The sequence below is a fragment of the Chlamydotis macqueenii genome, chromosome 2, assembly GCF_036417535.1.
Source record: "Chlamydotis macqueenii isolate bChlMac1 chromosome 2, bChlMac1.mat, whole genome shotgun sequence".
Taxonomy (NCBI): Eukaryota; Metazoa; Chordata; class Aves; order Otidiformes; family Otididae; genus Chlamydotis; species Chlamydotis macqueenii.
The window spans coordinates 49,941,252-50,085,430 of record NC_141557.1 but is presented as its reverse complement, the minus strand read 5'-3'; the positions used below and the strand labels follow the sequence as shown (position 1 = coordinate 50,085,430).

The following is a 144,179-nucleotide window of genomic DNA, read 5'->3' as shown; positions in this document are numbered from 1 at the left end:
ATAAATGACAGCGGTACCTGGGAGCACAAGGCACCAGTAGCACTTTCTGCCTTAATTTTTTTGTAACGTGCCTGGGAGGGAGGTGAAATGCTAGCACCTTGCATGGAGGAGCTTGGTAATGATCACTCATCAAAGACAGCTCTTAACTTTTCTTGTCACACGTCACTGCCATTTCCAGCCCCTTCCACTAGCAGAAAGCATTGCAGCACTGTCCTAATTAACCACAGAGATTTTTAGCCTGCCGTGCTCCTTCCTGGTGCCACAGCTCTACAAGCTAGGCTTGCTCAAATGCTTGTGCTTTAGTGCAGAACGGAGCATGCCGACTCAGCAGACGAGGCTAGACCCGCGAGTCATCTCTGTGGTGTCCTGAGGGCACATGCAAGCTGAATGAGAAAGCTTTTCCAGCCAGCTCCTCCATCCTCTGAGGATGGAGGCATTCTGCAAAACTTAGAGGTGTCCGTTCAGAGGAGCGCCCAAATCTGTTCCAAAACTGGTAAGGCTTAAGCACAGTTTAACTCTAATGGTGTTTGTGGCACTTTATATAACAAGCATGCACTCCAGGATGGTGCCGTTTCCTCTTCTATATTAATAAGCTATGTTAGTTTCAGGGTTATGGAATAGCAAAAAGGAAGCATTTTTCGTCTAAAAAATTCTTGCTGTCAGCAAAGGGAGTGACTAGTGCAGTTTTTCACTTCTTTGGGCGGATTCTTCACTGTGGAGCACAGGCGGCTTACGTTCTTTTGCATTGCTATTCATCCAGTTAGGTGTGGATTGCTAGAACTTGGGACAGTTATTTGCAGACTCAGCAGATCAAGTTCTAAAAAGTTAAACTCTCCTTGAGGACAAAAAAAAAAGGAAGAAAGAAATGAATAAGTGGAAAAAAATCAAGCAGGTGAATCTCCTGGGCTTTAACACTGCAGTTGCCTCACTTCAAATTTGGGATAAATTAGACTGAGAACTATTGTGTACTACCATATAGCTAAAATCTGAAGAGCCTATATTTTCGTTCATAGTCATTTATAGTATAGGCATTATTGTTGAATTATTCCCGCCATTAACTTTGTAGGAGAGGAGGGCCTCAAATCTTGTAAGGGTTAGGTGGCTGATGCAACATCTATGTATTTGGAAATTGCACTGTGCCCCCTTCAAGTATGGGTTGAACTTCCATTTCTTGTCCTAGAATGCCATTGTTTGGTTTTTTTTTTGCATTTAGTACTGATTTCTGTATTGATCTCATCTAAATGAGTTTAGAGTTTTTTCATTAAGTGTATCTGTCTTTCCCTTCTTTTCTTAAAATGAATTTTGTGAAACTGCATACATTTTAGGTTTTTGTTTTGTTTTTTTTTTTTTTTAATAAGAAGTCAATCTCTAGCTTCTGTTATAGGGCCTCTACCTTGCACAGAGATGAAAAGCTACAGAAGACTTGAGTAAATCCAGGTGTGGACCTCCACTGGAACATGTGACCTACTTTTAAAAATGCGATGGTACAAACTACAGATCACTATATCTCAGGCCAATTTAAGGAAAAAGATAGCTCCATCCCATAAGTGCAGAGAGGTGACAGATTCTTAAGTGAGTTTCCCCATCTCTGAGGGTGTGGGGAGGTGAAGGCAGCTCAGCTGCCTGGTGTGGCTGTGCACAGGAGGTGGTTGGTGTCTGGTTTTTCGGTGGTGGCTCCTGAAACAGCAGGGTAAGGCTGGCAGTTTGTACTGCCCGATGTGCTTAATTCGCCTTCTCTGGGCGAGAACAGTTCTAATGCGTTGGTGCAAAGCCAGGCTGTGCTGCAAAGACCTACACTGAATGCTTGCACTGTTTTGAAACATCTGCTGAGCAAACTTAAATTAAACTAGTTTAAACAGAGTTGGCTGTTTATCCTGGGAGTTACAACATTCTAATTAGCCTCATCTGAACTGGATTTGGGTACATTGGTGCAGGCTCTCTGTGGCAGGTCGTGCTCTAGTTTCTCCGTCTTTTCCCTCAGCTTAAAGTAGAAACACGCTGATGAAATGCTGCCCTTGCCTATCTTCTCCAGGGTCACCACAAGACCCCAGTTAGCTTTTTGGAGACACAGGTTACAGTTGCCTTCGTCCGACCGGAGCGGAAGTTTGGCTGTAGCATCAACCGTACTGACACTCATGTCTTCCTAAAGCCAACAGGTATCTGACCAGCCAGTCTTCCTGAGATAGCAACTACCAAGTTAGATTCTATCTGGCTGAAAACTAATAGCAGGGAAAGAATAATGTCCAGAAGTGTGAGTATTAGCTGGAAGAAATAGCATTCCTTTAGTATCAGATCTTCACAAAAGATATGGTGAAAGTACTTGGAAAGATTCCCTGTTTTGTCCCTTCCAGACTAACTTGGGAGGGCTTTACAATGAACGGAGCAAAATACTTGTCTAGGAGGCAAGCAGTCACCTGCAGTCTCCTTTGCATCTCTTTCTAATCTCCTTTGTAGTTCCCTGTTAGCTATTGTGCTAGTCTTCACTCCTGCCTGGCTAAACTTGGTTGAGCCTGCAGCTATTTTTATAACTCTCCCTTGAGGTACCCAGTTGGAAGCTGCCTGTTTGCCTTGTGTTAATGGAAGTCAGGTCCAATTATATGCATGTGGGGGATAAGTTGTTTCCTCTTACTCATAATGAATCCTGACCTTTCCCAGGCTCTGGCTTGCCTGTTTATTCAATAACACGCTACCCATCACACTAAGGAGAGAAATGGAAAAATCCCCGAACCTGCCCAACGGCAGTCATCTGTCTTCTGTTTAAGCAGCTAAGGATGATAAAGCACATGTATGAAGCAAGCAGATACAACTGTCCAAGGGGGCAAGTTTGACCCTTTGGCAGAAGGAGCGCTTCAGCTGCAGTATTTGATCAGAGCTTGCAAAAGAGAGCTCCCACACCGGTGCTTTTGTTCTGGTCACGCTGGTTTACCTCTCTAGGGGCCAGTCTTTGGGAAGAGCCCAGTTTTGTGGGGGTCATGTCTAGGTGCCAGTGTGGTATGGTTGTGGGTGGGGATGTGTGTTCGCCTTTGTGCCTTGGGGCTGCTGCACCAGCAGGGGAACTGGATTTCTGCAGAACGGTTTTGCAAGGGGAGAAGTGTAATGGAAATACAAAAAACTTGTGCCCTTGTGTAAGATGTGAGTGCATAAATCACACTGGGTCTTTTGAAAATTTTACCCTCTAGCCTTTGGCCATGGTAGTTTTAAGCCCATTTTTTCTCTTGTTTTAATCTCTATGTGTGTGTGTGCACGCGTGAAGATGAGGCAGCTGCCAGCTGCTAAATTACTTGAACAAAGGCAAGTTTTCTAAAGCATTTTATATAACACTTGTTCCCTTTCATTTGATGAATGATTCATTAATGCCTCTGTCTGAGATAATTATTATGAAGGCTATAACCTTTTTTGTTATTTGAACGAACACAAAACATTACAAAGAAAAACCCTGGAAGGGCCTAATTCACACCCTGCAAAAGAGGTGCTGCTCTCAGCAAGTTGTCTATGCATGTGTTAAACAGCAAAATCATGTTTACCTCATGGAAGCAACAAATTCTCCCAAAATGTTTGTTTAAGAAGCCAACGCATTTCTGTTGATGTTTAGAAAAATCTCCAGTCATTGCTTCCTTGGTGACGTTTCTCCAGCCCTGGGTGTTCGTTGACTGCTCCTGGCCCAATGCAGTTAAACCACCGGCGCAGGTCCGAGGGCTGGTTCTGTGTGAGACCATCAGAATCTGTGTTTAGCTTATGTAGTTTCTTCTTACCTTGCTCTCCAGCTCCAGGAGTGAAAGTTTGCTCTGTCGAAGGCAGTGATGATGTGTTACCCCAAAAAACCGGGAGTGGAAGGGGCTGGTGGAGGCCTGTGGTCTGTGGGGGGTGAGTGAAAAGGTACTGACCATGCACAAAAGAGAAGAGAAAGGGGAAATGAGCTCAGCAAGAAAATAATCTCTACTCTGTTAAATCTGAGCTGGGCCTCTTTATTTTTAATCTTTGTTTTGTCTAGTGGCGTCTGTACCTTTACAGGAATTGCAGGGAGAGAACAGCCACTTGCTTCAAACACAATGTTCCCTCCAGTGTCCTGGGTATTTCCTGACGGTTCAGTTTTAATTTTGCTGTGTATATTGATGGTTAGAAATGTATTGAAACATTAGTGTCCTAGCCAGTTGGGAAAATGTGAGATGATGGCATCACCATTCAAAATCTTAATCTTACTTTCTGATCTGCTGCACAATTTAATTCCTTTGGATCTTTTCCTCTTGTGTTCCAATGAGTTTCTTACTCAGTATTAGTTCCAGTTCACAGATTAGAAGGTGAGAAGGGCCATTATATTATCTAACCTAAGCCAAATTTCAGTGAAATCTTCCTTGAAAATATTATGTTTGAGTACTGAAACCTCAGGATGGCAACATAATTTTCCTGAAAACAGTACTTTTTTATCAACACTTGTAAACTTCTATTGCTCATTTTGCACAACTGAATTTTCTAGAATTGTCCCAGATAAACCATGTGTCCAATAGGTTGTTGTCATCACTTCATAGAGTGTCATGTTCATAAAGTGTCAGTAAGTGATAGTTTAACGAGAGTTTGTCAGTTGACATGAAATTTAATAACTTGATGGGTTGCTTGTAGACCTGCCTCGTAACTGTGCAGTATAACACATAGGTATGTTACTGACACAACACCTCTTTACAAGATCTATAAGCGATGTTAACAATTTATAAATTAAAATTTAATGTTGTATGTAATCTTACTGCATTCTGTGTAATGAAAACTACAGGGAATAGCACTGTCTCACTTTAATGGATGTGTTCAGCCCTAGGAACGAGCAGCGTTACTGCAGGCGACTCGGAGCTGGGTATTAGGACTCCAGGGTTTTAATGCCAGATATACCACTGATCTGTCAGGTAAACACTGAACGAGGTAATTGCACTCACATATCAGCAATGATTAAGGTTCACAACATGTGGCTTTTTCTTAAATCGTGGTGAATGGTACTCCTGAAATAGACCTGGTGGTCCCTGTGGGTGGAGGCAGTGGGCTGCGCGGAGGGTAGAGCAGGATGATGCTGTCTTTCCAGCTGCAATGAAAGGCCATCCTCGCTGACTGACAAACTCCCTGCGTAAAACTTCGCAGGTGGGATTAGCGTTCCTAAGGATTAGCTGTGGGAGCAGCAAGTGCTTGCTCAGGCATGGCAGTAGCTCTGAAGGGATCAGACTCAGGAAAATATCTTCCTTTTTTTTTGCCTTCTTAAGGGTGATAGATGTGTCGCTCTACTCCAAAAGCAATTGTAGTTGCCTGATGCAATGGGTGGCAGCAGGGAGGAGGAAGGGCATGATCCACTTTACAAAAGGGCTCTGCAAGGTAGCTCTGCCATCTTTGTTTTTTTTTTTTTTTTTGGTAGAACGGCAGTTCTTGAAAGTACATTGTTAAAAAATAGTGATTTGTTCCACATATTCTGTCTGCTGGACTGAAATGTTCCATGTATGTTGCTCAGTACCTTTTATTTACTCAGAAAATGGAGCAACTGAAAGTTAAAGATCATGCACACGCACTTTTGGTTTCCAAACTGAAATGCTTCAGCCTAAACTCAAAGCATTTCTGGAATGCTACTCTTCAGCTACATTAGAGCCATCATCGCTCCAGACTCCTCTCCAGCACCACAGTTGTCCTCTGTCTCCCAAAGCTGCTGTGTAATTGCCATGATTTCTGTTCCCTCTAGACCAGCAAGAGGTACCATAGTGAACCGTGGGAGCTGTAGCTTGATCCAGACAGCACAGGCTCTGGGAGAAAATAAGGATGCAAAGTGTACAAAGTATAGCTTCTCCTAGGCATCGTGTGGTGTTTCAGTTGGTAGTTTAAAAACAAACAAACAAAAAACTAAACCCCAAACCCACAAACCTTAACATTAATACTTTTAAAACATTTTCTTATAGTGGAAACTTGCCCCTCCCACCCAACCCAACACTTTCCAAATCTCTGGTGTGGGCTTCCCTGTGTGGGAAGCAGGTAAAAGTCACAGTCATGTTGATAGGCAAGGATGCTTCATTGCCAGATGTGAGGAGCTGGTGACTTGATTTCAACTAGTGACGTGAAGGGTTAAACCCCAGCCTCCCCTACGCTTGGCATTAGCATGAAATGAAGACAAGATGCACTCATTAGAATAGTGAGGATTGCTGGGGAGGTGTTGCTGTTACAGCTGGTGCACATGAAGGTTTCAGGAAATTAAGCATCCATGAGCAAGAGCCAGACATGGTGGTTGCTCACCTCTGGCATTTCACCTAGCATTGGCGTAGGGATTGTCACACATATGGCTTGCAGTCAAGCCTCCTTGGGACTGCAAGGCTGTAAGAAGTCATTGTACGTTGGGCTTTTTATTTCCCAGGAGGAGATGTAAACTTCGGTGCTGTGGCAGTCGCTCAGGCTTCCTGGACAGCTGTCCTGAGTAGCTGCTGCCCTGCGCTCCCCCGCACTGGCAGACCTCAGGGAGGTTATTTGTCTTCCAGCTGTATTTTTGTCACATATGTGCATCACTAATCAGAACAACAGGTTTTGAAGGTTTAGTTTGGCTGCTCCCTTTACCTTTTTTCCTTTCCTTTTTGTGGGTTTGCCAGTGGGGGGTACCAAAGGGAGAGAGCAAGTTTTGAGGTGAGTGAGATGAGGTAGGAGTGAAATGTATTCAATTAGAGGAATATTTAAAGGATTTATCTCCAAGGACAATTCATCTGTAGTTTATCTATAAAAACAACTCTCAAGGTACTTACTAATGTGAATTTTTTTGAAGAGTATGTATCCCTTGAACATATGTCCTGTTTAATTAGGCAAAGTCATACTGTTGACTATTATGTTGAACAATAGACAGAGAAAATTAGTGACTGGTCCCAGCAGGCTGGGAAATGAAATCACATGTAAAAGCATAAAGGCATCTGGTCTTAAGTGGGGTAACCGAATCTCTAACAGAAATTATAGTCTCCTTAGTATTTTGCAATAATGCCAGAGTCGTGTGAGCTTTGAGATGGACAGAGCATCGCTTCTTAGAGCTGTCCACAAAGAGATGCAGATGGTACAACATATCTGCTGCTTACATTTTTTTTTACACTTTTTGTTTTGTTGTTTGTTTGACTCTGTTTTGTTTTGTTTTAGTTAGTGGGATTGTTATGCCAGCACTATGAGTGGAGTTTTATGCAGAGATACTAGTAGAGAACTACTACTCTCTAAGCTTTCTGGGAATCTGGTAAATAGGCTTGATTGGGGCACAAAAATATATGTCTAGAACTTTGTGTGTGCCAAAGGATGACAAGAATATCAGGGAAAATTGGGCTATGAGTATCTTCCAGCCTTATTCAATAGAATTTTTCTCTGGTGAAGGCTCCAGAAAGCTCTACAGAAGGAAGAGAGTCCCCATCCACTTGCCGAAAGGGGAGGTTTGGAGGCATCTTAGTGCTTTTGCAGTTTGTACTTTGTATAGGACAGAACTGGATTTTTAATTGGAAAACTAATTATTCAGTTAGTTTGGGAGCATGTAAACAGAGGAAAAGGTGTATTTTATCCAGGAACCATGCATAAAAATTATGTATTTACCATTGTTCAAGTATAAGATGGAAGGAGAGCAGGTATAATATGTAAACTGCCGGCTGTTATTTCCACTGATGGAAAGCTAGCAAGTTCTGCCACTGCTAGTCCACAAGGCAGGATTAGAAGTGGATGAATCACCATGCCTATACTGAGAACCAATGTAAACTGAGAATTATGAATTGAATTCTAAAGCTTTCAATTCCTTATATTAAAAAGAAGGCTTTTAAAAATTTCAACAGTTTTATTCCCCTTTTCCCCCTTTCTGCTCGTATATGTAACATGTGCATGCATAGGAGCAATATTAGGGAAATATAATGAGTATCTAGACCTAGGGAGTTTCTTGTCTCCACTTTTGTCAGAACGTGATTGAACCTGAGGAACTGGAAGTATTTTCTTCAGGCTAGACAATGCAATTTCTATCCTTCCTTTACCTTTTCATGTGAGATAGGTAGGAAGGAGCAAAAGAATCTTCCAGCCTGCTCCTTACATACAGAGAAGGATTCATTTTGATCTGGTGTAATATAGGATGGTTAACCCCATATTGTACTCTGGTTCAGAAATATTTCTATGTGGCCGAAGGATGGGATTGAAAATTGGAATAGTTTGACTTCGTTCTTAGCTCTTTCAGAAGTGGAAGTCAGGCAAGCTCTTTTGATGTTTTCAGGCCTCTGCAAAATGGGGAAAGATACATTATTTAGGATGCATTAAGTTAATTTATTAATATCTGAAAATCAATTTGAGATCTCTAGACACACAATACTGTAGGAAATTTAAGAATTGTGGAAAAAGAGACATTATTATACTTCACACAAATCTTTCTTTTTCCCCATCAGTCAACTTAGTTTGCTCTGAAATGCCAATGAAATGTATAGTTTTGTAATAGTTTTAAGCCTGAGTTGAATTTTTAACTGGGCTAAGTCACCTTTTCAACTAGCCCGTACTCTTTAGAATAAAGAGTGTCCAGTGAGAGACGGTGGTGTATTGTGTGGACTAATGTGTGGTTGGAGGTCTTGGGGAAAGGAAGGTTTTTCAGAGTAGTTTAAAAGTTTTCTGGTTCATTATTTCGTAGCTGAAAAAAATGGAAGTCACACATTCAAGAGGAGCGTGGCCAGCAGATTGAGGGAGGTGATTCTCCCCCTCTACTCTGCCCTGGCGAGACCCCACCTGGAGTACTGTGTCCAGTTCTGGAACCCCCAACACAAGAAGGACATGGACCAGTTGGAGAAGGTCCAGAGGAGGGCCACGAGCATGATAAAAGGTCTGGAGCACCTCTCTTATGAGGACAGGCTGAAAGAGTTGGGGCTGTTCAGCCTGGAGAAGAGGAGGCTCCGGGGAGACCTGATAGCAATCTTTCAGTACCTCAAGGGGGCCTACAAGAAAGATGGGGAAAGGCTGTTCAGTAGGGCCTGTTGCAATAGGACAAGGAGTAATGGTTTTAAAATAGAGGGGGGTAGATTTAGATTGGAAATTAAGAAAAAATTTTTTACAATGCGAGTTATAGAACACTGGAACAGGTTGCCCAGAAAGGTGGTGGAAGCCCCATCCCTGGAAATGTTCAAGGCCAGGCTGGATGAGGCTCTGAGCAACCTGATCTGGTTGGGGATGTCCCTGCTCCTTGCAGGGGGGTTGGACTAGATGACCTTTGAAGGTCCCTTCCAACCCTAACCATTCTATGATTCTATGATTAGTGACAGGACTAACACAGAGCATGCCTGCACACTGTCAAGCAAAAACATTTCTACTTCCTAGCATTAGTCCTGGTCAGTTTTCACAGACTTTGCTAAATACTGAATTTCCTGAGGAAGAGAGGGAAAGGGGTAAAAGCCCCATTTCTCTTGCTTGCTCGCTGCAAAGGCTGACTGCAGCTCTATGTCTTGCAGAAAGAAGACAGATACGGCTCTCTGTAATGGCTTTGTTGGTCCTACACTTACAAGAGAAATTTTGCGCGTTGAAACTCTGCCAACAGTTCAGTAAATCATCCGTGGGAGCATCATCAGGGGGTCTGTGAACTGGGTTGCTGCTACTGGAGGAAGCAAGCTGAAACAGCACGCAGGTAGTGCCCTGATTTACACACATTTCCTCTGCCTAGGCCAAGGACACCTCTACGAGGAATGGGTTTCTCTTCTGTCTACTGCCTTTTGCCTGTAAAAGTGCCAGTCCTTTGTAGCTCTTACTGTTCAGCTCCTGGCATTTGTTGCAATCCTTGTGACGCAGCAAACCCTGTGCCTTTTTTTCTACATACTCACATCCTGAGCAAAGATTGGGTGTACCATCACCTTCAGCTCAAGCCGAGTCTACATCTGTATGCGCTCACAGTATTTTCTGGGACTCCGCAGGCAGAACTGTCTCAAAGCTCACAGGAGTCAATGTGAAGTTTTCCTCAGTTGTCTCAGCCTTGTCTTACGCAGAAATAGACTAACTAGAGGACCAAACATGCAAAGTTATGGTTTTAAAGGCATACCCCTACTAACAGGCAGGACCAATGAAGACACAAGGTTTACAAAAAAGGGTCATTCTTGAGATTCACTATGAATGGCTTCTTTTTTTCTTTCCTCTGATAGGTGAGCCCATCTGAGACACTGATACACAGTGAACATCTTCACCTTTGAGTGTACATTTGGCCCAAACCAAGGTCAACTGCAGGATAGTTGCATTTTTGAATTTTTTCTGTCAGAACTAGTTTCCCATTTTCACACTGCTGATTATGCTGAATGTATGGAGATCATGATACTACCCTGTAGTCTGGTGTATAGGTAGTATATTTAACCTCTGCTTTGTGGCAGGACATGGAGATGGATACAATTCTATTCCATAAGTAAGGACCTTTACAAACATCTACACACCATTTAACCCTACCTGAATGTAGAACTGCACTTAGGCTCTCGTGCAGGCTGCCTATATAGACAATAAATTATTTTATTGCTGAATTAGGTATACAGAAAATCTGCACGTGCTTTGATTAAAACTTCACTGGTTTAATTCTAGTGACACAAAATATACCCAGAAAGGTAAGATTGTAGTGGGGATAAAATGATGCTAGATGCTGACTACATAAATTGGGGAAATATAAAACTATGTCTTGGTTTTTTTTATATGTCTCTCTGACCATCTCCTGGGTGCACTGTTAGATTCAGGATATTATGTTACCTAGACTTTTGGTCTGACCCAGTATCTTTGTTCTGTTGCTTTTAATAGCTTCAGCATAGTTGTTTGCACTCCTTATTTGAAGATGACTTCTAGAGTGTGAGCAGTCTCAGGCAAACAAAATGTGTTTGTTGCTCAAATGCACAGTTGCATTTTTATGTTGAAGCACCTCAAACACTGGGTGATTTTTTTTTTTCCTCCTTAAAGGTAAAAGGGAGGCACTTTTGAAGAACACTCTGGGATAAATATCTAAAACAGGTGACATGAACTGCTATATAGAGGCGACTCTCTGTCAGTTGTGTAAGGAGACCAGACAACTGCCTTAACATAGGTGCCTAAATTTTAGATCGTAAAAGTTAGGAGAGATGATACCTTTTCATAGAGTCATTTATCAGCTGCTCACTTTTAATGACAGGGGAAGATCTAGCACTGGTCTGAGATTTAAGCTGTATCAGTGCTATAGCTTACAATAAGTAAAGAGTATGTCACTCAATCACAGTTATCCTGGGTGTATCTGGGAAGTTTTTCTGGCCGGTTCTTGCATCCTGTCAAGTATTACTGTTGCCCTAAGGTTGAAATTTGCTGAACCAAAATAATGTGTCCTTGGGTACATCTCATCTGTAATGCCATCCAGTGAATGTCAGCGAGAGGTCAGTGTTTATTTATTACACTTCGGGAAATTGGTTGGGCTAATTTATACGGGGAGCTTTGCTAGACGGGTAAGCATGGTGATCCCATCGGTCTCAGTGCAGAGGGGGAGGATTGACAGACAGTTTCATCTGCCATGACAAAACTTCTCTCTGACATCTGGGCCATTAAAGCAAATGACAGGTTTTACTGCAGTGTCCATCTCTTGGAGGGACGTTGACAATTTGCTGCTTAAAACCCCGGTCACTTAGCTGACAACTGAGACCTTGGCACCAGCAGCCAATATTGATAATATACAGCACAAACACCACATGAACGGTGGAAAACATTACTCAGACATGCCTTGTTGGAGTAGATCAACAAATAATGCTTTCTTCTTAGTTATGCTCCAGGGATAGAACCTTTTTGCCCAGTACATGGTGAAGACAGGAGGTACCAGCTTTGATTCTGCTTTTATTTGTTCCTGACAAACATGATTTATGAATTAGAACACTTGTTTCATTACAGAAAGGATCTATCTGCTCAGTGCCCTGACACAATGATTTCCTTCGAAGATTTTCTGCCTGTGCATTTCCTAGCTCTATTTGTACACTGTCTTGTCAGTTCCATAAATCACTACAGATAAGTAAATCCTTCTTTTAACCTTTTGGGGTGATAGCATTGCTAACATTTTCTGAACGTATTACTCCCAGCCTTTCCAGAAGAGAAGGCACACGGTTCGTTGTGCAACACAACAAATACAAAAGCATTCTTGTTCCCCTTTTTGGTCAAATTAGTGGAGTTTTTAACGCTTTGCAGTGCATGCATATGAAGTCTTTCAAGTGAGAAGTGCTCCATTCAATCTTTGAAACTACTTTTCAAGTGCATGTATATTATCATATTTCAGTATTTTGGCACTGAATACAGATACTGAAAGTTGCACAAAGCTTCTTAGAAATTTAACAAAATGTAAAAAAAAAAGTCTGTATTTGTACAGCCTTTGAACTTCTCTCTACTAGCAAAGCAATTTGGTGTACAGTAGCATGGGATTCAAATTGCTTTAGCTTTTGCCATATTCAAGAAGAGCTACAGGTCTGCAATGCGATTCAATTAATTTGACTTAGAACAAGAAAGTAAAGCCTGGAGCTCAATGGGGATTCTTATGGAAAAAAAAAGATGGAGGCCAAAATGGACTGAAGAAAAATTGCAACATAGACAAAAAATTTCTATATGGAAAAAAATCAAGAAAGAAATGTCACGTTGTTTAAATAACCTTTTTAACATTTCTGCAAGAAAAATTATATGTTAGGGTTTAAAACAACTTTTTTTTTTTTTGCTTGTGAAGTATTTGAATGTGGAAACAGAGTCATGATAGAAGGGTTCTGATTCCTTAGCTCACTGAAAGGTAGGAAGAATTTTCCTCTGTCCAGAAAAGAGATAACATGTTTTAATTTTATTCCTATGACCATTTAGCAAAGATGCGAGAGAAATATCTCTTGCCCACCTTTCACAGTGATGTCTCGCCTCCCCCACCTCTTTCAAAGTTTCATGTCTCCTTTGATGTCTGTGAGTAGCCAGCTAATCAAGCTGTCTGTGAGATGAATTTATTCATGGAGATGAAAACAAGTCAGGAATACAGACCTTCCTTTAAGCATTAGCAGAAAACCAACCACGAGTGCATCCTTGACAGTAACATGAAGTATGACCATAGGTACGTTGATTATCTCTTCCCTTTTGTCAGATTTTTTTTTTTTTTTAATCTTTCTAGGGTCAGATAGGTCACATATAGCACAGAGATGTTCTGCTGCAGTGTTTTCCATTACAGCAGTAAGTCCTTTCTAGTGGAAATTCTGGGGAACAGGCTGACTGCACAGCTAAATAGTGGCCAGATTCTGCTGTATTTTGAAGGGGTGAGGACTTACACCGAGTGATTTAATTCATTTCCCCAGCTTGCTCCAGTAACAAGGTACCACTCATTGTGAGCAGAGGCCACTCGTAACGAGAGCAGTTGCTATAATTAGCTGCCATCATTCTGAAATGGCAAGCACTATAAAAAGCTGTCGAGGTTATGGGTTTTTTTTTCCCTCCCTTTTCGGCCTCACCCTTTCAGAATGAATAGGTCTTGCCTGAAATCTGTCAAAAGACTGTCAAGTCATGTTTCACAAAGTAATGCAGCAGGTCTCTGATTGTACTGGACTATGCCCTCTTTTGTAGCAGTGAATCTTTCAACCTAGTGCATTTTTTAAGACTGTGACACATCATCTTGTCTTTTCTCTTTCAAGGTACCCCATCCATATTTAACATCCCCTGAAGCTTCATCTGTATCCAATTTTCTCTGCATGTCTTGGTCTAAATAGTTGACAAGTCTACCATTCACGGGAGTTTTTTTTTCTATTTCCTGGATTCTTCCTGTGTTGGGTGTGGTAATTCTTACATCTAGGAGCAAAACTTACCCAGCGGTCTCCATAGCAGTTACAGGAATGGTGGTTAATACATCTCCTGCTCTGTTAATCTAATTGGCTAGGGATGAATGATGAAGGCAAAATATGCATTGTTCATATTTTAGAGATAATTTGAAATGGAGGATGAATATACTTAGGAAAGAAAAAAAAAAGTGGATGTCTGATGCCCCATTGCATAGATGTCAGCCTGTTCCTCATTGAACTCTGGGACATGAAAACTTGGTAACACATGAAAGCTGCTCGGGCTGTAACACTGCTATATCCTTGTGGTCTGTCTATGGGGACAGAATAAGCATTGGTGTTCCAGGTGTGTGAAAATTGTGAGCCTCAAATTTGATGCTATGGCTCCTGGTTGCCAGATGATGACTAGATAGAGCAAAGGAGATGTTTGACTATATAATCCGTATCTTTGAGCAATAAGTATGCTTTCAATTTTCTGGTGGCTGATGAGATGAATGTTCATTGAAAACACAGATATTTTCTAATCTTAATGAAATTGCACCAGAAAAGTCTGAATGCAGTGTAAAAAGTGCTCTGTATAAGAAATAAGAATCCATTCTACCCTTAACCATAGCAAATTGTTGCTTGTATTTTTCTCTTTGAAAAGGAAAGAGAAAGTGAGTGACAACAGGATCTGATTTTGTAAGCTCTAATGCATGAGATGTCTGCATGGGAGTCCTTGTACTACATTTTACTGGGCACCACTACCTCCCCCCTGCCCCAATGTGATTGTGATAAGGCAGAAGTTAATCCAGAGAAACATTAAATCAATGCCATCCTATGAAGGTTGTTCGCCACAACTTTTACTGCCCAAGGACAAATAAGAAATAGAGAACTGTTCTTCTGCACTGTCTGCAAAGGTCAAAGATGCACAAGTTTGCAATTGTGCCAGTTGCAGTCCTGGAGATCACTTACTGATAATGTAGCAGAGGCGTCTGGCAGATACCAGCAGAGCTAAAGAAGGGAATAAAGCTACTCTGTGGAGGTAGGTACCAGGAGGTTAGGCAGTAAGACTGGGATTCCCCTTCACAGCTGAAAGGAAAGAGGATGTAAGGATGAACTGGCAGACTTCCTGATGTACAGCTTACATGACTGACACCTGCGTGTTTGGGAATGTGGACTATTTAACTGGCTACTAGTCACTGTCTACATCCTTCCTCTGAATGCGAGGAGATTAAGATCTTTTTCTCACTGCCAGACTTATGTGAGAGAATTAGCCTGACTGGAGAATCTGATACTGGTACCAAGAATAAGAAACTTAAAAAATAATCATTTAACTTGCAGTGGTGTTTTTAGCTGGTATATTGTTTTGATGGGGGTATCCTAGATGTCTATCAAAAAGTAGAATAAATTGCTCTCTAGAAGTACCAAACTCCGAAATACGACATCATCTGAATTGTGTCACTAGTAGCACTCTAGTTAATTACTAACATTATAGTATCTGTCATATAGCAGCTCATACATGCACAGTAATAACTATTATAATGTCTGCCACTGCAACTCTAGACACATTATGCTTATATCTGAGCTTATTAATAAGATTAAAGAATATTCAAGTCATCTGGAGGAGACATTTTGTACTAGCTGCAGAGGAATTTCTAATGAACTGTTTCCTGATGAGACTTGAAGGCTTCTAACAAACAGAACACGACATTCACACTCTCTGACATAATTTTAAAACTCTCCACTTCCCTTACTAGGTATTTCTTTTCTGTCATCTAGGCAATGGAAAGCACTGCTGTGATAATGTTTGTATTCTTTGCTCCTCTCCTAAGTGAATCTTCTGGTACTCATCTCATCTTATTCCAGCTCTTCACTTTTTTTGATATGTGAATGGAGTGGTCCAGGAAAGCCCCAAACATGAATCTTTGGTTAAGCACATACTCTGACAATTTTGGCACCATCAGCAGTAATGAGAACCGCCTATGTTTTCCCACCAATCCATTCTAATTCACCGCTTGACTGACTTTAATTCCTACTCTCCACCCTCTGCTGAAGTTTGCAGTAGGACTCTTATTTAACAGTGGTTGATTTTATTCCTATTCTCTGGCAAAGTCTAAAGTTTTACAAGATTCACTTTTGTTTTGTAATGATAGCAAAAACTACTTGGTTTTGTTTCACCCTTCCAGCCTGTCTACATGGTCTTACATAGCATTTCTGCTTCACTTATTCCTACTAGAGACCCAAAGTTAGACGTATTTTTCTCTTGCAAAGCATCTGAAACCCTTGGGAGACCAACTCAGGGGACTAATTTGGACACTGAACAAGGAACTGCTTAGAGCTATTCAGAGGAACCATTAGGCCAATGTGCCCACAGCACTCCATGGAACACAAAATCCAGCAAAGATGGTGAAGAAAGAATGATAAAAGATAAATAATAGGAGCACCTCTCCTATGAGGACAGGCTGATAGAGTTGGGATTGTTCAGCCTGGTGAAGAGAAGGCTCCAGGGAGACCTTATAGCAGCCTTCTGGTACCTAAAGGGATTCTACAAGAAAACTGGAGAGGGACTTTTGACAAGGGAATGTAGTGAGAGGGCAAGCAGTAATGACTTTAAACTGGAAGAGTATAGATTTAGATTAGATATAAGGAAGAAATTCTTTACTGTGAGGCTGGTGATGCACTGGAACAAATGCCCCAGAGTTGTAGATGCCCCATACCTGGAAGTGTTTAAGGCCAGGTTAGAAGGGGCCTTGAGCATCCTGGTCTAGTTGATGATGTCCCTGCCCATGTCAGGGGAGTTGGAACTAGATAATCTTTAAGGTCCCTTCCAACTCAAACCATTCTATTTTATGGTAACCATTCTATTCTACAATTCTATGATAAGTCTCAGTATTTCTTTTAGTGGACCGAACTCAACATCTTTCTACTTTCTGTTACCAAATTCTAGGTTAAGACAAAAGAAGAAACAGTAATGTGGCTGCAGAGAAAACTCCAAATTTCCTTCTGTTGCAATGATTGAGTACTCAAGCCTGTTTAAGACGATGTTGTTTCTACATAGCACTTATATGCTCCAATAATGGAGCAAATGTAGCTGCATTAGTGTAGTCCTTTGCCTGGGTGAAATAGTCCTGTCAAGATTAGCTCAGGATCATGTAATTTTAATTTAGAGCATGGATTTACTGAAACTGAGATGAAGGTAGGAGATTGTGTCCACATTGCTTCATTACATTGTAAGGCCATTGTGTTGGGCTCTGGCTCCAAGCTGTAGCACCTTCAGGCCTTAAGCTCTCTTTCTACCCCTGCTTGACTAAAGCTTGGCCCTGATTTAAGCAAGGCAAGGCGCCATCATTAATGCAGCTGCCTATTGATGCTGATGACATGAGTAGTTTATTCAGTAGATGGTATTTACAGTGGTACTGAGGTTTGGTCTGCTTTCAGCATCCCATCCATCAGCTCAGCACTATATAAGCAATGCTCTGCCACTTACTAAATCTGGACTTGTTAGGATCTTCTTAGACAACTTCATTTGTTTTAGTGGCTCACAGAAAACATGTACTTTCTCTCCTGCCAAGGAAACAACCACTACATTTTTGTTTACTTGCACCTCTTTGGGAGGGGGAAAGGGCAGGACAGGATTGCATTCTTAGGCAGAAATACACAGTCAACATGAGAAAGATAGAAACCTGCTTAGTGGACTATACAGACATTTGCCTGTCCTAAGGCCATAGAGTTGTGGGGTGATGCTTTTAGAATGTCTGAATACCCCTGTATCTCTCTGACTTGACTTTGAGATGATAGAGAAGTTTCTAAACAACTGCAGAATGGTAATACTTGGAACCAGGCTGTAGAGCTGTAGCTTTCTAAGCAAGGGAGATGGGAATCAGAGCAGGAGAGCCTTTCCTGTGACTTGGGAAGGAGTTGAACTGGGTCCTCTGTCTTAGGATGAGGACATTCAAGTTAACTTAGTGACTGCCTTACACTAGGGATGTTCTTCTTTCCCTGTCTCTTTCTTTCTTTGAGTGCGTTCCTTTTTTTTCAGTCAGGGATGAACAGAAGAACAGCACAAGGTTCCAGGCGAGCAAAACCCTTGCACAAATCTATGTGCAATACGGTACCTGCATGCGAACCTCCTGGGCTGCCCTCGGATCCGGTGACTGTGCCAGCTGCTCAGCTGCCCTCTGACAACCTGACTCGCTCATCACGCTGGTTCTCCCTGCTGTTCAGTGGCCTGGCAACTGTGCTGCACCAGCCACGCTCTCACCACTGATCCCCCAGCAGATGTTCCTTTTCCAGTTTGTTAGCTGGGGCTGGGAAAGGTCACCAGCATGGCAAAGTGGGGAGGGAGAGAAATGTCATCTCTGACAGCTCTCCACTGCCCCTGTTCTGTACGGGGTCTCGCCACTCAGGACAATGAGGAGAGCTGTGCGTATGGGATCAGGCAGTGAATTTACCTGTCCTTTTTCTGTCTTGAGGTGAACATTGGTTAGCCAGGGTCTAGGAGGCAAAATTGCTGTTGCTGCAGGCACTGGGAGTGCTGTGAGCAAGAAGGGTTTCTGGATTTCCTTGCATATGTCAAAGCAAACAACCGAATCATTGCTTATTCTACCTTCTCAGCATTTTTCTGCCCCTTTATTACATATTTTGTAGGTTCTCTGAGTGGCTCACCTCCCTGTATGTAGCCTGATGGGGTGGCATCACAGTCTGTCTGCAAATGCCTCCCATCTCAAGGGTTTGCCCTTTTCAGTTTAGTTTCCTGTGAGAATGAGGCTGCGTGATCACACTCTAAGAGTACACGTCCCTCTACCTACAAACTCTTTGCCAACGTCAGTCATATCTGACAGGTGTAGCTGTCTAAAAGATCAAAGTTTCCTACAGGGTTTATGATAGCAAGTGGAGGAGAGTGGTGCATCCACAGAGAAGAGGTCACTAAGGAAAAAAGACATTGGAAATCCTGTTCATGGCAGTTACTTTTAGAGGAGAATCATTCCCATTTAGGCAAAAGAAGGAATTTCCTAATGACATGCTTATTTTCTTCTGCTTTTATTTATAATATTGATTATAGTAGCGATTTTAGTTGCAGTGGTACGAAGTGGCAAAGATTAAAGCACACATTTTCAGTGCTGTTCAAAACCAAACACTAAAAGCAAAGCAAGCACAGGATGAGGTAATACAGCCCTTGCATATCTCCCTGCAAAGGCGAGTTTGGCTTACTGGAGCATTCAGTTTGTGATTGGTGTCTCTAAGCACAGGGACACTCTCCAAAGGAGCCCACGGACTAAGGAGTGTATGTCACTGGGATCAGCTTGAATTCAAAAGCTTGTTGATAGCACATTCTTGCCTCTATTATCTGACCATTCACCAGCCAGCTAATTTTACTTTTTCTGTAAAACATAAGGTGATTGACTGCGTTGTGAGTTAGTGTCTCTTTGACCTTTCCAGTCGTCGAAGATGACTACCAGCATCTTCGGCATATATAGATGAACCAGGGAGTGTACGAGGCTCCTGATGGCTGGTACTGCAGAGTAGTCATGCATCAAAAAAGAGATTAATGTGGATTCCCATAATCTGGATTGACACACAAGAATGTAAAGCTGGCTTTCTCTCTAAGTGATTTGCATATTATGAGCTATCATTAGTTTCTCCATCTGCCTGAACTACTCTCATGAGACCTGCAGCTCCCCAGCCCTCCTCCCCGCTGTTCTGCTGCTCTCTGACAAAGCGCTGTTTCTCAGGCTGTGCCATGCAGGATCACAGCTACCATGAATTACAAGCGCTCAGGCCCAGCATTGGGCTATGAAGGTGAGGAAAGAGGAGGAGAGCAGGGAGGGAGGTTATCTTTCACTCCTGGCACCAGTGGCAGGTGCGCTGTGCCTCTGATGCCACATTTTCTCTTTGCCTCACTGGGGAAATGCAATGCAGCGAGTGCTGCATCAAATGGGTCTCTGGGAAGGCTGATGTGGCTCTGGGGATGTCTGATCCAGCTGGGGCCCAGGACGCACTGGGATAGTGAGAGCAATGGTGAAATGAACTATGATTCCAGCAGTGCTCTGTAGCAGCTCAGAAGCACCAGGTTTTGCTTTTCACACAGCTGCAGACACGACATATGCCTTTCCTTTTGCTAACAGTAAAATGAACCGTAAAACAAATGAACATTGGAGATTTTCCTGTTTACTAGTTCAACAAAATCCCATTTTCCAGTGGAAAAATATGTAATTCCTGAAATTTTCAGCCAGCTGTGCTGCTGCCTGCTATTTCCAATTTCCTTCCCGTGATGTGGTGTGCACCAGTGGTGCACCCTAAAAATGTGCTTTCATCAATTCCTTAATGTAGGTGAGTATATCTCACTGTAAATTACCCAGGCTTTTTGCAAGTTGTCTTTCAGAAATGATCTATAGTCTTTTTACATGTGGCCCTCAGTTGCAAAACCCTCTTAAATCTTTGTCAAATAGGTAATAATGACGAGAATACATTTTTATGCAGCATGGACCTCCTGACTGCAGCACACAGTAATCTCTTACCCTCCAATGTTCTTGCGGTACATTGAACTGTCAATCATCAAATGACCTGAAGAGAAAAGAGGAGACAAAGCAGCTGAAGAAAATTCTGGTACTTGAGTGAAAATAGCTACATTTAGCCAACGGAGCTCTAATAATGTTTCATATCCTGATAAAGATTACTGCAAAATGTACTTAATGGCAAACTAAATTAGCAGTATATGCTTAATTTGGATCTGGTAAAACTGATGATTATTCAGAAGATACAACCTTGCATTGAAAAATTCTCATGCAACAATGAGAACCTCATCCCTTCCAAACTGTCTGTACGGATGCACCCATACACCTATACCCTTATGCATCGTACGACCTTAGTGTTCGCTTAGCCATTATGGCTGTTGTGGTACTGCCTGGATAGCAGGCAGTGCATGCATGCTGTGCAGGTTTGCACAGGGGTCTGGGCACCGAAGTCACGCACCATCGCTGCCCTTGCCTGAAGAGGCTCTATGTGGAAAAGGCACCAAAGAGGATAAGTACAAGGGCAACGGCAATGAAAATATTTGTTGGTGTTGACTAGCTGGTGGCTACAGAGGACTGCAGCTTCCAAAGCCTGTTGAGGACTGCTATGTGTTGGAGGATGTTGGGGCTTTGGCAAAGATATGAAGCAGCCAGACATTTACAATGTGTTGTAGTTTAGCCTCACTCGGGAACAAGCTACGCAGTCTCTCCCTCACTCCCCTGTCCTCTGAGGGAATGAAGAAAGATAATGTAAGAAAAAAGCTGGAGGTTTGATATAAGGATGGGGGAGATCATTGAAGTTACTGTTATGGGCAAAAGAGACTTGACTTGGGGAAAACAATTTATTATTATTAACAAAATTGAAGCAGGATAACGAGAAAGAGAACAAAACCAACTTCCCCAACCCATCTCTCTTCGTAGGCCTAAATTCCTTTCAATTATCTTTACTTCCTTTCTCCACCCACTCCCTGAGCTGCACAGGAGAAGAATAGGGAATGGTGGTTGCAGTCAGTTCATCACATGTCGCTTTCCACCCTTCCTTCCTCCTTGGGGGAACAACTCCTCACATTCCTCCCCTACTCCAGTGTGAGGTCCTTCCCATGGGCTACAGTCCTTTATGAACTGCTCTGACACAGGTCATTTTTCCGTGGGGTGCAGTCCCTCCAAAACCAGCTGCCTCAGTGCAGGCCCTCCACAGGCATCTGCCTCACCTGCTCCGACGTGGGGTGCTCCACGGGCTGCAGGTGGATCTCTGCTCCTCCATGGGCCTCCATGGGCTGCAGGGGCACAGCCTGCTCCACCGTGGGCTGCACCTTGGGCACAGGGGAATCTCGGCCAGGAGTAGCATTACTCTTCCCCCTCCTTCTCCACTGGCCTTGGCGTGTGCAGCTGTTTCTCTCACAAGAAATTCTTCACAATCAGCAAGCAGATGCCTCTCAGATTCTCTTCAAATTTCCTCTCTTCCCTTCTTTCAGCTGGGCTGAGTCAGACCCAGTCGGCTGCCCAACGGGAGGCCAGAGGGTGAGGGCTGCAAGGCCCAGAAGTCTTGTGCCTCCCCCTCTGAAATATGACAGAATAGATTGTTGGTCTTGGTTCAAGTAGCCATCAAGGTGTCCTACTGCTAATAAGAAAAGTCATCCCACATCTTTCATGCCCTATTGGGAACTACATAGAAACAGCAGCATTTCTGTGAAGACGAGCTGACCACAGAGCACTCCAGATCCCACCTTGTGATGGACGCAGCATTTCCTGAGTATCCACAGGAGGCGAAGAACCTCTACAACCCACACGCAAGTCCTGTGTTGAAAGAAATTACCCTCTGTCATCTAAATCAGCCTGGTGCCCTCTTGGCAAGCTCTAGAGACAACTTTGAAGTCATATTGCAAATCTGGTCAGTAAAGAGGAAGATCAATAACCTCAGTCTTCAGGTCTGTCAGTAAGGTACACCAGTGAGACTTAATTTTTCTCTTCTCAGAGGGTCATATAAAATGTTTTTCACTTGTGTGCAATATTTAATATATAACTTACTGTTGTTCGTACATATCTCATGAACACTTTATATTAGAATCATAGAATCACAGAACAGTTTGGGTTGGAAGGGACCTTTAAAGGTCACCTAGTCCAAGCCCCTGCAAGGAGCAGGGACGTCTCCAACCAGATCAGGTTGCTCAGAGTCCCATTCAACCTGACCTTGAATGTTTCCAGGCATGGGGCATCCACCAGCTCTCCGGGCAACCTGTGCCAGTGTTCTACCACTGTCGTAGTAAAATATGTTTTCCTTATGTCTAATCTAAATCTACCCTTTTTCAGTTTAAAACCATTACCCCTTGTCCCATCACAACAGGCCCTGGTAAAAAGTTAGTCCCTATCTTTCTTATAAGCCCCCTCTAAGTATTGAAAGTCTGCAATAAGGTCTCCCTAATATTACCCAAATTGAAATACATCTTGTTTTTCTGAAAATGTGGGCTTTTGTCAGTAAATATAGTTTTGTATTGCAAGATGTCTCTGAAGGCTTAGGGCTGTGGGAAATCCGATTTCTGTGTTAAAATAAGAAATCACTGAAGTAAGTGACGTGAAAGTGCACACATTATTACATGAGCATGGAAACAGGGAAGGAAAATATTAGCTCATATTTTTAAGTCTTGTAGAGCAGTCTGCGTGTGGTTTCCTTCTCTTTTCTTGTGTACCTGACTCATCTGTAAGTACCAAATTAATTACTGTCTTTATATGGACAAGCCTCAGATCAATCTCTCTGTTCCAGACCCATCTGCTTCTGTCCAAATGAAATCTCAGCCTGTCTGTCTGACATTTCCTCTTGATGTGTCATCTCCAGCTCCAGTTCAAGAAAGCTGAAACTCAACTGTTCATTTTTCATCACAACTTTTAGCTGATAATCAACAATCTCTCCCACTTTTGGGGCAGCTCTGCTGTTCAGTAGATTGCCCTTTTCTTACATTTTTCCGAATGTTGCTAGTCCTTTGCTTCTTCAGATTCAGGAGACATTCCTTAAGCATAAAAAAAAAAAAGTGATCTCTCATCTTTCATTGAATCCCTCAATAAAGCCCTCATTTGCTAGGAGGCCAAAAAAAAACCAAAAAGCAAAACCCTCCAAAAAAAATAGCAAGCACCTCATGAATACCTAAAATATCAAGACTTTTTACTTGTGCTTCCTTTCCTAAGCTGAGGCTTAGATTATTCAGTTTTTCTGGAATTTGCTTGTATTGCTATTTGTGCAAGAAGCTGGCATTTGTAAAAGAAGTATGATTTGGAATGGAGAACAGTCGCCTGATTTTCACTGTAAATTCACCTACTGTTAGAATAAAAATATATTAAATTCTCCCCCCAAAGGGCTCCTGTTGCAAGAGTGTAACGGCAACAAAAGCAAAAATTAGAGTGGATGAAACACCAATCTTTCATCTGAAATCAGTCCTTCAGCTGCAATTGGCACCCTTCTCTGGCTGGGCAAAGGAACTGTGCAGTTGTATTAGATCTGTGTCACGTGCCTCTGAATTTGTATGTTTTTCTCCTTGTATGGGGCTTTGTGGCTACAGCTGCAATTTGCAAAGATCAGTGTTTTCTAATTCATTAATTTGCTTGTTGCTGTTACCATGGTGCTTTTATTTGGCAGGCAGGGAGGACTCTTAGCAAGTGCACTGAAGTCAAGCTGGAATTAATTTCTGCTTTCTCTCTGTTTCTTTTCCTTGCCCTTCCAGTGGGGAGGTGTGAAAGGAGCCAGCCAGGAGTATTTCTTGCAGTGTGATGGGAAGTTGCTGAAGCTGGAAGAGGGGCACATGCCTGCATGTCTGCTCTCATCAAAACATCTCACCCCCCTGTCCCACAGCCAGCATCTCCTGGGGCGAGAAGGAGGTTGAACCTTCCTGCACTGTCCCAATCCTGATGATCTGTGGTGATGGAGAGGGAAGGCATGACAGAGATGACAAGAAACATGTCCTTGAGGCATGCCAGGAAGGTATGAGGCTGACCTGGACAGCAGAAAGGTGCTCCAGTGAGTGCCGACCCCATGTGGGAGATAGACAGGAGCCTTTGCCGCTAGAGTGTGGCTGTGTGGTTTTTGGGTCTAGAGTGGTTCCCCATGAGTCTATGGAAAAGTAATTAGGCAACCTGGCTAAGAAACCTGGTTCCTTGCCATTTCCAATGTCAGAATATTTACCCTTTCCAAAGGTTATTTTACTAAAATGTGCACTAAAATAATTTATTACACACGAATCCTGATTTTTCTAATTACAGAACTGAATAAGATGTAGTGCTGTCATACTAGCAGAGCGAAAATACCCACTGGTAAGCATACTGCAACAGGTCTGAGTGCTGCACCAGATGTTTGTGAATGGCGTGTACTGTACCCAGGAGCTGTGACTTTCAGGAGAGACAGCTGTTGTTCCTTGGTTTTCAGCCTAATTAGAGCTACCACAGAGCAAACGTGGGTGGATCAGGTCTCCAGAACTGTGTCTGCTTGCACGCGTATGAGCTGTATGTGCGGTTTCAACGCCTGGTTTCAGTGGGCCTGTGGTTGCTCTGGCTCCCGCCAGCAAACAAGAATCTGTTTTGATTTCAACAGGACCATGTCAGATGTAAACTGTGCTGTGAACATTGGAGCTTGGGTCTCCAGAAGCACAGGAGAGCAAATCCAAGCTCTCTCCAAAGAGCTGAATCAGGCAATGGGATAAATTCAGGAGGATCTGAGAAACCTTATTCTGCTCACCAGTCACTGCTGCAGGCAGTAGCTCTGCTTTGGGGGGAGGCCAGAAGGTACCAGAGGTGTTTGTCCTTGCATGCTGGAAAGTGTTACCCAAACTCTTCTCCACAGCGCAGGGTGGACATACGCTGTAAATCCTCACCTCGCTGGGAACGTGTAAAAAGTGAGACTGCTCTGCCCTGGGGTGACTCAGAGGTTTGATTCAGTGGGTCTGAAGTCAGGGCAAGGACCACTCTTTACATGCCTTGATCTTCTTGCCTTCCTCAAACACTGGCTGCCAACTGCTGCTCTCATCAGTCCTCACCCATGCGAGAAACGAGTCTTTGGCCTCACTGGATTGTCAGGCTCCAAAATGGCCATTCCTACCTTGTGCCCACTGTAATCCTGCATAGTGAACCATTCGCATGCTTTCGTGCTGAGCAGTGTGTATACTTTCCATTAAGTAATATTTGCTCTGTTGCCTCATTGACCTTTTGCCCCTCCTTCTAAATCAGTAATTGCCATTCAGTTTTTTCAATCAGTCTTCTAAATTCACTTAGGCAATACCTTGCCACAATATCCAAGCTCCCAAAACTTCAGATTCGGTTAGAATTTGACCATACGCTTAATCTCTTGGCTTCATGTTGCAGTTTGATGTCATCAACCTGAATTCAAGGCTGATTGATCAAGTTTCTGTCCGGGTAACGGCGTTCACATCTAAAGCAATTTGAAATAACTTTGACATGAAGCTTTTGGGACATGGTATTAGATGCTTTGCAAAATAATTTTGTATCATAGTGGCTCTCTTGCCATCATCCATACAATTTTTAAAATATTCCTTTATATCTACTTTCCTCAGTGTCCCATTCACTTGGTGTCTTCCTTCTTTTCCTTCCTTCCATTTTTCTGAGACTTGCCTTGTGGTTATTGTAACTGTGGGATTCTCTCCCCATCCCTTCTGCCTCCCCTGTTTGTTGTAAGACAGTGAAAAAATAATAATGATTATGACAGGCCTCGACACATAGACTTGGTTAATAAATACATTAATAGATACTATTAAATACACAGAACATGTTGTTAAGTCAGGTCCACATCTTGTAGCACAACCCTTAATTATGTAAATAATCACCCCAGAAATAGTCCCATTGAGTTCAACAGCAGTACATGCACAACAGAGGATTTCTCATTAAGCATTCAAAATTGGGCTCAATGCACAACATAATGAGCCTGTATTATGGTAATGATGCCTACCAAGGTAAAAATAGGAGAGGTAGATGGTAGAGGAAAGAAAAATGCTGAATATTTATCCTATGAACAGTTTGAACCAGTTTTAGTCTCAAAATGAGGCCAGGGAGAGACAGCACTGTGCATCCTTTTCCTTAGGGCATCAGCTTCAGGTTTTCTCCATTGTTAATTCAAATAGCAGCAGTATCTCTGCTTCTATTATGGATAGTATGAATACTTACTGTAGAGTCTGCTATTTTTACTTGCATTCTTATGATCAGATCTCTATTCCAATTCATACATTTATTGCTATTAAAAAGCTCAAACAAACAGTTTAGGTAACTAAAGCCTCCCATTAAAAAGCTAGCAGTATAGCCCTTTCTCTTGCAAATTTGATTTTATTGATAGCAATCTCCATTCTACAATCCCCTTCTTGAGCCAAATTCTTTTGGAAGGTGGAGATGGACCAGAGAATGACAACTCTGAAAAGAGTTTTCACGTTAACATCTCATTGAAATGGGGATTGTGAAGCTATATGATCCTCAGTTAATTTGCTGAGTTCGACACTGCCACTCTGTGAGTAATGTGGTCTGTCCTCTAGCCAAGGTAATTAGCTCTATGTGCAGGGAACGAATACGAAACTTTGAAATCCAAGCTCTAAGCAGAGTGCAGGATCAGTATGAAGAGGAGAGGTGGGGATATATTATTTCACGGGACTGTATTACTTCAAACAGCATTGAACAAATTGACTGATGGTGAGAAATACAAAACTTAGAATGGGGCAGCCTCAAGGTATCTAGTCTCAGACATGGCAGACCAATTGTCTCGCCTTGTTTTCTTTCACATCTTCATGACCACTTGATTCTTCTTTTGGATGAAATTCTAGTACCCCTTTTAAAATGAGTCTTCTCCAACCCTGTGGTTAATAAAGAACTGCATTGCCGTGCGCTGCAAAACAGGAAAGGTCTGGCCTCTTCTGGTGTCTGCCCATCAGTCTTGAAGGTCAGTTCTTTCCTTCCAGCAAGCCAAGTAACTGCACTGTGGGAGAAGATAACTCACAGCCCCTGGCAAAGCAAGTTTCCTTTTCGCATTGGACTTGTTTGGCTTCCTCTATAGAGTTTGTTCAAGGTTGCAAGACTTGTTAAACTGAGGATGTACAACACAGTGCAGTGGTTTAAATCCAACAGCCATGATGTTTGAGAAGAGTCAATGTGAAAGCTTTGCCAGGATTTTGTCTGAGCTGAAGCATGTGAAATCGGAAGGGAGGACAGTTAATAGGTATTAGGATTGTTACACTAATAATAAGAATTATTAGAAGTCCCATGCAAAAGAAATTAATTCACACTATACCAAAGATTGCTTTTGAATCCAACTAGTTTTGAATAACAATGATAAAAAATGTGTCATAAAACAAAAGGTGTGAATCTGATCATTGTATAAGTACTATAAATAACTTACAGTTATTGGAAGCTGCTAAGTTTCCTTAAGATTCAGATATTCACAACTTATTTCAGGGAAATAAGAGTTTCTATTTAGTTTTTTATTCCTTGCTCTGTAGGCCAGATTTTCTTCTCATTGGTGCACGTGCAGGTCAGCTGCAGTTGGAAAGACTGTGTTGCATTCAGAAGTATGTAATAAAATAGTTGCATTAAATACACTTGATATTAAATGAAAGCTTCTGTCATGCCTAGTCTGTTTGCATTAGGTTACACTCTCCTCTCTACACTGAAATAATTTGTTGACTGCACATAGATAGATTGTAAATATTTAATATATTCTGCACTAATTTATATTTTCAGTGATCTCATTTGTTTCCAAAAGCACTTTAGGGAAAAAAGGTATGCAATGTGACCTACAGTTTGATTGTGACTGAGTGACTTAAAGTGATAAAGTTTTAAATTACCAAATGTTCATGCAAGGCAGGCAGCCAGTCAGCCCTAAATTGGTCCTTCCCTGAGATCTTACATGTCAAGATTAATCTTAGAGAACATATTTATTTGTCCCACATTGTTTCAAACCACATGTACTATCTCTGAAGGAGAAGAGGCCGATAATGCTGTGCCTCACAGCAAGGTGTGAAGTTTGGCTCCCTGGAAGGGTCCAGGGAACTGGAGACTTGGAAACTTCCAGGTGAGTTGCTGGTTTTGAATTTTTTTCAATGTCTTGGTCATTTGAGACATCACTTTATCTCCCTTGCTTTTTTTTTTTTTAATTTCCTCTGGTCTCTCTCTCTTTGTTTTACATAAAAGCAAAGCAAAAGGGTCACAAAAGGCCACAGCTCAGGTTTTCCATGGGGCGGGATGGATTAACAGGAGAAATGAAAGAGCTTTGTGCCTTTTTCATTCTAGTCATAAGCAGCTGAAAATTAAATCACACATATTCTTGGTTTTCAAAGCCAAACCTGAAATGGTAGATTTCCGTCATGCCTAGTTTGTTTACTGGTGCACGGGCCACAATGTGTGGAGGTCGTGTTGCAAACGGACTTTTCCTTTAAATAGATGCATATCATGCACTCGCTACTTCTTTACAGTGGAGAGATGGAAAATCAATGTTTGAATTGAAGAATATCTTGTATTTCATGTAACCCTACCCTGCTGAGAGATTCTTCTCTATATTTCAACAGGCTGCAGGTCTGATTATTATTACTGGAGGCTGCCAAGACAGTTAAGTGTTTGTGGATGTGCGCCTGCTCGTCAGAATGCAAGAAAAGGACCATGTTCAGCTTCCATTTTTTTTCTAAGCCCTGTGCCATGGCTTGCAGTGACAGGGATGTGACTGCAATATTTGGAAGAACAAAGTCAGAGGTTGTTAGCAACAAGTCACTGGAGATGGCAGACTGTGCTGCTGAGAGGTCCTATGATCAAATTCAAGAAAATTTTAAGATTCAATTAGAGATGTAAATATTCTATGTATGACTTGAAGCATTAATTGAGAACATAAAGAAAAAATAATTTCTTATCGTTAAGATCATAAATTCAGTGTTTACCTACTACAGGCCAGCATGCAAAATGTTTATTTGTAATTTGTATGCAAATATGTGATAGAATACACCAGTGGAAACCCATATGGTCACGGTTCGACTGATGTTAGTCCAGACGCTTGAAGTCCCATGACTAAAACAGGCTAAGTATAATTTCTGCTTTTTTTTTTTTTTCTGTTATTGCTCCATGAAATAGCCTCTAATATCCAGTGGGCTAATTTGTGCTATGCATTTAACATTTACTATCAAGCTTTGGTAACTCACTGTTTTATATAAATAAAGTATACTGTTGCTTCTCTCTTAGAAATGAAGTGTATTGCTCCATCCACAGCAGTCCTATAATGGACAATGAAGTGTATTTATGGTAGAAAAGCAATCATGATCTGACTTCCCTTCCCTGGGGTCAGCATGGCTTCATGATCTACAATGTTCATTCTTCCTTCCCTGCAGGAGTGAAGAACAAAGTGCTGTACAGTGGCTCCTTGCTGCTTATGTCATTGTTTGCAACGGCTCTGTTTACAGACCAGCGAGGCAGTATTTTTGTCCCATTTTCACAAGGATAAATCCCAACTACTAAGGAAAGGCAAGTTAATTCTATTTTTTTTAATATATTCAGAAACGTCCCCATGAATACAAACATCAGTATAACTGTTGCAAACTGACTGAAAGTGATAAAGGAGATACAAGATACGATAAGCATGGTAACTCACAATCATCCTTTTTCAGTCATGTTTCAAAGACTTCTGTCACTCTGAACCTGAAAGGAAGCAGCTATCATTTCAAAGGCTTTGGATAAAGGCCTGGTCATGATGTCAGAAACGCGTGGGTGTTTCAGGGAACCAACACAATTCAAAGGACAGATATTAAAACACAACGTTTTTAACAATGTGGGACCTGCTTCCCCACTCCCATATGTTTAGTAGATCAATATTAGCTCCTCCACAGTCAATAGAGCTCACTGGTGTAAAACTGCTGTGTGCATGTTCTTAATGATTCATAGTTTTGAAGCCTGGCCAGTTCTATAATTCAACCCTCGCAAAAGCAAACAACCTCCTGCCAATCTGCCCTTTCTTCTCTCATCCTGTGATTTGTTAGGCGTCTGTAGCCCATTAGCTGGCTTACTATGGTATTAATATGTGGTATAATTATTCATAGCCAGATCTGCTGATAAGAAATCGAATGCTCTGGTAAACAACTGACTGCTTTTTTTCCATGACATCAACAACAAAGTCAAATGGGGTACTGGAAAAAGGATAATTCCTAGGATCATGTTAAAAGATTACATAGTTATGTAGAGGAGGGGAAAAGCTGCTTTCGAAGCACTGATCAGAAATCTTCTGTGTCATTTCCAGCAGACGTACAGCAGTATGTCGTCTGACCAGAGACGTATAAACTCATATGGCTGACCACTCCATGCCAGGTCTGTCGAACTTTGACTTTAAAAAATGGATGAGACTTCATGGTATAGTTCTTCAAAATGATCTTTTTCCAACCCTCCCCTCAGATGCCAAATTTATCTCTGGAAGAATTAGGGTCATGCTGCTTTGTGCCTGTCTCCTTAAGCTGAAAGATTAGGTCAGTGGTAGCTCCCTTAGCATAGATAAGCTTTTCTTTATGGTCATTGATACTTGGGGTTGCAAAATGCAACTGCAGAGTTAATACACTGGTACTATCCCAATGTTAGTCTCACTCATGCATGGGTTGTTCAGGGCAAATGTAGTGACAGTAGCAGAAACACATGCATGCACTTGACCCATGAGGACTGCTTTTCCCCTTGTCCCCAGCTGCTCCAGGTCCACACCTGCCCAGGTCAACAGCTGGTGGCTATGCCTCCAGGTGTGGAGGGAGCCTGCCTAAGCCCACCATCATCTTCTGCTTAAAACCAGTGCCTCAGGGTGCAGGAAAGAACAAGTGGCTATTGGATTAGTTTCTGGTACTTTACTTCCATGCTACTTTTGTAAGTGCTTGCTGCCACTCACTATCTAGGAGGGTGGCTTCTGAGGAAGCTCTTTGTGTGTTACAGGACTGACTGAACAGGTGTCTATCTACACATAGGACTGCTTCTCAGTGCTGTTTGCTCATGTGCCAGTTATGTTGGCATGGTTGCAATCCCCAGAGTCAGAACATGCCTTCCTCTGTGTTTTACATTATTGGGATGCCTCTGGCTTCATTAGAGTTGCTTTACATTGACTCCTATCTGTCACCAAAACCTTGTCCTCCTCTCCTTCCCTTCCCAGTGGCTGGTTGGCTAATAACAGGTCTCAAAGTTGAGATTAACTGTGATTAGAAAATTGAAAACTCTGACTAATGCTGCAAACACTTCTTGAAAAAGTAAGTGCCATTTTTAAGACTCAAAATAATTTCCACTCCTTGTTCCTGGATAGCACAATTGCTCCTTTTTTTTTTCTTTAAAGTACACTCAATAACTTAGTGCAAGGATACTTACAATGAAAAGCCTCTCAAAGACTTTCAGTGATTCATTCCCATTTTAAATTTCAGGTTAATAACAATGATTTAAAAAATGGTTCAGAGAGTTTAAATTCAGATGTGACCCTTACACTGTCTCTCACATTTCCTGGGTTATTCCTTATCTTGGGGGTTATGACTGTCTTGAGGCTAGTAGCTTCAGAGCTGGGTGAAGATTATTTTTGAAGTTATCCCTTTCTCAGATCGAAACTCTGTCATTCTTCTAGTATCTTGTCCAACCGGTCAGTCACTCTTGCTCCTCAAAACATGGGCTTTATCTCTGGTCTGAATTAGTCTAATTCATCTTTGAGTTCTTTGTGCCTTTTAATATCTTTCTTGGGCTAAAGAACTTGTCACTGGCCTTGGCTTTGCTCTCCAAAAGTAATAACACCAGGTGAACAAATTACTCAAAAACCATCCTTTTGATGAGCTTCTGACCAGACTTGAAGTATTTTTTGACTTGTCTGCTACAACTTTTGATGCCTTTTCCAGCATCAGGCTTTTCAGCACCTAAATTGCAACTAGTTCTGTAGCTAGTATTCATCTTCTCTGTTTTGCCTGCACAGGTAACACAATGTCCCCTACAGTAGGCCACATTTTTTTTTTTTAATATATCCTTTTCAAAAAATCCCTATGGCATCCTGCTGAAGCTTCTTTTATGCTGGCCAAGAGACCTGTATAGCTTAAATCCTTGTCAGTGAGTTTCCAGAAGCGACTGTCCTGATCTGAAGCTCAGTGGTTTCTGTCTTAGAGCAAAAAATGTCTCTGTTCGTCCATCTGGGAGAGAACTTATGTCTTCAGGTGCCAGCACACAACATATTTGAATGGGTGGGCTTATGCGCAGCTCATTTCTTCATGAGTACCTTTTGCCAGGACTTTCCAAAAAGATTGGAGCTGTATTTGTCTAGAGCTGTATTGTATTCGCTGAACTGGAACTTCAGCATCAACATTAGCAGTTCTTAATACAATTTCTGTTGTACTGAACATACCCTGAAAACTCCTCTCTCTCAGTCCTGATGGTCGTAGAGTTTTCCCTGGCATCTTCAGCATAAACTCCAAGCTTTAATGTGTAGAAAATAAAAAAATCAAAGACACTAAGGAAAAATATAGAATAATTTTTTTTTATGTATTGTAACTTGTTCCATATAAATTTCTCTTGGTTTCTACTTTTCTTTCTCATTTATAATATCAGCAATTACATCCTTCATCAGAAAACCAGGGAGAGAGTTTAACAAAGGACTGCTTTCACATTGTTGCACTGAACTACCTCCATAGACAGAGATAGGGATTTGAGGGTGGGCTAGCATCCTTTTGTCCAGGATATATCACCTCACACAGAAGTGACTTGGAAACTCATTCTTCTTTTCTGACAGTGTATACACCATCACTTTCACCCTGGCTGTAACATCCTTAGGTGGGCATATGTGCACTTCACTGGATCCAGTATGTTTTTCTTTAAGGAATACATATGTATTCAAAATTTCGAAAATTTAAATTTTCTTAAAATTTCTATATTATTATTATGTTTTATTCATGTATCTCTCATTGTCTTGAAATTTTAGATTTTCTCCCAAATGCATCAGTCTCTGTCCTTTCCTTCTCCCTTCTACAATCACATAAAAAAAAAAAAAATTCTTAATCCATATTGTTTAACCTGCTCCTTAATTACTTTCAAAGCTAAAACACAGGCGGTGAGAGTTAGGATCATGCCCTCCACAAAAGTCTTTCAGCTGACTTCAATGGAAGCAGGATTAGGACTTGTTTAGTCTGACTTCCATCCCACCGTGAGCTCTTGGCAGTTAAACCTTTTTGCTCACACGAAACCCCTTGACTCACTGGGGAAAAGGCCGTCATTTAAAGGTAAGGATGGGGTGTAGGTATTTCATTTACTCCTCTGGGATTCCACTTTTTTCTTCAGAAAAACAGAAGTCACTGCCGATGTTACTTTGCTCCCAGTTGTTTGGTGATCAGAGCTGAAGTGCGCATGCACCAAAAAAAAGGACATGATCTTTTCTGCTGACTTTTCTGTGGTATAGATTTAAGAAAAGATGTCTGTCAAGTAGGAGGGTGTGTGGGTGGGCCAACGCAAGGTGACTTTCTTGGGCATGTATATCCCAGCATTTCTGAGAAGTGGTTCAGCAACTCTAACTATGGAAAGCAGGGCAGAACAAAAGGGCAGGTGGCATGCCTGGTACACGGCTGGTAAGGCTAAGAATAACAAACAATACACGAGTTGCATGGATTTAGTTTGCAATGTTGTGGCAATGTGGGTGTGAAAGTTTAATGGCTCTTACGGTAACATCAGATTATTTTTTGCTGGAAGGATGCCTATGTTCTGGAAAAGCCATTATGAAGTTATTGTCTTCTTGTAATTTAATTTAAAACCATCCACTCTTTTATAACATCAGCCTCTGCATCTTAGTACTGAAAGATAGTGATTTTGGAAAAAAAAAAAAGGCCCAATAATTAAGTTATATACATGTGTTTGTCTGCAGATCCAGAACAGCAGCAAAAGATTTGAGAGGACTGTTCCTTCTCTTTGCTGCCTAATATCTTCCCATCCCCTCTTTGCTTTCCTTCCAGTTGTCAGACCTGCCATCTCTTCTGTTCCCAAAAGAAAGCAGCAGAGGTGGTAAAGTGTGCTCTGTTTGGCTCATGCACTATGGTCTGCATGTGCATTTGTAGATATGGAGGAGTGTGAAATACTGGAAGCAATACAGTCTTTTCCTTAAACCAAAGCAAAGTTTGCAAAGAGTTTTGTTAGTTGTAAGCAGCGCTTGAAATCATGTAGCACCATAAAAGACACCACCTGACAAATACAAAATTCATAGGAAGAACTGCAAGACAAGTTTTCAAGTTAGACTCTTAAGTAAAAAAAAAAAAAAAAAAAAAAAAATTGGTAGGAGTGCTTGCTTGCTTACACTTGTACCACAAATATCCCTACTGAGGGGGCAAAGCCACCCCACAGCTTTCCTCCAAAAGGAAGGTGTGTGGCTGTGCTTGGACCCACTGCACCCAAGTCAGAGCTGCAGAAACCAAGTGGGAGGTTTGCTGGGTGGGAATGGGTCACTGTGCTGAGACCTGAGTAACAGTGAAGTTGCTGCATATGTCCACCCGTGCAGGCTACAAGTGGCCTGGGGCTGTTTATCACAGGACTGAAAACAAGGAGATGCTGGAAAGTACACAAGTATCTGACTCTCAATACCAGCTTACCTGGATTTGGTAGCAGAAGGCCTCATGCTTCACTTTTAATTGTCTCAGACTTCCCTTAGGATGCTAGGAAGATGTGTGTCCACAGCCCACTACCAGGAGGTAGACTTCAGGTCAAAGCATCTCATTTGTATGCTCCAGCCGTATCTATCTATTGTATTATTTATTCCTCTGGCATTTCCCCTTAATCTCAGTTTTCAGAAGCTCAATTTTCTCTAGCTGTCACTCTGTGTTGTGCTGTATCATGAGTCATGCCCCATATACTGAGTAGCGATAGTGCATGCAAAGAGAATTGTACCAGACAGTGTATCTGAAGAAAACATAATTTTTGGAAAGTTGAATCTGCCCTGTTGCAGAACAGCTAGTTTCAAGTTCCCAATATTAATGAAGTTACTACCTGAGTCTTTTTTTTTTTTTTTTGAGATTTATTCTTTTCTTTGACATTTATTCTAAATACATGTGATTACAACAACCTTGGTATCTTAAAAGACAGCACAACAATTCTTCTCTGAAGCCAGCAGGACTGTAATTAGGATAATGTCCATTAAATGACAGCCTGATGTGTGAACTTTAATCACAGCTGCTCTGGGTGTTACTGGTCTTTCAGGACTTAGGCTGAGCCAAGTCATGCAGAAACGGTGTTAATCTTGCATTGCAAATATGACTGAGAGCTTGTGATGAACTTCTCCAATTTCCTCAAGATTGATGCTTTAGATCAACCTGGCTCTGTGTGCTCCAGCTAGCAGCTGAACAGGATATTTATACAAAAAATTTATTGCACCAAATATTGAAATTTGATTAGAAGGCTTCAAAGATTTATTAAAATTGGCCTTTTATTCAGCAGGAATAAAAAAGTCATAACTGGATGCTTTGCACATGTGGCACAGGGATCAGTTTTCAGCTCCAGGAGGTGAATGCTTTTTTATTTTGCCAGCTATCACAATACGAATGGTACTCTTTCAAAGCTTGTTTTTTTTTTTTTTTTTTTCTTCCTATGAAAGTGAAAGGGAGAGTTATGACTGAGAGGCTAATAATTTATCTGGAAGCTGCCACTCCAGGACAAAAGTTTGCTCCAAGGGACAACTTTCAAGAGGCCCTGACCTTTGGTGGCTGTTAGCATTCACTAGGAAATGGACATTCTGGGCACAGACAGCCTGAAAACTTAGTCCTGGTTGCCTCTGCCCCAATTTAAAGACTATGTGATGTTCAGTAACAGCCAGGAGAGAAATGTCTCTGAAATGCAATTTCAGTCCTGTTTCCTCCTTTCTTCTAGAGAGTAAAAATTTGTAGCCAGCTGATAATACCAGTGAATTTGATTAATTTTTCCTCATGGAAACCTTTTGCTTCCTCAGGTTTCCTCTGAGATCAAAGCTTTTTTTTTGACAGCTGCTCCAGTGGCAAACTGGGATTCTGACTGCTCTCTGGTGTATTTTCATTGTGTCACACTAGACCTCTGCTGAAAATCCAAATAGGCTCAACTGTGAAGCATGGCAGATCCTGCTGATAGACACCAAAATACCCTGTAGCCTTACTGCATTTTACATCTAAATATACGAAGCAGCACCCATTGGCATGTTAAAATTTTTCTAATGCTTTTTTTTTCTTATAGAAATGGCAATTTGTAGAAACCAAAGCATTTGAGTTTTTACTTACCTTGAAGAAGTTCCGACTCGCAATATGCCATCAAGAATTTTTTTTTTGCATGGGTAAGGGACAAAGAATTTCTTTAGTAGAGAATGCATAGAGCTTAACAAAGAGGTAGAAGTAAACCATGTGGAAACTAATTGTGGATAAAAGATTGTATGTTGGTCAAATCATAGCTCCCAGAGATTTCAAGAATGCAGGCTTTTTACTGCAGAACACAGTAAAAGGTGTTTCATCCCCAGTTGTTCTGACCGTAGGGCTTTTAAAATGAAAGGCTTCATGAATCTTTTAGGTATTTTTAGGTTGTGAGCAGGTTTTATTGTGTTATGTTGACTCTTCAAGGCAGGCTATTTCATCAGCTTCTGGTACCTCCTTCAGAAAGGAGATAAAAGCAGGAGATGTTTGGTGATATTGCCTGCTCCTGCAAAACAACACTGCGATTCTGCGCCAAATCTGGGAGAGGTGAGTAGTTGACAGAAGCTTCCTGCAGAGTCCTTCACACAGAGAAAGGCTTATGTGAGGAGGAGGAGGATGGTGGAATCAGTGGCAGCTGTGACAAGAGCACATGATGCATAAAACCAGTAAAAGATATAGTGAGAGCTCATGCAGTGCTGTGGCTGCAGCATTCCAGGATACCTATCTGCAATGTCCCTGGAGTCTAACTGGGAGAGAAAACTTTGTCACAGAGATGCATAATGCAATCACTGTCTGCAGCATTCTTCTTCTGGAGCCTCAAAGGTGGCTGATATTTGTCTCCCGTTGCTTTGTCTGTGTAGTACTGATACGGCTAACATAATTGGGAGGAAAGATAGAGTCAGAGGTTTCTAGCTGAATAATTTAAAACAATCAATAAACTAGGATTATCACTACAACCCTTTTTCTCCATTCATTTACTTCTTTTTCTTTTTACCTTATAACTCATTTTCTACTTCTGATCTTTGTCAGTTAAGATTCCTCACTCAATTTTTCTTAATACCAGTCCAAATCTGTTTCCTATCACCTGCTACTTACTTTTGAATAAAAAGTCTGTCCCCATCTTACTTATTTCAATTAATTGCCATGCTTAAATGATCTTTTCCAATTCTCGCTAACCCCAAGGCAACTCCTATCTGCCATCTTGATAGGTGATTAATGACTTTCCATTCCTGGAACCAATGTGAAAGACAAAAGAGAAATAAGACAACCCAGAAAAGACTCTCCTTCTAACCTTTCTTTCACCTCAATCCTTTCAGGGAGGAAGATGAGAAGGGTAATAAATGTTTCACTCTTCTTCAAGGAACATGAGCTCTGTTGGTGCCTAGTGTTAATTACCTGAGAAGTATTTAAATGAGTGAACACAACCTGAAAAGAAAAAGTCCTTTACTCATCTCAAGTTGGGCTGGTGGCAAAAAAAGATTTCTTTTGTGCCTGCTGATGTTGGTAACACCCTCTCCCTTTGAGTAAAATCTTACATTGCTCTCAACAAACCAGCCAAGCCTAAGAGCAAGAGCTCTTGGGAGTGATTTTATCTCATGGGAGTGATTTTAGATCTGTCCATGTGTGCCCTTGGAGTTAATCTAATTCAGCCTACAGTGATTGACAGAGCATCAGTTTCTGACAAACATCTGTGTTGTGGTAACACTTTGGGTTCCAGTGGCACAAGATTCTCAAAGCACTTTACGCTCTTAACGCACTTACCTTGTCCCATGTTTAATGGATTTTTATCACCCTTGTCCACCTGTTCTCAACCCTCAGTAGCATGGATGAACATGAATCCAAGCATCACATGGCACACTGTTGTTATTGTGCTGTTGCACTCAGGCTGCAGGAGTTTAAATTGATCCACAAGGTCTTCCCGCTTCTCTTTATCTTCCCTGGGGCAAAATCAGATTCCCGAACACGTGCTGCCTATTTGAGTGATGATCTGTCATATCGGGCCTAATTGCAGGTGCTTGACTGCAATTTGACATCAAATGTGGATTTTACATACCCCAAGTCTCCCTGTGCTATTCCCACTGTGGTGGGAGCTGCCTCCATGACTCAACACCACTTAGTCTGGTCGGGTGAATGTCAGCTGAGCCCTCCTTCCCACAATAACCTCAAACTCATGGTTAGCTAGCTTATTTCTCACCCTGCAGATGAGTAGAGAGTCACCATGCCTTTGCAGCTCTTTGCAGCCAAGCTGATTATCTTGTTTTGGGAAGAAGGGACTTGTGGTGATGTACAAGCTTGGAGACAGACTCTCAGGAAGCAGGAATGGCATATGTGCTTTATTTAAGAGTAATTTATAGCTCTGTTTTCAATCTCTATTGGGACTTCCACTGTTTAAGGGCAGCCTTGAGTATGGATTCAATATTACCCACTGTGTTTTAGTTTTACTCAAACTGGTTCATTTTATATTAGGCTATATCTGGTGTGGCTGGGGGGGTATCGTGTAAGCTGGTTATGAGGTGTTACTAATAAAGCAATGAACCCTAAAAGCAACATCTGCCTCATCCTACTCAGGCTTTCAGATGATAATTGCATTACCTGCTCCATATCTCATTAGCACTGACAGCTCTTCCTTCTCTTGCTCCCAAGACAGTTGGGGGAAGGCACTTATCCCATCTGTGATTGGATTTCCACTAAGGAGAAGCTGAATCTTCATATTCCTTGGCGAGGCTCAGAGGCTACAACATTAGATGCTACTCCATCTACTTGTCAGGTCTTTCCTTGACTGGTCTGAGGCCAAAGCCACAATGATGCTGCTTAAAAGGGGTGAAATCTTACTTACAAGAAGGCAACAGCTTTGAAAGCTGCCTATGAAAGTCGTATTACTCTGAAGGGCCAAGGGGTATCCTCCTGGTTATTAAGTTAAAACTTGCAAAGAACACTGCCTGGTGATGGCCGCCTGGAAAAATGACTTTGGGGTTGAGGATGACCTGGCTTAATCCAGAGGTGGAACCACCCTACAGCAACGAGAGCGAAAATTACAATTCCTGCTACCTCTGCCACCCACATCTGCACTGGTCTGGAAAGCAGAGGAGCTCACTCACAGAGATGGCACTGCAGGCAAGAGGCTTCTTCTTTGATGACTTTGGCCTGCTGCAGATTGTTTCATTAATTGTTAGCATTAAATGTGACTAGTGTGCTAAATCTATGAGGTGGTTAATTGGGGCACTGGAGCAGGAAGACTTCTTAAAGAGCTCTTAAGACTCAAGAAATTATGGAGCTTCCTTCTCAATTACCAGTTTTTGTGTAACTGAAGTCTGAGGGGTGAATGAGTGCAGTGCTGTCAGATGAAGGACCAGCATCTCATCTCCCAGCTGATGTGTTATGCTGATTGTGTTTGCATGTTTGGGGATGGGAAGGGGACTTATACAGTGAAGCAGACTGTATTTTTGCAACCCTTACTTAATGTTACACACACCAACATAAAGGCCAGTGGGATTTTGAAGAAACCAAGCTAGAGCATTGTGACCTGTGAAAACAATATGGTAAACACTGGGCAGCCACTGCCTGAACATAGACTGAGAAGTGGTTCTTTCTGCGCAGCTAGCATTTGCCCTGTACACGAATGGTGCTGCAGAGCAGCCTACAACCAAAGCTTCATTATGTCTGCATAGAGCACACTGTAGATAGAGATATGCCCAGCATGCCACCCTTTTTTTTTTTTTTTTTTTTCCACAAAATGCATATACGTGCACAGGATACAAAGATTGTCCCAGTTAATGTTGCATGCAGGCTTACATGTCCTGTTGCGCTCCTGGTATTCTGGTGGAAGGCCAGCGCAGCTTCTTTGTGGTGTCTCTGAGGTCTTCAAAGTGCAAAGACTTGCAAGCAATGTGGAAGATAGGGATGATCTTGGTGCTTTAAGAAGAAATATGTCTCACCCAATCTAGGCATGTGGGACCGTTTACCCTTCCAAGGAAGACTGTAGGAAATTTATTTTATAGCCCAACAAAGATTTATGTATAGGAATTAAACTGATTTTCTGTTCCTTCCAAAAACAACCTGTGAATTTGTTTCAGAATGTCGGTAAATGTCACAATTTGTATCATAGTAGCCTCTAGAAGTCACAGGACTGTACACATCTCTACAGAAAAACTACAGCAGACTGTTTAAGAGCTGCATGTGTAAGATGATGGGTAAGAGTAAGGTAATAATTTCATCTTGGGCTATTTTGCATATTTATAATTTTATTTACATGGTAAAATGCTGCAAAATATATACATACTGAAAAAAAAAACAACCCTCTAGTGTGCTTTTCTAGACTGTCCCTCTGTAGTATTAACTTTCATTTTAGCTCCACTACCATTAGTTGAAGTGCCTTGTCCATGGTTACGCAAGAAACTGAACCCATGGCATCTAGGTACCATTTTTATGGCGTAACCTTCTCTTTACACTATAATAGCCTGGGCTTACTTCTTCCCTGTGCAGCTGATTTCTTATTCCTGGCAGGACTGAGCTTCAAATGGCTTGTTCAATTCAGCCAAAACTTAGTAATATGGATAGCTGTGCTTCTGTAGTACATATCACATGCACTGTCAGTTCAGTCCCCCCCGTGCCTACTAATGTAGGATGATGTACTTTAGGCCTGCCTGCAAGCATGAAAGAGTCTGCTGTAAGCAATTAGGAGCCTGATCACACTCAGTCCCACTAGTCAAATAATTCACCTTCCCAGTGCCCATATGGGGTCTCGGGACTTCTGGTTAAGGGGACAATAGTCCCCTTAATAGGATTAAAAAACCCAGACAAACCAAACATGACCCTACACATACTTGCAACAGGAATTAATTGCCAACCAGATTGCTGTGCTGGCCATCTTCAGACTTGATTGTGGTACAGGTACGTCAATGGGGTTGGATGCTGCCCAGCTGGAGATCTGGCATTTTACATTCAATTCATCCCAGGCACTGCTCAAAACAGTGCTCATGAAGATCATTACCCTCTCTCCCTTCTGCTTGGGCATTGGTGTTCCTGGCATGAACAAGGGTGTCTTCAGGGACCTGCTATTTGCCAAGGGTTCCTATCAACATACGAAGTCTGGTCCTGCTGTCCTGCAGAGGGGACTTTCTCACTGTACCTTGGATAACATCCTCAGGAAACATTGTCTTTGGCAGGAGGAGAGAAGCCATGGAGGGGAGACCTTTGCAAGACTGAGCACAAAAACCCAAAGCAGCTGATTAGGATGTGGAGTGAGTGAAAGAGAGAGCTGGAGAGATTTGTATTCACTTTGCCAAAATTTGGAGACACAGAGTAATAAATAATGTGAATAGGCTCAAAATAGAAGTTTTTCTCCCATCTTTAGTATGACTCATGTAATACCTGGGCCTTAGAGACTTAGACTTCTTCCAAAGAATTAAAATATGGTAGCGTCTGTTTTTTCCTTACCATCCTTGGTCATACAGGAGTGGACCCTCTTCATCCCCAGTGCTGGTGGGGATGTGTCTCATAGCAGCCCCATATCTTTTTGAATTAGGGTTTCCAAACAGTTACTACAAGATGCCCATGTGGGAAGGCTGTTCAGCCAAGGCCAGCGCCAGATTTACTTTTTTGGGGGCAACTTGCTTGATTTAGTACAGACAACAGGCATTTAACAGAGCAGATGCACTGGATAGGCCTGAAAAGTTTTTCCTGGCAGTAGAGAGAGTGAGACTCAGTGGGTGTAAAATGAGGATGGCTGGTGTGTTGGGGAGAAAGATGCTGTAGCCTGCCCAGCTGTAGAAGGACCATGAGCAGCAGAGGGGAGCAACCCCTTGCAGGAAGGCACAAAGAACAACCATTTTCTACAGTGTAGTTTGCAATACTACAGGGATGTGCAAGAAGGCCAGACTCCAAGGTTTTGGGAACTGCTGCCACACTGGCTGCTTTGTTTGGCTTCTGTTTGCTTGGGATAATTTTGGTTACTTTTCTCCTGCCAGACACAAGGGCAAGCAGTGGCCAGCCAGCAACAAAACTGGCATGATCCCTGGAAGGAAGAACGGCTGGAAAGATGGTCTGCTGGCGTGGGCTGGACACACTGGGAAGAGCCTGGATGTCTGCTCTGTGCTTGTGGCCGTGGACCTGCAGCACTGCCCTCGGGTAAGAGCATGGGGTGGGAGCCGCTGCCATGGCCACCCTGACCAACCCTGCTGAGGACAAAGGGGTATGTGGAAAGACCAAGACATATTGAAGGGATTGCTTCAGTACCACTACTGTGCCTTTTCTTTTAAAAGTCTGATTTTTACCCATAGCTACCTCTATTTTTCCCCCATTTATGATGCAAAGCTGAAACAGCTCTCTCAGTTTTAGTTTTTGTCAGCCTCTGACCCTATCAGCTGGCAAACTGCTGGTAGCATAGCAATTTCTCAGAGGTTGATTTACTTCATTCTAATGCAGGTAAATTTATGTGCCCTTCTCATGGTGTGTATGTGGGACTGACTAGCACTTTAAAAGAAAATTTATTTTAAGCCCATAGCAATGCTCACTGTCTTCCTCTCCTTCAGGCCTCCAAGGAGAAGTTATTCTTTAGTTTCACTATCCCATTACTGTGAGGCAGCCAAGTCAAAGAGGTGTGATTTACACATTGTGCTGACAATGTTTTCAGGCTGCCGATTTGTATGCAGCATGCAAGCCTAACTTTGCCTGCTGAATGACATGCATTTCAGGGGAGTTTGTATCTTGACTGTGCTCAATGTATTGAGTATTTGCAGTTCAACTGCCTGTAACTCTGGGTTTATATGTTGTATGCTTTGTCTAACACAGATAACGCTTTTCAAGGCTAGGCTTCTCTGTCCTTGCAGCTGTCTGTCTCAGTATTTTCTGGGCACCAAGTACCATCCTAACTAGGTGCTGAGCACATTAAGATAAGGAAAAAAATCAGTCAGGACAGATTTTTAAGGACATGTTTTCTTGCCATTGAGTTGGTGTCAATGAATGTAAGTGTCCAGGTTTTGGCAGGGATGGAGTTAAGATATGCATATGTATGTATGTTTATGTGTTGCTGGCATGCACATAATTAAAATGAAATTAATTTAAGCTTGTTTGTGTGAACAAATGACATTAATTGTATAGAATTGTATTGTATAGAATTCCTTGAGTCACTCAGGAAATGGTCATACACACTGACCTGAAGCAGCCCTAGTATAGTTTTTCTGGGCCTCTTTTGTGGAGACCCTGCCAAGTGTTTGTTCCCCAGGCACATGACAACTTTCTATATAAAGAATAGTTTTTAAAATAGTTCTCATGTACCTCTTAGATTCAGATGTTCTTTTTAGCCATGGAAAACTCAATGTTGTGATGACATATATTCCCACTGGGGAAAATATTTCTTTGCCATGCTTTACAAAATGTAGCACGCACAACCTGGATGTTAATTTGGGACTACATTTTAATGAAAAGTCTCAAATATGAAATTAAACACTTGTGCTGGAGTGACCCTATTTGTGGTAAAGCGATGTACAGAAGGAATATGCATGGGAATATCATTTACACTCCTCCCTCCTTATATTTCAAAGAGACCATGACATACTTAGTACTTGTTCACTTTCTTTTGTGCTTATTTTCATTGCTGTCTGAACTACTAGATAATGGTATCACCAGTGAACAGAAAGTGTATACCTGCATTTTGCTTCTTGTTATGTATAAACGCGCACAGCAACACCCACCATGGTCTGATTGCCCAGGACAATAATATTCACTCTGGCGGTTTGTAGAGTCTCAAAATGTTGTCCAACAAAACCACTGTGAAACATTAATAGAAAATCAATCACACATGAATCTACCTAACTACGCATATAAGTTAGTGCTACTGTTGTTCTGGGAATTTGTGTATAGCCAATACTCTTGCAGGGATAGAGTCATGCTAATATTCTTCATGTTCAGTACTTTAAATTAAATCTTCTTAATAGGATCAATTCTCTGTAGTATTAAAGTTATGCTTGTATTTAAATGAAAAATGTTCTATTTAGGAAGCCACTCTTGCCCACCAGCCAGTAAAGGGAATTCTACAGAAAGAAAATGGGGTAAAAAATGCACCTCTTTTCTCATTTCTAATAATACCCATTACTAGTAACTTCAGAGGCATTGTACAACATACCAAACATACACGTGGTATGTCAGATGTATGTGTTACATATATATATGTTACACCTATACATCCAGAAATTAGGGCTAATTCTTCTGCTCTGATACTGATGTTACATCTGCGGAGGTTTACATCTGACCCAGATGTTCAATGCTCCCTTGATTGTGATGGGTAGAAACAGGCACTTCTGAGGCACAATCTAGGTCATGCAAAAGTAGAAGTCTTCAGTCGGTCAGAAGAACCGCAGTACTGAAGTTCACATCACTCTCTTTTCTGGGGAAGGGGGAAAGCAAATTGATTTACTAGCTCAGCTGTAGACATCTATAGTTAGACTAGACAAATTACATTATAGATTGTTGGGAGAACAGTAACATTGACTAGCCTTTTCCAAGGTAACAGCTGAACTCCAGTCCCTGTGGCCTTCAAGGATTCTTTTTACTATGGATTTAAATGGGACAAGATTGATATGATGTGCTGCATTTATTCAGTGTCCTTTAGGGAAAGAAATACGTAATTTGAGTGCTCAATAAATCAGACTTGTCTGCACATATTTAAAATAAATGAGTTGGATTCATTTTCCAAAGACATCTGTCTAGTGCCATTTTAGACAACCTACATGGTCTCCGATGGCTTCTTTAGAAGGTCATGGCTCTTCCAAATCTCCAGTGTCAGTGCCTGCTGGCCCTGTGCAGGTTCCTCTAACAACCTAGCCTGTCTACAATGGCACTGTGTGCTTTATTTAGTCAACTGAATCTCAACAAATAATTACAAATAAAGGTTTGTAAGCAATGCTAATGATACACAATATTTGTAGGAATAAGTATCTTAGTTCCCCTGGGGCAGTGAATTCACAGCTGACTCTGCAGTGCAGCATCTGTCTCTGAAGGAAGTCACTGAGTCAAAACGGCCAAGTGTAGAGAAAGATGATAATAAACTGAGATACTGTGTTATTTATGGACAGGAGGAAATCATGATTCAGGCAGCTCATCCTCAACTCATGTTGACCAACTGTTCCTAGCACTTATGAAAATATTCTGTAGCCAGTTTTATGCTGTGATGAGATGCTGAATGGCTTAAAATACATTCTGATCTGCCAGAAACGAATGTTCAGGATGGCCCCCACCACAAAACTTCACTCCGAGTCTACACATGCTACATATATTGCAGAAGAACTACTTTAGAAATGGTTTGCTAAATGTGGCTGTCGTAGTTCAGCAAATGCTGCAGATTTTAAATGGAAATGCTCAGTAAAATCTATTGCTGATGGGTTTACTGAATGTTCTTGAAGGTGGATAGCTGAAAATGATAGTCTGATGCAAAGAAGCCAAGACACATACATTTATATTCTCCTTCCAACCATCACGTAGTCTTTATTAAGCAGAATATTAAATTAAATGTGAACAGCATTTGTCTCCTAAAATTCAATTTTTCTGAGCATATGTCAGATAAAGTCCATTCCATCTTCTGTCTGACTTTTAACTGCTTGCTAATGCAGTAACTATTGCAAAATGCGTAGGGCAGGTAAAAACCCGATAGGATACTCGTCTGGATTCAGAGTAAGGCATCCAAAATGAATTTGAGGAAAATGACCTTAATTCAGCAAAGTGCTTTGGCTTTAAGCATGCAAACAGCCAATGAATCACATGCTTAAAGTAAGATTTATGTATGTGCTTCTTGCTAAATTAGGCATAAATTATGTCTCCATATCAAACAGCAGCAAAAGCCCAGTAAAAAGACAAAACAAAACAAAACAAAAAACTACAAAGAAAAGATAACCATGAAAGCTTTGGTTCAGAAGCAATGCTTTCTCAGATGTAATACAGTCCACATAAGGTCTGTTTTGTTTTTACTCATAACTTTATTATTTATTGCTCAGTATCAAAAGGAATCAAACTGACATTGATTAAAGGCCATTGTGAGTTGTATGTAATATTCATATAATTCTTTGAATAGTATGATGCACATTGCAGGGATAAATTGAAATAATAGAAGAATGAAATAGAAGGGAATCACAGTATGATGCAATAATGTAAACAACAGCACATATGTATAGATTAATACACATTTCCTTTGCCTGCTTGACAGGCCTGATCAAAAGTAGCAAGTATTTTAATTCTAACAAACACTTGAGTCTTTCCTTTGAATGGGTGAATATAAAAAAAAAAAAATCTTCTAAAGCAGAGTGGATTAGCATGTCTCCACTGCTTTTCCTCTTGATCTTTAAGGCTTAACAGAATCCTCTGTCCTCCCACTGAGTTTATTGTTTACTTAAGAAAATGAGCTGAGTAAATGTTTATCGTTTGAACCGAAAAAAAAAAAATTATAAATTGCTGATATTGCAACAGAAGATATGAAATCAGACACTTTTGATCAGCCAGGAGGACATTAACGATTGGTATAGACCACTTATGTTACCAAGGACCACGTTTCAGCAGTTGTCACCCCTGCAACTTCCTCCTCTGCAATTAAGCGATACGTAAGAGCTGCAAAGTGTGTCTCTGAGAGGTTGAAGACTGATCTGCTCTGTGAACTTCTGGGCACCTGTAGAGTTGCACTGGGTTTCATAAGGATTTGTGTAAGATCAGCTATTCAAATAGGGCAACCCAACTGTTGAGACCTAGACTATGCAACACAGATTCAAATTGCCTCAGTAGACAGAAGCAGGACTGGTAGCTTGTTTTGAGAAATAATGTCAACTTTGCAAAGGCCTATACTAACCTGGCAGCATATGAATTTCTTCTTGCAGTATCAGGATTTAGGACATCTGTTTGCAGTAGAGACTGGCATTCAATCTCAAGCTGGTGAAATAAGGCATGAATTCAGCAGGGAGCTTTGGGATAGAACTTAATCTCTACGTCATAATACATGCTAAGCTGTTTAAGTGTATTTGGTGCAATTACATCCAATTAAATACTTGGAAATTAGGTTCCCTGTCTTTAAACATCATAAAGCCCCCGCTGTACAACAGGATTGGCACTGGCTGACATATATAATTTGGTCAAGATCCACAGTTCCCACAGACTGCTCTCCAGGTACTAAAAGGCTCGTATGTCCAAAACATGTTTGAAGATGGAGGCTTGCATGGACGAAACAGACCTGTCTACACAGTCTCACCGAGATGGAGATTTACAGGATGCTCGTGGTGGTTTATGCCAAGGAGGAATTCATGGCAGTTTATTTACTGCTGAATCTGCAAAACTTCTATTTAGCAAATGAAGACGACGCCTTTGGTGTGTGAACACAATGCTAAGACACTCACAGTGCCTTTCTGCCACAGGTGCTGGATTTTGGTAATTACAGACCTCACTTCTATGTTCAGTCTGTCCTTACCTTTCAGTCTTCCAGGGGGTTAGCTAACTTTTATTTTTTATAAATAGGATTAATATATAAAATCTTTTAAGTGCAGTAAACACAGAAAAATATAAAATATTTCAAGCCTCTGGCTCTCTCCCAGGATTTCACCCGTTTTCTGTATCACCAGATAAAGGTGCAGGAAACACAGAGGGACGCTTCCAAGCAGGCTTATGAATCAGAGGACCAGCTATTTTTGTGAACTATGACAGCAGCTGTCACACCCGACATGTGCTGAGAGCTTTTGTTCGTATACAGAGAAAACGAAGGACACACAGGTTCGCTACTCTTTCATATGGGAAGATTGCACGGAAAGAGAAAGCTGCCGACTTCCAGGGCACAGTGCATTTCTTGAACTGACGTTCACATGGCGTCTCCAAACTGCTTTGTTATGAGACTAAACACCAGGATTAAACGCTTAAACTGATCAGTGGATACTGGGGACAAAACTGTAGAACCACAGCCACACTTTTCTACAAGCATTGGACTGTAGTATGAGGACAGTTTGAACAGTATTTCCCCCCTCCCCCCTAAATACACACTTCAGACAAGAAAGCAGTCCAAAAGTTTTCTAAGACACAAGAACAGGACGTGAGTTTAGTCCTTCAGAACAAGCTGTCTGTCTCCATCGGGGTTGTAACCGCCATCTTGCACCAGAAATCAGCCCAGACTCTTTTTTTCCTTACCTTATTTCTGCTAGTATCCAAGGACCTCTCATTTCCCTAGCGGTTTCTGACTATATTTTCTTTCAATCATTCCACTTTTCTTATTTATTAGTGTTGCTGTAGCAGTCTAAATGTCTTTTTTCTTCTTGTAGTTGCAGTTTTCTCACTATTTCCCTGAACATCTGCAAGACAGCCCATCTGGGTTGACACAGTGTGAGATGAGGCAGACAGGCATTGCCAACAAAGGGCTCCTACTGCAGCAAGCGGGCTGTTGAAATCAGATGTTTTCTAAGACGTCTATGGGGACAAAGCCTTTCTTCTTCCCACTGTATACTTTGATAAAGCCATCATGTTCCTTTTCAGAAGTCACACAAATCTGAATGCAAAGAAAGTACAAAAATAAGAAACTCTGGCTGTGATCAAGCAAGAAATTATTACAAGCTGTTATTTAGATGGGTTAAACATCATGATAGCTACTTCTATAAGTAGAATAATCCTTTTTAGACTCTCACTGCTTTGATAACAAACTCAGCTCATACATTTTTAGAGAATTACCTTTCCCTCTGCCTTCTTGAAGTGCCACGTATACATGAGAGGCATTAAAATTGTTAAGAACTTGGTAGTGGATCAAAGATTTTGAAATTTGAATTATGACTTCAGACTACTGTAATGATTGTGATTTAGTTGTCTGTGTATGAGAGGACTGGGTATTTCAGATCACCAGCTAGCTGCTCCCTCAACAGTTGGTGGTGAAAAGTAATCGTGATGCCAAGGTGGGCCACTTGTAGCAGCTGATCTGAATGCAAGCATATTCTCTTTGGCATGTTTGAGGAGCCCAGGTAATTCTCAGATGGGCAGTGGGTTATGTTATTGGGTTATGTTATTTACTCAGCTCCTGCACCTACAGGTCCCTGTGCCTGTTGTGGATACTAAATTATTTGATCTGAACCCAGCTCTGTGTGTTTGCATGACACCTACTCTGAATGGAGGCAATTATGGTGAAACCATGTGGTCTTTACAACAGTACAATATTACATCATGGTAAAGGTTTGTGTTTCCTGAAGACCTTTGTGTTCTCAGGTATTTCCATTTTAGGGCCCATCCTGAGATACTTTTGGTAATGGCTGAGCCATTTGAAAGTCTAGTAGAACAGGTACTTTAGGTTGGGCATTTGAGCACAGAGACAAACAAAATAAAGAGCAGTTTTCAAACATCTGTGCCAAGGAACCAGGTATTTCCTACTAATCAAACAAGGTTAAAAAATAGCCATAAAACTGATTGTCCCATTGAGACAACTCACTGATTTCTCATGACGTTAGTGCCAGGTCTTTAAAGCTCTCTGTCTGGAATAACACTCACAAAGGTTCTGTCTGATAGTTATTTACAGTGTTTAAATACAATAATTCAGAGGGTATGAAATAAACAAAAATGGCTGGCTAAATGCATGTCAGCATGACTGTTATGGATTGTATGGTGACATCTAAACACCATATCTAAATTCTAGGCCAGCTTGTCCTCCTGTTGTTACATACATAAAATTCACTAGCAACACTGATGCTGCCAGAAGGAAATGAAAGATCGTAAGAAGGAGGTGAAGCTGCTTAATATTTGCCACCTCTAGTATCTGGAAATGGTCAGATGCATCTCTACCTGCAAACAAAGGTTTGGAAAGCAAAGGGACTCATTCGTTTTCTTACTTAAGCCATCCACTTAATGCCAACTGAATCGAATCCCTGGGGCAGAATGACTGAGCAATTAAGAAAAAGGTATTGTTGTTTGGGCTAAATCACACAGAAAGCATAGAAGAGGTATGGAATTGATGCCGTTTAGTTTAGGTACTGTTGTGAAAGAGCCAAGCTTGTTTGTATCATGAATCCCTAGCACAGCACCTGCTTCTCCCTTTCCAGTCACATCACCATTCAAAGCAGAGAGGTGCAAAGCACATGTACACAGGAAGGTGTTTCTGACTACTGCTAGGTGTTGGTCTGTGTCTCTGAGAAAGACTACGAAAACTTCAACAAGAAGGGGAAAAAGCCTACAATGAAGCAGTAGACTAAGGATGGCTGAGCATGGCAGAATATCCAAGAGCAGGAAAGAGAATCTTGGTTGAAAGATGCCCCTTCTCAGTTGATCTCTGCTGCTGTGTGGGAAAAGGATCCTTTGCAGCTCCTCTGTAAATAGACTTGGCTGGTTAAAAGGAATGCCTAACTCCATCGCTGTGCTTTCCTCCTAACTAAAGAGGTCTGCAAGACCTCTAGCTTTTTGCATGAGCCAAAGAAATCCCCAAAGTAGTCAGATCTCTAGAAGGGACCTCCAGCAGGTCTCCATTACTCACTCACCATGCTGCATTTCTTGCTCAACCTCTGATGCTGTGCAGAACCTACTGCGAGAACAGAGTTCTTTTCCCTGATGTCTCATCCTGCCAGCAGAATGGTTTATGGACAAAAGAAAAATACTGAACTTTCTGAACACTACTTTTCTTTATCTTTGGAGTGAAAAAGGATGGCAAATTTAGCCTTTTTTAGAGGTTTTTTTTTTTTTGGGTCTGTTGCTGGTTTGAGTGCTCCTTGATATCAGTGGGAGTGCTCTGCGACAGCAATAGCTTTAGATCTTCACTGGGCGTGAGGAGAACAAGGCCTTTCTGTAAGAACAACTCTCACTCTACATACTAATACATTGATCTGAATTCTCCCAAATTCCAGCTGAAATTCTCTCACACTTATATACTAAACCTTGCATATGCCAGTCCCCAGCTGTCAGAGTTTTTCCCCACTCCTTCCGAAGGAGGATGTGCTGGGTGCAGAGTGAGCTTGGCCACAATATGCCACACTTTCCTAATCCTGTGTGACTCAGGGGGGTCTCCTGGGGCTGTGGCATCTGCTGGAGCTTTGTAAAGCTCTGGAGCTGCTCCAAATTCTGCAGTTTTGGAAGAGAGGGAACACAACACCATCTTTAGCCACTTTTGTCCTCATTCCCTTTTGTGAGTGCTGCCAAGTATTTCACCCACAAGTCGCAGCCTTGGGATTCAGCTCTTGACTTTCTTAGGTGGGTGCAAATCAGGAGTAATCCCAGGTAAGTGCATCGGAGTTTTGAAGTCCACCTGATGAACCAGCTATCGCTGAGAACAAGCCCTGGTGACAGACAGCAAACATGACAGTTGTGAAGGCACAAGGTGCCACAGCTACCATCAGGAGCTCATGGTTTGTTGTATTAAATTGGAAACTGCTTAAAATGGCAGCTACTCAGGCTGGCATGCTTTGATGGGAAGGCTGCTGGTCTGACAAGATAAGTGAGCCACTGAGCAGCCACTGTCCAGGGAATTTGGTAGCAAGATAAATGGAGACAAACAGTTGTTTATTTTTCCTGCGCCCTGGCTCAAGAGGTTAGTGGTGGAGTAAGCCACAGGGTAAGAAACCACATCTCAGGCTATTTCTCAGTCATCAAATGATCTTCAGAAACAACTGAAAGTGGGATCTAATGTTACAAAGTCACTTCCCCATTTTTTAATCTCATTTTGTTTAAAAACCCCCAAAACACTAAAAAAAAAACAAGCAACTATTTGGATCATAACTGTTGTCTGAACTTGTCAACATCTGCCCTGAGTAATTTTTTCTCTGTCAGTCAGCCCCAAGCAGATGGGGGAGATGTGCAATTAGGGAATGATCCTTTAAGCTGCATGGTCATTAATACTCTCCTGTTTTTCTAAGCCCTGTGCTCAGTTGTCAAATGCTCTTTGTCCAGGAGCAATTTTGAACTTGGTCTAATTTTCTGCAGCTGTCTTTTTCTTATCTTCTCTCTCCTGTATATTTAACCAATCTGACAGCCACAGACTGGTTCTGATGAAATAGGAATTTGATTATGAGGACAGCACAGTTTCAAGAGCTGTCCTGGAGCCTGCAGACAGTGCTAGGTCAAGAGGTCTGAAAGCTCAAGTCTTCTGTTTGTCTGTAAGAATGACAGCACAGGGACACTGTGAGTTTCTACATCTGCTGCTGCCCATGCACTGAAGTGCTTGCCTATGCAAGCTTTGTGAATGGAAATGATAAAGCAGTTCAGTTTTCATACCCATTCAACCATAGCACAAACAATGATGACAGGTTTTATATCAGCTGTTTCATTAGCTTTCAGACTGAGAACACCAGCTTGGTTTACCTATGGCACTCATTTAGGGTTTTAAAAATGACTAAAGGTGACTTGGACTAAACTGTATGCATGGTCGACTGTGCAGATGTTTTGGACTCTTGTGAAACTTGTGTGTCACTCAGTATTGCTGAATGAATGGGGACACTCATCCCTGTTCAGCAAGACAGATGTCAACAAAAATCAGAGATAGCTGGAAAAAGATCCATTTCCCCTCAAGCCTAGCTGTGAAGTGCAGCAGTTATAGCTGGGGAGCACATGAAGAACTGCAACATCACTTTCTGGACTGGGTTTGTGTTCTAAGCGATTCAGTCTGAATGCGTAAGGCACCATGATGTAACTGATTTTCAAAGGCAGCTGACTCATGCTCTTAGAATTTCAGCTCCGTTTAGAGAATCTCAGGATGGAAAACGTGGGAAAATGAAGTAATTCCTAGGCACTGAGGTGAATAGCCAGGTAGCAAGAAAGCATCCAGATTAATCAGAAGACTCAAGCCAGGTGCATTCACTGAGGCTGGAGACCTGGGCTGCAATCCTGTCTTGTTGAGTCTAACTTCATGGTATGTTTAAGCCCGTTCCCAGGTTCTCTTTAAGTGGCTGAATCAAACCTGCACATAGCTACTAATGCATGTGTACCTGAAAGTCACTCTTTTTGAAATTTGTGTGTTGCAGTAGGAGGGAAGTTTGTTCCCTGAGCTGTGGTGCCAAGGGAGGCTGACAGCTCTGGTTCAGAGGTTGTGGCCATCACAACAGCAGTGGTCTTTGCAGTCATCACAGAAGCTGGCTGGGACATGCTTTCTGTAACAGACGTAGTTCAACTCAGTGACATTTAAAAAACACATCCGTCACAAAATGGTTCTGTTACGCTGACCTTTTTGTAAACTCACAGTCCACAACTGGATGAGGCAGGGAGTTTCTGCTTACTGTTCCTGCTACAAATGTCATGGTTTGGGGTCATTTCTATTTCACAAGATCACTTGTGCAATTTAAAATCAATTGTGTCATTAAATCACAAAAAGCCCATCTCTAAAGTGGTTTGTATTAGTGTGACTGTAGACGTCAGAGAGGCTGCCAGTAAAGGGTGTGAGTAGGTTCTTTTTAAAAAGGTTATTTCCCTTATTTAAGTAGGATATGATAAGAGGAGTAAAAACAAACATTCAAACAATAGATTATTATGACTTCTTTAAAAATAAGGATGACCAAAAATGTTAGAGGCATTTTAAGGGATGCTTTTCCAAACATTGATGTTATATTAGGTATATCTTTTCAAAACGGTGACTTTCTCTCTTGTGAAAGAGATCCAGAGAGCCTGTAGTCATGCAAAGAAGCATTTGTATAATGCGTAATAATTAATTGAAGTAAACTAGAGCAGAAGTTACAGGCTGGAGAAAAATTTGTATACCCAAGTAATGGTACAATCAATCAGAGTGGGAAATTATGCAGTCAGTGTTGTGTGTGAGACAGCTTAAAAGAGTGGAAAGCCACAGAAATTGGCTGGTTTTGGATTCCCTGTTAACAATCTTGCTTTATTGACGTTAAGGGCTAAGTCTGCCTCCCTCCCACGGATTCCTGATTGAGCCCTGTGGTGTCCAGTTGTCTTCTGAATTTGTTTCAGGACCCACAAATCTGTCAGTGAACCCTAAACTCCAAGATGTTGATGTCTCTGAAGCAGTACGCTTTTTCTCCTGCCGGCTGGCTTTCACATTTCATACTGAAATTTTCAAGGGATCCTTTGCGAAGATTAGTTTGTGCATATTGCTCAAGATGGGTGAGCAAATTGTGGTGTTTTTCCTTCAGTCCTCTCCTGGAGCGTTAGCTTTGCCAGAAAGGTTTGCATGAAGCTGAAACTCAAAATTTTATTCCCAGGGCATGAAACTGGCAAGTGATTCCATAGAAAGCCCTCATTCACTGTTCTTCAAACTATGAAAATATCTCTGCTTGCCTGAAATGGCTTTTCTTAAAGTATTCCTGTGGCTTTGTTGATGTGAGTATATGTCCTTTATGCCTTACAAGAATAGACTCTCTACTTGGGAACATTCATATAAGACACAAAGGGCATAGAGAGATCTGCAGTATAAACCGTGGAAGGTATCAAGCAATATACTGAAAATTCATATTACTGTCACTGGATAGATTTTCCTGTTAGCATATCATCCTTGCCTTCATTGTCAGAATGGTTCTGGACTCTTATTAGACCCTGCAGAATTTGACCCAGTGAATTAACAGTATACAATTGAGACAATTTTCCATAATATAGTCACAGGAATTTATTAGACCAGTTAATGAGTTTTTCTAGCTAAAATAAGACTTGACAGGAATTGACAGTAATGAATAATCTCCCCTTCCTGCTAATCTGGGGCAAGCCAGTGCTTTGCACGCAGCACATATATTGTGCTCACAGACCTCCGTATGCTGTGCCCATAGACAGCTAAAACAGCTGGTTAAAGCCCCCAGAAATCCCCAAAGAGAGGAAAAAAAAAAAGAATTATGCCAAACTTTTCCCAGAAGTCCCATTCAGATGACTTTTTTTTTCTTTTTATGCCTTCCTTAAAGCAGCCCTCTCTGCTTCATATGAAAACAACAGTGAAATAAAGGACAGAAAGTAAGAGACATGGCTGAAGAAAGAAATTTGACTTTGGAAATATAATATAAAATTTTAAAGTAAAATATTTCAAATAACAATTAAACTGTTTTTCAAAATAAAAATAGTTTCACAGTGAAGGCAAAGCTGTTCTGCTTTAAAAAAAAAAAAAAAAGAATAGAAGAATTGTGCCATTCAGGCAGTGATCTCCGTGGCAGGCACACATCTCACAGGCTGGGTTCAGGAGCCCTTGTGCAGGCTGCCAGCTGTCGCTGGGGGCTATTACGGATAGGGGTCAAACCCTGTTGAGGGGACAGGGGGAAGCAGATGAGTGTCCATGGTCTCACTGTGGCTGTTCCACCTGGAAATTATTCAGTGTCCTTGAAACTACTTGAATGTACTCTTTTTGCATAATTTGTGCGAGGGTGGAGTGGGATCTGTTGGTTCCACTCCTTTCGTCTCCTGTCTCTGCATTTGTGTGTTTGTTCAGTTTGATCTCTGCCCCCGGTTTCACACCAAATATTTATTTATTTCTTCCTCTGAAGCTTCTGCCACATAGAGCGAGGACAGCAGTCACATTAAGCCTCAGCATTTGTGTGGATTTGAGATAGGGCTGAATAAGTTTGCAAAAAAAGATGAAGCAGTAGGCAGACAGGATGGATTCATCCCTTTCTTTACCTCCTCCCCTACCAAAGACAATGATGAGCTCCTGACTGTGAGGTCCCTTGTGAGCCTATGATGAGACAGGGACAGTAGAAGTCCTTGTGTTTAGATGAAAGTGCCAGACCTGCCCGCTTGGAAGCTGTGGTGTTGTGAGAAATGAGACAAGAAGCTGGACCCTCACTATTTGCAGTAGCAAACACACTAACAGAAAGGTAGGTAAGCCCACTGCCGAGAAGGGATTCAGACCTTCACCATTCACTCATGCTGGTCTGTCATATTCCCACACAATTCCCCCAAGCTTTGCCCTTGTGCATTGCTTATACTAGAGCACAAAGATGCAAAACCAGCTCATTCTGCTTTGCTTTGGTAATATTTTTTTCCCTCTGTGTGTAAACATATAAATAACCAAAAGAGGTGTTGGGTGAAAAAAAATCTAAGCAACTTCTTTCTTTCTAGCATGTTCAGGGCTGCCCAGTGTACTATGTGCACAGGGGCAGTTAAAATATATTGAGGTTACTGTATTGCTTTGCCTTCCTTAGAAAGCTGCATATACCCAAGGATTGTTAGCGCCTGGGTGTTTCGCTATGTCACAAGGCAGCAACACAAGTTAATCCATCAGTGGAGTGTTACAGAATTTCTGTGTGGAAAAAACTACGGCCCCGAAGACCACCCTGATTCTGACTTCTTCTCTATTTTATTAAAATCCGTGGCTGTCCAGGCACTGCAAGGCAAACTGTTCCTGGTGACGTGACATCAATTGCCAAAGGAAAGGAAATATATAATGAGGTGGAAGAACATTAGGCTTCAGAAGATGCAGTGAGAAAAAACTAGCTTTCTATTTCATCCAGGTGTCAGAGAACCCATGCTGTGTGTTGCCCTCAGTCAGCCATCCTCCTAGGTTACGCCACAAACCTGACTGTCCCTTAATGTAGGTTTTAAGCCCTATCCTTCTCTCACTTTACCTCAGCAAGCAACCTTGGAATCACCAGACTTGACACTTGAATGTAATAGATGTCTAGTAAAAATTATAAACCACATTGACATACAGATCATAGACACACTCTATAATGGGAGCCGTGGCTTTCACCTTGTGAACCCACCTGAATGACGCAAAGTAGAAGGAGCTGCTGAAAGTACACTGGGGGTGAATGGACCCTGTGAGTCCTCATTGTACGTGGTGTACTTGAACTCACAGCAGCACTTCTACTTTAGAATAAAACACAGCCTGTACAGAGATTGTCTAAGTGGTGACAGGCAATCAACGATTAAAGATACTTTGCAACTGGTGAATAAGAGTTAAATTTAAGATTTACAGGTTGTCTTTGTGCTGTCTTAACTCTTCTCCTAATGAAGCAAAACCAATGAGCTGTGTTCAGATCTTCAGTTAAGGTAAAGTCTGAGGAGGGAGCCATTGTCTTCTGTGAGATTAGGTTTAATAGTGAGAAGAAAACCAGATCATTTTTCAGGCACACAAGCTCTACCTCTAAGAACGTGCATTCTCCAAGCTGTCCCTCCGAAGTCAGTAGGAGAGTGTATAATATCTAAAGTATCTTTATGAACCTCTGAGAGGGTGAAAATTGAGGCCACATTAAGCAGAGGGTACATGTTTGCACAAGACCAACACTGCTTTTTGGCTACAAGACACTATTACCATAGAAATAACAATTTTTATTATAAAATTGCAATAAGCAGCATTTGCCTGTGCTCATCTATGCACAACTTTCTTTCCAGTCATTGGTCAGGCTGCTGGATACTCAAGTCCAGTGGGGATCTGGCACAGGGGAACTTACCTGGTTCTCCTTCAGGGTTATCTGTCCCTGTTCCTTGCAGCCAATGAAAGTCCTGATACACCTGTAAATCTTCTCATCGTGTTGCACTCTTTGAACAAAGTTAGCAGGAAAAAATCCAGTTCTGTCAGCAATTTTCCCCTGTGGAGAAAACATATTGATAGAAGAAGGTCATTAACAGCAGTAGCTTTAATAAAAGTTCAGTATTGAAAATAAAATATTTTTCCCTTTGGAAAGGAAACAGATAGATATAAAATAATTTGTACATACCTTCCACCAGTCTTCATTGGAGTCTTCCAGAAGAGTGATCATATCCCCTGGCCTGTCATTAGAAGAGGAAAGTAAATTAAGATGACTCTTAATTGTTACGCTGCATCAGCTTCTACAATTACCATCTAATAGGAAGGTGGTCCTTCCTAAGTAATTTTGTCTGAGCATTCACCGCAGGTAGATTCAATGAGGCAACAAGGTTTTCTTAAATTATACACAATAATGTAGCAAGAGAGTCTCTGTATATTTGAGTTAGGTCTATATTTTGAGACAACATCTATGAACTGGATTTTTTTTTTGCTTCCTGTTTAATAAGAAACTGTTTAAAATACAGTCCCTATTTGTTACTGGCATTATCTTGTTACTTCAAGACATTTCACATCGTTGGAACACACCACCTTATCATCTGTGTTTTCAAACTGTGATTGCAGAAGGAAGGCAGCAGGAAAATAGTTCTATTTAACTGACAAAGGCAATTAGTCAGCAGGGATATAATTCCGTCTTTTTGATTTAAAAGGGACATATTTACCTTTATAATATGTGGTACAGGGTTGTAATTGCTAAGTATCAGCATCCAGCTGACTAGTTCCAAAGCAGAGCTAGGAGAATAATTTGGCTGGAAATGCTAATAGTGAAATGTGCTAAGCTGATTTTGCACAGGCAGTTGAACAGTTATTTGACCTCCTTACCCCCATTGGTGGTACTTCATCAATATTATGTAATTATAATAGGGCTGCGTTGTAGAAAGTAAGTGGCAGCCCATTTCCAAACGAATTAACCTCAGAAAGCTCTGTCTGCTTGATAAGAGTGATTTCTTCTATCTTAATAAAATTAATGGTTGAACCCTAATAATTTAGCTTTCCTTGAATTCCCTGTTAGGCTTACTGTACTGTGTATCTGTAGTATGTGATGGATAATGGGTCCAATTTAATGGGCTCTGTCAGAGCATGCACAGAAGATGTGGACCTATCCAGGATGCAGCTGGAGATGGGGGGTGGTGGTGGGCCTCTTCTGTCCACTTGCCCGGTGGCTATTCTTGCTGCTGACATCTGGTGAAACAGGCATTTAGTCTTCTAACACCATGTGGTCTGAATGAGAGTTTTCCAGCTTTCACAGAAAGGTGCTATCAATTGGGCAACAGGGTAGGTTTTTCCTCAAGCCCTCCTCAGGAAGTTGTTCCAATGTGTTTGGAAAAAATAAATGTTGCTGAGGCGAGAAAGGAAGTTAGAGAAAAAGGACAACTTAGTTTCCCAGGGGTAAAAGATTTCTTCCATGGGAAAGGACATCTTATTTCAGTTAATATTTAATATAAAACACTTAAAGAGGTTTTGAGGGAGCCCACCTTGCCACTTCAGAGTGAATAGGCTGTAACACCATTGGAGCTCTTACACTGCAAGGAAAAGCACTTTCAAAAAGAGGATTTAGAGACTCCTATCCCTCCAAATACCCTTCAGCCTGGTGCTTAGAAAATAAAATTTTATTTGGCTGTCAGAGAAAGACAGCAACTGAACCTAAAGTCTCTCCATGCCAGTGGTCTAAGCACTGAGATTTTTAGATGCAAGACGTGCGGATTTTGCTTTCGGATATTTTTTAGCACAGGGCTAACAGAAATTTCTCTAATGTCCAAAAAGGATTCTGAAATAGAAGCCTGAGCTGGACCTATGTGACTCAGGCTGCTAATCCCTGAAAGAGAGCAAATGGCTTGGTGTTTACTACTAGTTGAAACCACTCTCAGGTCTCACCTTTCTCTACTGTAAATCACAACTCTGGAAAAGTTATCTGCTCTGCCTTAGTGCTCTAGATTTCAGTTGGTGGCAAGTTGGCACTCATCAGCCCCGAAGTGGCCAGGCAACCACTGATGATCATTGTAGGTCCCTTCCAACAATTCAATTCGATTCTAGTCTAGTCTATTCATTGCAGTATCTGAAACCTGGGGTTGCTTTTGTCTAGGACTCTACTTGTTTTAGAATAAGGCCATCTCTTAGAATAAGTGTATTACTGGAATGTCCTACTTATGCTAGAGCTTTGGAAAACCGAACTGGCTGCTCCTGCTGTTAAGGAGGAAATAAAGGCTGTGGCAAGTGCTAATTACTGCTGAAATCAGGGCTGGCACTTCTCTGCTGCAGTAATCTGCCACCTATTACAGACCCTCAGAGATGAGCTGAGATCTCCAGAAATCTCCGCTAACTCTTCCCAGCTCAGCTTCTTTCCCTGTGTATTGGGTTTGCGTGGCAAAGTTTTGGCAGGGGCAGGGCTACAGGGGTGGCTTCTGTGAGAAGCTGCCAGAAGCCTCCCCTGTCTCCGATAGAACCAATGCCAGCTGGCTCCAAGACAGACCTGCTGCTGGGCAAGGCTGAGCCCACCAGCAATGGTGGTAGCACCTGTGATAACACGTTTAAGAAGGGGAAAATGTTGTTGTACAACAGCAACTGCAGCTAGAGAGAGGAGTGAGAATATGCGAGTGCAACAACTCTGCAGACACAAAGGTCTGTGAAGAAGGAGAGGGAGGGGGTGCTCCAAGTGCCAGATTCCCCTGCAGCTCATGGTGCAGCCCATGGTGAAGCAGGCTGTCCCCCTGCAGCCCATGGAGGAGCAGAGATCCACCTGCAGCCCATGGAGGACCCCACGCTGGATCAGGTGGATGCACCCAAAGGAAGCTGTGGCCCATGGGAAGCCTGCACTGGAGCAAGCTCCTGGTAGGGCCTGCCAACCTGTGGGGAGAGGAGCCCACTCAGAAGCAGTTTTACTAGCAGGATTTGTGACCCCATGGGGGACCCACGCTGGAGCAGTCTGTTTCTGAAGGACTGCACCCTGTGGAAGGGACACACACTGGAGCAGTTCGTGAAGAACTGCAGTCTGTGGGAAGGACCCACATTGCAGAAGTTTGGGGACTCCACTCTGGAGCAGGGGAAGAGTGCAAGGAGTTCTCCTCCTGAGGAGGAAGGAATGGCAGAGACAATGTGTGATGGATTGACTGCAACCCCCATTCTCCGCCCCCGTGCTGCTCAGAGGGAGGAGGCAGAGAAAATCAGGAGTGAAGTTGAACCTGGGAAGAAGGGAGGGATAAGGGGAAGGTGTCTTTAAGATTTCATTTTATTTCTCATTATCCTACTCTGATTTTATTTGCAATAAATTAAACTAATTTCCCCAAGTCAAATCTGTTTTACCTGTGACAGTAATTGGTGAGTGATCTCTCCTTGTCCTTATCTCAACCCATGAACTTTTTTTTTGTATTTTCTCTCCCCTGTCCAGCTGAGGAATGGGAGTGATAGAGTAGCTTTGGCAGGCACCTGGTGTCCAGCCAGGGTCAACCCACCACTGTCCCTGCCTTCATTATGTTAGGGCTGGTCAGTGTCTGGTTAGTCCCTGATGTGGGTTCTCAGGACAGTGCTTGTCAATCTTGACAGCATTGCTATGCTGAAACCATCTCCAGCAACTCAATTATGTTAAATGAAAATTCATGCAACTGAGTTGAATCCTGCCTGGCTCTGCAGTGACCAAACAATACTACTAACTATTTGGCATCCCTTATGAAATGGTGTTAACCCATGTATTACTGAATTTCTGGACATGGCAAAACCAACACTGCTGTAGCTGAGTAACAGTAGCCTAAAACCTAGATAGTGTCTTGGAACAAGCATGCTAGTCATTACAGTCCAGGTTGCAGACCGCAGAGGGATGTGTTTTCCAGATAGTTATATCTTGATAAGGATGGTAGTCCAGCGCAGGCTTGTCTGAATGGTGTTCTTCTACATGGAACAAATGCATAAGCTGGAATACACCTCTAAAGGAGCAAAGTGGAATCCCTCAAGCAGAATAGCTGGCAAGTTGCACTGAAGGTCACCATACTCTGTCACTATTTTTTGAAGATTTAACATTTCTAGAATAATGATCAGGAAATGCCAGCAAAGCAGAATGAAAGAGAGGCTTGTAATTTTTGTCTTACATCCCACCCATTAGTTCCAGATTGATGAGAACACACAGCTGGGAACCAGAAAAAAAAGCTTTCAGTGAAGGAGATGCTGACAAGAGGGGCATTTCTCTGGCAATTCCCTCAATTCTGAGGCATAGGAAAGATTGTTTTGATGTAGGAGATGCCTTGAAAAGAGCTGACACATTTCATGACAAAAGCTTTAGCAAGAACGTGCAAAATGGGAGTAGCATGAGTCAAACTAATTGCCCTAAAAGAAAATATATTCTTTCACTTCAGTGGGCTTGGATCAGACCTTGCAGTGCCAGCAACTGATGCAGAACTGAGGAAGGAAGTGTTAAAAACTATAATTAACAAGGTTATTTTGCAAAGATCAGAATACATCTTCCTCATGTGAAAAAATTCCCATCCTGTCATCCAGCAGCTGGACATAGTTCTCTTTTCTCAGACATAATCTGAATGTGAGGGAAAATCAAACAGGACTGGTAAAACATTCAGCATTAACATGAGAGCAGGTGAAGAATTCCTATTTGAAAATTGGCTGAAAAAACATAGCAACTGAAAACTGAATATTTTCTAGATGAAAGTCATCTTGTTCCTAAAGCAACATAAGTGTGTTTGAAACTTCTTATCTGTGGTGTCCTTGACAAAAAAGTTGGTCACCAACTTTTTTTCTCTGAGAATATCTCTGTATCTACAAGTGGATACCTCTATAAAAATGTTTAGTACAAATGTCAGAATGAACCCTTCCTCCCTTGAAGTCATATACAGACATATAAGCCACAGTTTGCATGAGTCAAATCAACTAATAAATATTTTGAGACTTTACCTCATCTCCAAGTCTTCATTTTCTTGTGGTACAAATTTGTACAAGGCAACATAGGTGTTCATTTGTAACGTGCTTTTATAAAATGGTCCCTTTAAGAAAAAAGAGAAAGAGAAAATGTAAATATCTGTTCTGCAGAGGAATTTGGTTCACTTTATTAGAGACTGAGGAACCAGCACCTGATCTTCCAAGAAATGAGCCAAAATCATCTCATTGCTTTCACACCTTGAAGGACTATGGCCCAGATACACTGCAAGCCACCAAGACAGTAACTATCTTCATTTAGAAATAAGATTATTTGAACACTAAGATAAAATTCTAGACTTCCAAAGAACACAAGCAGAAATCTGCACAAGTTGGTCTTTTGGGTGAGATATTAAAAACGAGTCTGCCTTTTGCTCTCTGTTAGTATATGACTCTTACAAGCCCAGTAGTGTATTACTGGCATTACGTAAGGTGTTTATTATACAGTCCTTGTTATAGATGGAGCTAGAGTTGTGCAGTGCACAGGCTCAAAAAACAGGGTGGGAAATTCACTTTCTTAAATGGAAAGCTGCCTACACTGGGCTTCCCACAGAGAAGACTGGCTACTCTCTCTCCTGCCTTTCTCCACTGGTAATCTGGAGAAACAAAAACACTTAAACCAAATGTCAAATAATTTTCCAAATAAAATCTGTGATTTTTACATTACTATTCTATCAACATGTATCAATACCAATTTGTAATAAATAGAAGAACATAAAAGGGACCATAATGGGTAAACCAATGCACTATCCAGTCTGATATATTGCTTCCAACTGTGGCCAGTGGCCCAGAAATGGTATAAGAACATGACAGTCAGATATCGATGCTTCTCCAGAATAGTGCCCCAGCAGACCTACTCAAGGTCCTCAGCTGTCCATAAAAACAAGCCTTTTATATGACTCCACATCCCCATTGCATTCTCACAAAATTTATGCCCATACCGGGGAATGTATACTTTTTGGTTCTTCTCCAAAGTGTTCTGTGCCATTTTCAGAGTATGTAAACACTGAAATAAAGAAAACATATGACATTTTAGGATTAGTTTATGACTCTTCACCTCAACAGGATCACCTTTATTTTGTTAGTCTCTTCCCTTTCCCCCTTACTTTCTTTGACCCTTTGTGCTCTCCCCTGAACTCTTCCACACTCTCAACAAAACCACCTGAAGATTTTACAATCATAACAAATAAACGATTTTGATCAGACACATATATACGAGTACAGCACTGGGAATAGAACCTAGGTCCCCTCATAGCATTACTGCTTAAAGTTCAGCAGCCTTTTCCTCACACTGAAGTCTGTATTTTAAGGTTTAGGACAAGCAGTATTTTGGTTTAAAAGAACCTGCAAAACCCGATGAACATATATGAGCGATATTGCGAGAAGTTTGTATGCAAAACCCCTTCTTCCCCCCTCTTTGACTCTCCATCTTCTAAATGTTTGATAGCCTTCTTTGATCGCTTCCTCCAGTAGTCCCTGCCCAGGGGGCACTGGGTATACTGCCTCTCTCTGATTTTATAGGAGGTACCTGAACTTCTGTGACAGCAGTCACAGCACATAACATACCTGATAACTAATCAGTTACTATAATTGCTTCATGAGCTGATTGACGCCTGCCCTCAGTTATCTGCCCAGAAAAACCACAGTGGCTTTATTAGATTGACTGAATTTCCCCTTCACATTTTAAGAATTGCCTGGTGTTTCTTGCTTCTGGATACAGTCTGAATACGATTTTAACAGCTGGAGTCTTTGAGCAGCTAGAACTATTACCATCTTCTCCCACCATTTACCTCTGCAGGTGTTTTCAGTAGAAGCTGTATTTTGTAGTTTCTAACAATTTGTAAATCTCCAAAATGGTAATAAGTAGCAGAGTGATTGAGTGCTCTGTGATACAGTTACGTGTGTTCATGTGAAAGAAGGTGCCAGGGAACACCAAACTCCTTTGCTCTTTCACTTGCTCACCCTTTCTTCTATCAATGCATATCTCTGTGGCTATTCTACATTGTAAATGACAACCAAAACAAAGTCTTTGAAGATGCTTCACAAGGGAAATAGTAAGTTTCCTTGATAGTAGAGAGTTGTACTGAGACATTCCAAAAACATAATGTTCTTGTGACAGAGAAAAGATAGCTCTAACAGCAGCCACAGCATACATGAGAAAGATTTTGTACAAAGTGACACACATCCACAAGCACATGTTCTCTGCCAAAATACTGTAGTCATGAAGCCCCATGTGTGAATGTGAAGACAGCAGGTGAGCTGATAACCTGCAGTGTTTAACCTGAAAAATGCTCCAACTTGTGTCCAGGTGGTCTGACTGCAGCTGAGCTGGGGCTTCACTGTGCTACTCACCAGGTTCTCTGGTAGAGGGACTCCAACCCTGCAAACTGTCATGAGTACCAGAGGGAAAACCTTAAAAATAAAATTAGTTTTCTGCATCTTCTAGTATAGAGGTATACATATATCTGACACCTGTGTGAAGGGATGTAAAATGCTGCTGTTACAACCTGGCAGTGTGTAAGTCTGTCACAGTTCAGCCCCACTCAGGGTCAAGCTATACAGTCTCTTGCTCACTCCCCTCACCCTCCAGTAGGACAGGGAAAAGAGTTTGTAAAGAAAAGAAGGAAAAATTTGTAGGCTAAGATTAAAAACAAAAAAAAAAATCACAGAATAACAGAAAAAAACAAAACATAGATGGAAAACAAACAAACAAAACTAACAATAGAGAAATATTGAAGCACACGACTTACAGTACAACAGCTCCCAGTGGATCCTGATGCCCAGCTTCCTTCCAGGTAGCAGGAACCTCCCCCTCACCACCCTCCTCACTGATATACTGAGCATGATGCCACAGGGTACGGAACAGCCCTTTGGCTAATTTGGGTAAACTATCCCAGCTGTTGGCTAATTAGTAACCTATCCCAGCTGTGTCCCCCAGCCACAGGGGCAACCAGCTCCAGTTCCTCTCCCAGTTCAGGTGAAAATCAACTCCATCCTAGCCAGAACCAGGACAAAGTCCTACCTACCCCAAATCATTATGCTTTGGTTTTTTTTTTGTGTCCAGAGGAAAAGGAGTTAGGGATGCAAATAGAAAAAGTTGTGGTGAATAATGAATTGGGTAATCAGCAGCATTTTGAACTTGCAGAAAATAATTCACTAGGTGAAGTGGAAGTATTTCAGCAGCATGTTTGGAGTAATTTCTGCTTGGTGACAGAAAATAAAGCCGAGTTACGATTGTTTAGCCTTGTGAGCTGTGGAGCTGACCCAGCACGTAAGGAGGGAGCTGGACTGCATTCTTGTGTTTGCTGAGAAGTACTCACCAAACCTGGGTTTGCAGGGAGGACATCCTGTATTAACTCAAGGGGAAAGCACTCAAATCCCCATTGATAACAAGCTCATCACTTAAAGTACATTTTGGCTTGCGAGACTTATGTTATGGCTAGTAATTCACAGCAGTAAATGAGTGTAACTGGCTTAGAGGAGACTGAAGGGCTGGAAATTAGGTACGCCATCTTACAGTTGTAAACTAGGAAGCTTTGCTTCATATCACGTGTGCCAGCATCTGAATGAAAGCATCTTCCCTTGAAGTTGTTGTCATAGGAGTCTATAGGAGCGATTACATGGCCACACATGTGCTGGGTCCTTTCACCCTTTAGCAGGTTGTATCTTTTTTGCTGTTTCCCTTTAATCAAGGAGTTTCAAATACAGATTTTCCTAAAATCACATTTGCAGAAGACCATTTTTTTAAATGGAAAAAAAGTAAAAGAACTGGAATGGATGGACTTGATTCATCAAGGCATTAATGTGGAACTTCCTGCTAAAGAGGTAGTGGACAGCTGAGGAAAAAAGAGTAGTGAATCACTCTGTAACAACATTAGGAATTTACTTTGTTAAATTTTTAATCTCTGTTTACCTCATGGTCTCTGGATATTACTAGGAGGCTCTTGAACCTGAAGACCATAAAGGTACATAGTTCACGTCTCCACACAACAGAAATACATCTATTTTCGTATTTGCTTGCCCTAGCAGTAGCGGCCAAAAAAATAAAACAAACGAACAAAACAGGGATTTTTACAATCTGAAAAGGATTCTAGCATTTCCATAGCTTGTGCAAACAGTGTGGGCAGTTTATTAAAAATCTACCAAGGGGAAATTTTTGGAGTGATGGATGCATAATTTATAGCCTGAGCCTCTGAAGGATGGATTGTAAAAAAGCCAGTGCTGATCAAAGGAATCGTTAATGTGCTGCAGAAGTTATTTGGAGATTTGACACATGCTGAGTTTTTAAACTAATCTCTTTGAGTAAGTTCCTTGAATGCCTCTCACTGCATTCAGCAAATGCAGATCTCAGAGGAAAAAGTTTCTTTGGGTTTCAGACATGAAATTACCAATTGACAATGAAATAAAAAGTTATCTGAAAACTCAAACAGGGCCAGTTAATCTCAGGTGGGCAGGATTAAACGATGTGAAGCAGACTGAATTCTTTAACCAGGTCAGGTCAACTCGCAATTGCAAGTTGACCTAAATAAGTTGTCAGGAGAAAGCAGGTAACACAGATGGGATGGTCACAAAATGAGAGGGTGGAAATGACTGAATACAGTGAGAAGTGATGGGACCAGGAGGGGAGGAAAGGAACAAGAAGGTAGCATAAAATGGGAGTGGGCAGTTGAAGCTGGTGTTTCACCCACATGAATTGCTAGCAGCACGTAAGGGAGTCTAAGAGAAGAAAACTATGCTCCCTGTGATTTTTGTAGTGTACATCTCATGTGAGATTCAGCAAAGCAGCCTTCAGGTGCTGTTAGAGTGGCTGCTCTGGTGGTTTGGGCCTGAAGTTTTGGTTAGTGCTCCAAAACCCTTTGTACTTATTGCTTCCTTCACCATGACAGAATTCAAGAACAGGGTCACAAAAAACATCCCTCAATGGCTGAGATATCATTACTAAGCTGTCAATTGGTATGATGGTCTCAAAGTCCCATCATACCAATGCTGTAAAAACTTTGCTTTTGTACTGCGAGCAGACAAAAGAATTAGGCTATTAATATTACTGGGCACATACTACAGTTGTACTGAGAAGCTGCAATTACAATCAAGATTCATTGTGCTGGGTATTCTACAGACATATGGATATTGTACAATTCATTTCTTGTCCCAAAGAGATTATGGTACACCGAGACATGTAGACAAGTCAAACATATGGAAAAGAAAGGAAGTATTATTTTTTTTCCACTCTGCTGATGTGGAACTGAAGCTCGTTAAGCAGTCTAGAGTCATCTTCATGAAGTGCAGGAGACAGGGGATGGACCTGAACCTTGTCCAGTGTCAGGTCCAGACACAGGAAATTAAGAAACCTAATGGCTTGGATTTCATCTGAATGGCAAGAGGCTTTCCCCAAATTTTTACACCAACTACATACCTGACACACCTCCTGCTTTGAAAACCAGAATGCTGCTAAAACATGAACATGTCGTAAGAAAACATCTGAAATAGGTTGTACACAGGCCTGTGCATCTGAAGATGTTCTCCTGGCCTGCAGCACTCACCGCTGTTGCTGCGTTTCCTGCTTATGTCAAGGGTGCCTGCAGAGCTATCGCCTTCCTCGGGCACTTCTGCCAGGTCAGCTGTCTGCAGGGATAGAAAGAGCAAATGAGATGGGATAAGCCAGAAAAAGTGAGCGATGAGGTGAAATAAGGCCACACAAGAGCCTTTGGGGAATGTAGTACTTGGGTGCTATCAGAGCAGAGCAAGTCAGCCTAATGGGATTGCAGAAAATGTTGTATCTGGTGATGGGTAGACAAATACCTACTTCACAGGGAGCAGTGAAAGCTCAGAAAGAACTTCAGACCAAGTTTTCAGTCTGAAGTATAAAAGATCTCTGCAGCATAAAGTGAAGTGAAAGTTAAGGAACAAAGGATTATGGTAAACAATGTGTTTCTCTGTATAAAATGAAGGGGCTTGGGGGAATTTGTAGATCCTGCAGGTATACTAAATAGCTGTCTACCGAGGAGACTCGACATTAATTGAAACTACTGACTATTAATTTATTAACCCTTACTATACTATTCAGTAAAATAACTGTAATGTAAGGGTGATTTTAATTCTGTCAAAATACTGTGAAAAAAGGAGCTGGAGTGTGGTGGAGTTGGTGAAGTCAGTCTTTAAATATCTGCCCTCATTTTCTTTTTAAACAATCTGGCTGGTATAGTTAGGGAAAAATGAAACCCAAATGTTGTTATTAGAATTACTATGATTTCGTATTTGCACCATATTAATGTTAGTCATGATTAGGGACCCATTGTTCTAGTTGGCTTCTCCAAGTATAGCCCGACAGGAACCAGGAGCTGCTCCAAAGATCTCTGTCCGAATCTGGCCTTACGGAGCTTCAGTTTCTGATCTTTCCACACGTGACTTCTTTTGGGTAAAACATCTTTTATAGCTGTAAAAACCCCAAATGTTGAACTTCAGTCAGGTGCTATCTCTAATCTGAAAAACTGAAAATCCTTTTATGTTCCTAAGCTTTATTTATTTTTTGTTAAAAAGATTTTAAGACACATGGAAGGAGTTATATTAATTATTCCATGATACTCTAGAATGATACTGTACACACAGCTCTGTCCATTGCTTTGCAGACCTTTGCCTGAGGTACAGGAAGAAAAGCTGAAGGAGGAACATTCACTGCTTTTGTTCAGGGAGCACAAAATGTGAACTGCTGTATAAATTTTTTCCTTTTACTAGTGTTGACAACAAAGGGTTTTGTTTTTTTTAGAAACTACTTTGACAATTCTATTTCCCCTATCTAGTACTTTCCCAGCTACTTCTCCATTAGTATCTCCAAGGATCCTAAGGAACAAAGAGGTTAAAAGTAGATTTATGCCACAGGTATCTTGTGGTTATCTTGTTTCCCTTGCTATTTTGAGAGCCTTCTGCTTTACTGCTCTGTTATGCCTTGGATTTAGACTCAGCCTTTTCCAGCAGGTCATGCTTGTCTTATATCTCGCACAAATGGGTCACCCCTGGATGAGAAGGCACTGCAGTAGTAATGCTAACACACAGTCAGGGTAAAGTATATCTAGAGATTTCTGCTTGCTGGGTGGAAAAGGGAAAGACTGGCTTTGTTGAAATAAGTCCCAGCCATCTTTCAGCTCATTGCTACAGCATGGTCCTCAGCCTTTATAGACCAGCTTCGTAATTGCTGATTAGCTTCGTATTTTGTTGGGTACTTCTGCATATGGGATGTGCAGTGACTGTCTCTTCAGTATATACCTCATCCAAAACACCCTGAAGTAACCTCAGTTACCTTTAATGATTTTTCAGTCAAGAGCTATATGACGAATGGTCTAATAGAAATGATAGAGGTACAAAGCTGCTTTTGAGAGGAGCTGATCCACAAAAAACTAACAAGAACTGGAATCACATTTACATCACCTCAAGTGACTTTCTGTATAAACGTGGGTTGCAGAAGCACATTTTTGAAGGAAGCAGCAGGTAGTAAATCTGGAGCATATGGCCACTTTCTTTTATGGGAAATGCAGAATCTGAGCTGAAACATCACAGTGGGTGCATCCACACTGCTCAGTCATGTTAAAAATATCTTGGCTAGTTCAGAGCAAGAGAGTTATCTCTACTCTGTGCACAGACATGAACTGCAATCCTGGAAGCTTCATGGCTGTAGAAGCAGGGCATGGCTCCTAGGCTAGTTGCCTTTGCTTTTGACTACCTTCAGCAGGAGCAGCTGTGATGCTCTGACCCAGAGCAAACCCTTAGACCACTTGGATACCACCTGCGAGGTGTAGTAGGATCCCAGTTGTCACCGTGTCCTTGGTGACCCGGGTTTCATCACACGGCAGAACCTTGAAGAACTCCCCAGCTCCTGGGGTTGGGGCACAGCCCAGTCGCAAAGCCCCAGTGCTGCTGTGAGTCTCAGAGTTGTGTTGCTGCTTCCGCTTTGAGGAGCAGAGCAGCACAGAAGTGAGGACCACTGGGGAGAGATCCCAGTCCCTATGCGTCATTAACTGCACACGTGCTACTATCTCACACATTCTGGTGCATTTTCACCTGGGCCCTAAGGGCTCTGTGTCACATCCCTGCTCTGGCCACTGGTCAGTGCCTGCTCCTGGGTCACAGTTGTAAAGCTCCATGGCCCCAGCATTTGGACCAGGGTTCTGCCTGCCCCTGGTTTTTATCTTTGTCTGAATCTACAGGCTTGCAGTGGCAGAAGTTATGGTTTCACATGTCTGTTTATTAAGTTCTAGAACGTTTTCTATTTTCTGTATGCTGATGTTATATTCTCTCTCAGTCTCAATACCCTGGAGAAATTCCCGTAATGAACTTGCGTTCCTCATTCTACTCCCACACCCCACCCAGTTATGATCAGCTCCCTAGGGCAAGCTGACACAGCATTCACGATTTCTATGCTTGAGTTGTCATTCATAATTTAACATAATGCTTTATTGATTTAGAAAGCAATAATTACATTTGTAGAACTTCTGTTTCAAAGTAAATTAAATAATTGAAAGAAAGAACTTTAATCACAATGCAGCAGGTGGTAGAGTCACTTTGGGTTTTAAAAAGAATGGAAATTAGCAAATTCCTTTTAAGGCACAAACAAGGGTGGATAGAGGACATGTCCTTTAATAACTCCTTTGCAGATTTCACTTAGTTCTTGTTTAAATTCATCTGTCTTCTTTCCCACCTGACGTCTGTTTAGAGGCCACCTGTACCACCTGAGGTTACAGTTCAGCCATGTGAGTGAGCACACATTTAAGTGCCAGGGAAATGTTGTACCAAACATAAATAGGTTTTAGCACAACTTTAAATTAAACATGTAAGTATTTGCTCTGAGGCCTGGAGACCAAGTCTCACGTCTCTGTGCCTGGTGGTTTTTGTTCTGAGGTGAGTGCAGGAGAGATTGTCAGATAATGTGGGTCTGGTTTTTAGACATGACAGTCAGCTTTAGCCTCCAGTGCATTCATGTGTGATTTTTTGGGGGGTATAAGAGGAGGAGTAGGGGGCATCTCTTGAGGAAAAAGAGAGCCCCAAGCACAGGCTTAAGTGCCTGTTTATGAGAGGTGAGAGGGTATGAAATGTTGTTTCAACACCATGAATGAGCTCCTGATCTCATGGGTCTCAATACTGTTGAAATAACCATTTCTGTAAGGAAGAAATTAGTAAGAGTTATTGTAAGTACAGACTTAGCAAAGGCAGGGCTAAGGGAACTATCGTTTCCCTTGTCCTCCTCCAGCTCTTCTGCCATGGTCCTGAAGACAATGACTCTTATGATAGGAGAGAGTGAATGACAAGTATTCATACAAAGATGAAAATCTCTCTGACTGGATTCAACAAGCTGAGCACACCTGCCTGTATTTAGGTTTTGGAGAGAGGAGCCAAATCTGTGATGCCTCCTGCCTGAGTCTGCACTGGGCAGGGGTGGAGGTGCCAGTCTGTTGTCTTGTTGCGGTAGTAGTGGCTTAATTTTGGCTGGGCTTGTACTGTGGAGCTTGTACTTTTAAACCTAGGCTCTGAGGACTCCAACCCATCGCTATCAGTTGTTTGAAGGGTAAATTTTCACCAGCACCAACAGGCAGGATGCATCTGCTCCAGCATGACAGTTAAATAATCTCTGTTTCACTTTTACACAGATATGCAAAATTGAAATAATACAATTTCCTTTTCCAATCCAATAAAAGAAGATTATTAATTTAATTCGTATATTTCTCTTTTTTCTCAAGGGTAATCTAAAAGACTTAAAACCTGAGTTTCCAAAAATAACCCATTTTCTGGTCTAATTTTGGAAGATGAGAGTGAGATTATCTTTTTTTTTTTTTTTTTTACAATTTGAGATACAAGTTTTGTGAACTCTGATACAATCTCCTGTGAATGAATATCTGTTGCTTCTCCACAAAGAAAATAGAAGAAAGATATGGGATACTTACAGAATTTTTGTTGGGAGAGTCGGACCCACTTCCAGAACTGCCCTTTTTGGTTTTCTGAGCTAGGGAAGTCCCAAAGCGGAGAGTTTCGTACACAGGGTCAACCTTATTTCCACAGGCTACAACAGAAGGAACAAAACATACATTAATCTCTTGAAGATATTTCCGGTCATGTTTCTGCTCCACACCTGCCTCTGCCAACATATTGGGGTATATGCTCAGACAGAAGCTGAGAGACTATCCTGATAAAAAGTGTTTTACTAACTTAGTGGAATTGGCTTTTACTAGTGATTTTCTGCTGCCTCTCTACTCCTATAAAGATCATCCTCCCTTTATACAGGCTCTTTGGGTCTCCACCATTATCTTGTCTATCTTCACCTGCCATCCTCCTCTCTAATCACCATTGATGCTGCCTATACTAAGGTAAGGAAGAAAAAGGACCAGGAGGCTTTAATCCATGTCTTTTGCCTGTTCTGCACTAGGTTGTTTTGTGGTTTTTTTTTTTTTTTTTTCCTGCATGTTTCTGCACTGACCACTTGAAATGCTCTCAACAGTAAATATCTGAAGAAAAAAACCTTGCATTGTGCCTGAGCATCATTGTGGTAAGGGGTGGGCCATCACCTTTATCCATTTATCCTCACAGTGCTACTACTTGGCTAATGTGGATGAACAGGATGGCCTGGGTCTTGCTTGAAAGTTACTGACATCCCTGCCATGGGGCCATATCGGGTCTGGAGGCAGGCGTGAGCAGGTGCCTGCTGTTGGGAATGTGCTTCAGTCTAGGCATAGCCAGAAAGGCCACCACCCTCACTGGTGTATGTCTGTTCAATTTTGACTCCCACCCTCCCTCATAGCTGGCCTAAAGTTGTCTCCCACGGCAGAGCATTGGATGTCTTCAATGGGCATAAGCAAATTCAGTTCAAACCCTCTTCTGCATTCTGCATTAATAGACCTCAACCTCCCTTGCGGTACAAGACTGTAGATATGTAGAATACAGTACATTTGTAGCAGTATTTAGAAGGAAGGAAATTTTGGCTGTAGTACTGAGAAAATACATGGAATTTTGAATTTTTATGAGAGCAAAGTACATCTCATTTTTTAGTCAGAGTTCGTTCAAAATGGTTCTATTACTTCTGACAAAATGATGGATGTTTTTTAGAAAGCGAAACTTAGATGAAATCCATGTAATTCACTTTTTAAAAAAAAAAAAAATCTGCCGAAAACAACAAAGTAAATGTCCTCAGACAAGTAAATGACTGCCTAGTTCTGTCTTTCAGTTTTTGTACAGCCAGGCTTGCCTGGCCAGAGGTGGGGAGAAATATTTTCTGGAATCAACTCAACTTATCCATTGCAAAAATGTTTATTTTCAGGAATTTGGTATTACAGTGAGCAAAATCTAGTCTTTTAGATACTTTGACAATGTGTAGAAGTGGTAAATAAGGAAAAATATGAGGAAAGTAAGAAGTGTGTGTGAAAAAGGACAGGAACCTAGCAAAGTCCCTCAAAAGCCAGACCAGTGGTTTGAATGCCTCCTGCTGATTTAATGTCTTTTATCTGTTTTTTTTTTCCCAGCTCAGAACTTTACCTCAATATTCCAGTGTTTCCTCCCTTTCAAGTTCCTACTTTGATCTGAGGTAGTTGTTATTATAAAGAGGATAATTGCTAAGAGGTTATATGTATGGGGTTTTGAGTGAAACGCACAATAAACACACCCTCTCCTCTTCCAGCTTTGTATCTTTGAAGTGGTCCTTTCCTGAGATGGCAGAAGGACATCCAGTCACCGAAAGGAGCTGGAAGGCTGCTGAGGGTAAATACCACGGCTGGAAGTCTGCTGCTGCTGTTGCAGAGGACTGCCAAAGGGAGACTGAAGGGAAAAGCAATCAAAACCTACCAATAGGCATCACTTCTTTGATGCAGCCAAACTGTTCATGAATGAGTAGTGGTGAGCTGTAGTACCGTCGAAATCCCTTTGGCTGGAGGGAGAGAAAGCAAAAACAAGTGAAGTGCGTTGCTGCCATGACTGGCGTAGGAGAAATAACCTCAGCTCTTTGGCTAATGGCGCAACAGTATGGCGAGGATGGAAATTTACCTCTTGTTGAGTCACTGTGGGGTTTAGAGATCAGGGGTTTTTTTTTTTTGGTTTTTTTTTTATTTTTCTCCTGGAAAAAAATAATTTCTTGTATCCATGTGGAAGGAGGGCTCATTTTCAGCTCCCCTTTATTTTTTCTTACACGAAAGTAGCACTAATTAATTGCAGCAGAAGGGCTGAATCAGAGGTTCTGGGAAGTTTCGCTCTCCCTTTCTTCTTATGTAATGTGAATTTGCATTGTTTTGCATTTGCTTAACATGCGACTATCCTTCTCCACCCTAGCTCCAAATCCTCACGTTCCCACATATACACTTGTGAAACCCAAGGAATTTAGATCTTTTCTGTAGGTTTTTCTAAGATTTGCTGCTGACAGACTGCAGCTTCCACTGTTTTTTTTTTTTTTTTTTTGTCTTGTAAGGTCAAAAAGCTCCCCATGTCATCAACAGATGTCGCCTCAATGTAAATTTGTAGAAAAATGCACTATACCAACTCAAGCTATACCATTCAAGAATACCACAAAATGGCCAGTAATGGCGCCTTATACCACTTGACCAACCAATCTTAGAAGGTTAAACATTCCTGTTACCTCTCTATTTACTATCTCAGCTAGCAAATAGCTCAGGCAAAGGCTGAGCACCCAAAATGAAGGTTCTAACATCTAAGTCTTTGGAAATGTCCTTCAAGGTACTAGAGATTCACAAATGGTCTTTCAGATTTCTAATCTTTGCAGGCTACGAGAACTTCCAGTCACAGTGAGAAGTGGAAAAGTCTCATGGATATTCATATTTTCTGTATCCTATGTTCAGTATAAATAAAAAACCAGTAGACAACCAGTTCTTTTGCTAATAAGCTGCAGTATAGATTTAGAAGGAATAAAGGGATTGACAAATTTGGTTTCTTAGAAGAACAAATTACAGATTCCCCAGATTTGGTTTGTCCCCAAACTAGATTCAGACACAACACGAGCACACAAAACTCCTGTGACTTTATTGGATGACTTCTTGCTGTAAATTTGGCCTCTACCTTTCTTCTTTTGTAAACTAGTGACCAAGAAATCTGACTGGAATCAAGAAATACATGAAACAATTCACGTGATTTAATATTTGTCTTGTCCAAGGCTTGCAATGACATCATTCAGCTCTTCACAGACCAACTTCCTATACCAGAATGCTTCACATCAGGGCTACGATTATGATTTAAATGCATAAAGATTTGCCTCAGGTGTATAAACAATAGCTTTCACTGAATACTCTTGGAGAGAAAAGACTTTTCCAGTGAAAGGTGGGTTTTCTAGCCCTTTTGAAGTCAATGCTTGCATTTTTTCATCATTTAACATATTTAACTCTTTGATTTTAACTCATATTTTTCTCAGGTGCCTTCAGGTTGCAACAGATCTGAGAACATTTGAAACATGAATATACGTATTCAGTTTTCATATTCTAAATGGTTATTTTTCAAAGTTCTTTTTCCGAAAGTACCATATTCCCATAAAAGCAATCAAGTTGGGTTAGAATAATCTCAAATACAGTGTCCTTCCTTTGCTAATCATGAGAATTTGCTGCCCAGAAAGTGACCCAGGCACTAAGGTGCTGTGTCCATACAATGGCAGGTTTCCTCCCAGCCTCTCTACTGAGAGAATGCTTCAAACTCTGTAGTGTCTCACTATGAAATATCCTTTGGTTTTCTTTTTTAACATTAATTATATTTTTTCTTCAAACTCTAACAGTGGAAAGACCAATAAAACATAATTTGAAGGATTTTTCATTTGTTAAACTCCATTGAAATATTTTGACTAATTTATAGTGTTCCTTGAGAGATTTATGCTACAACAAGCACAGTTTAAATCAAATGAATTAATTTTGATATTAACTAAATTTGGACTATATAACTATTTTCACATACACAAAGCAGAGCAGATTTGTGTTTCATTTTTGTTCAGGTTTTTGAGAAGTAGCAATTGCCCAACTGATAACAGGGCACCACTTGCCTTTACTCTTCCCACCTCAGTAAAGAGACCTGGTGTCAGTTCTGTAAACGCATCAGCTAAAAGCCAGCCAGGGGGTCACACACAAAAAGCAAATGGCTCCAGAACAAGCTGGTGCTTCCCATTGCACTTGCTGCCCTGAGCTGTTCACTTACCAACTTGCCCATGCAACGCTGTTGTCCAATACTGTCTGCACACTTGTGGTGGATGCTCATCTTGCAAGCCTTACAGCGCAGCCCATGCTTAGCGTTTGTCCCTGTGAAATGCATAGAAATAATTTAATTAGACAAAATCAATAGTTTCCGTGCATTTAACAAACGACCTGAAAGAACTGATGGGGAGGTCAGTTGCAGTAGAGTAAATATTGACAGCATTTTTCGCCTTGCCTACTTTTTTTGAATGTACATTTATACACGCATTTTCTTTACAGCCTCTCCATTTTAGGCATTTCTCCCCCAGGTTCTTTCCTAGGTTATTGCTGCCTTTAGATACATATTGGATTATGCTCTGTTGTATGATAGTCTTATCAGTGATATCTGCCTCGTGAACATCAAGGAAAATCCCTTTGCTATTTTGAAAGGGCTTGGCATGAGAGCCATGCACAGCTGAGGGAGACATTGAAGGAGCTTTCAGGCTCTGGAGCTGCTCTGGGGAGCCAAGCCATCAGTGGTGGGCTGCATTTTGAGGATGAGAGGGAGTTCCAAGCACACACGAAGTGGCTGAGCACACCCATGCACCCAGGGACCGCTGCTCTCACCTCCCTGGGCCAGTGCTCACAGAGTGCAGGAAGGGCTCCTTGCACCTCCCTGAGTGGGGCAATGAGGATGCCATGGGTCTGACCTTGCTCTCCTTCACTGGCAGCGGAAAAGTTCAATGCCACAGGTAGGGGAGCGCCAGGAGAAATTTTGTCTTACAGAAGCAGATTTCTCCCACTTGGGCAACTGTAGATCTGTGTTATCTTTAATGTAGACCTACTCTTAAACGACAGAGCTGAGGCTGTTTGCTTCCAGGTAGGAGCAGTCACTCTTATTCATACACCCGTAAGACTTCCTAAACCACGCAGCAACAGCTAAGCTGCAGCAACTCTTTTATCCCCATAGGACTGTATAAATGGAATGAGTAAACAACATGTCAGTTCATTACGATCCACTGTGAGAATAAGAAACAAGGTAGTAAAAAAAAAAAACCCAAAAAACCCTTGACATTTTAAGCAGCCCTCATTAGTCAGACATGATAGGAGTATTAGTCAGAAGGATTTTGCATCTGAAAGTACTCATGTAGCTCTTGGTTATTTGAGTAGTTAATGCCATGTAACTGCAGCTGACTTCATTCAGTGAAATGCTGCGTCTGAAAGAAGCACTTCAGGGAAGGGCTCATCAAGTCAGTGACAAAACCCAGGCATTGACAGGACCACTTTCAGGGGAAGAGGTCCCTAGTGTAGCCACTTCCAAGCCAAATAGAGGCGGGCTGGAGAAGCTGGGGGCAGCTGCAGTGAGCCAGGCTCAGATGTTTCACTTGTGCCCTTCTTGTAGGACATGGGAACCGACATCCTCCTGAGACTGCTGGAGAAATGGGGAGTGAATGGGCTTGAGTGTGGGGTGCACTCCAGGGACTCCCATGGCTTGGGGTCAGTGACTGCTCCCTGCTTGTGGCCTGCCCGGCCCCTCTTGGCTTAGCTGATGCACAGTGCCTCACTGCTTGGGTATGTGCAGATGTCTACCCTACTTCCTGGGGTCATTTTTCCTAGCAAATAGAGGATTTACTAGAGGAACACATCCTTGGTTTTTTTTTTTTTTCTTTTTTTTTGTTGTTGTTGTTTTTTCTTTTTTTTTTTCCTGTGGGTTGCACTTGGATTACTGTGTTGTGAGGATTTTTTTTTTCAGTTATAGCTGCTTTTCAATAACACATGCTCAAATCAATATCGACTTCTGCAGCTTTGTGCTTTTATTACTGATGATGAAATGCTGAATCACCCTTCCTGATAGTCAGCTACTGACACAGTGAGAAAACAGAACTTCCTCCACATTTTTTGGGGGTAATATTTATAGAGTGGATTGAGAAAAAGGACAACAACATCATATTTTGCCTATACAACAGTGTCAGTTAGTGTCAGTGCTTACCCTAGGTCTAATTCTCCTCTCACGCTGGTCTGTACTGGCATAACTCTTACCTGCTTTACCACATTATTCCTGAGATTCATCTGAAAGGGCAGTCAGTTCCACAGCCCTTTCTGCTGACTGTGTTACACTCTTCCAGCCATTTTAGTGTTAACATTACAAGGTGTAGATTGGTCCTGGTCCTTATATGTTACAAGCATGTGATCACAGAAGATACACTTGTCAATCTAACTGCATCCAAACGATACACAAAATCAATGCAAAGTGTCTGTGCTACTTTCAAAAAACAAAATTCAACTTCTTCAAAACAAAAAACTGTGGTCATGTGAAAATGAGTAAGACAATAAATTACAAAAGAGTAACACTATATATTTATATTGCTGAATGCCATTTGTTACTTGTAGGCAGGTAACTATTAGCTTCAAAGAGAGGAAACGTGTTTCAGTCACACACTTGAGTCTACAAGATCTCTTTGTAAATCAAATTGAAATTCCCTGTAACTACCAAAAGCTTCAATCTTTAATTCATCATCATTTCTAACTACTTGGTTTGCTGTGGGTCTAGGCAACTTGGAGATAATTTGCATGTATCTCCCTGCCTCCCACTGAGGAATAACTAAAATGCTTAAAGAAGCGGCATTTATTCTGTATTTACACGTAACTATCATGTCTCAAGCTCTGAAAACTCTATTTCTACAAGATGCAATTTTTTTTAATTTCCTCAGGATAATTCTTTCTTCTCCAGTTTCTGATCTCCATCACACTAAATCAAACCTCCTCTCAGAGAATCATGCCTAAGCTATTTTAAAACTGTGTGCAGAGGCTAGGCAACTACGTATTGGCAATGTATCTGACCAAAAAGTTCATGAGATTTAGAACTGAGGCATAGCCACGGGGAAGAACAGATCCACATTGGGTATAGGTGTAAATAAGACCAGAGTTTGACCCATTGCATGAGTTTTTGGCTTCCCACGTATGCAAGGTTGCTGACTTTGCAGTCGCCTGAGTGGGGCTGGTTTTGGAAGGCATCATGGTAGTTTGAAACGGGGAAAAAGCAAGGCAGAACATGGATCTTGCAAACAAGTTATGTAAAGCTGAATAAGTACAGTGAGAGTCCTACAGTGATGCTGGTATAAGAGAGGTATTTCATCATGCCTAAAGAAGTCACACAAGGCATAGCAGTGTATTGGAACATTATTTGCCAATAAATTCTCCTAGAGTGCCTGAGAAAGTCAGGAATTTGGTCTGAACATACATTAAACAGTAGAAAATAAGTGGTAATAATGACTAAAAATAAAAAATGATGATGTTGATAATAATAATAGTACTATCAGCAACACAACAATGGGGCAGACTATTTGAGGGCAATTGGTATCATTTCACTTATCTGCCATAGGGTACCACAGCTTGTTTGAAGCTGAAAGAGTCTCTGTGGTGTGCTTATTTTCACTGAGTTAATCTTTCTGTAGACTGAAGCATGGGGAAGGGGAAGAGTAAGGAGAGAGTTCACATTTGAGATGGCCACAGTGGTATCTGGAAGGGGCAATGTTCCTGCAAAAGTAGTGAAGTTCGGGATACTAAAATGCCCTCCTCAGAGACTTCCACTTACCATACTCTGAAGATCTGCAAGCCTCACTATCACTCTTTTGTTTACTTCCTGCTCCTCTAAATAGCTGACAGCCTGATTGCAGCCTGTATCTATTCACATTAGCAGATATTCCCCTATGCCAACCTTAAAGCACAGCTGGAAGCTATTGGTATAAAGTACTCACTGAAATGTCTTAGCCCATCTGGAATCATCTTGTTTTGTGGTGGATTAGAAATAGAGGAACTAAAGGCTTAGCAATTAAACTAAACTTGGTGCACTTTAACTACTTTTTCTCTGGTTTTTTTTTGTTCAAAGAGGGAGGGGACTAACAGCTTTGATGGACCCTTTGTTAGAAGTGTCACTAGTATGGCACTATTTAGCCCAGATGTTGGTGTTTAAATTGTAAAAATTGCATGCTGCTAAAACTGAGGGTTTAGAATGGAAAGTACTGGACATGTTTAGCTGACTCGTAGTGCCATAAACATACCTTTCAATGTTGTAATGACATTCATATAGGAAAAAAACCACACATTCATGTGTGCATACGTTCTCTATGTCCAATGTATCAATATATCCATTAATTATCTCACATTCAGTAAAAGCTTATATCCTTTTGCAAATGAAAAAGCCAAAACTGATGAAAGAAACAATGTTTCGCTGGAAGCAAATGAGGAAATTTCATGTCAGGATACCTGAGTAGCTCTTAAATAACCTTACAAATGAGGTTCTGCCACAGTAATTTTCTTCAGATACCAGCTAATGTATGCAGACATTCAGCACTGGAAGGACTCATTGTTTTGAAAAGCAGGTCATGTTTAATAACACCTTGCTAGAAATACTCTATGACTGGGTCAGCTCCCATTTGAATATCTAAACAAGTGGCTAGGTTTTCCAGAATAGCCATGGAAAATTGAATCTTAAACTGTTCCGATGTTCTGACCCCAAATACTCCTAAAAGGACACACTGCATCACTTTTGTAAATCTAAGCCTTTTTTTTGGAGGAAGCATGAATCGAAACAGAACACCTCAATACAGATGAATGGGAAGATTTGGAGGCAGAGAGAGACAGAGGAGACAGGGCAGAATTTAATTCCAAGTCTTTATGGCTGTCTATCCTACAGAAGTAATTTAGTAACTACTCTGCATTTCAGGAAAGTGACACTTATCCTAAGGAATGCAAATGAGAATAATGTTTGTCACAGATGCAGAGGGAAACTTTATCATCCTCTTGGCCAGCACAGCTGTGTCCGAAGCACTGTTGGCTGATGCTTTTTGCCTGTTGTTTCAAGACTCAACATAAGATTAATAGCTAGAGAGGGAGAACAAGCCCTACAGCCTGGAGAAATTCAAAAGAAAACTGCAAATGTTGGTAACAACATGACGTTATACTGACTGTATAAAGATAACTATATTAGGCACTTATGTTAATGTGGGGGGAAAAAAAAAGGATAAGATAAAAAGATTCAGGTCTATAAAAGAGAGAAAGAAGAAGGGAAAGACACACAGAGAAACTGTTACCTCCAGCTAAGACCCAAACCACTATTTTTTTTATTGTTCCATCTGAAAGGAACATGCCAGTCAAATAGCTTTAATTTAAAGCTTTCATAAACAAATAAATTTAAAATTGCATATTTTCCATAGAACTTCAACTTCTACTGTGGGAGGCTGATAAAAATAATGAGTGTCTTGCCCCTTTCTCCCCAAGCGCATTTGCAATTGTCACCAGAAAGCTGTCTCCATGCCAGAATTTATGGGAAACGGAGAATTTTAAGCAAGCTGGGCCAGTATTGTAGCAGTGAAGTGTTTAGGATGTCACCTTAGAAGGAGAAAGAAAAGTCCCTGAAAAGGCACTGGTGCCCCTGCAGTCACCTCTAAGCCTTTGTGCAAGCTCCTCTCCCGCCTCCTTCTTCATTTTCAGTTATTTGTTTTTTTGCTTAAAAGCTCTGATGCTGAAAGGGAGACTATTTTTAAAAAATTCCTCTATGGCTACTTCCTGCCCCCGCAGCTGGCTGCTGCTGGACAAGCACTCACCCTCCTCCTTCCCCTGCTGTGGCTCAGTCGAGAGCTGTGGGTAGATCAGAGAATAGCATTTTCTACACAGGACATCCCCATCTTTAAAGTTAAAAATCTTGAACCTAATTCCCCAAAATCATTAGATTTGTAAGGACGAGCTGGGCATCCCTTTGCTTGCTCTTCTTTGGCCTTCAGCCTTCTCAGGTGTCTTCTGCCACCTTGGGAATTGCCCCCTTTCTCTGCTCTAGTACCTGGCACCCTCCTGTTTCTTTTTCTTAACGAGTGCTGGGACCCCATTGCCTGCCCCAGCTGACAGCATGAAGAGGACAGAGGCACAGATCCTCAGCTGGTCATCAGGCAAGTTATAGATCAGAGCCTGAACCTGGATTTCCCCAGCCACCCTAGACGGCTGACTGCTGGAAGGCACTGCTGTTTGATGCCTGCCATCAATTCAAGTTGATGGATGCACAGCTGCTAGGTGCATTGACTGATACACAAATATTCATCTCACATAAAATTACCAGTACTATTAGCAATCCTCCCAGTGCACTTTTCACTGCTAAATATAGGACTGAATGAATTGTTCAAAAAAAGTAGTAAAAAGAGGACATAATAATTTCGTGGTCTGGTGTGTATTGTTCCTAACTGGCCCACAGATAAATGTATTATGGCAGCTCTTGGCATTGTCATTTTGATGATGCAAAAGGACCAATTTTCCTTTTTTAAGGAAATTGCACTTTATAGGTACTCTTCTCTTTTGACCTGACTAGATAGTCTACAGTCATTTGAACACTGTGGCAAAGGCACTCTACGCATGAATAACAGACGTGTAGGATGAAAAAGTTCAAAATACACAGAGAAACCTAGGCAAGAATCTTATTTAGGCAATTTTTCATTAATAATGGCAGCACGGGATTAACTTCAAAGGTTTTACTCTTTATTAAGTGGATTTTTTTTGGTCTTCCCCCCCCCCCCCCCAGTTAAATAATAGAATCAGAATGGTTAGGGTTAGAAGGGACCTTTAAATGTCGCCTAGTCCAACCCCTCTGCAAGAAGCAGGGACATCTCCAACCAGATCAGGTTGCTCAGAGCCTCATCCAACCTGGCCTTGAATGTTTCCAAGGATGGAGCATCCACCACCTCTCTGGGCAACCTGTTCCAGTGTTCTACCACCCTCAGTGTAAAAAATTTTGTCCTAATATCTAACATAAATCTACCTCCCTCTATTTTGAAACCATTATCCCTTGTCCTGTGAGTTCAAAATATGCAGAGTTTTGGGTAGGTTAAATCAGTAGCTCCTTGGGATAAGAGTACACTGTACAGGGATGTCCAACAGCCTGTGGGAGCTAGAGGAGGAACCCCTCCATTTGGGTCTGGACCTGACACCTTGACTGGCTGACCCCATTCCCCTGAGTCCACTTTGTTTCAGTCTAAATCAAGTAGGGTGTAGGGAGAAGCTGGGACTTGTATATTTATGTTCTGTCGAATAGGACTTGATAGCTGACAAGGGTACCTTTCCTGCTATCCTGCCAAATTAGAAAATTTTAGGTTATATGTCACTGAGAGGTGTGGGTCTATTTGAGTGGCTACCCCACCCAATTTCCCCATAACAATATCCAATGTTTAAATAGCAAGAAAATTTGCCTTGTATGTAGGCAGGCTACAAAACAGTGCATAAAATTAGAACTGACTTCCTAGTGACATAGTTTTCTTTAGAAATGCCATGCTGAGAAAAAACTGAGGCAGTAATAGGCACGTTTTTCTTCAAGGCTGTTACAGAGAAGAAAAATAGCCCTGCTAAAATAAAGTCTTTTCTAACTTCATGTTTTCAAATCATACATATCAGCAAGAGGAAATGCCTTTATTCCTCTTGCAAATCAACTTTGTAACTCCCTGACAGAGAACTCCCAATTCTGCCAGACCTTTTATTCTGTGGTTCAGGAAGAATCAGCCTTACTTAAAATGCAAATAGGCCTTTCCTGTCTCTTGGTGCAAAAGTGGTTCTCATTCTTGCTATCTGGTGAACAGAAGAGGATGAAACTCACTGCCCTGTGCTGAAAAGTTTGGCCACAAGAGGTTTTTTGCAATGCATTTTTCACATATTCAGCAGCTTTGCTATAAATGTCTGTCCCTGAAAGGAAATATCCACCTCCGTACTTCTTAAAATATCAGCTCAGGTTTTTGATCATCTAAATGTTAATTAAGATGCTAGAATGCCATGATAAATAAACTAACAGCTAACTTTTATAGAAAGAAAAAGTCCCAGTCCTCTAAAAATCAAACACAATAAATTATAGCTAATGTTCTTTTCTCTGAACAAACTGACACTGATATCTCAATACCTACTTTTCTAGACAATTTTCTAGACTGCTGACCCTGTGCTTGTAAATCTTTGCAGCAGGTTGCTTTGCTGAGAAGGAAAATAGCTCAAAAAAAATAGGCATAGACTTGCCTACCAGAGTTGAAGCTAAACTGCTCCAGAGATGATGATGGTACCGGAGCTGAACAGGGACAAGGCAACAAGGAGAAATTGAACCTGGTGGTGTCCCAAAGGAGAACAAGCAGAGATCAATGGCTGATCTTAGTCTCAGTAATATTACTAAACATAGTCTGTTCAGTAACTCTTCTTGAGATGAAGATGGCGAAAGTTAGATTTCAAACAAGATTTCCATGTTGGCAGGCTCAGGTTATTTGTACCTGTGTTCTTACACATGTTGAAATGAAAAGCTATCCAGTTACAGTCCTCTTTGTGTGTTTTGAGATGCTTTGAAAAAGCAGTTGAATTTTGTAGAGTCACTCATAGGTCCTGAAATCTTGATCTTTCAAGGGCCTTGCACAATTATAGAGGACTTGGAAAAAGGAAAAACAATATTTGAAAAAAAACTATACTGCAAAATGAAGAGCAGGGCTCTGGGCTTGCTGAAAATGTGGGAAAAGAGTTACAGAACAAAAGAACAGTCTGACCTTAGCAAAGAGGTTTAATATCCTCCGTACTCTGCTAATGGATTTTTAACATTGCCTGTTGCTTACAAGGCTCCATCATCAACGGGCTGGAAATGACCGGCTGTCATGTGCCAGAAGATTAGGACAATCAATTAGGACTATAAAAGGTTTAGTTAAAAAAATCCATGATATGTAAATAGCTAGTAGCTCTCTGGCTTTCTGCTCTTTCAAACTTAGTGAGGTTTTTGGCTCTTTCCTCCTGTACCAAAACCACTCCCTCATCAGGGCAACCTCTTGGCTTTGTCCCTGATCTTTGTTAGCACAGACTGATGGGCAGCACCTGCAGCAATGGGCCTCGAATAGAAGCTGAAGTGTGACTTACCATGGCCATGATTCCTCTCCCTCCCTCTTTTGCCCATTTCACAGTAGCCAGTGATGTAGCTGGAAAGTCGAGCAACAGAAGGTAACTACACGTCCTCCACCTAAAATCTAGTGCATGGTCAAGACATAATTACACACAGGCTTCTGCTCCAAAGCCATTTCTTCCCTTAAATCACCTGTAGCAGAGGAAGATTTAATCAGAAGCGTAAGTGACAGCATGATTTACTCAGATTAGAGATGATTCAGGGCACCACAGTAACTAACTGGGCAGTTATTCTAGTTTTCAGGTGGGATCAGTTTTCAGGCAAGTTATTTTTACAATTAGTCACAATGTGTTGCTCCTTTACAGACTTTTACAATCACATTTTATAACAAAGTGTTTCAGTTTCTTTTCCATGCTAGTTTTGAAAACAGAAAATGAGATGGTAAATGTGGAAAAACATTCAAATGAAACCTTTCAGCCGAAGTGCAAGTTTTTTAAAAACTATTTTTTGAAGAAAAAGTTACTCATTTAAGTGAAATCACCTAAGTTGGACAGAAAACCACTTTCATTTACTACTGCCATCTGCTCAAAGAGGCAGTCTCAACCTCCCCTGTTACAACTTGAAAGAATTTAGTACCTGACACATAGCAGTACTGGCTTAACACACACCTACAAGTACACTTCCAGATGGTATCAATTATTGTTTAAACGAGTAAGAAAAACTTCTGTCAAATGATTGTACAGAAGTTTCTGCACCTCAGCAATGTAAAAAGAGTAATACTTGCCTGGAGCGAATCTGGGGACTTAAAACATATGGACAGTAAGCTGAAATCTTACCTTATTCAATATTCATATTCAAATAACTAAACCAAAAATACAAAAAATCTGTATTCTAAAATTTTGTCTATCAACAGGAATAATTCAATGCCTCACTCACAAACTGTCCACGGTTAGAAAGTATTTGCATTATCTGAATTCACCCTGGACTCAAGTTGGAACAAGCCAGGTCAGCTCAAGCCATGTCTTTTCTCATCTACACATGTGGTGTGCACCAGCATGACAACATGGTTCCTTGTCCAAAAGCCTTAATTAAAATTTTGACCATAATTTTGTTACCACTATTAGAGATAAGGAAACCTATAGGGGTAGCAAACAGGCTTGGTAGCTACAGCTGTCTGGCCTGTACAATGATAGAGCCTATGACAAAAGTCTAGCCAAATTAATGGGAAAACCTTGCTTTTAGCAAGATGATTTCCAGTGCAACATGAGCTGTTGATGAGAAGTTACTGAAAGCATGATTTGGTGGGGAGACATGTGAGGAGGGAGGGAAAAAAGATAGATCTGCATGTCAGAAGGCGCTGGCATGTAGTTGGATCTCACTAACAGGGAGCTGGGTCAATGCACATATTTGGATTTAGGAGCTGTCATGGCAAAAAATAGCTGACATTCTGAACACAAACAGGCAGCAGATAACCGCGTGTATGTGCATGGGTGAATGTCCAAAATTGAACTCCTGGACTCTCAAGCAGGGGCCTACTTGCTAGCTGTAACCAGTACGGGCTGATTGGAAATTTTGATAACACTTTGACTAAACAAAAGTGATGCATCCCAAATCTTCCAATTAACAGACAGGGGATCGACTCAGTAGTTAAGAGGCTGATCATGTGCTGTTCTTATGCACAGACTGGAGGAAGTGGGAGCTTGGTTTCCAGAAATAAGATCTGGTGTGAAGAGGTGGGCTCCTGAAAAGAAGTGGTCTCGGAGAAAAGAAAGGAGCCTAGAAAGAATGTGGTGAAGATCCTGGCCTGGGGAGAGGTCTGTGAAATGGGATAAGATCCTGGGAATGAGGAAGCCATGGACATCAATGCCAGGGGATGCTCAGGGACTTTGGTCTGAGACTGGTAAGCAAGCAGTGTCACGGCAGGAACAAACACGACTTTCTGCCCAACCTCCCAGGTCAGCAGTGACCTTCCTGCAGGGAAGGGGAGACCCAGGGAATGACATGCTGGCAGGCAGGTAGGGAGGGAGGGAGGGAGTGTGAGAAAGAATAAGCAGGGTAAAAGCTGTAATGTCACTGATTCTTCAGTAAAATCTGGCGTGCAGATCCTCTCTACATTGGCATTTATACTGTCTCACCCTTGACAAGAGCTCGGCATCATTTTTGATTCTTAGGTGAAGAAACAATCTAAATTTCCAGATGGGACATTTCGAAAGAGCATCTGTGAGAGATGCACCCAAACCCCATCAACGTTTTAAGTGATGAATTTTCTGTTGCTCTTCAAAAAAATCTCTGTTTCAGCTAACAAAGATTTTGTTGCCCTTGGAGAACACCACTCTGAACACCAGAAGCAGTTCAGTCTTCCAGTCTGTGTCATCAGTTTGTTACAGAAAACAACTGCTCATCAGAGGCTATTGCTTGTCTGCTGCTCCCCAAGAGAAACCATCCTGTGTCCTCCATTCTGGTGACATTTGAGATCTGTCATACTCAGTGACTGTTTATCCCGTTGTGCTGGGTTTGGCTGGGGTAAGGTTAATTTTCTTCACAGTAGCTGGTAAGGGGCTATGTTTTGGATATCTCCTGGGAATAGTGTTGATAATACAGGGCTGTTTTAGCTGTTGCTGAGCAGTGCTTACAGATTCAAGGCTTTTCTGCTCCTCACCCCACCCCACCAGCGAGTAGGCTGGGGGTGCACAAGAAGCTGGGAGAGGACACAGCCAGGACAGCTGACCCCAACTGACCAAAGGGATGTTCCACTTCATGTGATATCATGCTCAGCAACAAAAACAGAGGGGAGGTTGCCGAAGGCGGCACTGTTCAGGGACTGACTGGGAACCAGTCAGTTGGTGAGAGCAATTGTTTTCATTTGCGTCACTTGTCTCTCTTATTTCTCTCTTCTTGTTATTTTCCTTTTCTTTACAATTTATTATTATTTTAAAAAAAATTCAATTATTAAACAGTTTTTATCTCAGTCCATGAGTTTTCTCACTTTTACCCTTCCCATTCTCTCCCCTATTCTGCTGTGGGAGAGTGAGCGAGCAGCTGCATGGTGCTTAGTTGCTGGCTGGTGACTGAGACACCCAGCCAGAGGTTATTAATGGAAAATGGACTTCTGTGCTCAGCTGTATTGATGGACTAGATCTAGCAAAAGAGATCAAACACCTTGGTGTAACCTCTCCATATTTCCTGGCTGTAACCAGCACTGGAAGACAGACTACATCTCAGCTTGCAGCTGTAAATAGATGTGCATATGAACTCCTGAGGATGCTGATATGTTGTGCCTGGGCTTACAGAAGAAGGCAAACTGGTGGAACAAAATGAGGCTGCACATAGCAGCCTCTCATTTAAAGCCCAGTGATGATGGAGCTCTGCAAGCAAATAGCAATGTTAAAAATTCATCCCCATGCTTCACAAAAAAAAAGACCTCGGTCAGCACAAAGTCTGAATGGGGAGTTTCATGTGTCACAGGTCTTGGGATATGAAAGACTGCTACACTTTTGAGAGGTGCAGCTATAAAAACAGCCAATATTAGCACTGCAAATAGAAGTTCCCTCATCAATACACCAAAATCCTTATTTGGAGGGATCCTCCTGTGCATTAAATCCTCCCACACCTTTCTTTTGTGATCACTGAAGAAGCCAATCAGGGACATTGTAGTTCACACTGGATGAGGGATTATACCAGTTGTATGCCATTCCCTCTCTTGGCTGGGAAAGTGGAATTGTTGCAGGGAGTCGGGGGAAGATATTGCTCTCTCTCTTTTTTTTTTTTTCTTTCTTGCTTCCAACCCTTCTATTAAGCAGGAAATAATTTAGTGTTCAAAACAAAATATTTAAAGATTTTTCAAGATCATTGCCTGTATGTTATAAAGGAAGCTACAATGTAATAATAATTTTCAAATGTAGAGCGTGTCTTCAGAATTAGAAGGCAGGGAGAGGGTCCATGTGTGTGCAGCATCTTTCAGCATCTGAGATAAACTTATATTAAAGAGGAAAAATGTCATAGATTGTGTATACCTGGGAAATGAAAATTTAGGCAGTTTAGAGAAGATAATTGCTGAAGTTGCATTTACTTGCATTCATATTATCAAAGCAGAAAGTGCATCCTTCTATATTAAGGACAGTAACAAGCAACCGTGGGCAGGCCTCTTACTCTACATGATGGCAATGCTCTATTTCTTGCAAAAGCATTTCTGCTAATTGCCTCATTTTATAGCTTCTGCAACTTATAGTAAGGTAAGGCTCCTTATAATTTCCCTTCTAGATGCTGCTTTTGTCAGCTATGTGGCAATGTAATTATCCACATAACAGTGATACTCTGTTAGACAAAGACTCTAAGTAGAAAAATAATGTTTTTACTAGAAGGTCAGCTTCAAAGAAGATGCATTTAATTTGTTTATCTGAAAACACCCAATGTCCCATATGAGCTCAGGAAAAGTACATAGTAGGACATAAAAAAAACCAAACCTTGTATTCTGCTTCATCCCTAGGTCTTTAACAATTCTTAAGCTTACCATTATGTTCTTTACTAGAGCTGATCTCAGGAGCAATGGCCACTAGACAGTAAGGAGTTTCGTGTTTTTCAATGTAGTTTTTTGCCAAAATCATCTTGGCTAATACCACGTTAAAATACTGACTATAGATATACTGCTATTTTCAATTGTTTTCCATCTAGTCAGGCAGTAAACGTTGGTCAACATCTTTAAAGTCTCTTTTAACTGAGGATTAATTGCAGTTTCATATTAATATCAATTTCCCTGAAATTACAGTAAGCTTGAAAATTATCTAGTAACAAATGTGAAACATGCTTGATGCTGTTCAAGGACAAATTAGAATTTAAAATACATTTCCACCCTCTGTTCTCAGCTAAGCAGTTCCTGATTATCCAATTTACTGATAACATTCTTGCCTCATCTCAGAGGAGGAAGCCCTCCCAGAGGATAAACATACTAAAGATTTGCTTTTCAATATTTGCTTCAAAGTATGTTTAACTCTTTATTACCAAAGAAAAATATTAATATAATGCAGGGATAATGTGTGTCTCTCTGTAGCTACTTTACAAATGTGGGGCTATATGAATTGGATACTTTTTGTTATGCTTACTAAAACCAGGAGGCGAAATGATGAAGCACACCTATATTATGTATCCCATATGTATTTCTACCTCTTTCCATCTGTTCATCCCCACTTTATGTATTCTATTAGACGAACTATCCACTGTCTGGAATTTTCATAGGGTCTAGATGATACTGGCTATACCTGACTAGTCTGTAACCAACAGCTAACTGCATATGGTACAGTTTGATTAATGCAGTACTTTACTTAACCTCATATTTCCGGAAGGTTTTTGTTCAGCTCTTCTTACAGGGCTTCTCTCAAAAGTGGGAACATCTATGCTTACGGAGAGATTATTAACTCAAGGAAGAAATCATAGGAGAAGCCAGGTTAAATTTCAAGCCAACAGGTATCTTAAAATTATTACTTTGCATCATTTTTTTTTCAGATATGTGTTAAAAAATACAATGTTTTTGTTTCTCCTAACCGTAGCACAGCAGGCCATAGAGAACTGAAGTAATTTTCACTCACACTGACTCTCAAAAGTGCTAGAAGATTTAGGTGCCCAGAGCAATTCAGCATCAATTGGAGCAAGAGCCTCGGTCTCCTAAATCCAGAAGTGTATTTACTGGAGGGAAGGAGAAGGGAGAGACACGGACTTTAGGCCATTTAATAACATATGGGATTGCACTTGTTATCAGCCACTGACAAGGTTACACAAGTGCCTCTTTCCCTCGCAATCTAAACCAAAGCTAGCTTAATTCAGCTGCTTTTGAAAACCTCTTTCCATAGGGAAACTGCCCTCTTGCATTAATAATAAACAACATTTACCACTCCCCACACACCTCTCCACTATTATACTGTAATAGTCTATCATCTGAAAAATAGATCTGGGAAGGTTTAGCTGTGACTGCACAAGCTCATTGGAGAGGTGGACACAAAGCCTCCTCCACAAGCTGCTCCAGGGACATCTCCTCCCCAGTAGAAGCTCCTTACCCTTCTGCACAGGGGATAACTCCTATGTTGATGCAGTGGCAACACGAATCTCTTCCCCAAGATCACCTGGGCTGGGAGATGCCAGACAGACTGGGAACTGAATGAACTACAATATTTTTTCCTTTAGCCTGCAAGAAAAGCCTCAGTAAATAAAGCTGGTTTGTTGTTTTTTTTTTTTTTTTTTAATTTTGTTGTTGTTGTTGTTTTTTGTTTTTCTTTTTCTTAAGAGCTCTGGAGGAGTCCTCCAAACTGCCATAGCCTTGGAAACACAGCTTCAGTTGCAGTTATGCTTCCCAGGAGTAATTCTACTTTGTCTAGCTGCCAAGCAGTGGTGATTAACTTGTGACTGTTCATTGCATCCTTGTCTACCTGGATAATGCTGAATAAAGGCAGGCTTGAATCAAACCAGAACGCCTACTTAATGGAGTGAGGCAGCAAGCTTTAAAAAAAGTCAAGAATATTTTTTATGACGGAGCTGATCAGACTGGAGGCAGAAAGTGGTGTGTCATAGTTCCTGTGAAATTTTGGTATATTTAATAAACATCCACATAAATTACAGTTATATAAACACTTCCTCAAACTATGGAGTTTTTTCCATTACTTATTAGTCACAGTTCCTAATAGTCTAAGAGAAGAGGTTGTGACTAACAAAAATGGGGGACCACAGCTCCAGTCCAGATCTCTTTCCTTCTTTCATTCCCACATTTGAAAAGCTGGGCCCATTTGTCAACTTTGAGCCGAGCTTTAGGGAGGATGCTGCATTACAGCTTTGGGGGCAAAACTGGTTGAAAGTTCTAGTAGCCACAGCAGCACAGTGGAATAAAGAAAGAATTATTCATGGAAATTTTTTGGTTGTCTGAAACTCCAGAATGACTGGCTAAATCAGAACAGACAGTGGTAGGAGCGAGTCAATACTGAAGGGACAGCACAATTTCACTGCTTAAGCACTGTAGACTGGACTTAAACTGTGCCAGGGGTTTAGCATTGGTTTTATCTTTTTGCTTGCTTGCTTGTTGTCCACAGGATTCTCTGACTGGAACCTAGTTAGTTCCCTGAGAAGCAAGGTACTGAGTTATTTATCTCCAGAGCTGCAAAGATCTGGAGAATCTGCATCCAAACCAGAAACTCAGTTGGTCTCAGGGCAATTATCTCAGGTACCTAAGCCAGCAATGGTATGATCCAGAAGGTTTTGGTTTTGACTGTTATTGGACGTTGCAGATCAAGATTTTATTTGGTTTTTCAGAAAGTTTGTGGCCCTTTAGCACGTCTTTCCAGGCAAAGATACCCCAACATGTATGTCAATGAAACAAGTGGTTGGTTAAAATTCTGTGTCACAGTTAAGTATGGACTGAAACTGCTAAGTATATCTTTGAACCACAAAGAAACATAAAATAATGCAGTTATAAATGAGCAGCTATTTCCTTAAAACACAGCTTTAAAGGATTGACTTTAAAGTCAGCTATTTTTATAAACAAAGTGGCTTACTTTTTTGCTATACTACTTATATTTAACTTAGATGGGAATACATTAATTGCATGTAATATGCTTGGAATGTGTGGAAAATAACATTTTTTCCACGTGAGTCAGCACAGGAAATGAACTGGAAATAAGTAGAATGTTGAGAAGTCTACAGATGGAGATTTTTTTAAAATACACAATGTTTTTCAAGAGTAGAGTACTGACATCATGTTTTCTTCAAGAGTAAAGTGTCAGAGACGACTGATGGCACACCAGAGACTGAAGAAGAGCAAGAACTTGCTTCTGATCAGCACAGTTTAACTGTCTAATCTGATGCAACATTAATTTAATAGTTTCTACCTTTGGTGGCGCGAGGCAGTTTTGCCTCCCCTTATCGGACATTGCCACGAAGCAAACCCAGAGGTGTTCTGACTTGATTTTCTTTTCACAGTGATGTAAAATAAAAAAAACCCAGGGTCTTCTAAAAAATGACCTAGTTATATATTCCACAAGATACTTTGATTTTCAATTTTTTTTTTGAAATTTTGGGTTAGATATTAGAATAGTAATAAATATTAGCAGTGAGAACAGAAAATGAACGGGTTTCTAAGAGTCATACTGTGAGAGGATGTTCTTGTGTGGATATATTTAGGAATATATGTAACCCACCATGGAGCTGAATCCTCAATCCTAAATTAACCAATGCTGGAGCGCACAGTGGCAGAATACTGAGTGGCAGGAAGGGCTACAGAATCTGCTCCAAGGTACTACTGATTTGCTCTGAAATTATGTGAATTCTTGCTCTTGACTTCAGTATTAGAACTGACGACTGTATTTGAGCATTTGATGCTGCAAGAAGGCCCCATTAATGTAAAATGGATTCTCCATGCACTCCTCAGAACTCCCCTCAATCTGAGATTTTTCTCCCTTATTTCATTTGGCAGAAAACTACTGCTTCTAGATCAATTTTTCCTGCTGTTTAGTGAGGTCCCAGTCTAGTTCAGTTAGTAGGAACACTTTGACTCCTGTCTTTAATGTGAAGTATGAAGTGCACTATTAATACTGGTTTTATTTTTTGAAATTGAACCAATAAGCAGAGTTTCTTTTGAATACGTTGCATTGTACTCTGACATGCATGAAAAACATTTGAATGAGTACGTTTGCATTATACTGATCCTAGTAAACATCTTCCCTCTGAATGCTGAAACCAGCTACATGTATTTGGCTTTCATCTTGTGACTGTACTTCTGTCGTATGAACAAGCACACGTGCTGCATCCCAAAGGCAACATTCGGCTCATAGCGCGTAACAATCAAGGAGAGATGATGCACATACTTTTTGTAGGAAGATAGTGTTTCACATTCCTTTGCTTTAATTTTGCTGTGAAAAGAACAGCACAGGGAGCCCACTGCCTCTGCTTCGAGTGTCCTGTTGGCTTTGAAGCTGCAGAGGGATTCTGCCATGCCAGTGAGACTGAAGTGCGCGCTGCATGCTCGTGCTATGCACAGTTCATCACGCTGCCCCGTACCAAACAGAGCTGCTTAGTTCATAGATCAGAGAGCCATTTAAGGTGAACCTGGAATCATTCTTGGTGGTAAAATTGAAACCATCTAAAGTCAAGACGGGATTTTCCTGGACTCTTTCCCCTAGTCTTCAAAACACGTATCTGTCTTAGCCTTTATTCTCATCAATAAGGAATTTAAAGCCACAGACTCTTTACTCTCAAATGTCACTGCCCGTGAAAAATGCAAATAGAGAGAACAAATAGGCTCCATGTTGCAAGTGTGAATTTGGAGTCCCTGCACAGAAGTGTGTGGGGGCAGAGAGTGCAGCACAGCTGTCTGATATTGACAAATTTGAGCTATGTCCTTGAACACCACTTGCTCAATAACAAAAAAACAGCAACTAGAACAAGATAAGGAAATACCAAAGGCAAAAATAGTAAAGACAACTAAAAAACTATAACCAATCCAAACGAAGCATAAGGCGCATGAACAGTATATTGCTACCAATCGAATTAGATGATTAAGTGCGTGCACTTCGCATGTAACTTAGATAAATTATAAAAGACTAATGCTGACTGACAGTAAAGGTCTCCGGAACACCATCCACGGAGTCCATGATTTACTGCCACAGAAGTGAATTATTTTCAGGCTGCTCTTTGGGAACAGGCTTGACACGATTTCCTGAAAAGCTGCCTGTTTTGCTTTGCCATCCCCATAACCAACAGTTGCACAACTTATATGGACTAACTGAACTGCAAACAGTAACATTCAAATCTCCCATGCTGCTTAAAATACAATACAGTGAAACTAGGCATGACTGCAGTAAGGATCGAAGAGAGAGGATTACAGGAACAGAGTAGACATCCGTCTATGAGAATCAGGGCATCTAGACTCTAAGGCATCATAAGGTAAAATTCTTAACATCTTTTCTGCCATACCTCCAAGCAAAGATGTGCTGGAGGAGGTCACAGCAATTCACCTCAGCCTGCCACCAGACAAAATATGTTGCATTAGCTTCTTCAGCAATTATGAAAGGCTTCTTTCTTTAATGAAGTGGCTAAGACACAGAACAGAAAATGGAAGCTCTCAGAGGATAGAAGAGAACAGAAGAAGTTCGGATCACAGGTGGGGTTAAAGATGGTGTTTTGAGCTTTTAGCTATGCTTCAGGGGTTTTCTATCCAGGGCGGGACACAGATTGCCCAGCAAAGGAGAAGGGCACGGGCGCTTATGAACTTGAGTTACTCCCTGCAAAGGTTGCTGCCAGTAACAATCCATCTTGAGCAGCGGTGTTTTGAAAGAGTATTGCTGAGTTGTGAAGATTTGTGATGATATTAATCTCCCTACAACTTCATGAGAAGCTGCCAGAAGTGCGAAGGACTTATATTTGCAGTATATATTTGTGAAACCAAGTTTTGATAGAACATCCAACCACATTGCAGAAAAGAGACAAGTTCTGGGCCTGCTTCCATACCTAAAGTTATTTCTACTAACTGCCTATCTTCCAGACTTCTTTTCGGTCTCTGGACTATGAACGTCCCTGACACTGATGCTTTACTCATTCTCCCTTTGACTTGTTCTACCATTTAAAGTAGAAAAGAAACTTAGAAACTGGAAAATAACACCAAAAGTCTGGGGTAAAAGCTCTTCTGTTTCTCTGGACTCAGTAGAGCCGTAGTACAGAGAGGATGAAATCGGGACTCATGTGTTTCATTTTTTTAGTTGATGGAAGCAGAGTTGTCTTGCATCAGATCTAATGTTCTGCAGACGGCTGCCTTTTCCAAAGAACAGGAGTTCCTCCATGCCAAGGGACATGAGTTTCATACAGTAAGCTAGACTAATTACAGGCAACAGTTTGTACTTAAAGACCTGCACTACTTCTACATGAAGCTAAACGAGTGTTTTACCCCTTGTCATGCCTAAAAACCTGGAAATTGTGTCACTGACTTTCACACTGGTACACTGCCACAGAGTTTATTCCTGAACTACTGTGCTGGGATAACTAGATGATAAGTAGCAAGAAGACGAAATCACGTGCACAACAAGCTCGCTGCAACAACGTGAATTTCTAGGACCAGACTTCTAAGTAGCAACTCCTGCAGCTTCCCCCAGTGGTGACCATACATGTTCTACACCTCCAGCCACCACTTCTTTCCTGACTTCTCCTTGCACAGCCCCATAGATAGTCCCTAGCATGAAGGCTGGCTTTTTAGGCTTTCCACACTGCACTGAAAATTACCTTACGGGCAGGGCTCAGTATGGAGTTGCTCTCTACACACTGAAGAGAATAATAAATTGTTAGCTCTGTCCTTTATGTCTGTCTGTCAGTCAGTCCCTGGCAGTGACTTACATACCCATGGACAATTTCAGAGAGAAGACAAGGTGATCTTTCAAAGCTATAATACTTATGTGAGTTTTTTTAAGTAACAGGGATCAGGTAGAAAGGTTCCGAGAAAGTGTGCAGTGTGAATTCAGCTGTTACTTGTTCTGTTGACCTCCTCTCCCAAAACATGTGTCCTAGACAGCCAACACACACACACACACAAGCAGCTCAGAGCCTGTCACCCAGCAGATGCTACTTCTTGCCCAATTGGCACTTTAGAGAGATGTGAGGCAGCTGGAGGAGGTAGGCATGGTCACCACAGTGAATGGGAACGGGTGGCATTGCAGGGTGTGCATGTGAAAATAAGCAGCAAAATAATTAAAATTACTGCTATGGAAAAGAGTAAAGATAGTGGACCCAAATTGACAAGATGGATTTTTGCTGTTTCTAGTGTAACATACAACAGAGTTTGTGCTTGGTGCTCAGTATAACCTGAATGAGAGAGGAATTTGACTCTATCTGAAACCCTCACCTGTGATTTGTGAGAACAATATGTGTCTACAAGGCAAGAGACCTGTCAACAAATATAGAACTTGTACTGGGCTACAGCAGATGTGACATGAGTCCAGATCCCTTTTGCATGAATACTCTCAAGTAGACATCTGGGCTTACGTAAGTTATGGAAAGGTCATCCTGCAAGTCCTAGCATGGACACCCATACAGACTAAAAAAATTGTTTCTTACCAACAATCATGTGGTTGCAGACATCACAGAAGGTGGGTTTTTTGAAGATGTGCTCCTGGAAGATGTGAGCCTTGTTGTTTTCTGGCAGATGCTGGGCTCTGGTAGGGGAGGATGCCTGGCTCTCTGAACTGGGGAGCTGCCCAGTGCTTGTGCTCACCTCGGGCATCAAGTCTACTTGCAGTTTCACATCGCTGTTAGTCCTCTGGAAGAAATTGTCTGCACTTTTACTCCGCAAGCTTTTGGTCTTGAAGGAGAGTGATCGTTTCAGTTTCTGCAGCTGCAACAAATAAGACAGTTACAATTACCACCTTTTCTTCTCCAACAGCAAGGCAAGGCTCCTGGTTTCGGAGTGTGCTGCTAATATGCGAACCTGGGAGCCACTAGCAGACTCTGAATGACCTGAACAATAAAATTAACTTTAGAATTTAACCAGCAATTTCAGAACAAAGAAAACGATCCCAATCAGAAAATAAACTACTCTACATACACTTTCTGAGAGACAATAAACTTGACAGCCCTAATGAATGCTTCTATTGGTCTTTTCTTTACATATGGTCTTTTCTTTACTGTAGAAAGTTGTACACATTGAAGAATATATCCTTTGTATGCAAGCATGAGAGAACTTGGAGTATTATTCATCCTTATATGGTCCCTAAGCAGCCTGTAAAGCCTTTTCGGGAATAGCTATTAAATGGCAGTACAGGAGGACTGAATTCAGTAAATATATTTGATACACTCAAATTTCTTGAATTTGGCAGAAAGAGAGATTATACGCAGTTTTGACTAAGAAATTTCTGGTTTAATTTTTTAAAGGAAAGAAAGGCGCAGTAACAGTATAATTAACTAGCAAATTGATAGTTAATGCATTAATTAATTAATACTACATAACACACATTCACATCTATTCTTTTGTATTCTACTATGTATTGACTGTCAGACTATTAAGCACCACAATAAAGCATTATTAACTTAAATTTGTTAACTTAAACTCTTTACCTGTAAACTGTCTTGTCTCTTATCCTTCCCTCCTCAAATTTTATATAAGACTGAGAAGGGTGCCAAGTGAGGCATAGAAGCTATCAGGATATCAGTTACACAAATCTGTGAGTTTGTCAGCTCTGATGGCCCATAAGTAAAGTCTGGGTAAAAGGAAAGCCAGCTCTACGTCCTCTTCATGTTTGCTATCTCTCAAGTGTAATACCTCCGCCTCACCTTTCACTCAACATTATTCCAACCACTGCAGAATCATTTCGATCACTGTTGCAATTCTCCAGACAAATGTGATGTAACAACTGAAATTTTCCATGTCACTCAGGCTGTCTGTAGTAACCAGCAGGAATGGTTTGTATTAGAAACTGTTTATGTTAGAAGTAATGATGATCAGGAATCATAATTCACACTAATACAGCCAGAAGGAGTTCACATCCTTGCCCAGAAAAGCAAGGCACTGGTTTGTCATATTCACTTAGTGGCCTCAGAGCACTTGCTCTCCCCAGCTTCTATTCCTGATCCATCCATTTTCTTTATGATGCAGCTCAAAGCACACTGTCAGAGAGGACCCTCAAGGCATTCTGTGTGAAGTCTCTGTTCTACTTTCAGACATGGGCAGCTTTTTCTTGGAGAAGGGAGATGATCCAGTTCTCTCCCCTGCATTTCACAACAAACTCCCTGAGTCCAATAAACAGGCAAAGAGCTGCCCCTGCTGCTGGTTAACAGTGTTTGGGTTTGCTAAGTGGAAGCAGATTGCATTCTGCTCTCTGAGCTGTTTCTCCACAATGACTCTGAGAGCAGGGAGAGACCAGAGCCAAGGGGCTATCCCACATGCCCTGCTCTCACCCAGAACTCTCTCTGGATTCAAGGGAGGAGCCCTGGATCCCAATGAAGGAAGTACTCACCTGTTTGCAAGAAACTCTCAGCCTCTGGGGTAATGTGTAAATAAGAGCAATTAAGTTGTTAAATGCCAGCTATGAGGCAAGAGCAGTTTCTGAAGCTCTTTCAGCTGAAGCTTAAGTCATGGACAGGCTGAGTCCAAAGCTCACTGTACAACAGCACCAATGAAATGTGAGATCTTCCCTCTTCTGCTTGGATGTTAAGTCCCTAGCTCCTGAAATCACTGAGGTTACTCAGTACTGAGATTACTTCATCTCCCCAGTGACAGTCAGGAACTCAGCAATAATTCACCCCCTTGCTCCTGAAATGCTTCTCATTGAAGTCAGACCTAATTAGCATAGCAAAACACAGAGAATTACACCACCACAAGGTGACTGAAATGGCGTTTGTTATTGATTTGCCATCCATTTCTACAGTGCCACATGAAATTAATTAAATTTCAAAATGCTGCTCCTGCCCCTGAAAAAAGACTAAGCTGAGCAATACAGTATTTATTCTATCATGAAACAATTGTCCTGCTAGTTTGGACAACACATATTTTAAGGAGCTCTGTATTTACTATCCTCATCCTGTTCTCCTGTGCACAGTCATTTGCCAGTCAACAGATGTACCAGCAACATTTCCTCCCCCAGGGCAGAAAAGTCAACAGTTTTCCAGAGAGGGGTAGTCCAGCATTCAGGCTATGCATGTCCAAACATACGCATACACACTAAGGTGAGCATGCAACTCCATGCGTGTCCAACCACAACGCTCAGAGTAAGACACCTATTCGAGAACGAGTCGACCAAGTTACATTTACGGATTTGGCAGGCACCTCCGCACAAGCTCATCTGTCTGAGATTCCCTGAGCACTGCCCTGTCCAAGTGTGGTTGAACAATTTCCAAACAAGGTGGGTATCCTTGTTGTTACCCAAATGCAGATTTCATATTCATTTGCATCCCGGCTGGAAGACACCTACATATTTGGCTTGCATTGCATACCTAAAACACTAATGAAAGTCTGCTGTTATTATACCCCAAATAGGTTACATGTGTACAGAAGTGACTCTGCAAAACATAGGCAATGTTTAGCATTTTGCACAGCTAATTACAGACTTCGCTGAGTACTGTTAAAAAGTACCTCTCAGATCAGAGTGCACCTATCTTGCATAAGTGAGAATATACAGGACAATAAAAGATTGGCATCAGGTTTTAAAATTTGATCCAACTTTCCTTTTTCATACTAGGCCTATGAGAGAATTTGAAATAGGATACCAGTATGTGATCGTTTACCCAGGAAAAGTTGGCCCAAGCAAGGGCGAGGGCAGGTTGCTGTGCAAATAGTACAAATTGTAAACCCGTTAAAGCGTCAGTGGTTATTATGCTGCAGTCAAGCAAGCATCACTTCACTTACTTAAATACCACCATCTCCTCATTTTGAAGTTTGTTATGGCCCAGACTTATTCTTTTATTGGAAGATTTCAAATGCAATTAAGTACAGGCATGTAATATATGGCCAATTTTGATCTGCTGTAAACTGATTTAATGCACTTGTGGTGTCACTGGCTCCTAACAGAGATGCTATAGCATTCACCTGAGGCAGGAATCAGCTTTACCAATACAGAGGACAGTATGCAAATTTTACTATTCATTATTTCTTTCTGCAGATTTAAAAAGTCCAAAGTTAAATCTTCGGAAGAAACACTACTGAACTTTGGAAAAACCTGTGACTAGGGTTTTTCTGCACTTGATACTTAATTCAACACTTCAGTGAACCACTGTGTATTGGGACTGAAAAAAAATCCCTAAACCAAATACAAGAAGACTTGAGATAAATCTCCTAAGCCTTTCACATTTTCTCCTCTGCAAGGAAGGCTACAAAGTGGCTTTCATTTAAATAAAAATAAAAATTAAAACTAAATTCTGACAAGCACAAGAGTTTTTCTAGACTTGTGATAGCATCATGAGACTTCACAAGGCAGACAGTTCAGAAACATGAATCCTTGACATCAAATCCATGATATTCCTGTTGTTTGAAACTAGAGTCAGGGAAAAAAAAATGTCTCTAGTTAAATGCATTTTATCAGTTATAGAGACTCTCAGTGACTATACATACTAACCTCATAGGCAAAGTAGAGATAAGTGCAATAGCTAAACCTCAAAGCTTGATTAACCTTTTTTTTTCAGTATCACCCAGCACAATCTCCATCTTCCGCAGGGTTACTGACTGTTCAAGCTTCAAGACATCACGAAGCTCTGACAAACCACTGCTTATCAGCACCTCCTCTGTTCCTAATTCCCCTATATTAAAACTCTTTAACTGCTATAACCAGAAAACAAGAGGTAGCAAAAGGACAGCTATTGAAATTCATTCCTGGCATTAACTAGGTGCCACTGCTTTTGACGTGAATGGCAATTGCACCTGCCCTCACCAAGACTTTATTTGACCTATGCATTGGAAGCACAGAATTCTTTTCTACAATTTTGGTTTAAGAACTTCCTATGGAAGTTGAGATGTTGTCAATGTTTTGAGCTGTTTTATAATCCCTAGCTTTGCAATTACAAAAGATAATCATCCATCCTGCAAAAAAGTAATTTATTCAGGCTCTTAACTGCTCCCTAATATCTCCTAATATTTTTCCTTTGCCTCTCCAGCTTGCCTCTCCATTAGCAGTCAGTGTGGCTCAGTAGGAGTGGATCTGGAGAAGGAACAGGGGCTGTTGAGGACCCAGTATACACACCATATGCATTTCAGGGCACAAAGTACTCTAAACCAGACCAGACCATCAGTTCTGGCATGCACTAGGAGCACACTTGGAGCACAAGCAAACCCCCAAGTGATGCAGCCTGTGCTGTATGCATGACAACAAGGACCAAAGAGGGGTGAGCAGCAACAACTGGGTGATTTGCTTCGAAAATGCACTCCCAAATCAAACTAAAATGCTAATATAGGTGTCCCCTATGCCATCACCATTTCTTTAGCCCTTCTTCATCACACCTTCTCACTATCGAAAACTCAGGGAAAGCCTCGCTCTCTCCACATCCTACACACAAATGCTTCATTCCCTTTCCTGAAGCTCCCTCCTCAGTGATCTCAGAGTGAACGGTGGTTACTAGGACAAACTCTATATTATATTACACTAATATTATATTACATTACGTTATATTATATTACATTACATTATATTATGTTTGCTTGGGCCATCGGCTTTGGCATTCAGAGCAACCCCCATGGAGTCTGCCCACATCAGCTTATTTCCCAACATACTTGGTCTGGTTGTCTTTCCAGCTGCTGCTAACCACCCTTGCCAGCAGCAGAGGATCCTGTGCAGCATGGGGCCAACGAGGAGATTGTTTTTTAAGTATCCACTCTTAACTGCCTTCCAGGAGAAACGCACAAATGAACCAGGCTTATTAACTGTACTTTACTGACAGACCGTATAACCAAGCCCTCATTTTCAGACATCAGCTGTCTGCTCCATTGCTAATGTTCTAGCCATAAATAAAAATATTGCTTGCTCCTCTCTGTCCCTTCCTTTACACTAGTGTTAACAATATCATTAGATGGATTACAAGTAATACAAGGTATTAAGAGTTAGAATGAGCCATCAAGCCAGTTTGATTCCTCCAGTTCTTATAAATGTAGCTATTTTGTTCAGCTATGCAGACTAAAAATGCTTTGTCAGCAGATTTCACTCTGCTGTGAGATAAATATCAACCTTTTGTAAGGAACCATTTATTCTTCCTTTCAGCTTCTTAGAATAAGTTTCCAAATTATTAGACTCTCACATTGTGATAAAAGAAAGATGGATATGCACAGGGCCAAGATGATGTTGTGTAGATTCACTAGAGAGCATGTTAGGTACATGGGACATTAGGGGGATATTACCAAAAAGGACTCGGACCAAAGGCCGTTCAAATAAGGGAAAGAACAGAAGTCTTGATGAATGGAGTCTATTCTACTGACTGCCGTCCATGTTCTGGGTCAAGGAGCATTCAATTTTTATTAGCAACTCTCAGAACATGCTTCAGATGTTAACTTGATTTGTTGAAGGGCTGGGTGTTACCAGGGTGTAAGCTGGCCTGACGGCGTTGCTGGGCTTCAGCTAAGTCTGCTGATTAAGAGCAAACAAGGAGCCAGTTCAAACACAAGTGCTTACCTTTGCATGAAGGCTAATAATTTTCTTCTTAAAACTGAGGAATACAAAAGTAAGTGATTTCTGAGCACGGACAAGGGTTTGGTTTTTTTTTTTTTTCTGGATTTGATTTGAAAATGCACTGCCTTGGCATTTTAATCAGCAAAAATAAGATTATGACATGCCCAAAGCCAGTATGCAATTTCATAAATAATATGTGTGTTTGCCTGCTGATGAGAGAAGTACCATGTCTTATAGCATTAACAAGATAAAAGGATATTTCAAACACTTGAGGGCTTGGTATTGTTTACTGGCAGAGCATCCGTGACAAAATTTGTGAGCAAAGCTGATTATTTTTCTACCTTCTCCTTTCTAAATATTAAATAGTAAAAATACTCTACTAGCACAAATTGAATTAGCTAAACTAACTTCAGTTGTAGCTGATCTATACAGTCTGAGAATCTGGCCCTATCATGTATTTGTATCTGCCCTAGCCAGCTCTCTTGGAAGCTGTATCCTTTTAATCCACTGCAGACAAAGAAGGAGAGTTTGTTATTGGGGAATCTGCTACGTATTACATTTGTGTGTTTTCCCAAAGAGATTGCATAGCTGGCATTACAACAAATGTTTGTTATTGCTGTAAAATAAATAAACAAAACTGTCTGCTTGAATACTGTATTGGACTAGTCAAAGGGGAAACATTTTCCATAATACCTAACAGTAATATTCGTAGTGATTTATTGAGTATCTCTAACTACACTGGTTGACTCTTGTCATTCTCAGATTTCCTCCCTGCCTTGTACTGTTTTTGAAACCCACTCACTGATCCTCAAAATTATTTAGGATATAAACCTTTTCAGGCAGGGGTCTTTCTGTGATTTTTTTTCACGTGTAGAGTCTTAATGACAATGAAATGCTCTGATTGGCATGCCAGGGTGTAATAGTAAAACCCTTGATAGAGCCTCAGGGTCTGAAAGCATGAAATCTGAAAGGGTGCTCAGTGGTCACTGCTCTCACAAATGTCATTGTGAATCACATGTTCTAAACCCTCTCCTGATGAACTACATCCTTGGCAGCTGTGCGTTTGCATCTGTAGTTGGCAAACCTCTACATTATCAAAGAAGTACACTCTGCATGTGTAGCCAAATTGTGTTTGCTTAGCAGACCTTTTTCTTATATATGACTCTGGTTAGGTTTAAACTGAGCAGAAGATTCCACCTAGTTCTCAACAATTGCTCCTGCAGTTTGTTTGAAATTATTCTACAGTTTGGAGTATGTTATCTTTTAATATCGCAAGGAACCAGGATTAGCAAGTATGTGAGACAAATGTGAAAGAAAGTCTTGAAAGTTTTAAGGCGTGAAAGTATGAAAAAATTTTCCCTTGTGCTCCAAATTCCTTTATATATCTTAAAAATTCAGCCTAAGATGTGACAGGACAAAGTAATGCAGTCCAGGGAGTGATAGATTTGAGGAAACACAAAAAATTTATTAACCATAACAATTGCCATCAAGTCTCAGGGAAATCCTTCTTTTTGTCTCCATTATGTTCAGAATTGTCTACTTAGTTTTAAGGCATAAAAAGAGTAAACTCTGTGTTAGATATTCTGCAATTGTGACTTACCCTGAGCTCGTATTACCTTCCCTGCCCAATATATTTTCATATTAACTTCAAAAGACTCACAGTCACTTAAACAGTTCAAAATAGCTTGGAAAATGGAGGAAATATATGCAAAATAAATGTAATTATACTTGTATGAGTGTTGAATCTAGAAAATTTTAAGACCTTTTTATTGAACACTAAGTCCACCCACCAACACATTTAATAAATTTATTTATTTAGTCAAAACTCTCAAATTTTATATCCAACAGCATTTTTGCTGTTGTGTTTTTGAACAGCTCTATTTTGGTGTATTTCTCTGTTTTCTTCTAATCAAGCTATATAAGAAAAAGTAATCTAGAAAGAGAAGAGTGCATATTACATGTCTCTTCCTGAGAGACCTAGTCTCTGTTAGTGTTTCTTCAAGCTTCCTAACGGGTTTGATTCAAGTTTAGTATGGGAAAAATGCTTGCAATATCACTCAGCCATGGTTTGTGTTCGGCCTGCTTCTAGTAGAGAGGAAAAACAGTGAATCTTTCTCAAATTTGCAGCATTTCAAGCTAACAACTCACAAGATCTTTCAGAGAAGCTTTACTGTAGCTTTCCAAAGCTCATAATTCAACTAATGAAAATCAGATTAACAGTCACAAAGTCAGATCTTCCCTGCTGCTTGCAGGGGGGTTGGACTAGATCACCTTTAAAGGTCCTTTCCAACCCAAACTCTTCTATGATTCTATGATCTGCTGGGTTCATTGTGTTGAGCTCGTGATCACCAGTTCTTCCTCCTTTGGGAACATACACATAAATAAAAACACACTACAAATCAAACTAAGCAACACTTCAGCCATGACCAAAGCCTGTTGCTTGTTTTATATCGGAGCTGGAAAACATTTTGTCCCTTTGGTCTCCTCTCCTGCCTTACGTAGCAAAAAAAGAGCTGCTCCTCTCGGGAGCAGGAGGAAAGACTACAACAAATCCTGCTTTTATATCCAGGATTATATTCTCCCTGCTGCTAAACAGCTGTTCCAACATGGGTGGCACCAGCTGCAGTAGATCTTTATATTTCAGGTTATGAAAGGTGGCTGGTGGAATAACCAGCTGCAAACCCCTGTGTGGTTCCTGTCTCTCTTTCATAGTTTGGCAATTGAATTGTCTCCAGTCTTTCCTCCTGAAACCAACAGGAAAGCTCACAAAGAAAGCAAGAGATAGTTAGGAATAGTCCTGCCATTTTTTAAAAAATCCTCCTTAACTTTTATTTTCTAGATGGGTACATGTTTACAAGATCTCATTTTGTTCTTTGGGTTTCATCTCAGGCACCTGGTTGCTAAGCAGCCAGTCATCTTCATACTTTGTTCCCATTAGGATGAGGCACACGTGTGATTATCTCTTGCCTCTTGACATAGAAGGAATTTGGACTGTTATCTCTGAGGTCCATTCCTTCTGGGAATCCCACATCTTGCTGCCCCGTTTGGGTATCTCTTTTCCATTTCAGCTTCTAAACGGAACAGTGATTTCCCTTTGGTAACTCTCAATTTAGTCATTCACTAATCTTTGCTGCGGTGGAAGTGGCACAATGAAATTTGGAGATTAAAAGGCTGGATTTCAGAGTAATGTAAATCCAGGCAGCCCTGCTGAGGTGAAGGAAGTTACACTGGTATCTACCTGCTGAGAGTCTTCAAGAATAATAATAATAATAGGGCCTGAGTTTGGCTGCTTTTATTTCTCATCAATAATCTGCAGCAAATGTGATTGCAAAGGTAATATTAGTCATCCTTGATTGTATCCCATGTCTGTCCATCATTATTTTCCACTATTGATCTTAGGAGAAATAAAAAATTATGACCCCTTTGGAATTTTTTTTTTTTTTTAAAAACAGTGTTCTGCTAAAAAGTGCTGGTCTACCTATAGCAATAGTTTCCACTAATTTATTCTACCCATTTTAATTTATCTTTTATTTTTTTTTTTAACAGAGCTGTTTTATAATACTTTAAATGGTAGTATATCTCTTGAAGCAAATATGGAAACATATCTGGCAGGAAGGCTGATAATAACTGAGGGCAAATTAACATTAGCACCAGATCCCACATACTGTATAATCACATTTGTACCATCTTAAAACAAAAGGGAAAACTGAGATCTACTGGGAGTTGTTATAGTTAATATTCTGTCAGTGTTTCCACTCCTACTTCTGGGCTGTTGAAATTGCTTCGCAATGAAAACATGTAAGTGCTCAGCTCTACAACAAAGTTATTGTCACTGGGCCAAATCCTAAGGTCTTTGCTTACTGCTAACTCCTGCTGACTTCAGCGAGCATGTTTCCTGAGTAAAGGCTTGGAGTTTGGCTGGGTTGTTGTTTGGTTTTTTTTGTTTGTTTGTTTTGAAATAAAACTTTTAGTGTTTTACACCGTGCATTAAAAACAAAGGCTTTCTGTGTGCAGCATGAAAAAACGCCTGGCCGCATTTGGTGTGTTCTTATCTGGCTGCCTTTATTCAACCCTTCTCAATTCCCTTCTCTTTTTTTAAAACCATCTCCGTCAATCTCTGCGCCTCCACAACCAAATATAGATAGATCCAGAGGGACACCTATGCTTCTTGCTTCTTTTGTTTTTCCTAGACACTTGTTTCAAATTCATACTTCATGTGAATTAATTCTGCCCAAACTTCTTGCTTAGATAGTGTGCTTTAACTCTGAGATGATGTTACCTCATTTTCCGATCAAAGAAAGGACCAGAAACACAGTGCCAAAATTTGGATGCTGTATGGCCTACTGGCTTAAAAAAAAGCCCCCAAGCACAGATATTTTGGCCTACCAGATCCCACAGGTTTCTACATTCCCTTCTTTGCTGCCTGTTTACAAACGGAGTTTCAGATCCAAATTTTACAACTTGTTTCCATCTTTCCATTTAAAACTCTTCTTGGTGGGAGATGGGGTGGGAACTTGTGTCTTACAGAATATTAGCAGTGTTTGTTGGTTCACTTCCAATTTTTCTTTTTCATAGTTGCATTCCCTTCTTGTGCACATTTTTGCAATCTGGTAGCAAATTTGCTGCCTTCCATCTTCTTTTTATCCCTCAAGAAGACGACAATGTCCCATCCTGTGAACGCTGCTCCTTACCAGCCACTCTGGAGGCCAGGGCATGCGGCCACCCTGGCACTGCCTGTTCTGACACCCCAAGTTCAACAGGACCCATATGGTCCTGCTGCGGAGCCACATCACTACCCTGGCACCACTCTGGACCGAAGTCCTGGATCTGGAGGAAGAGCTGACAGCATAGGTCAAGCAAAGCTAGTTAATTCCTCTGGGCTTCTCCATGCTTTACCTGGGTACCCACTGACTTTCCTTCATCTTGTATATCCAGTTCTAAAGTCCTATAAATTTTTTTCCTACCTTGATAGCATCTTCCTTGTTCTTTATCTTCCTTTATCTTTGCTGTTCACCACAGCAGAGATCTGTTTATTTCCAGATCTGGCTTATTTTTCATTAAAGCTCTTCTCAAAGTGCAACTTATGGCATGTGTTTATCCCTTTCAACACATGTACTTGAGTCTAATTTTCTAATTTTCAGAAAGTACTTCCAAAAAATTTTTGAGGAAAATTACACCTGCAGTACTGGTTTCCAAGGAACCTGTTACTAATATTGAAAGTCCATCTTTTGTTTTCTTGTTATTACGTGTTAGTCAAAACTGCAAAAACTGCAGTGTCCTACATAAACAATAGGATAACCCTCCACAAGAAGAATCTGTTTAATTTGGTGATGGTATTGTCATAGATATGACATACAGTTATTTGGCACTTTATGGAGATGTTTGAAGGCCTAAACAGTGCTTCAAGAAGTGGACAATGTAAATACATATATTTGGAGATGTTAATTGGCAAAAGTTGTTACGTATGAGATTTATCATACATTTTTGACTCATTTTGCCTCAGGCTAATCCATTTCTTTTATTTTTTTTTCCTAAACCTCCAAGCTGCTGAACATCTTCAGCCAGATATTATTTCAAGATCAACCCTGCAAAACAAAAACATTTTATTTTTATCCTCACTAGCTGCACAACTTTCCTCCTCAAATTACCTCCATCAAAGTTTCAAGATTAAAATGGCTGTCTAAACTGCAAAAACATTTTTTTTTCATACTGAGATAGCTAGCTTCATGTAAAAGGCAGAGAATTTAAGACTATAACTCTAACTGCAATTTTTTCTTTGAATGTTAAGAGAGATTTTTTTTAAGTCCCTCAGAATCCCCTAAAGTTAAATTGTTGCTAATGAAAGCCTGCACAGAAACAGCTAACAATAATAATAATAATAATGATAATAAAATTGTAACATTTTCATGAGGTTGTACTCATCCAATAAATGAAGCATATCCAAACTTCTTATTTTTGGTGTTGAAAGAGAAAAGACCTGGATCTTGAACCAGTGAAACTGTGATGCCTTTTCTGACAAAAATAATATCAGCAAGTTCAACAGGAGCAGCATACTGCACAGGGCTGCACAAGGGATTCAGGCCAGAAGGAGAGCAGGGGAATAGAAGAAGGAAAAGGAAAGTCAAGTTAGGACAGAGAGAGTTTTAAAGAATACGAATCCTGTGTCAGAGGGGGAATTTCCATGAGGTGCCTCACTTTGTCTAGTCTATTCTGCTGTCAGAGTAGGTACAATTCTTGGTATCAGCAGAGTAGCACTGACTTGTAAGGAGTGTGACATATTACAGCAGAAATCAGAGCTACTGACCGCTGCTGAATTGAACATCCAGCATACTGCTAACTTCTGAGATTTATATCCATTTTCTCCTGTGAGATTTGGGGTTTGGTTTTGGTTTTGGTTTTTTTTTTTCTTTTTCATATGCAGTAGTGGCTACGGGTACAAGTGTACTAGAGGCATGATAACACAGGGAAAGGAGATTTTTTTTTTTCTGGAACTCAGCAGCTGGTAGTAAAGACCAAACGATGTTACCTCTATTGCTACTTCAGGAATATTGTATTTATTGTATTGTGTTCCCTACAGTGCCAGAAAAAATAGGTTCGCTTTCTTATCTTGTTTATAAAAGGTCTGACATTTTTTGACCAGACTGAGTGGCTACTTCTCAAGGCCAGCATCTAGTCATAGCTGAGTTCTCCTCAGAGGCAAATCATGCTGTTAAGATTTTTGTTTAAGGCTTGGCTGTCATTTTTTGAACCTCTGTGAAATGCTTTTAATTTATCTACATTCTACTGGGATTCAAGTAGTTCTATTACAGCTGTTGGCATTCATCTTAACTTTGATAATCTCCAAGGAATCGTTTGTCCAGAGCATTTTTCTTGGATATCAGGTAGGAACTGCTAAAAAAGCCAGTGCTGGTGAAGCACAGAATTGCAGCCCAGGGGAGTCTGTGGGAGCTTAAGCTGCTGGGGAGGCAGGACCTAAAGAACCCTCCACTGTCAGTGCATTTGAAAATATATGTCCTGAGCTGCACTGGTCTTCAACTACCTACCCAGAAAGGAGGAGACTAAGACGAGGGCTTAGCTTCTGCATAAGGAATGTTTCCTATCACCTCATTGCCTAGGTTTTAAATTTATGTATAGTTTCCTGCAGACACATCTAAAGAAAACATGATGTTACATCAAGAGAGAAATAGGCATCCACATGCAAGGAACAGAGCATGTAATACCAGACAAAGCAAGGAAACTAAAATACAACTTAAGACATTTATTTGTGAATAAAGTAGGCATGGCTTGGGTATAGGTGAAAGGGAAAGCACAAACTGTAGGGTTTGCTTTTTTCCAAATGTACTTACGGCATGAGTGCCGCATCCACACAGTGTTTATAAAGGTTCCTCCCCCCTAACAGAAGAACCACCATTCATTTTCTTAACAGGAATCTTTAAACTTGGCTAAGCTTGGAAACCTGGAAGTTTTTCCTGTAAAGATAGACCTTACGTTGGCTCATTATAGCAGAGAGCCTGGTCCCGGATTAAAGCATTTGGCTGAGAATAGGAACAGAGAGGAAAGAAAGAGAGACACACTGAAAGGCAGAGAGCAAGTGGGTGAGCTAGCAAAAAAAAGTTAACTGTTCGCCTGGATACTTAACAGCCAGGAAGATGAAGTCCATTTGTCATTACGACTAACTACAGGAGATCTAACTGCTGTGAACCTGCCAAAGACTCCTGTGTGCCCATACTTCATGAAACTGGTACATGATTCATCTTGTGGCTACAGTTTAATAGCAGCACTTCACATTTTGCAGCCTGGATAGGCTCACATTTTTCTCTTTTTGTCATAGGTGCATAGCTTTCCATTATAGGGCTGGCTGGAAAACAGCAGTTCCACTGAGCAAAGATCTTCAAAGTTTGAATGATTTTGTTCCATGTTGACATAAAAAACAACTGCAGCCTTTCAAAATGTCTTTGAGAGAGCTGTGGGCAGAAGAGGGGAAAGTCAGACAGACTAACCTGCCAGGGGAACAGACGACTGACCAGTTTTTGTAGCCAAGGTTTAAGACCTCACTCTGACAGGCTCACAGTAGTGTTCACCCTACCTAAATTCAAGCTTTTAACTCAGCTGTAGATGCCTACTATGGTCAATGGAAAAAGATTTCCCCTCAGAGAGGCTAATTTAGAGCAAATAAGGCAGGCTTTTCCTCTAAATCACCTTTTATAAAACAATTTCAGCCTGTGTTCCATTTATAACATAGGGAGATTGAACTACCAACTTAACTGCCTGAAGTCAGTCTCTAATTACAGATGGGGCTGTACGATTTAACCTAGGATGCATTTTTCTACCTCTTTTGACTTTAAATTTCATCTGCGACCAGGGAAAGCTTCCTGACCAAAGATGACACAATCAAGAAAACTGAATGAACATGGAAAACAAAACAGAAGCTTTGACAAAAAAAAAAAAAAAAAAAAAAAAGCACTTCACAGGCACCCATTTCACTGGAATGTTCCTTAACAGATTAACAGAAATGTTTGGTGAATCATTACAAGTCACCTGATGTTTATTTGTAAATAATTCTTTAGCTGGATAATTTGAATTGAAAGTGGATGTGTCAACATAAGGGAGAAATGAGCTGCACACACTTATAAATAATACAAATAAGTACACTAAGGTGTACAACAAAAATTGCACATACTAGGTCTTTAAGTTGATACTGTTTGTTAACAGTATGTGCAGTTCAAAATGCATATGGACCTGAACACCTTAACAACTGGGTCCTCAATTTAACTGCACAGAAGTCAGTGGCACTCTGCCAAGTTTACCATGTTGAAGTTTGCCTCATGTACTTTGTTTTCTTGTGCGGACAGACATGCCGAGTCCATGGCCACTTCTCACACTGTGTATGCACAAAGGCAGGTGAGGCTGGGTCAAAGTTTTCAGCCTCTCAGTTCAATCCCAAGGCATTTTGGTTTTGAGAGTCACTACCACAGTATTTAAATGGGCAGTGACAATGCTGGCAAATAAATAATGAATAGTACACCTATATATGTGTTGTTTGAGGAGGTGACTTGTATGCACCACACCAGAAATCTGACTCATGGCCAAGAAAGGCTGATGCCTCCCTTTGCTATGCATAAGTAGCTTTTGTAAAAATCAAATGAAGCTAAATATTGGGGTAATGGAGATGCAAGTCTGTCTCTAAGACCATATTCAACAGTATTTGCTGTAACAACCTGTCAGGTTGACTTTGCTCTCTCACCTGAGCTGTGCCTTCATAGCCTACATTTCTTTGTCTGTCTTTGATGAATAAGCTAAGGAAAAAAAAACATTCTAAATGTTGATTTTAATAGCTTTGTGAATATCAGTTTATAGTATTTTGCTCCTTTCTGAATTAAACTTAATCATCAGGTACTATAGGTCAGCTGCATTTTGCTTTTCTATTCAGAACACTAGACTGCTAAAATGATCTTTATTAATAAAGCAGTGCATGGGTGGCATTTTAATAAAGCTTTTAAATGGCATTCAGAAATATAGCACACATTATGTCTACAGAAAAGAAATGCAGTCAAGTTGTCACTGTTACTCGCCTAAAGGACTCTGTCTGCAATTCCATATTGAACTTGCAGCCTCCTGTGGCGGGGAAACACCTCTCCCACAATTATTAATGCCATGGTATTTTTAAGCTTCACCACTGTAGCCCCTAAACTGTAACACTTCCATTTGACAGTGCTTAGCAAACTACCCTGTTCCCATCAGTTAAAAAGAGCTCAGCTAAGAGGCGCAGATCTCTGAATGGGAAAATTTCTACGAATGCCTAACACATTTATGTGAGAGTACAGACACGAGACTTGTCTTTAAATAAAGAAGAAGGTATGCAAGCCATTTGTCATGTTTAACTGCTGATATCAAAGACACAAGAAGTCTGCTTTTCATATTGTAAATATGTTTTGCAGGGTTCCTGAGTTGTATTCCCTGACAAGGAGCATATATTGTATCTGTTGGTCTACTGAATCAAGGGAGTTTCCTCGAGCAGAGACATATGTCAAAGGAAAACAATGTCAAGTTATTTCAGCCATCCACACAGAGCATTCTCATTTTCACAGCTGGTCCTCTTTGCTAATGAACCTGCAAAGTTTGCTTATGCTTCAGCTTGAATACAGACATTCACCTGCCTGGAAAAGGCAGTGCTCATTTAACAGAGAATGACCATTTGCCTATGCAACTGGAAGTTGTGCAGGACTGAATGCTGTGTAAAGAACATTCAACTCATGCTCATATCTGAAAGATTAGCCCTCTACTTGACAAACATGAGTAGGAATTTATCAAATATGCAATCTTCTACCTATCACGAGAATGCAGGAATGGCTCAGGTAGGAAGTAGGAGAAATGCTTGTCATCTAAGGAATTATAGTTTCCTATCATGTAATTATTATTTACTTCCATTTAAATTAAATAAAGTGTAAGGGAAAAATGAACCTCTAAGCCAAGTTTTGGATTTCAAGAGGATAGCCTTTGATCTGCTATGTTCCCTTGAAGAGATTCCAAGCCTTCAGCACTCTCAGCTCTCTAGGGATACCTTTTAGACCACATCACACTTTGGAGTGTGGCACAGAAGGACCCAAGCTAGCATCTGTCTGAAGGTATGAAGGTGTTAGCAGTGGTCTGGAAAGCAGCACAGCTGCATAAGCAGGTCATTGCATCTGCTAACAAGTGCTGGCTCTCAGCAAATACTGAGTGCTGATGAACCTAGATGACCATGGGCTGTGGAGCAGCCTTGGCCTTTGCTAGCCTTGAGGTATCAGGTTAGAGACATGGTTCATTGATAAAGATGATTGGTCAGAAACGGTCAGATACTTGGATGTGTAAGGGGCATAGAATTTCTTCAAAGCAAATCTGTTAATACTACCTGGAATATGAAACGAAAAGAAATAAAAAGATTCTGTGAATGTGTATTCCTGGCAAACTGCATGAAAATAGTTACCTCAACAAGGAAATCTGGAATAAGAAAAGACTTGACAGAGATGGTGGAGAAGGGAACAAGAGAAAGAAAAAGAGAAAAAAAAATAACAGGTGTGCCGAAAACTGGAGCTTTCAAGCAGAGTTCCTTAGGTCTAAGCATGTTAGTTGTCAAGAAAAGCTGAGTGAGTCCTTACAAAAGGTATTTAAGGAAATGTCAATGGGTTGATTCATGCTAGGGAAAGCAAAAGAAGAAACAGGCTGTGGTACAGTAAGGATGGAATAAAAGGCTGGCTCAGAACTTAACAAACATTTTGTCTTACTTTCTTCCCAGAACAATGATCCTGGGGCAAAATAATAGGAATAATAAGAAAGAGGTTGCTGAAATGGATGGTATGACATTAAAAAAGCAGTTCAATGTGCCTGTTGAGGTGAAAGGGAGGAAAGAAACCAGTTAATCTCCGTTACAAAATTTTACTTTGGAAGTCTAGGAACAAGTTTTCTTAACAAGCTTAGAATTATTAGGCCAGAAATAATACAAAGTAAAATAGAAGTCTGCTTCAAGAAACAGGAAAATACAGATTTGTAGATCTGACCTCAACAGTGCTTGATAAAAATGAAAAAAAAAAAAAAAACGGATAAGAGGAACAATTTTCTAGAAAAAGAAAATGCTTTGTGTCAAAGGTAGATGCTGTCTATTTGGATTTCATTAAAATTATTGAGTATACTTCTAAAAGGGAACCTATTAGACAAGACTGAAAAGAGGTAAGGGAAGTTCAGTGGGAGATGATATTGTTGAAAGGAGAAGTAGTAGCCTGAAGGAAGCTCATTGGTGGACTGGCCTAGTCTTAGGGTAAATCTTGCTCTCTGTATTTTTATTACTAAATTTGATACAAAAATTAGGCATCTCATAAGGCCGTTTCACTCTGACATGAGATTGGAGGCATTGTCAAAACTGAGGAGGCCTGGGGCTTGAGGGGTGGAGACATGGAAATACGATGAAGGTTCAGCTGTGAAAATGCAAGCTTGTGCACCTTAGACTTGATCCAAACTACACTAGATGAGGACAGACAAATCTATCCTTGATCCATTGGAAATTACAGAGAAATAGAATGGCAACCTCTGATTGACCAAGGGATGACTAGGAGACATAAACATCAGAAGCATGTTTTCTGTGAAAGTTAGTGAAGCATTAATGATACTGTACAAGTTCTTGTGTAGAATACCATGCACAAATTCAGTCATTCCCTTTTCAGGAAGATTTTTCAAAACTGAAGCAGGTGCATGGATCTTCTGTTAGAATGAGATGAAGAATGGAGAGTTTATCTTATGTCAGCCTGGCTTGTTTAGTCCAGAAAATAAAAGGCTGGGAAGAAATATAAAAGTCTGTTCTTACGTGATGGAAATCTGGACCAATAAAGGAAAAGAGATGTTTAAGCTAAAGAAATGTTATCAAAATTAGAATGCCACACAAGCTGGCCAGAAATAAACTTAGACTGGAATTAGATAGGTATGAGGGGTAGAGGGCATCCCTTAGTCATTACAACATCCAAGTGTGGGGACAGCCTTTTAACAGTAGTGGTGAAACCTGAATTCAACAGGATTATTTTATGAAAAAGAATACAGTATAAGAAGCTCAGATGGTAGGATTGGTCTGTCTTCCACCTTTGAGAACAACTTGTTTTGTTTCAGTGAAAATTTGCCCTTCTTAGTAAATCTATTATTTTACCACAGCAGATTTCAGTCATCTTTAGTTGTTGAAAGGTAATAGACTTTTTTTTTTTCATTTTGGCAAGGTAGAAAGTGTGGATAGAAGAGAATGAACATTTCTATTTTGCCTTAGATATCTCAATGCACCTAGAAACTGAGAAAACAATACCACAGTGGTTTAATTAGAAAAAGAGTAAGAAAGAGAGAAAAGTAAAAATAAATGTAAATACAAGAGTAAGTCTGCTCAAAAAAAATACTGATAGGATAAAGTATTACTTTCTTGCTCTTAAGGAAATCTCACTGTAAATAATTTGTTCTAACACTTCATCAAAACACAGGAAAATACTTAAGCTCATTTCTTTCCCTTACTCTTACGTTCATAGTATGTACTCACCATTTTACGCAGAGGCATGGAGGTAAGATAAAGTAGGACACACTTTTTTTCTTCCCCTTTCACAGGATTTTTTTAAAGCTGTTTGGTATTCCTTTGAAGACTACAGCAGTAGTTTACATACTGGATATTTATCATTGGTGTGGAGGGTGAAACACTAACTGCACACCATACTCCCTGCCCTTTTAAAATATTAATTGATGTGTAACCATTTACGGAGCCTCATAAAGTATTAACTCTTTAAGTGGGGAAGATCTCTGCTTAACAGCAAAGCACAAATCCTACATGATTTAAATCCCACATAATCCTATTAAAATCCAAAGAGTTTCAAGCTGTTTACGTTAGTTCATTATCTAATATTAACACCTGGTTTTGAAACCTCACATAAGCAATACTGCTCTATTGGACCAGCAGGACAGAGGAAACCAAGTTCAATTTTCTTGACCGATGTGGGGATATACATAAATGAAGTCTACATCTTGAACTTCAATTCTTAATCCTTCTCTTGGCTTGCTACTTTTCAGCAATTTCCATTTTTTTTTGTACTACATGTCAGGTTAGCTAGCGTTTGAACAATTGTGCTACATCTCCTGAATTTGAAGATAATGGTTTGCATTTCCCTGAATATTGGCCACTGGACAGTCAGTGTATGGAAGTGTCAGACCTAGACAGAGTCATTTATTTTGTGGAATACATAGTCCAGATGCCATATTTATTCCGAGGTCTAGTTTCTTTCCTTTTTTTTTTTTTTTTTTTCATTTTTCAGCTCTTCAACTTACCTAATCAACCTGAGTGCAAGCAATTTGTTAGGCCCATGAATTCGTGGCTCAGAGGGAAGTTTTGAAGCTATTGCACCAAAGATGTGTGACTGCAGTACATCACAATTATAGCTGGACTTTATAAAAAGTAGCTGGAAATGGGCAAAGCTGTAAAAATCCAATAATATCTACAAATATCTAAAAATAAGTAACTTTTACATGACAGATTGTTTGCAATGGCGGGGCAGGGCTTGATATCCCTTCTGGGGTGTATGAGAGAGACTGAAAGATCTTTAACATTCTTGAAATGAAACCCTAATAGCTTGAAGATCAGCAGTTCTGACCAACCCTGCTGGTACTAGCTCAAACGTTGTGGATGCTCAGGTCTCCCTAAAACTTAAAAACAGTAAGGAAATTTTCTGAGATGTGCTTATTGTCTATGAATACCCTCAGCCATTATTCGCAATACAGTAATAATGAGATGGGCTCTTTTCTCTTCATATAGAAACATCAGTTAAATATAAGAAGGATAAAACTAACAGAGTTATGCACCAACTATGCCAAAACATAAATAAATATTGCCAGGTGTAGGAACCTTTTCTTTAGACATGTATTCCCTCAAATATAGTTTTCTTTAGTAAATTCTACGGTACTGTTATACAAGAAACATCAGAAATATGATCTCTGATTGCTGCCACTAGATTTCTGCCTATATGGCTAAGTTAGTGATTCTACAAGTGTGCAGTGTGTCTTTAACTGCTACCACCAGGAGCAAATTTTCCCTTCAGCTAACGATTTCCTCCCTTCATCAGGTTGTAAATCTACAAAAGTTTTTGGCAAACTGGTCATTTGCCTTCTTGGAAGCCAGATGTGAAGGCCCCAAACAGGTGGGAGGCATAACTACAAACATACGCACGTAATAGAATTAGCAATTACATGTATTTGTATGATTTCCTCATAAAATTATTCTCCTAATAAACTTTAAGTATCCACTCAAGTCATGCTTAGGTGTGAAGTAAATGTTTTCAAGAGCCAATAAATTAATGTAATAAATTATTAATTTTGCAACATTTTTAACCATTCAAACTCTAGGATAATAACCTAGCACAGTAGCAGTATACATAGTACTACAGGATGGCCCAGCTACAGCATATTTGCTACCCTTCGGACACCAATTTGAAGTTATATTAATGAGAGAGTACACTGGAGGTGCTATGTGTAAAGTACTTGAGGACACGTAATCCAAAAGACACAATCATGTTATATAGCAATAAAGTATGCCATAAGGCAAACATTTACTTAGGACATGTAAATAGGTTTGCTCTTAGGGTCCAGGAAATTTGGTGAATTGAAAGTGTATTTGAATTTCCTCATTCTGAACTGAATGAGTTCACTGAGCACTGAAGTCCAAGTGTTAAGTTGTTAATGATGAGGAGGATATGGGTGAGAGTCTAGTCTTTCAGCATCTGAGTGTGCTCACCTGTAAACACGCTTCTAATCCATAGGAAAAGGTGATGGGAGGCTTTAGCATTTATTAGAGTGAGTTGCTTTCCTGTGGTAGGGGTGTGTGACTAACACATGAGAGTCATTCTTCCAAATTTCAGCTACTTGGTAGCAGCCCGAAGTTCTGCCTCTCAAACTCACGCTAGTCAGGAACTGCAGTATCTCTTCTGTGTCGTCTTCTGAGGACAGTCTGGAGTGTGCTCGCTAACACTCTTTTTCTGTACTTTGGTACTACAAGGGACTATGTGCCACAGTCATCTATGATTACACAGGACTGGAAGGAAGCAAGCTTGCTACATTAGTGCTACATTAGTTTTTCAAAATTTTTTTTCCGCTGAAATGTTTTCAAATGCATTTTGAAGGCTGCTGTTATCCATGTTGTTTCTGTTCCTATATTTGGAGTCATAATAGTGTTTTGCCACAGAAACAAGTCATTGTGGGGTAATTAGATACTGCACAAACTGTTCTGCAGCAACTGCAGCAGACATGAACTTGTTAACCTATGCAACAGAGGGTACATGAAGAGAGCTTAGCCCTCTGTGAATGACAGGATAGCAGGGGACACCCTGGGATAAAAGCTTTCATACAGGCCCTTGGCACCCACTGACTTATGCCTTTGTCTAAGTCTTTAGCTTTTGAAGTACATCAATTCAACAAAACAATTTTTTATGGAATAATGGAGGGGTTTTTTTTTATCCTGCTATTTACTAGGACCAAAAAAAAAGAAAGCTTATCTCATTACCTCAGTGATCAGAAGGTTCTTTTGGTTCTACAGAAATGACAATATAGCATGCTTTCTGATCATATTTGCAGTTCTAAAATGGAAATACACAGATTATTTGTTTACTAAAAATATCTGTATGCCAGTAATGACATCAAGTGCACAGTCATAGCTTTTGCCTATTCCAGTGTCTCGCTTCAAATGCTCGCAAGTCTGGAAAAACTGATGATAACAACGTTTGATTATAAACCAGTTTGTATTCTATTTGTTCTCTGGCCAGATGTGCCTAATTCCTGTTGTCATCCTTGAAGAGCATGGATGCAGAAACAGCAGGAAGGAACTCCACATGCAGCACTTCGCTTTCTCTCAGTTTATGATTCATGCTGGTCAGTGCTCTGCAACCCAGTAAGAAAGTCCCTCAAGCACCATTGTAATGAAATGCATTTCCAACTCCAGAACCACTTTCCCAGCACTAAGTGAGGACCGCGGCTGGGAGCACACAGCCCACCAGGCCCTGTGCACAGCCCAGCACACATGAGGAGCCGGTGCTGGCAGTGCAGTGAAGGCCCCAGTTACGTTTGGGACTTCAGTGGAGGACTGGGCTTCCCACTGGCCAAATAACAATTCAGGAATTCCAGAGAAGTGGTATCGGGGGCAGGATTTGGGTACCTATCAACTGGATCCTTTTAGAGCCTAGGGTTAAACCAATAACCCATTTAGTTTTCATTTCCCTTTAATCAGGAAGACTGCAGCAGTGTCCCAGTAGTGCTGAATGTGTATAGTGAATAGCGTGAATAGTGTATGCTATTGCTGCTGGGAGAGCTCTTTTCTTTAAAGAGGCTGTTTTACACAGGGAATACCTTGGCTTTCCTCCTCAGAGTATAGCATCTAATAAAAAAAAAAAAATCCCAAAGCCCACGTCAGAACTCTACCCACACAGACAGATAATTTTGACTCACTCTCCAGAAGCCTAGCTATAGCTGCAGAATAACGTAGGAGCCTTCCTACGTTAGACCCAGGCAACCACTGCCTTTAAACTCAGGCCAGCACAAACCTTCCCTGTCAAGCAGCTGTTTTGCTCATACAGTACCTCCTAAGGCTCTACCCAGCTGTGAGCTCCTAGTGACAAGGACCTCCCTATTTTTACATGTTTACACAGCACAGAGCACCACTATGAAGTTCACAGGAAGATCTGCCAGGTGTTATCACGATACCAATCATAACTCAGTAACAGAGGATCAGTAAAAGCACATTGTCCAGGTAAGCTGCAAAGAACATTCATTATGTAAGATTACAACTTTTCTCCCTTTACCTCTCTGTCTTCCAAGTGACATACTGGCAGGCAGAAAAACTTTTCGTATGTAAGTCAATTAAAAATTCAGAGACTGTGCCATTTGAGCTGGAAGTGGGTTTTCAGTAAGGGTAAATTGAACCACATTGAAAAATTAATACATAAATAAAAAGCTGTGAAAAAAATTTTCTTTTCTGGGTGGTGTACATAAGAATCATTGTGCCAACACTGTCACTGACACCCTGTCTCAACTGCTGGCTTGTTAAATAGTGAAAGTTCTTTGGTGGGTCTGCCAGAGAAGGTGAGGCAAGTGAACACCCCAAGCTCAGAGATAAAATTCTCTTCTCTGAATCAATGAGAAAAATTAATCTTTCCAACCATGAACAAAACCTTTTAAGTGATTTGATGGTTGGTGTGAAAAATGTTAACAGTATCTATTGGCATTGATCCCCTCCCGAAGCCCCACCACTCCCCCAGGCCCTTACTGTAATTAGGAAGAGAAAACACAAGCAAAAATACTCAACCCCAAACATCTCAAAAGGCAGGTATTTTCCCAGTTCAGACTCCTGAGCTGCCCAGGTGACAGGGAAAATTCAGAAGTAGGAGTGTCAGAGCAGGCACTGCAATCTGAGGTGTCTCACAGCACTCTACCACTGATCCTGGCACAGAGCTCGAATAAAAATCAAAGCAACACATCTCTTTTCAAAACAAAAAAAGAGGAAAAAAAAAAAGGAAGAAAAAAAGAGATCTCTTTCTCCGAGTACCTTTGATTCCTGGCTGGTAGTTGATGCTGGAGAGGGGGGCTGTTCTGTGCTCTCCACTTCATTCTCTTTCTCCACACTATCCACGCTGACTTCAGCCGTGCTGCTCGGAGGAATCATTTTACCTCTGAAACACTGCAACTATCAGGAAAAAAGCTACAGACCTTTCTTGCCTTTTTTTCATTCAATGCCCGCTTTCTTCTCTGCTCTTCTAGAGCAAATGAACTCCAACCGCTCAGTTTCACTACATTTGCAAGACTAGACTTCTCTGGATTTTCTTTTTTTTTTCTCTTCTTCTCCTCCTCCTCCCCCTCTTTCCTCCCTCCCCTCCCCTCTGCAATTCTGCTGTGAAGGGCTTAAGTTATCGATGGCTCCGTAGGTCAGTTGTGTGCCTGCTTCTGTGTTTCCCTCCCGATCCTCCTTGCCTCCCCGCGAAGCCTGGAGGTGCGGAGCAGAGTCGTGTCCGCGACTCCGAGGGGAGTGAGCCCAAGCAGAAAGCCCCAGCCACGCACACACGCACGAGGCACCGGAGGGAGGAGTTGTATTCCTAACGCTGCGGACAGCTTTGAAGGAGGCATGTGCTGTCATAGTAGTGAAAGAAAGCGATGCATGCAGACACACACACACACACACACACACACACATAGAGACAGGCAGTGCACATGAGGTTTGTTAGCATTTTACCTTTTAAGAAGCTGGAGAAGGCAGAGGCTTTATATTCTTATAAGTCTTTTCCTGAAGAAGGACTCTAGAAACAGAGGAGAAAAATGAATCTTCCCTTACCTTGTCCCAGAGAAGATTATTTGAAATTCTAGCTACTCAGTATCTCTTAAGCTTCCCCCTTGCCTTACATCCCAAACTTGCCAGCAAGTGACAGGACAGCGTCAGAGGAGAGCTACCTGTGGATCTATGTGTTCTTTGCTCCCCTCCTGTGCAGGGAAGCCCAGCTCTGAGCCATGCACATGCAATCGGGGTCAGTTGGAGCTCCCACTACCCTGCACATCCTATACCTACCTGTAGGTTGTCATGGCGATGACACTCCATCAGCCAGCAATAGAGTCGGGAAGGACCTGCTGGCTTCCCCAGTGCCGTCATTCCCGAGGATGCGGCATCCAAAGTCACGCTTGGGGCTGCCGTAGTACTGACAGAAGGTCAGCATGACTTTGCTAGCTGGCTCAGATTGCTCTATATCGCTTGAGTTTTTGCCTCTGATTTAAATTTGCTGCAAAGGTGCCTGTCAGCTCTCTTCCCTGCTGAATTAAGCTCCGTATTGTGAAAGGTTCAATGGATGCACTCCCCACCAGATATATGCTTTGCAGAGCGGGAGCCACTCCATATGGCTGGTGGAGATGCCTCTTTCATTTAAAGAAAACAGAAAAAAGCAACCCAAACATGTTTCCAATAAGCAATACTTACATCCTGGAAAGCGAGAAGAAAAAAATTACTGCTTAGTTGATCTCTACTGGAGGTACAGGTGTCTGGAGGGGATTTGCTGAGGTCTGAGTCAGATAGGAGCTTCAGTACCTTGTAGTTCTGGCAGAGGGTACCAGGTTCTATCCTGGTACCATCCCTTAGAAACACAACTGCTGCTTGGAGATGCCTTGCAGGCCCCCTCCACCTCAAATAATCTATGCGTGAAAGTGAAGGCAAGTTTTCAAGATAGTAGGGGTTATATGGATGAAAGCCAGAGCAGAAATTGCCCTGCAGCCTCTGTACTCGCAGTAACTATGCAGAAGCCAGGAAAAAAATAAAAAGTAAGCTTTTCTTTGAATCCCCGGTGAATTTTCAGGACTGGCAGTTAGATGGGGGGGGAAAAAGCTTTATTTGTTTGAAATAGAGCATATAAGATACTGAAATCTTTAGCAGACAATTAACATGAAATGCTGCAATGCTATTTGCTACTTCAGAGCAAAAGTGCATCTTAGGAGTCTGCCAGTAGAACGTATTATTCAGCCTGTAGTCACTAACACCATTACAGAGATCAAAAGGAAAACACTGGTTGCTCTTCAGGCAGCATCAGTGACAACTGAGATTGAAGCATGGAAATACAGAGCTCCAAGGGACAGATTTGGCAGGTAAGTAAAACAATTTATTTCCAAGGTTTGGATTTCTAAAATACAGCAGCATCTTAGGCTTTTCCCTTCAGAGCTGGAGGAATTCTCCAGGTGCAAAGCTCATTTCTTCCACTCAGCAAGTGAGATTTGGGCTGTGCTGTAAAATCAGCCTCTTAGCAATGAGCGGGGACTGGGCAGAGTAACAGTCTGGGAGAATTAGGGCAGCTGTGGGTGATGGAGGTCTTGGCAGGGCAACAGCGATTAAATGCTCCAGCTCTGGCAGTGGTATCCTCCCCTGATGGTCCAGCCTAGCACAGCCAAGTTAGGACCAGAGCATGGGTCTGCCCCCTGCAAGGACTGTTCTGTGTGCCCAGCAACGTGGCAGGTGAGAATCATTAAATTAATTTGTGTCCAGTTCCTCAGCAGTGTTGTGAACCAATCTTTCCTGTTGAGAGGCTCAAAAAAATCTTCTAGTGAGCTTGTAGGTCTCCTTTGAAATGGACATGGAGTGGCTGTTTAACAGTTAATGCTCTAAGTGTTGTAAAATCCTGCACACATTTTGTATGAAAAGCTTGTAACGTCATGACTGTGTAAGTGACTATCATACCACTCTCTACTCTTTTTTGTGGTTGTTGTTTTACCAAATTAGTACTGACACCTGCTGCACTGCCTCTCTTCTCCCAATTACTCACTTGTCAACCACGAATGATCTGTCAGTTTCTTGACAATTAGCCTGGGAAAGATGAGTCAAACCCAAAATCTTACCAAAAAAGCAAAAAAGAATAGAAGCTGGATTTCTTATATTTTTATTTCCTTCCACAGGAGTTGGCTATTGATAATCAAATATTCGGTATAACAAAACAGACTGATCAAATTAGATCTACCTCTCTCTCCCATGCTTCACTCCTGAGAAGTTGGACTTGTGATTGCTGCCGATCAGTCTCTAAGTGAAGGTACTCGGCGGAAATGCGAGCACTGTAGCGCAGTGCTAAACAAGAGGAAATTGAACAGATTCTCTACTGAAGAGATGAGTGTAGATTTCTGGAGTAGGGAAAGGCAATTTGGATGAATAAAACATGAGAGCCCATTCTCAGCCCCCAGCTGAAGTTTTTGCATCACGTAAAGGCGCCGGAACATTGCCTGGATTCACCGCCAAGCATTCTCCCTGCTGGGTAGTCCGAGGCTGACTGCATGGGTGCTACACCTTCTCCATCCTCCTTCCCTCCCACTCCCTGGTTGCACACACAAAGGTGACAGGTGCAGAGTGCTCCTCTGAGCCAGGGCTCCAGCAGTTCTTCCTAAATTCTGGCTGTAGCTGGCATGGTAAGAGCATCCCAGAGGCTCCTGACACCATGAATATATACACACTGCTGTACTGCCAAGTCCTGCCTGCTGTAGAGCTCCACAGCGGCAAGATTAAGCTGATGTAGGGGTTTTGGCCCATACCACACTGGTTTGCCTGCTATTTTCTGGTACAAACATTCCTCGGAAATATTTGACTGCAAAAGAGGTACATGAGTAGAGTTGGATTTCACCAAAGGAAAGATATGAAATCAGTGCTTATCAAAAGATCTTGTTCCCTTTTAGACCTCCATATATTTAACTAGAGAAAAATAAGAAGTAAAATGGAGAGAGGGAGCTGTAGATGTTATTATTCACTGTGTGCTGCATAAACCATCTCATGCTCCTGAGCAAAGAGGGTGTAAGAAAGCATATAGAGATGATACTGCTGGTGCTGGTTTAAACCACTCTGTACCTCTCTCTAGAAATGTGCAAAGCAGTGAGGAATCAGGCCAGTTGCCATCAAAACAGAGCCCTGAAAGGAATGAGGAATTAAGTCTACTGAGAGTCCAACTTCCAAGCGAATGCAGGCTGAGTGCTACAGAAAGCTATTAGACACAAAAAAAGGCTGTAGTTCCGGCACTTGCAGTGAAACTTGATCAGCTTCTTCCCAAGTCCCTCAGTTCAATTTGTCAGTGTTCCAGGTGAGAAATAGTAGCTTCATTCCGTAGTCAACTCAATTTTGTCTTTGTGGAAACTGGCAACAGGATACCCCTCTAGTGCTGTTTGTGATGGGAATTTTACTTTTGGCATGGTACACTTGGCCAGATGTCCTGGTGGATGTCTTCACAAGGCTCTCCTCTCGAATATCTGCTATCACCCACAGCTGGCTACCAGACTGCAAAGACCAGACCATCGCTCTAGTGGAGTATCTCTCTCTGCGTTTCCAAGTAACAGGCTTGTGGGCACTTCTCGCCAGCAAACATTGTACTCACAGACCAAATGATACTTAAAATAGTATCAGGTGGCTCAAGTTTTTTTTGTTTATAGTCACACACCCTTTGTTTGCCTTCAGTACAGTCTTGGCAGTTCGTGGAGGAGCTAACACAGTAGCAACCCACCCTGCCCATGGCTTCTGCTTATCAAAATGTCACCTAAAGGGCTCAGCTCACCAAGCTAGAAGCACAAGCTGGTCAACGCTCTGAAAGCATTGCCAGTACTAGTGGGATGCTGGTGGTTTGCATTTTGACTAAAATGATTTCAAAGTACTTTTTAGAGTTATAATATTAAGCCTCCCACTGCTCCAGGGAGTGATTATACTGTAGCAAACGAGTAACAGTGGAGGAAGCCAAACCAACAGATTTGTGCTTGTACTTAGGCAGGCAGGAAAATGGAGCCTCTGCCTGAGTATTAATTTCAAACTCTTCTGTCTCTCCATCCACAGCAATGCTACAAGGAGTGATGCAGAAATCGGTCTGCACCTTGGGCAACTTGAATCTGTCTATCAGAGCCATCATGAGAAGATTGAAACACCGCTACCCAGACATCTAGACCAGGAGAAAGAAGAATGCTGCATCCTCTTGTGACAGCAAGAAATGTTTGAGAAGGGGAGAAGAGGATGTAATTATAAAAGATGGAATTTAGCCAGGATACAGCATGTAATATGTTCAGTCTTACAAAAAGCATTGCAATACCTTTAAATAACCAGCGACAGTCCCGACCTGGTTTTACATCTCTGCTTGGCAATATGATTCCTTCTCACTTTTTATAGGAATGCGATATAAAAAGAAGAGGCCTATGGAATTGGTAGCACCATTTCCTGCAACTCACAGATGCTCCTAGAAATTCTTGCTGTTTAATAAAGACTTCCTGATTCGATCCACCGACTGTAGCAGGAATGCCCTGAACCAGTTCAACAAGTTGCTGCAGTAGTGATTTAGCATTTCAGGGTATCCATGCTCCAAATATCTAAAGAGATAACAAAGATATTATAATTAACATAATCTCCTCCGGTTTTTCTGGACTCCGCTTTAACCTCACTTCTGTTTCCTTGGATAGTCATCAAGACTCTTCCTGATGGCTCTCTACCACTCAGAAGGATCTCATATAATCATACCATCTCAGACAGCTCTATCTTTTCCTCAGCCTTTTCCAGAGTGGAGTGGGAGGAATTCCCTACAGGGTCACTACGCTGAATCTGGGGCTTATGTTTTTTTTTCTGACAGACTTTTGATAGAAGGGAGCTTTCAAGCACCTCTTTCTTTCCTAGACCTTTCTTGACCCAAACCGTCCTTTCAATTTCTTTGTTTGGCTGTTAGCCTTTCCGGATGTGAGCTGAGTATTGCAGCTCGGAGGGCTTTACTGGGTTTGTCTCAGGTTCCCGTTTTCTCCATTCACTCTGGTATTGAATACTGTCATCATGAGCTATTTCTTAACTAGTGTCAGTGAAAATGCATCGAGAGGAACGTTTTGCTTAGATTGTAAATAGAATCCAAAATAAGATCTGGCAGATCCCAGCATAGTTGGTGGTGAACACAAGGATATGTATATGCATTTTTTTTTCACACAGATATCTTATGGCTATGCACCAATTTTTAAACGGCTATGCATGCACACTATTTCCTGTCTTAGGTAGTTACAGTGTGCCTGTCACCATAATATTTAGGCACAAACACACATGCTGAATGCAAAATGAACCCCACCTCAGCTGCAAACCTGCAACAGTTGTGCTATCATATTTTGCTTTGGAAAACAAAAAAGGATTTCTCACTGCCAATGACCTTTGTCAGGAAAGGGGGGCTTTTCTACAGGGTGTAGTAGAACTCAGTTACGCACAGTAAATCTTTTAAATGCCTTTGGACCCTTCAGGATGAAAAGCTTTGTAGAAATATCAGAAATTATCATTATCAAGATTAACATTCCACTCTATCAGATTAGTGCATGTGTCAACTGGAATAGAAGCATGTATGATGAGGGTTGCCCACAATTATGTAATGTATTATAATGATCTATCACAGCTCTCAAACGAGAATAGAGAAAATAAATGTTCAGCCTGTCATGATTCTGATGGGAAAGAGAGTACCTTACAGCCCAAATATACTGGTTTTGTTCCTTGAATCTTGACAGGATGCAAAATCTGAAAGATATTGATGGTAGCTGCGTTGTTATCTGTCTACATAGTTACCAGCTCAAAGTAAAATTTGAATTGAGAAAAAAAAAAGTAAACCTTAAAAACAATACAAGAGGTTATCTATAATGATTTGTATTATTTTATTTAAAGCAATACAAAGTCTAGAGTTCAGGGCAAAATGATAATAGGAAGATGTTTGTCTTCTTGGTAAATACAAGACTATCACTATCTTATGAGCCTATCAAATATAATCAAAAGTTTATCTTTTAAAACTGATTCAGGTCCATTTACATAGAAAAAAATCAGATCTTACTATTAAGTCTACACACAATGTTAAAACTGCAAAGCATAACAGTTGAAAACCTTTCCAACCAGATTTCTTCATAGAAATAACATCCATTTTTAAAAGTGCCCCAGTGCATACAATTGTTATATTTTATTGCTTAAAGCAATAGGAAAGGATATGATCACTTACTTTCATTTGAAACATAGAACATCCTGGAGTCACTGCTTCTTTTGATAAGTACATGTCTCTGCCTCTTCAAAGCGGTCAAGCTCAACTGCAAGAACAGATGATTTCACTAGCTAAGATAGCCAAGATTTTTAGAAGTACAAACATCAAAAAAAAAAAAAGAAGAGAAATAAAAGAAAGATGAGGGGAAAATTGACCAAAGTATGAGTGCCTTTACCTTCAACATTCGTAACTATTTCTATTCTTCACCGGATTTAAGGAAAAAATCACTTAAGGTTTCCTTATGTTTATTAGTCATATCACCTGCAGTAATACCACTCTATAACTGTCATTCTGATGCCTCAGAGCATCTGAAGTGTTCAGGCAGAAAAGGATTGCACACCTGACCCAGTAAGAGCTGGACCTCTCCTGCTGTTTCCATGGAACAGGTTATCTCAAACTCAAATGCTCTATGGTTTCAGACATTGAGTAAGCAGGGTACTGAAGTATGTTGTAGATTTATCCTTATAATTGGTAAAACTAATTTTAATAAGATAATGGAGACATTTAAAGTTACATGAATAATGATTTAGCTTATATATATCTCTGATTTTAAAACTCTTGTTTTCATTTTGTAGTCCATAATACTTCTGTGTCTTATTAGTTTATTTTAGTGGACCATTAGGAAAGAAAGGCTACTGAGCAATGAGCATCAGGATGGTTGAAATCAGGAGGAAAAGCAAGTTACTACAAATTCCTAGGGAGGGCTAATATTTGGGATGCCCTAATTTAGCGAAAAGCAGAACTAACAGAACTGAGCACAGGTGGCTGGACACATATAAATTCAGGGGACCAACAATTAAGAAAGCAGCAGCTTATGGTAGAAGGGATAATCATAATCTCATAATGTCAAGGATTGTTTCAAACTGGGAAATCCAGCAGACTTGGTAGTTCTGACCAGCCCTCAGATATTAACTCCTGCAAACACAGAAAGTTTATATCTGAATTGTGAACTCTTCAGGCTAGGTGTTGTCCTTCTGTTTTGAGTTTGTACAGCATCTAGCAGCTAGTTTTGCTTTCTCTCTGGTCTTAGGTATTACAGTAAAACAAACAAATAATAATTTTAAAAGTGAATGTGTGTCTACTCAATCCCAGCAGCACTGTAAATCTAACTTGTGCAAATTTGGCTGTGTTCAAAGATTTTTATCACCAAAATTTTCCCCTTGCTTTCTCCTTTGCTTCCTCTCCTTGCTCCATTCTCTTGTGATAAACAAAGTTCTACTTTTTTTTCACTGATTGTTAGAAACTGGAAGAAGAAGTATAAAAACATGTTTTAAAATGAAAAAAAACAACCCACAATGGTATTTTCAAGACTGAAAACTTAAACAAAGACATTGAAGTAAAAAAGTAGAAGCTAAACAGTAGGGTTATATATATATGTATATATATTGATCTGCTGCATACTTAGCACAGTCGTGGCTTCACGTATTGTAGCCATGTTGAATGATAGACAATAATAGAGAGTAATGCTCAGGAAAGATCACTGCAGTAAGGACTCCACACATCAAAAGAAACAGTGTAGAGAATGATCTGATTTAGAAAAAAATGTCTGCTGTGTATTTGTGTGACCCCCCTAATGAGAGTTTTGTGTAGGAAATCTATTTTTATCTTCCACGTAGAAAAGCAAAGAATGTGCAGAGTTGTGAATGGTATGCCTTAACTGCACATAGTTGGTAAAGGTTTTAACTTCTTTGGGATATTTTTTTAATCCCATTGCAGCCAGTGGAGTTATAAGAATGTTTGCAATATATCTTAAAAGACATTTCTCCATGAACTGAAATACACTGTGCTCAAATCATCATGGGATTTTTTAAAGAAACACTTCATGGACCTTTCTCTTCATCCACGAATGTGAAAGCTGCCTTCCTTTGACCTGGAAGGACAGAAAAGCTGGACCATAATTGAGCACTTAGCTGAAAATCCTAACACCACTTTAGTCCAGAATGGTTTAGGTCTATTTTCCTTGTTATTATTATTATTTTTTTTTTTTATTACTAGGCACCTAAAAATTACTCCTAGATTCCATGCTCAGAAACAAAAATAAAGGTAACCTGGTGCTGGCTCATGTCCATGTTATTACTCCTTAAAAAGTCAGGATTGAAAGCTTTATTCTACTAAACCAAAACTTTATCTGATCTAAATGCAAAAAGTAAGTTGTAAGTAGCACCTGCAACCCATTTTTTTTTCCAGTCCATATGATTAGGTGTTGTTTGCTGAGCAGCTGGTAAATAGGCTATTAAAAAAGACTTGGGGACAATTTTCCAAAAGACATGAATGACACCAGAGTCCTGAACCTTGGTTAACAAAAGACAGATAAAGCTAATTTTCAGTTTAAAGAGAACACATCTCCCTCCCACCCAGAGAGGCACATTTTGAAAATTACAGTAAAAGATTCTGTGCCAATTCTAGAAAACATCTTCCCTGAGCAATATAGCTTTGCACACGAAGTTTCGGTCCTATTATTCTATTAACAAGGAGTCATCCACATTCAACTTATCAAAAGACTAAATATTTTGAAAGAGAATTATCTTAAAGGGAAATTTTGAGGATGCATGCAAAATCCTGGGACCACTGAAATCAGTAAATGCTTCCAAGATTTCATCCCTGCAAACAAATCCAGGTGGTTCCAGTTAGGCATGTCTACTGCTATCTGTGGGAATGAAATGATTCTGAAAAACCAGGCTGTAATAGTTATGTGGCAAACAGATCAGACAGTGCTATTACAGTCAGCATGCAAACCATTTTCCTTGTTAATTATATATACCTAATGTCAGAGACCTAATTATCCGAGAAAAAATTAAAATTCCTAAAAGAGCACATAACTGAAAAAAATGTAATATAGTCAAACTTCACTGAAGTTTTCACTCATGACAATGTTAGCCCAAGAGATCAGCATCAATTTTGACTATGTTTTTAACTCTGGGATTTTTTTTTTTCCAAGTGGTATGAAAAAAAAAGAAAAAATAATCCTGAGGTATATTACTTTCAAACACTTACCTCTTTCTAGCGCTTCTTGTACCATCTGACTGTACCAAATTACCCTGGTTAATTTTTTCTTTCAGTCACTGTGAGAGAAGCATCCCTGGAAACATACAAAATTACTTTGTGAAATACAGTTTTACACCAGTATTCATCTAACCTCTGAGAAGACCACTCACAAATTCCTAGAGCCATGAAGAATATCGAAGAGTTAGGGTTGGAAGGAATCCTTAAATGTTATCTAGTCCAACCCCCCTGCAAGGAGCAGGGACATCTCCAACCAGATCAGGTTGCTCAGAGCCCCCTCCAGCCTGGCCTTGAATGTTGCCAGGGATTAGGCATCCACCACCTCTCTGGGCAACCTGTGCCAGTATTTCACCACCCTCATTGAAAAAAAGAAGTCTTCGTTATATCAAATCTGAATCTACCTCCCTCTATTTTAAAACCATTACACCTCGTCCTATCACAACAGGCTCTGCTAAAGAGTTTCTCCCCATCTTTCCTATAAACCCCCTTTAGGTACTGGAAGGCCACTATAAGGTCTCCTCAAAGCCTCCTTTTCTCCAGGCTGAACAGCCCCAACTCTCTCAGCCTGTCCTCTCAGGAGAGATGCTCCAGCCCTCTGATCATCTTCGTGGCCCTCCTCTGGACTTGCTCCAACAGGTCCACATCTTTCTTATGCTGGGGGCTCCAGAGCTGGACACAGTACTGCAGATGGGGTCTCACCAGAGTGGAGTAGAGGGGCAGAATCACCTCCCTTGACCTCTTGGCCATGTTGCTTTTGATGCAGCCCAGGACGCGATTGGCTTTCTGGGCTGCAAGCACACATTACCTGCTCATGTTGAGCTTCTCATTCACCAGTATCCCCAAGTCCTTCTCCTCAGGGCTGCTCTCAATCCATTCTCTGCCCAGCCTGTATTTGTGCCTGGGATTGCCACGACCCATGTACAGGACCTTGCACTTGGCCTGGTTGAACTTCATGAGGTTTGCATGGGCCCACCTCTCCAGCCTGTCAAGGTCCCTCTGGATGGCATCCCTTCCCTCCAGCATGTCCACTGCACTACATAGCTTGATGTCATTGGCGAACTTGGTGAGGGTGCACTCTATCCCACTGTCTATGTTGCCAACAAAGATGTTAAATTGGGCCAATATCAATATAATATCAATAACTGCTCTGTTATCTATTTAATCTCATAAATTGTGATTGATGTATAAAACAGAAACTAGAGTTTAGGTGAATTTCATTCCTGAAAACATAAGTTTTCTCTGCATACATGTTCAACTTATTTCACCTAATTCAAAAAATGACACGGCTGCATTAGGAGGTCTTCTGATGACCAGTATCACTAGGCTCCTTTCTATCTTCCACTTGGACGTTCCCTGGACTGAGGACCAACTATTTCTCCAAGCCTCTTGGGTAGCATTACCCATGCAAGTTTGCATTTGGTAACTTTTTCCCAAAGCTTCTTGCTGAACTACCAAGTCAAGATGCTATGGGACTGTGGTCTTTGATTTTTTTTCTTTTAAAAATTTAGCACTCAAAAAAAAAAAAAAAAGAAAAAAAAAAGTGGAGACAAAGGTGAATGGAAGAAGAAGGGAAATTCTGTGAAATGTCCTGGTATTAGGTTGGCCTGATACAGGTTGGTATTCAGCTGGGTTAAACAGCCATAGCTCAACTGTATTTAGGGAGCTGTGTTAATTCACACAAACGGGTTTAGAAGCATGAAGTAGCATTTGAAAGCAGGTGGCCCAGAACCTAAGGTTCATCTGAAGACATAAGTGTAAGTTTCATTTTGATAGCTCTTATAATTTTTTTTTTTAGATGAAGCCTAAAGTCTCTGTTCTCAACTTTCAACTTCTCTACTACCAGAGGGTATAACGTGAGCTGAGGGCAAATTTATAGAAGAACGCACCAAAAGGAGGAATAAGTATTAACTTGATATTAGAGAAACTATATTAACCACATCGCCTGGGACCACAGAAGAGACAAAAATTAATGGAATCATCGCTCTCATTTTGTAAGAGTCTATCCATGAGGGAGCAACTTGACAAAATACCAGTTACTATTTTAAATGACAAAGCCGAATTAATTCGTCTTAGCTGTCAGCCATTCCTACTCAGAAAGGACAATCTCTGTTTTTAGCAAACACGTTCCTATTTTCTGTATTTGTCTCTATAACCTATCTCACAAAGAAGTGTAACTATTCCAGCGCATTTCAGTACAGTTTAAAAGCCATGTCCCTGTTTCAGCCTCAGGGGTTCCTATTAATTCTCTTCAAATGTTACATGTTCGTTCAGGAAACAAGGATTTTCTGCTTTAATTAGTCACCTTACTTATCAACTCACATTCCACTATCAGTCCTGGACATGTAAACAATTTATATATTCCCCATAAGGCTAGCTTATGGGGAGGCCTTATCTCAAAAACAGTCAAACAGTTTGTTAAGGCTCTCCAACAAATTTATCCTTTTTTTTTTTTTTTTTCACTCAGAGAACACCACTACACTATAATCTCTGTTGGAATTTATTGGCAGATGCAGAGAAGCATGGGTGTCTGCTTAGGCAGTGTTGTAACCAGCTGAACAGGTTTTCCCAGTGTGGAGGAAGTTAATTGCTGCTCGGTGAGAGTACTGGTGGTGTCTTGGCCTTTATTAAAGACTTATCGCAGATGTGGTAGAGAGCCATCAACAGTATGGCTTCTTGGGGGACAGGTTCTGAATGTACGTGAGCATGTCACTTTCAACTGTGGCCAGAAGATCTTGCCTTCTTCCCCAGGTGGGGAAGGAAAGAGTATGGTATAGAGTCATTTGTCTACAGAAAACCTGTGTGCCTGTGTTCATACCACGTAAACTCAGGAACGGACTACAGGCATGTTTCAGAACATGTTCAGGAGAAATCTCAGGTTTGGTCACTAGTTGCCTCCTTAGAGAGAAGTGAGAAGAATAACTGCTTCCTGTTTATTAGAAATTAATGCCTATCCACCATAGACTCGTTGACCGTTTTGGCTTGATGATAACATGGAAGTCTGTAATTCAAACTGGAAGAGGAATAGGTGTTTTTTTACTTCTTGAAATTCAAATCAGCAATGTAAAGTATCCTGTCAATGACTGTTGAGCCTTTCCTAAGCCCAGCTTTTCCATTGTTAATGCCTTACTCATGTTGACATGAAGACATTAGGTAATACACTCTGAAGGCTAATACCTACATGTACTTATTGAACCACCAAACATATCTCCTAATGCCCTCACCCTTAGACCAATGCAAAAGACTCTCCCACCCACACTCTACCTTGGTCTTTGATTGGAATACTTGTGCGTAATTTCTCTTGTCTCTTCAGACAAATGTCTCCAGTGTTTATCATTTATGACGTGGACAAAGCTTTTCAAACCTGTGAGTCATTAGAGCTTGATCAAGCCATATGAGCTCATGAAAGGAGAAAGGAGTGTGCTTGTGGAAATACTTTGCTTTCTTACCTGTTGTGTGTCTGATATAAGCCTTTTTCTAGGCAACTGCTCATGAGCAATGGTCTTTCTATAAAAGGAGAGAATGCACTGGGTATACTATGTTCAAATTAGCTTTTAATTCTAAATGTAAAATTCTTCTTGAATGTCAGCTGTACATTTCAACGCATATTTGAAATGGAAAAATGGATCAAATGTTGCACAGTGCCGCAGCTGTATCAGCTTCCTTGTCTTCCAGAATGGAACAATTTGATTTTTTCTTTTTTCAGTCTCTTAAGAATAAAGAAAGGTAAAAGAGTGGAATATTAAGAACTCAGATCTTGACAAGAACTCAGATCTTGACAAGGAATGTGGTGTTCGGGTTTAGTTTTGCTAAGTCAGATACATAGATGGTGGAATTCACTGTCGTGCTTTCAAAGCTAATGGCAGCACTCTAAATTTGCACAGCAGAATATTGAATTATGAAACACTCTCACATGCAATCAAATGAAACTGCAAAATGTGTCTATGATTTTGATGTAAATCTGTCAGGTGGTTCATCTATTTTAGAGGAACATGATTTCTGCAAATTTTGAGGCTTTTGACATTAACTGCAACTTAACTGGAACAGAATTTGAACCCAACAGATTGCCTGAGAGTTTTAGATTTCCAGACACTTAGAGCCATTTTCCTTTTGAGGGTCAACAAAAAAAGAACATTTGCCCATACTAAATTCAATGTTGTCACAGCATTCCTGTGACTGCTTGTCAAAGTCAATGGATAATTTAAAGGCTGTAATGTAAAAGCTACATTTTCTTTATGAGTAGGGAATTCCCACATTTAGGAGAGAGTTCAAAGTTCAAATATATATATATATTCACATGAATGCTGTAAACACTTTTCTGGGCATGGTGTGCTGTACTAATTGTTTTGACTACAAGAATTACAGCCAACAGAGAATTAGCTCTTGGGCCGTCACTATGGAGTGAATAAATCTCATGAATCTAAACATCTTGAAGTTTGGGATTTAAAAGACAAACCAATATCTAAATTCTGCTTCACACCATGCAGTCTGCTCCTCTTTCCTGCCTTCTTCTTGATTTTGCAGCCCAGAAGTCAGACAGCTCATTCCAGTCACAACCCCATCCCATCCTTCTCACTGCTCCAGTGTAACTTACCAAGCGTACCCTCCCCATGTGTTTTCATACTGCTGCTATACAAAATCTATTTCTTATGCAACACTGGAAGCTGCATTTCTGAGGTCAACAGTCCTAAGCAAATGTCTCAGTCCCTGCAGGAGAACTGAATGGGATCATTGAATTATGAAAGGGTTGCAAGAACTGGGGCCTAAAACTACATCTGCTGTAGCCTCACAGCCTCTGAAACAGGCACAGTCTTGTCAGGTCTTTTGTTTGTACATTCCGCAATGCAGATTTAAAGAAATTTGGCACGGTCAAACTACCTTTAAATGCCAAACCAGATTAATCAACCTGCACTAATCTCCATTTAAAGATCACTGTTATGTGAGGATCTTTCCAAGTCCTTAATCTGCAAACATGCCAGCCATTTTTTCTCTTGACGCAGCCCAACTTAAAACTTAAAAGACCTCAGTGTATTCGTGGCATAGCTTACCCACACAGCATGTCAGCAGGACAGTTTTTACTTCTTCAGCATTACATTGACCACGCATCACATTTTTGCTTCTAGCTGGAAGAGTAGCTTACAGAGGGCCTCAGCAAAGGTTCTTTTGACACAAGGCAAAAGCAGTTAGAAGTAAGGACACTGAGCTGAGCACACCTCTCAACTGGGTTGACTTGGTGCTGTGAACCAACCAGCCTAATTAGACAGGTGTGATGAGGAGCTAGGTGTCCTCTCTAAAACACCCAGCTGGGCATGGAGCTGGCAACAGTAATCAGCCTTTTATCAGAGACAAGGCGCAAAACTTTAGAACCGCAATTACCACCGAATGACACTTGGGTGCAAAGCCTTGCATATCTCTGTGTGTGGCACTGGGGAATTTTTAGGTTGTCATCAAATTGTGCTCCAGTAGCTAGACTTACTGAGAAAGGCGAAAAAGTAGAATGAAGTATGGATGTATGTTCTAGCAGAATTAATGGAAAACTGTCAAAACTGTGAGATGTTGAACAAAAAAAAAAGCACCAAAAAAAGGCAATTATATTCCTGCAGTTTTATGAAGTTATTTCTGCTTTAATACAAAAAAGGACACAACTTATTTTAAAATGTTGAAATAAGAGAATTTCTTTTCATGCTGTCATATCTGCACACTTTTTTGAATAATTATAGTTTCTACCCTTATGATTATGACTATAATTTAGAAAACATTAATTGGAACACTATAAGAGTAGAAGTGTCTGCAGTCACTCTCTGAAACAATTGCTGGGAAAGATATGAATTACTTCATCCACCTTAGCATATATTAACTCTGAAGACTGATAATAACAATACTGTTACCATTTCACTACTATTAATTTCATTTAAAAAATCTAGCTAAAGCACATACCTCAAAAACTTATATTCTCTCTAAGCATAAAAAACCCCCAACTATATTTTGTCTAATCGAGTATGAACAGATATTCTCCTTCCACCTGGTGGTTTGCTGGCATTTCTTAGGCAGAAATTTTTTATTCTGGCAAACGGTTTCTTTCCACTCCTAAAAAGGGTCAATTTCCAATGAAATATGAATGTTCAACAAAACGAAAACATTCTTCTGAAGCAAAAATTGACAACATCTGAATTGGGAGAAGCAGTTCCTTTCATATTCGGGTTCATAACACTGTGTATTGCATTTCCCTTTTGCCGTTTGAGGTTATCCCTCCCCTACACACCTTGTCTGAGACTCCAAGGACCCAGAAAACTGAGGGTCATTGCTGCAAAATAGGTGTAACCTTAACTAACATTTAAGTTTAGCCTCAAACGGTCTTTAAGTCCCTTCAGGATCTGTTTAACCTAGTTACAAGCTGTGCCACATTAGACAAAAGCCAGAAAACAGAAATGCTGGAAAGCTTTTTCACCAATTTGTTAATTTTTTTTTTTCTCCCAGTAAAAGAAGGAACGAAAGTGAAGGACTTTGTTTTGCCCCAGTCTAATTCCTCTTACATCTCAGTGATGTTGTTTTTTTTTCCCCTCACTTACACATTCTTTCAGAGGCAGATCGGGAAAGTACTTCCCTGTTTCTAAATTTGTGTCACAGGCACAATGAGCCGGTGGGAGATGAAGGCAGTGGAATTCCACAGGCCCCCCACTGACTCCAATTAAAATAAGGGCCAGAAAGCAATTACGCTGTGAAAGTATATATATCTGCAACCACTCGGGAGGGGTGGCACGAATAAAAAGTTTTAATGCTGTTGCCTAATTAGGAGGAGGAGAGCTAAGGTTAGCAGTTTCGCTTGTCACAGTGATTCAAAACGTGACAAAGGAGAGTGAGAAATAGTATTTTTAAGGTAAGGGAAGCTTCACTTTCAAGCTTGTGGCAACGACACTTTCATCTGATGACTACATGACAGATGGAAGAAAAAAGAAACAGCCTGAAGAAGCCACAGCCTAAGAGAGTGTCACAGATTTTGGAAATCTGCGTCTTCAAAAAAAAAAAAAAAGGAAACTCATCCCCATTGGTCCTATTAGGAAAGGAGCCATCTTAATTTACGTATTTCTTTCAAACCTCACTGCCATCCCGTTACACCATCCCTCCCTCCTCATGTCTCACATTTGGGCACATGCCAACTCAAAACGTGTGTCTCTCTGGGCTCTGGTTGCTCTCCAAATTTGCAGGCAATTTTGCTTATTTCATCATTTAGTAGCGAGAAGTTCAGAGGCTGAAACATGTCTGGTAAGGTTGTCTGGATCACCCTGAATTGATTTAAAAAGGCTCATCACCCTACTTGTGACAGTCAGGTCTCCTTCCTTGCACTCAGAGTGAACTCGCCTGGTGGCCCCCCCAGGCAGGTGGGCTGCAATCTCCAGCTCCTTCTCTCAATGACACTACATCCTCTGCTGAATTAGACTGCCCTTTTCCTCATGACATGAGTAGGTCTGCTCCAAATTACACAGGCAGTTATACTGCATCATGTTCAGTTTGACTGGAAGGAGAACTTGAGATAGGCATTAATATCCTCACTAGGATGGAGAGGAAACTCCACTCGCATGGCAAGGCATATGAGACTATGTTCTGCCTGTTGTTCATCAGGGCCTTTGTTTTAAATGTTTTTAATCTGGCAGTGTGTCCAGTGGCAGAGTATCCCCTACAGCTATTTTGGGTCATTGGTGAATTTGAGGAAGAAGCACAACTACTGAATCATATCTTCCTGCATTGTTCCGAGTTTTCAGCCACTTTAGCAACAACCCTTTCCCTGGCCAGATTATTAGGATTTATGAGGCCATGGCCCTATGAAGTCTATGTGCTGTCTAGACAGACAGATGCAATAGGTTTATATTGGACGAACTATCACTGTATGTTGTTTATTAACAAAATAAGCTCTTCCCATGCGCTAATTATTTACTTTGCTACTGGAAAATATGCCACAGCAATATCAGCGTAGAGCAGCCAGCATGTAACATTTACACTGAACTTTGAGTCATTTCAAGTCCTGGTGTAACATTTAAGAATGGGAACCTTAGAAACGACTACCACTGTCATCTGTTTAGAGTATAACCAGAACGAGTTCAATTGCTCTTAAATGCTAGCATCTCCTTGCGTATGGTCAGCAGTGTTAAAGGTGGTAAAAATAAGTATTTATACATACTTCTTCCTCCTTTGCTGCACAATTAAAACAAACAATTGTTTTCATCTGGCAGGCAGAAAGAATGTATGTATATGTTACAGTAAAATGGTACAAGTCTTTCTCTCCAGGGCTAACTGGTGATGATGTTTTAAAATATTGTCCAGAAAGATATATGCTCAAGTGCTAGTAATGCCCCTATACTGACAACTAAACAGAGAAAAACAACATCAGCTACTCTTCTGACATCTCTCAGTTGCAGAATTTTCCTCCCTGCAACCAGTCGAGGGGGTCAGCCAGCAAGAGCAATCCCTGTATTTTAGGTGGTTCAGAAACCATTCCTTCACTCTTACTCTCACGAGGGGGAAGCAGGATACTTAAGGAAACCTGGAGAAGTGAAAGCGCTTTCTTCCCTTTCTACCACCCACATAACAGGTCCACACACAGGATAAGGAGAGGAGTTCTAATGGAGAGAAAAAGATTGTGCTCCCACTGTCTGTGCGGAGGTAGACACCAGAGCTCTGGCTTAAAAGCCACTATCCAGCTCACAGGCTCCTAAGCAGAGCTGCACAAGCATGTCAGGACCCCACCTGCTATGGAAAGCCCTCTTATTATTTCAGCCAAAGCTCAGCATGTTTCACCCATGCTGTCCTGCTGGGCACTCTGGCCAGAATTCCTATAGAAATAGTTTTGGTTAAAAGCAAATCGGGGAGAGAAAGGAGGCAGCAGAATTTAAAAATAAAAAATAAAATTAAAAATCCTTCTGAAATCAGAAAGATAGTGAATATACAGAATGTGGATATATTAAATGATGAACCTGTTGCTCCCAGGATAATGTTACCATGAGCCTGAATTTTTCTGGCATGACCTCTTCTTCCTCATATATTTTGTTCAGGAAGAGGTAAGGCATTTAGCTACTCCCCTGGGATTTTAACATCTGCAGACTTCCCCTTGGAGCACTAAGGCTGAGTGAACTACTCAAAATCCAGAGGTCTGGACAGCCCTTCTACAGGCATCAGCCACCTGTACGTCACACATGTACAGAGCCTGGATGGAGGGACTTGCCCCAGGACAAATGCGTATAACCTAAATGTCCATGTAATAGACTAAATTACAGTCCCAGATAGAAACACAGATGCATTCACTATAGAATCAACTTCCATATGAACTGTATGTCTGATAAATCCAGCATGCGCTGGGCTCACTCCGAGTGACTTTATGTGTGTGTGTGTGTGTGTGTACCCGGATGATACCTGGGGAGCCCTGGGCCAGTGCATGGTGCTAATCCACCATGAGAGAGTAGAGAATAAAAATGCCGAGTAGCTGATGCCTTTTTAGGTTACACAATGAAGTGTGGAAGATTTTATGATAAAATAGCAATGCTACATCTACTCAGCATGTGTCTGCGCCGTGCGATTGCTTTAGTTCTAGTCTACCTGGCTTATTTTAGCTTGGGGCAAATGTTTCACTACAGCTTTGGCTCCATTTTGAAATGCTTGCCTGCTGTGCTGTTCTCACTGCTTGATAATTCTCTCCTGAGTAGCAGACTTCTTGGAGTGTTTCTGTGAAGGATGTCTCTACAGTAAGTTTCCTGAAAAACGGCTGTTAATACCAGCTGTAAGAACTAAAGGCAAGGATCCTGAAGAGCCAGAGACTACAAAGAAACAGAACAAAGCCTCTAACAGCAGATGTGAGAAGAATTGATTCTTTTCAAGGGGAAAGGAAGAAAAGGAAAGGAGTGAGGGATTTCAAAATTCTCTCTATAATTATCAAAAAGGGAATAAAATGGTGCTGAGTTCTGGTCCTAGGGTCTTCTGATTCAATTTGCCACACTTCCTCCCCATTTCCCCAGGACATTTTAGTGGCTTGATGAGAGACTTTTTCTTAGTGCTACCACTTTGTGGAAACAATACATTTCCTTAATACAAAACAGAAACCTTTCCCTTCTGTAAGTGGAGTTGAAGAGCCACCCTCAATTTTTATTTTAGGGTTGGCATCATACCCATGTAATGATGCATGAGCAGTAGATGAGTTGAGTCTATAAAGGAAATTTTTAATCAAGGAAATCCTCCACAACGATGTTAGACTGTGGTGCATCATGCTTGGAAAGAAGCGAGTCATAATTTCCAGCCAGCATCAACACTTGCACAGCTTTTCCTTAACCTTGTAGCCCACTGCCAGAGACCTTCTGGCCTGTGATCCCAAGCACAAATCTAATCCTGTACATTGGGGATGGCTTATGCAGAAGCCTTGCCCTCTCAGTAATGAATTAGAGATCCATCCGACCACATAGGCCAACCTCACTATTTTTGTGTTCACTGAGCAGCAGCAACTGTTCAGCCCAAGCAGAATGTTTGGACAAAGGCCGGAACTTGGAAGACAAAATAAAAAGACAGGAAGAGGATGACTTTGCTACATGGTAGTATTGATGGCTGCTCTTTATCAACAGACACTGAGTTGTTTATGAATATGCTAGCTTTATAATAGAAGAACAAGACCTGAAAAAAAGCTTGTATGCTGACTATACCTTTAAGTACTTAAAAGTAAAACACATCACAAACCACTGTAACTTCAAGAAACTGAAAACCTTATCAAACAAACAAAACCAGCCAGACACACTGCCCTCCAGTTAAACTAGTGAAAATGCACTGACCTGAACATTTTTTTTTTGGAGTGCAAAACAAGTTTTATTTAAATTCTGAAAAATAAAATATAGAAAACTTGGCAGCAAGGGCATATAAACTTTCTGGGCTACCATAATACACAACACTTGCAATTTTTTATTAGTGATAGGAAGAACTGGGTTTTCACCAAGTACGTTGGACAATCAATCCAAGAGTATTTGCAGTACCATTTCCAGGAATTAGTGTCTGCAAATATAGAAGGATTTTTGAAATTATCTCTTCCCTTGCCAAGACAAAGAACTTATTTTTTTTGTTTGTGTGTTTGTTTTGAACACTAGAAAACTCTCAACATCTTACTGCTGTAGCATTTACAGTGGAATTTTAAGCATCTACACAATCCAACTTACTCTTTTGAAAATCCAGCCCCTTAGCCTGGTCTCTAAATGCTTACTATGAGTTAAGTCAGTTTGCAAAATCTGTCCCAGAATGTGAGGACCACCTAAGTTTTGTCCAGATTAGATTCCCAAAGAATCTAGAAGATTAAGAACCACTGACTAAAACAGACAAGAGATACAAGCACTTATAAAAATAATTAATATTTCATTAAATTAAAAAAAGGCAAAATAAAAAAAAAAAACTTGGGGTAGAAAGCCTTCTAACAAATGTCTATTTCCCTGCTTCTTGAGGGCATCTATAGGTACGACTCAATCCCCTCGCTTGACTTCAACTCCCATTACGTGGAAGAAGGTTTTCCTGAAACTGTGTTTATGAGAAGGTGACAGAGCTGTAAGTTTGTCAGCAGAAGCCAGTAGCAGCTCAGAGAAGCGGAGCAGATGAGCATGGCCCAGTTCAGGCAAAGAGGACCTAGTGTGTGTCAGGGAAGACCATAATGGTGAAACTTTTCTATAGCTCTTGAACAGAAACAAATCTGGTACCTATTTGAAACTATTAAGACTGTCTGGATTGGGGTCTGCTGATGAGGATGAGAATAGAGAGGCAAGGCTGACATGGCAGCAGTCATGGCCATGCAAAGAAGCTGAATAGACCCAAGATAATATAAAGTGCATGAGCACATCTGAAAAAAAGGCAGGAGGGGATGGCCAATGCCATCCTAGGATCACACACTGAGATTTTGATCCCAGAGCAAACTTGACCTCTGTGCAAAGGCAACCTGTGTGGAAAAAAAAAGGCCTTCAGAGGCGTGCCAGTTGCCTTTGCAAGTGGCAAGTTCTTTAGGGTAGTTCATCACCCATGGGCGGTGCTGCAAAGCACCACGTGTGGATGGGACATGTTTCTCCCATGGTGAAGGCAGTAGGAAAGGCGCCTGCAAAAGGCATGGCTCTTTCAGAAAGCCTGGTCTTGCCACAGTCCTGGGGGTTGCCCAATAAGGCAAAGGGTGGTAAGGCCCAAGGTTTCTCAAGGGGCATGATCAGCACAGTGCTCTAGGGGTGCACAGCCCCAGGAGGAAGAGTAGCGGCCTTTCTGAGCAAGCCA

The 144,179-nt window shown here is 41.0% G+C and overlaps 1 protein-coding gene across 1 annotated transcript; it reads right to left on the bottom strand.

Annotated features, from left to right (window-relative positions):
- Positions 1 to 45,928: 45,928 nt before the first annotated feature.
- Positions 45,929 to 122,179, bottom strand: STAC (SH3 and cysteine rich domain). Its single transcript, XM_010126699.2, has 11 exons — positions 121,934 to 122,179; positions 97,829 to 98,105; positions 76,883 to 76,983; positions 74,546 to 74,627; positions 72,658 to 72,773; positions 68,269 to 68,350; positions 63,670 to 63,734; positions 62,708 to 62,796; positions 57,948 to 57,999; positions 57,681 to 57,818; positions 45,929 to 48,883 (listed from the first exon to the last, which is right to left on the bottom strand). Exons 1-11 carry the CDS (start codon positions 122,048 to 122,050, stop codon positions 48,785 to 48,787), a joined length of 1,218 nt encoding a protein of 405 aa, XP_010125001.2. The 5' UTR covers positions 122,051 to 122,179; the 3' UTR covers positions 45,929 to 48,784.
- Between the last annotated feature and the right edge of the window lie 22,000 nt (positions 122,180 to 144,179).

Coding starts and splice junctions, on each gene's coding strand:
- STAC (XM_010126699.2), bottom strand. CDS start 122,050: ATGATTCCTCCGAGCAGCACGGCTGAAGTCAGCGTGGATAGTGTGGAG. Junction 76,984..97,828: donor CTGCAACCACATGATTGTTG/GTAAGAAACAAT, acceptor TGCATTTCACAG/GGACAAACGCTAAGCATGGG. Junction 74,628..76,882: donor AGCGTTGCATGGGCAAGTTG/GTAAGTGAACAG, acceptor CTCTCCCTCCAG/CCAAAGGGATTTCGACGGTA.